Below are 121,896 nucleotides of genomic sequence, written 5' to 3'. Positions count from 1 at the left end.
ACTATAGCTCTTATTAAACTATTATTTATTCATAAAAATGCTAATTTTTTTCTCCCTACTCAACAAACTGGTTGAGTAGGGATCTCCATCAGATTTGTATCAGACTCAAATAATATATAAGTGTCACTTTAGTTGTAACAATTCACCCTGTACAAAATACTATCTTCAGGATCCATTACCTTATTCCACCGACAGAATAATTTTATAATAAAAATAAATAACACAATGTACACACTGTCATTCCTAACAACGTTGTAAAATAACATCTTGTCAGTCATCACATGTTTCCCTGAAAACGACAGGAATTATATTAAACGGACATAACACGTCATACAAAGTATAATAAATCAACACCCCATAATTAAATGTCATTTTCATTGACATCCTTCTGGAAACAGTAATGGTAAAAGCAGGATGGAAAAAAAGCTGTTTGGAACCCTGCAGCTGCCGATGATTGACTGATAAATGAGAGTAAACAGTGACCTCTGTTAACTGTCACAGCGAAGCACAGAGAGAGTCTGAGACACACAACAGAAGAGGACAGGGACGCAGAGCGAGGGAATCAGGATCACACAGAGGGGGAGGGGGGGGGGGGGGTGCAGAGGAAAGGAGAAGTCAATAAATAGGATTGACAAAAGATAGAACATAAAGCTAAGCCAGTGGCAGCAGCTACTGTCCTTGTTTCCTCTGAAAAAGCCATTGGCATGACAATATTTCTTATTTATGGTGCAAATTATTCACTCTTAAAAATGTACATAGAACACACAGAGCAAACAGGCACACAATAAAGCGCATTTATAAGCTACAAGGATCTAAATATCACACGTGTCGTGCATATATTTTTATATAAGTAGACCAAAGAAAGCTCAAAGGGATAAGAGCCCATGAGAGAGATTAAGCGTGACCATCAGTGTTAACTCCAGAAGTCAACATTCTAATTTTAATTAAAAAAAATGAAGAACAATTTTAAAGTTACATAATTGTTGATACGTAATAAAATAGTGCTTAAGGAAGACTGTTTCCTGTGTCCTCTAAACTGTCCCTTAACATATACCACATTTAACCTGAATAGTCTTGAGACACTTTATCCCCAAACATGTTGTCTGTAAAAGCTGGAGGACTGTTGGTTTTGTACATTTAACTAAATGCTTTGTTCAATCTTAATTGTCAGTGAAAGTTACCAGTGTGCTCTTATGTTGACATCAACCAAAATCAATGGAGTTTTGTTTCCTGAAAACTGTGCTGCTACCTTTTTCTGGGTGAACAACATTTTTCTATTGGCGAGACCCACAAATCGTTACAACTTGCAAGGCGATGGTAATGTAACCAGAAATGTAGCTAATCTCTTATGTAATTTATTGCCAGCTGGCCACTACTGATGCATGACTGTTCCACTGTTAGGCCTACCTTACCACCACATTGACTGTGGCTTCTGCAATTATCTTAGATGGTACAAAAGATTGTATGTTAAAAAAATGCTCCAATGGAAATTGGAGCAAGGAGAGCTCCAAGTCGATGGCAAACGCTGAAGATTTATTTGAAGTTACAGCCTGAGAACTGACAAAGACATTTGCTGCAGCAACAAAGTGACACAGCTCCTGCTCAACCAATTCTGAAGATCTCCAATGTGTGTAGTTCAAGACAAAACTATTCTCAAGGAAGGAGAGAAAGCGTCAACCAAGGTTGCATGCCTGAATTCCTAACTATAGGAATAGAGTGATAAACTGCGTAAAAAGCAGATACCTTGGCAAATATTTTCCTCAACAGATACTTTCCAGTCAAAGTATCTTTTAAAATCACAATTTTCAAAACTATACAAAAGAGAAAGAATAAGGACACACAGCAGGTTGATCAACCACCTTGTACATTTTGAGCATTCCATTTGAATCAGTGTAACGTTCATAGTTCACCTTTTGGTTGTTGAAAGTTTAAACATTTAAATACTTTAGCAAGTTTTGGCACAAGATGGAAATTAATAACATGCATTGTAACATGATCTGTGATTGCTGGTCACGATCGATTGTTTTCATAAGTCGCCGAATGGTGCATCATTTTAAATGTTGCGGGAGCAAGGTATTGTGGGACTGCTCCTTCACCTTTCCTTGCTTAATGGTCCAGTGTATCCTACGCTAAAGGAGATAAGGGAAGAATTGAAGCCCCTTTTCTTATCTACAGAATTCAAACAGGTTTTATCATGGCTGCCACTTACTGTAGGTACTTCCGGTTCCTGTCACTCTGTTAGGAACCTTTCTGCATAAAAAAAGACACCAACCTCTACACCAATTCTACACCAACATATGTCTCACCAGAAGAAGAGGGGGTTGTCCCTCTAGGGAAGCCAAGACAGAGGAGACAGACAAAGATATCACTTAAAAAGCAGTACCTCTGTCTCTGTGCTCTATCTCGTCTTGCCAAAGGGGACAGACTTTCCAAGTTGCCCATAGCTCAAGGTTTTACTTTCCTCAGCAGCACCAACAAAACAGAACATAGGTAGAATTTAGCTTCTACCCAACAAAGTCCTCAAGCAAAACAATAGGACAAGCTGCTGTCCGGCAAAGAGCTCTCCCCAAAGTTGTTGCTGACAACTTATATACACTATACTAAAAAAAGGGTCCAACCAAACAGGACAAGAAAACAAAGCTTCAAACATGTTTTATAAAGAATAGGAAACTCAGGAAATGGTTGTAACAACAACAAAGGTTCAGTTACAATTCTGTATTGCCAAATGTGTTTAAAATATGTTCTTCAAATCTAATATTTAAAGTATATGCAAGTGAAAAAGAAGAACCCAGGAATTAAAGTGGGCCGAGGCCTTTAAATGGGTAGGCAGGCTACTTGAGTGAAACTAGGGCGCTACCATATACTCAAAAGGTAGAAATGGCTGACCATGCGGCATACAAACATTTACAGGTATGAGGTTTTACCGTATCACTGGTGTGCAAGACAATGGCAAGCAGGACAAACTGTAAGGAAGCAGCAAAGAAGCATAACATAATACAGACTGAGGAGACCAATTGATCCATGTTTTAAAATAGACTGCCACCTGTACCATCAACCATGACAGACAGGGGCAAAGGGCAGAACAAAGCCCAGCAAGTGCCTTTAATAAGCAGACCTAATGAGGGGGGTGGTTGGGGGAGGAGCCATAAGCCAGGCCTTGAGCTGCATTCCACCCACTACCCACTTCACAAACAGTTTACCTAATATAAAAGAACATACCATACCATAACATAACTTAACTGTGGATATGGTCAATTAACATTAACATGTTAAGGGAAATAAATGTGTGTCTGAAATGTGTTTTGGATTTGCTAACTTTCAGTGGGTTCTTCCTTGGCCCATACACCCATCCACTAAGTTTTATGAAAATCCTGCTTGTAGTTTTTTCTGTGATTATGCTGACAAACAGCCAAGTAAACAAACTTAACGAAAGCATAACCTCCTGCATGGCGGTGATAAACCAATCGGCCGGGCCAAGAAAAATATCAATGTGTGTGCATGTGTGTGGGTGGCTGGTGGTCAAGGTTTCTATCGAGGAAGTAAGAGATTAAAAAATAAAGAGATAAAGCCAAACATGGTGGTTTGTTTTGGACGATTAAGGAAACATTTGCTGCATCATGGCTTGTTGCTGCATGACTCTGTATTTCTTTGTGAGGGTGGGGTTTCTCTCTTGGATGGTTTTGAGTGTGAACATACTGTGGATGTAATGGGTGCTGATGTACTGTGGGAGCCTCTATGCCATTTGTATTGCCTTGTTTTGGATGATTTGTTGTCTGTTGAATTGGTTTTGTGAGGCTGTGGTCCAGGCTGGTGCTGCCAACAAACTGAACACAAAGGGGACATAATGGAGGATCAGGCCTTTTTTTATTCAAAGGGGATAGAACGAACTAACAATTGGACTTAAAGAAGACAAAACAGCAGGACAGGAGATTCCCCAATGATGTGGTGGGAACCAGGCCCATTCTGATTGACCACTTCCTGTATTTAAAAAAAGGTGCAATGTGTAAGATATGTTTTGTGAGCTAGTTCAGGCAATCAACTCGAGCCACAATTAAACACTTCAGAGGCCTTACCCCCGCCTACCAAAGAGATCTCATTCTTCACTTCACATCTTATTCTGGCGGAGAGAAGTAGAGTCCGCAGCCCTGGGGCGTGGACTGAGCTTCAGTTAGCACTTAAAGTTATCCTAAATTCAGCCACATCACCTGGTTTTATGCAGACTGCAAACTTTCTGGTGCTGCTGTTTCACATGTTAGACCCAGCTGTGGCTGGTTGCCAAGCGCAGGCTGTCCAGACCGCTCTCCTCCCCCCGGGGGGCTGCTCTCCTGACCGCGGAGAGGTTGAGACAAATGTGCGGGTCGTTTCTCGTTTCTGCCACTCTGGATTTGGTCCAATAAACAAACTAACAAAATGTAATCACACGGCCCATACAGCCCCCAGTTAGTGCCACAGTAAACAGATGGTTAAACTGTTGGCCAGCACCACACGTTAAGGTTAGAACAGCAGTGTTATCTGACTGGTTCTCAGACTTTCAGCGCATTGATGCAGATGTGAGTATTTCTTGACCTGCTGTACATTTTACTGTGAAGTAAAACTTAATTGTTAAAATAACAGATGATTGTAAATTGAGATTACATGGACCTAAAAGTAGAAATGCTGCTGTAATAACATCTGATTATGCAATAATGAGTAGCACAAAGAACCCAGCTAATTCATGAAAGCATTATTTAATTATAACAATTTCCCATGAGAGGTGATTTGAATTCAATGTTTGTTCATTAAATCTAGAGTGTAAAACGTTTCGAATACTTTTCCATCACATTTTGCCAACTCTGACATAATTATGTCCCGTATTGGCATTTCAGATCTAATGAAATGAAGCATCTTCTGTATGTATTGGCCCTTTCTTTCAGAGTCTTCTCCATCGCTGCCCCCACCCTCTGGAACTCCCTTCCACAACACATCAGAGACTGCACCGACCCCCCCACTTTCAAAACACTGACCAAAACACACCTCTTCAGACTGGCTTTTAATTTGTGAATGATGTTGTGTTGCTGTTTTAATATTTTGTATTCTATTTCATCTCGTTTTATCACCACTGTAAAGCGTCTTTGAGCACCTGAAAAAGCGCTTTAAAATTAAATGTATTATTATTATTCTTTCCAAAAGTCTTCTCTGATCAGTCTCAACATCATCATGATCACTTGTTACCATGACAACTCTCTCAGGACCAATCGCCCACATCTCTCCCTCTCTCTCTTTCTCTCTCTCTAGCTGTCGCTCTCTCTGCTCTTCTTTTGCTCTTCATTGTCTTCTTTGTCGTGACTCCCCCCTCACCCATCACCCACTGCCATCACCCACTGCCATCACCCACTGCCATCACCCACTTACATTTCCCATCAGAGGATTGCATTTGCTCATTTACTTAATTTGTTATCTTTCCTTTCTGTCTTTAGCTCTTTCTTTCATCAGATAGATGTGTGGGAAGATTCAGTAGCCTCTCCTCTGGAGTATCACCAGTCAGCACACTCACAGCAGCTGGCAGAGAACCCCTCCAGCAAACTCAATCAGGTCATTCCAGTCTCTTGACTATTGTCTTTGCGGGGTCTTCCAACCTCGTTGCCCTAAGCCTGCAGCAGTTTGGACGGGCCCCATATGCAGTTTGTGTTAAGGTCAGGAACCTCAAAGTCCTACGATGGCGGCGGTTTTTAGAAGAGAGTTACACAACCAACTGCCTCATGGCTGTGTCTGAGGTAGCGTGCTCTGCCAGCAAACTGTCAAAATCAGTTGCCCAGTTGTTGTTACAACTCCTGGTAGCTTTGCCTTTACAATACGTTTATCCTAGATTTTTAAGCATTTCTATCATTTCTTATTCTTTAGCATTTTATACCATCATTTTTATTTTTACTTCAGTATTTTTTTTTATGTTATAGGCAAGGCAAGGCAAGGCAAGGCAAGTTTATTTATATAGCACCTTTCAACACAAGGCAATTCAAAGTGCTTTACAAAAATGGAAGACATTTTAAAAATGGCATTTAAAATCAGTCATTAAAAAGAAAAGATAATAAAATAAACATTAAAAGAAAAAATACATGGATAAAAGTTAAAAGTTACAGTGCAGTTTAAGATGTGAATAGTTCAATTAAAAGCAGCGGCAAAAAGAAAAGTCTTCAGCCTGGATTTCAAAGTAGTAAGAGTTGCAGCGGACCTGCAGGTTTCTGGGAGTTTGTTCCAGATATTTGGAGCATAATAACTGAACGCTGGTTCTCCATGTTTAGTTCTGACTCTGGGGACAGAAAGCTGACCAGTCCCTGAAGACCTGAGAGTTCTGGATGGTTCATAATTTAGCAGGAGGTCAGACATGTATTTTGGGCCTAAACCATTCAAAGCTTTATAAACCAGCAACAATATTTTTGAAATCTATTCTTTGACACACAGGAAGCCAGTGTAAGGACTTCAGAACAGGAGTGATGTGATCCACTTTCTTAGTGTTAGTGAGGACTCGAGCAGCGGCGTTCTGAATTAGCTGCAGCTTTCTAATAGATTTTTTAGTGAGGTTATATATGACTGTTTGTACATGAAAGAAATTGCATCAAAAAGGAAACAGTCAAATGTAGAGACTACTGGTGAAAACAACAGAGCTATTAATGCACAATGTCCCTCAAGAGTGGTTGAAAAGAGAAAAAAAGATCAAAAGTCATTAGCAACTAAGGTTTGCTACCAAGTTGAGCATTTCGTTGATTTAATTTATTTTAGATTTTCCACTGAGATTTGAGGTCATTCTGGAGCAAAGGAAAAATAACATTGCCTTTTAGGTTGATATGGCAATTAGAAGGAGCCAGGGAGCAGTCATAGAGAGGGAAACATAATCATGCCAAGATTTTTAAGTTATTTGCACAAAATGTCTTGATAATTCATCACCAAGACAAAGTTAAACTTAATTAAAGAATCTCTATCCAAATATACACTACCAAGTAATCAGCAAGGGACAGCTAGATTTCGAAAATGACTCGCATGCACAGGCAACATTTGTAAATTATTAAATTTGATCGCACAGATGAATCAAAATGCTGAATGATTTAATTAAACTGAGGTAAGGAACTACACACTGCACACTGTGCACACTAATCAGTACATTTTATCTCAATGGAGTTTGTGCCAACCTGATGAATATAAGTCCAATATTCACCTTCTGTTTATGCTCTGTTTCGGTCTAATTAATAATAATTAATTTGGTTTATTTAACTGTCCCCAACTAGCTAGTGGCTTACTGTGATTGTCTGCTGTTCAGTGATAAGCAGGTAGTATACAGCGGGTTGTTTAAGCTTTTTCAGTGAAAACTTGTTTTAGTCCAAAGAGGTGCAACAACAGCCGTGACAGTAAACCAAAAAACAGAAAATGTGTTCATTTTCTGTTTAATGAACCAATGAGCTGAAATACACATAAAGCTTCACAAAGTCAAGCAAAGCTGCAGATTCAGATATTCATATGTATGATAATCCCTGAGAGCGGTCCCTTTCAGCTGGATCCTTATCCTTTTCAGGATAAATCTAGCAAGACATCGTCCAAGACTAAAACACTGACAGCCCGTTTCTACAGGCCTCTCTTTCAAAGCCACTCCCCCAAAATCATCATCATGAAGGTAAACAATAAACATGGTTATTGTTATTTCTTACAGACTAGCTATTTTGGGAGCAATGAGAGATTTCTGAATGTCTTGTTCTCTGACCACTGGACTATGTATTATTGTCTTAGTTATGAATATTTGGGGGCTCCAAATGTCAGTTTGTATGGTGGGAGAAAGGAGTCTGACTCACGATGTGCTACAGGGGGTGGTAAACATGATTTCAGTGATATTTTAGATACACTGCTTTCTTTGTGTTTTCCTTCTTTCAACTTATCATATTTACTGTTCGGTCCTTTCGTGTGTTGTATTTAATGTTAGTAATGTCTTATCCTATCCTGTCTCTTGGCGCTACTGGAGCCACGGAGCCGGAGACTAATCTAATCATTTAGGGCCCGCTCTTGAGTAGTAAATAATTTTCTTGGCATATCACAAGGTGTGTGTGTGTGTGTGTGGTGTGTGTGTGTGTGTGTGTGTGTGTGTGTGTGTGTGTGTGTGTGTGTGTGTGTGTGTGTGTGGTGTGTGTGTGTGTGTGTGTGTGTGTGTGTGTGTGTGTGTGTGTGTGTGTCTGTATTTATGAGTGTTGTGTAATTCTCCTCGCTCTTTCCAGTGTTTCTCACCATGGCCCTGCACAGCCCCCGAGGACAGCAGCAGCCCTAGACCATTTTCTTTTTGATCTTGTCACAGTGACACACTATGGTCTATATTTCATGTCCCTGACTAAACTGCTCTGCTGTTCAGATGTCCACTTTAAAGCTTGATGCACTCCTTGTGTATGGATTTGGCTGCCATGCCAGCAAAGCACTTTGCCTTGAAAAGGAATTAAACTCGTGAGGTTTTTCTAAGATAGATTAAATAGGGAGGAGGCAGAGAAGGCTGGGCTCATGGGAGGGGCACTACCCAAATCAACAGAACCCCCCCCCCTCAAAAAAAATGCCAACGGGTGTGGGTGAGGAGGCTGCCCTTTCTGATGGGTGTCTGAACATGTGGGTGGGTGTTTGTGTACAATATGAGGATTTCAAGAACATATGCCTGTTTCTTTATATATGCATATCAGCTTGTGTGCACAGACAGCGGGCAAGGAACATTACGTGGCAAACATTTCCAAGTTACATACAAGACAATGTACAGTAGGAAGCCATCATGAAAATAAATGCTTGTTGATTGTTATTTTTGCTATGGCATCAATGTTGTGTTGATTGGATTTGGTATTGAACTTTCTCTTCTCTGCCTTTCAGATATTTTCCAGTTCAGGGTGAGTGAAGCGACAAAGTGAAAGATGAAGTGACAAACAAAGGAAGGTAATGCGCAGAAAGCCAAGGGAGGGGGGGATGACTTGGAATGGGAATTACAAAAATATAGTGCAGATCCGAGTGAGAGCCTGAGGAAGCTTTTGTTTGCTATGTCTCACATGTTGGTTACTCAAGCTAATGAGCAACAATAAAATAGCAGCTAATTAACTCTGGCCATCAGACTGAGACCGAGGTAAATGAAAAGAGGAGGGGCAAGATAGAGAGAGAAGGGGGAAAGTGTTGAGAGAGGGAGGGGAGATAGATGGGTAAATGACCTGGGAATCACTGTTATCTGCCAAGGATGTTCATGTGTGCGTTTGCATGCAAATGAGTGTGGGGGTGTGTGTGTTGTGTGTGTGTGTGTGTGTGTGTGTGTGTGTGTGTGTGTGTGTGTGTGTGTGTGTGTGTGTGTGTGTGTGTGTGTGTGTGTGTGTGTTGTGTGTTCCAGCAGGGGGAGCTGTGTAGGTCCATGTCACTGTAAGTGCTCTACATGACCATCTGGCTCTCACTGTCAGACTGGATGCTGAACTTACACTTAACTGTTTCAGTGCCAGCATCTCCTTCACATCTATACGTAATACATACAAAAAAAACATGGACAATAAACAGATGCAGAGATTGCCTTTCTGTTGACAGTGAAAAGCACATCTTTGGACAATATTGTTATATGAACTGAATAAATCAACAATTCATAACAAAGAATCAGAGATGTAAATGATTGATGAAGGAGGCTCTGTGATTCTGCAGCTCTTCTTGATGCCACTACACTGACAGATTGTGTATCTGCTTCACCATGGCGAGGGAAGAAAGCATATGGTTAATTTCTCCTTCTCCTTCTCTGATGCAGTGTTCCAGCTGAACCCCTTGGAGAGTCTCTCTATGTACTCACTGTACTGTAGTGCTTGCCATTCTTCAGAGTACCCTGCTGACCTCTCTTTAATTAGGCTAATTGAAATGTGAAAATAACCATTTTCTGGATTGCTTATTATTTTTGGGCAGTTTAGAATAAAAAGCATGTGTATACATTCAGAGGGCAAGAAGAGCTGTCCTACCTCTCTCCTTGGTTGACCTTGTTGCCAGGTTCTAATGAGTGTGGCCCCTGCCGGCTGGTACTGGTCTGTCCCCCTGGTCTCTGGAGTGGCCTTGGATCTGGTTTCAGTATCATCTCCTTGCACCTTTGGCATTCTAAATGCTACCTTGCCTCTCTATTTCCGGGGGGAGCATCCCCCACCGTCGGCCTTAGTGTTGTTTAGAGACGAGAGGGATTTAACAGACATACTTGAGACAAATGGTGAGAGACGGATTGTGCTCGAGTGCTCTTGGCTGGTCTACAGGTGGTTCTTGGGTTTTATTTGTGTTCTTAGATCCTCTGTTAACCCCCAGAGCGCGCCCACTGTTGGCCCTAAGCATTGACAGGAGCCTCCCCAGGGCAGCATGAGCTTGTGGAGAGCAGGGTGAGAGAGAGAGAGAGAGAGAGAGAGAGAGAGGTGAGAGCGAACGAGAGAGAGAGAGAGAGAGAGAGAGAGAGAGAGAGAGAGAGAGAGAGGGGGGAGGGGGAGATGCCAAAGTACATTTGGAGCAATGTGCTTGATAGTATACAGTATGTGTATGTGGCAACCTGAGAAAATGTTCATATGTTTTGTGTCTTCCTGATGAGGTGAGTCATTCCCTCAACACACTCATCTACACAACAAGTGTAGGCTACTAGGTGTACCAACGCTCCCACCAAACGACGGTGAGCACACACATACACTACAGTGTCTCACACACACAATCTCAACTGCACGGGGAAAGATCACATGCTCATCATTACCCCTGCAGAACCAGCTGCAGCAGTGTACAGTTATGTTCACCTCATGATGTGACTTCAAACATTTATCATACGTACACATTATACACATATGGAGTCATTCGCCTTCGAGGAGCTATGTGATTTCCTCATTAACTTCTCGAAATGTAATGAGTCATTGAACCACGTTCTGTGGCTCTGTTAATTATGGCCCCATTTCAACAGCTCTCTCCATGGCAACCTAAAGTTCTGCCTGTCACCACATGAGAGATGAGGGAATAAAGACATTTTCCCATTATGCTACCACCCCAGCGAGCATATTTCTCCTCAAGACAGGCCTGCTGACGGGTAGCTGCTGATCCTTTAGCTCCCCCTGCAGGTGAACAGGACAACATCAAGCCAGTTGTCTAGTGTATGAAGACACAAAATATGTGACTTAAAGGTCCCATGTCATGGCCATTTCCACTGATCATAATTCCATTGTTGAGGTCTACTAAAATAGATTTATATTGTGCAATTTTCCAAACTCACATTGGTTTCTCATACAGCATCTCTGTAAACTACTTGTATTCACTGAATTTCACTCTCTGCCTTTAACGGCTCGTTGGAGCTCCAATAGCTCCAGCCCCCACCCTCCCTGTGAGCACAGTGTGCTCTGATTGGTCGGGACGTTGCGAATCGCGCTGAGCTCCGTGGAGGTGTGGTTTCCTTGTTTAGGATACACAGCGAAACACAGCCAAACTCATCCTGAGCACACACAAACTCACAGCCGAAGTAAAAACAATAAGTGTGGCTTGATATTGAGTAAGAAAAAGGTTGATAAACGCTGTGAGAATGGGTCTGCAGAGAGAATGGGTCTGCAGAGAGAATTTCGCCGCGATCCCAACTGTCTGTTATCAGCCTGCAGCCAGGGAGGAGAAATTGAGTGTGTGTGTGAGGAAGTCAATTTGGACCAATCAGCGGGGGCTTAACGTAACGGCTCCACGGACGTAACGTAACGGCTCCACGGATTGGTCCATTTGGTTCCGGGTACCGCATGACCGTATCGCGTCATAGTTCTGGGCGTGGCTACTGGGTATCCAGACGTCACGATGCCCAGGAAGAACATGAGAAATCTCCAACGAGGCGTTTTGGGGAGGTCTGTGTTAGAGTTTTACTCCCTACAGGGTGCACTTTGAGGGTTTTTGACTCTGCAGACCGTTTACATGCATAAAAACCTTCATAACACACAAGGGGACGGGTAATAACCGGAAAAGCATGACATGGGACCTTTAAGAGAGTGGTGACTGTTCACATTAGCTGTAAACATTCATAAACAATCATGAAGTCTCATGTGATAAATAAGGTTATGTTTAAGAGGTAAGCACTCCTGCACTCAAGAGTGGGTGTCAACATGTTGGCCTCATGGATATCATTCGCTAAAACTTGAAAGCGTTGTGGTATCAAATTCAATATCATGGACTAATAGCATGCACATGAGCCGTTTCCACTCATTATTGTTCAGACAAACAAGCATCTGTTAATGCTTGTGTGATAACATTGCACCTACAATATGAATGAGCCGGAGCTAATGAATGTCAATGGGCAGAGTTTAGAATAGAGTTTTGTGCTTAGCAGCTAATTTGCCCTGAAAATATGATAGGGATAGGGGAATTCTAAATGGATGTAAACAAAACATGTCAGAACTAAAAAAAATGTCACCCTAATGTACACCTCTAATGTTACTGAAAATACATTTAACCTTGATGGAGATCAAATCTCTGCACCACCAGTAACAAGCCTTTGTGTGTGTCTAAAGTGGTCAACAAATGAAGCTGTCAAATCAAATGTCTTGAGACAGCTCGTAACGTGTACATTGTGTGTTTCTTATCATGTGGTATTTACATTTTATCTAACTTTGAATCAGCACAAGGCTCAACTCCCAACAGCAAAACAAATACTTATTTGAAGATGAGTGTAATCACTCAGGACTGGCAGTATAACCTTTTAATGTAACGGTATGGTGGACCAAAGCCAAGACAAAATACAGTCACACCATAACAGAACTGGCAGAGCACTCCGCTGCGGGAAACAAGTTCTCAGGTCATGGACTCCGTTTGTCATTCCCCATAAATATACTCTTCAGCTTGTTGAAAACAAAATGAAGGATGACAAAGTGACTTCCAGTCAACCACTGCCTGTGGCAATTGTGCCATTTCTCTCACCTTAGTGCATTTTTAGGTGTCATGAGGGATTAAGTCATTGCTGAGCTTCTTGACAGATGGTTCCTGGCAACACCTCCTTACACCGACAAACTATCACTCAATGCAGTCAGGGGATGCTTAAATGAAACAGTTTAGCACGAGGGGAGATCCATCCATAGAAATTGATGTTCTTTTTATTTCACGTTTAAAAAGACACATTTACTCATGAATCCCCCACGCGCTGGCTCGTGTGTCTTCCTTTCAAAACAAGCAGCCAGCGTCAGTCTTTCTTTTATTTTTCCTTTGCAAAGTATGTCCGTTAGTCAGCTAATCTCAGGCTCTTACTGTTCTTACTCACCTGTATTTATGGTCACAGATCACTCTACGTCTCGTCTACACTTAAGAAGTCTGTCATCAGGTAAGGAAAGATTCCTTAGGGTGACATTATTATTTCCATTACTTCTTGGAAACTGACATTCCTAGACACTCCTGGCTTCTTGTATTTACTGCAAAAAAAAGTGTGTGTTAAAATGACCAGGATTTATTATAGAACTTCTCCCTATCGTTTTCCTCAAACATAAACAGTGGTGTGGTCTGCTTGGCTGATGGCCATGTGTTGATGTCAGGCTGCATCTGACTCTGTGGTGGCAAGATAAAGAGCAGCGTTTGACCTGGACAGACTTCCCTTGACACGGACACGAGGCCTTAAAAGTGTGTGTGTGTGTGTGTGTGTGTGTGTGTGTGTGTGTGTGTGTGTGTGTGTGTGTGTGTGTGTGTGTGTGTGTGTATGTGTGTGTGTGTGTGTGTGTGTGTGTGTGTGTGTGTCACAAACAAACACACACACACAGCAACTATCTCTCTGTGTCTCTCACACACAAACAGTCATTCTTTCCATACTGAATTCAATTATACAGTTTTGCAAATTTATTTCCAAAAGACAGGCAGCTGAAAATGCATAGTTGAACACACAGCTCATACACAGAAAGTCTACTGACGAATGCTAAGACAAGAGGAAGGCAAACCCAGTAGTTTCTGGAAGCCGTTTCCTTGCTTTGGTAAAGATGCCTGCCATGATAAGCATTATACATGCAATATAGCAACAGATGATTACAGACAGAAAGTATTTGTTCATAAGTACTTATCTTTAAGGAACAGTCTTACATGCTAAGAAATATGAATGTTTGGCATCAAAGTGAGAATCTGATGAAGTAGAGAATATCAGTTACATCTCTAAACATTGTGTGCAGAGATAGCGCTACGTCTTGGACATGTTGAAACCTGGGTCCTGTTTGGCAAAGCATCTTGATGCTTAGACGTTTTTAGTCCCGGAAATAAATGCATAGAGAGTGGGTTCTGGCTTTATACAAGTCCTGGAAACAGGGAGAAACTCCTAGCCTCTTTCCATCACGATTGAAACAATTATAAATAACCAGCGTTTACATAACAGTTTTCTATGTTATTGGGTATAATGCTTTACAATTTGCCCCTCATAAAAAGCTTGCTGTTGGTAAAAATGCCATGCAAGGGCATTAGGGCTATCGGTAAATATTGTGAGATTTAGTGTGGGATTGAACCCCCAACCCTGCATGTAACGGACAACCCGCTCTTCCCCCTGAGCCTTGGTCTGCAGAGCTTCACAGGTGTTGTTTTTATGCTTTTTACAATTTTCACTGAAAGCAGCTGCCTGCTTTAGCTGAAAACAACCCGGATGAGAGTGGTGGGACTGAACCAAAAGGTTGCAGGCAGAAATCCAAAACAAAGGCCTGAATTATCCAATAAAGTTCTGTAGAAGTGAGGGGTGTAATAACATGTGCAAGTGGAACATATTGATTATAGTTACTTTAATTTAACAAGATAACAAATAAGACAGCATCATGGTTCCTGGAATGAGTGTTGATGCTGCTAAGCTAGGAGTCCCCCCCTGTACCGACACATAGAGAAACTAAGCACATGTACTGTGTGTTTTACAGAAAACAACAGTATTATGAATAATGCTGAACTGTTTCTTTAAACACTGATAAACAGAAGAGAAACACAGGTTACTCAAAGTGTGCTTCATCACAGTATTAGCGTCACTTTCTTCATATATTGAGGCTTTGTGGGCATTATAATAGCAATGTGTTGATGTGCAAGGAAATAAAAACAGTTCAAGGGAAAACGCAGTCCTGTAAAGCAATTTCAGCACCAAAAGGCTAGTTTTAAAATGTACCATAAGAGCAATTTTATACATTAAAGCATTGTTATCATAGGGCTCCATACAAATTATCTATGCGTTCTATATATATTAAAACATTTCTTAAAATCCTTCAAGAGATAACACAACCTTGGTAGTTTTTTTATTTCTCTGTTTGCTAAAACATCCTTATACGTGTGATCATACTCTCACCACAGACCAGATCTTTGGCTAACAGCTACTTGGTGTTTGACAGCATTGGTTTTATGTTTCTGACATTTGGATGTTATACCAGGTTGTGAATTTCCATGATATAATGAAGTATGTACTGTAACAAGATCTTTCATTTTCAGTCTACATACACTAACTACACCACCTCCACATAGTTTGCTGGGTAAAGCCCCTCACACCCACCATCGTTTATCCCCCGACACCAGCCCTGATCATCCTCATCCTCAATCTTCAAAAACTCTTCACCTGCAGGAAGACACAAATAAAATAAAAACTAGGTTTGCAGCTAACAATTACTTTCACTATTGATGAAAATGCCAATTATTCTCTTGATTAATAGTTTGGTCTATGAAATACAATATTACAATGTAGCAACACAAAAAGCCATCACATTCTCCTGGTTATCAAATTGACCTCATAAGATCGCTTAATATGTTGTACTAAATAGTAGCTTAAGTGACAGAATATTCACATTTGAGAAGTCGGAATCACCTAATTGTTGGCAAAAGGTCTCAAACTTTCAAATAATTGACCAAATAAGTTGCTGATGAATTTTCTAAAACCTTATTAAAAAGCACAATTTGACAGACGAAAAATAAACAACTGAAGATTAAATATAAAATAAACAAATAAGTTCACACAATATATATACACTTACACATCCTGTCAATAATGAATCCTACAGTCGAGTAAAGTAAGCTTCGTAGGGTGGTATTTGTGTGTTTACCTGCTTTAAAGGACAGCTCATCTGTCTCCTGGCCAACATAATCATACAGAGCTCTTACTTTCACTCCTCCAATCATCACACTAGAGGAAGAAAAAGAGACGGAAAAACGTAATTTAAAAAAAGAGACACAGATGGATTTCAATCAGCCGAACAACAAACGCTACACAGCAGTAGATCACAGTCAACCACAAAATCCTGCCAAACAATTTGTTTGAAGAACATTTACTGACCTCTTCTCTATTGTTCCTTTCTTTTCTACTTCTTTTTTCCCTTTTTTGGTTTTCTTCTCAGGTATCCATTCCTAAAAATAATTAGAACAACATAGTTAAAAAAACGTCACATGAATTTGAGAACAACAAATGGAAGTGGTCTTAGATACCTGAAAGTGAGGCCAGTCAGTGGGCATGCCGGGCCCGTAGGTGTTTTTCCAACAGCGAAGGTCCTCGTGCTCATCGATGGACATCAGTGTGTTGTGGAGCTCATTGTACACAGCCCTCACACTAAAGGAGAAGTGGAGAGTCAATAAGAGGAGCAGAATTGGTACCCAGCGGAGGCAAACCAATGAAGAGCTACACTTGTTTCACAGAAGCTGCTATCCATTACCCAAAACACTTTTTACCATCTCGTGCACTCTTACCACTTTTACTTACACTGAAAATGGAACAAATGCTTCACTTTTTTGCGATCAATGTTATAATTGTCAACATTGTTATTTTCCATATTAAATGATCAGCCTGTATCTGCCTAGGACATAAGAGACCATGTATGCTCATAAGGCTTTACATTGCATTGCAATCTGAGCATGGTATAATGAACACATCATGCAGGAATGTAGGTGGATGAATACTTTATGGGGCAGTTGTATGGTTAATTGCATGGTGTCTTCTGATGCTTATACTATAACTAAAGTTTATTGAAACTTGTAATTAGCACTTAATCTACTTGCACTGCCATCCAGCGTAAAGTAAAGGGTTGCACACAAATTTGGCGGATTAATAGAGTATATAATTACTCTCATCTTCCCTTTATCCCCCTGTGGCCCCTTCAGATTTCATAAAGTCATTTAGTTGCTGTCTTTGCTATAATTTCCTCTATGCTCATGTACCATATGTAGTGGAACAGCAGTTATTTCTTTATTATATTATTCATTTAGTAATTCTCGTTTGATTGATTTTGACATACTGCCACACATACTATAAACTACACTAGACACAAAGCTGATCAGCACAGACAGTAACTTACAGCAACCATCACATGCACAGCATTGAAGTTCACCTCTCATTGTTAGTAATGTCCAGGTGTTTGTGGATGGACAGTAAGGCCTGTTTGAGGAAGACAATCCTTTTACGCTCTTCGTCCTGCGATTGGTCAAAGATGGACTCCATTTCCTCCATGTAGCGTGGAACGTAGCGGTTCACCTCCTCAAGGACTTTCTCATAGCGGGCACGAACCTGTTAACATTTAGAAACAAATGAAAAAAACCTGAGAAATGTTAAACTAATACCCGATTGACAACTAAAATGATGAAACATGTTGCCTACTTTCTCTGCCTCCTGTTGAACCAGCTCTCTGTCCTCCTGGATCTTCTTCTGTTTGTCAATGGCGACGTCCGGGTTTCCCTGAGCGTGTAAATCTCGCTCCCTCGCTGCATGCTCCTTTCGGCTAACTTTTTGGTATGCCCTCCTAACTTTATCTAGCTGTAGACAAAACAAAAACAGAACATATTATCAGTTGGGGACAGAAGAGGACAACTCAGGACATCTGTTACAAAGGAAGATGTCTGGGTTTTTCACGACAACAACAATTGCAACCATTCAAGATGCACCTCACGTCCAGAACAAAATAGTGGTTTATATCTCTGTGGTCAAGTACTGACTTTGAGCTGAGGTCTGCTACTAAATGAGTATCCAATTGTGATTTTGCAATCTATTTAAGTGTGTATGATGTATTGATTCTCTAAGGGGCTTGGGTATATTTAGCGGGTTGTCCTCTTGTCCTTTACTGCTCTCAGATCAAAGAAAAGAACAAATTACTACAAATGTTATTTGATTGTTCTTATTTAGTTCTGAATATTAAATGTAATCAAGAAAAAAGGATTTTAACCAAAGTTTGTATAGGAACTATATGTATTTGTTCTTTTGCATTTTGCGAAACTTACAACACACGGTGTATTGTGTCTTATTTTCTCTTTGATTATAGGCTCTTCTGCTTGCAATCATTCTCACTTTGATTGGTACATTTTTATAATTGTCTTTTATCCCAACAGTGTACTTCTGTCAAGTGGGCGCTATTATTCTTTCCCTTTGGTCTCATAGAACACAGAACAAATGACTTACAAGGCACATATGTGTACTGCGTCAGATATAAGATGCCATTTCATTTCAATTGGACTTCAACAGAACTCTGTAGGCTTATCAGGCATTTTACATCTTCAAGTGTGAACTGTCATCTATAATTGAAAACTGCATTCATCTATTGTTTATCAATGTCTCAGATGAGAGCTTTAAATCACTTGTGCAACACTGAAGCTGCCTTCTAAATCTGACAAATCTGACCTTTTTAAGTCGCTTGGCCCACGGCTTCTGAGCACGTGTAAAGCCCGTCTCAATGTCCTGGGACTCCTTGAAGCCTCCAAATAACTTCTTGTGGAAGGAGTCCTTCTGCCAGGTCCTGACCTGGTCTCCATCCTCCGACACCAGGGAGCGACAGATGGAGGCGTGTAAGGAGGCCAGCCGGTCAGCCGAGGACAGAAAACACTGCCAAGCCTTCAGAAGAGATCCGTACAGAGGACCTGAGGAGAAGTAGGTAATGTTACCATCTCTTATCACAATGGGAGATAGAGAGAGAGATATCTCACAGTTTACATGCTGTGGAAAAAAACTAGCTGGAGTTGCAGATACTTACTGGAATCCACTACTGGTTTCCATTTGGTGCTCCATTCACTGAGCTGCTGGGCGTACTGCCTCTCCACGCGAGCTCTCTCTTGGAAACACGCCACGATGTCATTACAGGCCTGGAAGGCATCTTCTGTTCGCTTCACAGTGGGCTGGTAGTTCCCAGGCTGCCAGGACACAGAGAGAGAGGAAGATCAACTGTTTATGCAAAATAAACATGGGAAGGAGGGAGGCTTAGTAGACTTTGAGCTTTGATATTAACACCCAACCACATAATGATTTGGATTCAAAAAGACAAAGTGGGCGATGTTTCTGCCAGTGTTAAATAGTCTTTTGGTTTGTGAATACAAAATTGGACATCTGCTCACCATTTATTCAGGCAGCAGCATGTACACAAAAACGTATCCGAAGAAATGAATGTATAAACTAACACTGAAGACTTAAACAGTTCAAGCCAGACTCCACTCACTACTCATACTATGCTTTTACTGCATATACTGTAAACATTACTTTTGTCAATACAAGTATTACAGCCTATACTGCTTTCATTAATTGCAGTAGTCATGTTTTTTTATTATCTTGGGGAGGTTATGTTTAGTATAGCTTGTTTGTCATTATTTCAGCAGGATTACATACAACCTACTGGCCCAATGTATATGAAAGTTTGTGGAAAAAGTACGCTTCTAGTTACTTCTACTGGTCTTAGTAATAGCAGATTTCCTGCTCCTTCAAGTAAAGTAGCACCTTGCACAGCAAAAGTGTGTTTTGTGATACTGTGATTAAGAATATCAAAAATAATACATTAACATTCGCTTAGCTTAGTTTACCATAAAGACTGGAAACAATCTGTCTCTGTACAAAGGAAACCACCTAAGAAGTTCAACAACAAGCACCTCTTAAGATCACCAGATAACACATCTTATCTATTTGTTTTTGTCATTTCAAAAAAACAAAAATAGATAGAATTTGCTGTTTGACATGATGCTACAGTATGTGCACGGTGCATTCACTTTGTGTAGTCTCTTTTGGTTGTTTGGCAAGTGGCAATTCTTCTCTGTTTGCAGTCTTTATGCTAAGCTAAGCTGACAGGCTGCTGGCCCAGACAGATATTTTCTGTTCAGACGTGAGAGTGAAATTGATCTTCTCATCAAACACTCAGCAAGAAAGTGAATGTATTTCGTACGTATTTCCTGAAATCTGTTCTAATCCCTTTAATGACTGCTTTGTTCCATTTACTGCGTCCCAGCCAGTGGTGCCAGCCTGCACAAATCCTTCAACTGCAACCAGCACAGCTAAATGGATTGTAGCCATTATTAATGTTATTAGTTAAACCTCTGTATAAGAACTGCCTCTTCCACCATTGTCTGGTCAGTCTGTCTGTCATAAAAAAGTCCAGCTTGCATTCTCATCTTCTTTCACAGGGATGCCACTCCTGCAGTCGTCTAAGGTCAACCCTCTGCGCGCTACATATGACACTTTACTGGCATTAGGTTTCCTGTGGTAAAGTCTAATGGCTGCAGCAGCGCAGGGTGTGGTGAGCGGACGTGAAGACGAGGCCTGGACATACAAACCCAGACGGAGAGGGAGGACAGAAGGGCAGCAGAGGCAAGGCCCTGAATGTAATACCATATCTGTAGCAAATGTGTTGTTTGTGGAAGTAGTATTTGGAAATCTCTGCAATTCCCCTGGCAAGCGCCGTAAGCTCCTACTCAGCACTCACTCCTACTCTCCTCTTCACTTTCTGTCAGGCTCTATCTGTAGTTACTGAAACATTTAGACAGCCAGTGGAAAGTTTGTAGACACACTATATAGTTTCATGCTACGTTAAATCATCTGAAGCTATGAGTTCATTCCATACACTACAAAATGAACATAAACCAGACAGAGACATAAGTGACCAGATTACATTCACCTGTCAAACAGGTGTATGTCTGTCTAATAAATTAAGCTCACACTGTCTGCATGCTTTTCATTTACATTAAACATGTTTCACACAATACTTGGCAGTATTTCTCAGTTCCTCCATGCTTTTTGAAGCCACGATGCTCTTACTTCTTTCTTTTTGGCAAATTCTCTGTAAGATGATATTTCACTTCAGAGTAACAACTACTCACTCCTAGCAGACCACGATAACTTTGATTTGTCAGAGTATGCAACCTGATTCTTTAATCGTGTACGATTGATAAACAAGCTCTTCTTTCCTAAAGGGACTCTTAATTAGTCTTAAATTGAATAATGCATCTCAAAAGGGAGCAGTTTAGTATGTTTATGTCAAAGCATATCATTGGTGAAGCAGCTAGCGTAAGATTAATATGCAGTCTTTCTTTCAATATGTACCTATATTTAGTTAGACATCTGCAACACATTTATTTATTAACATTTCTTAATTGAATTACATATAGTCATTACTAATATATTCTAATTAAACTTGAGATTCTGCTGTAGTTTACATGTGTTGTTTAATGCATGTGATATTTAATCAGCCATTTGATAGGTTTCAAGTGTAACACAGTAAACACAGCGTGATTGAAAATGAGTACCAAGATGTTTATTTATTTTCTGCAGTCTTCAAATAAAGAATATTAGTCAAACATGCTTTTAATGAAACACGCTTCCTTTGCCCTAATCAGAATCAATCAGGGTACTTCTCATCAGCGGCCTTCTGTTTCTCTCTCTTTCCTTACTTTCTTTCTTTCTGCCTCTGTTGTGGTTTGCACTAACGCTCCTCACTCGTCTGAGAATTAAACAGAAACAGCTGAGGAATCCACTTTGAGGCCAACGGCAACGCTGCAGAGACCCAGTTGGCCAATCTTTGAGGCAGATGCAAATCCGCAACCAGAGAATTTTGTCCAAGCAACAAAACGCAGCAAGAAAATGTCCACAGTCCTCCATTATAAAATCTAATTACACGTATATAACCGATCCTATCCAGCCTATAAAGCGTGTCAGTGCACAGAGAGAGTGGTGGGAACCACAGGCAGAAGAGCTACAGCATCAGCAACAGTCATATTAGCAGTTATCAAGCTACTAATGGCTGCAGCTAACGTTGAAGTATAGTAGCAGTAGTTGCAATAGTAGCAGTAGTAAATACAGAAATGGAAGTAGTATAGAAGCTATAGTAGGAGCAAACTCTTATTTTTTTCTCCTTCCAAATAATATGTAGATCAATGCACAAAACATCTCATGAGACGCCTCACAGCATTAAACTATGGATAAAAAAAAAAAGCCTGAAGGAAATGTGTTTTGTTTTGAAGAGGCTAATCAACTCAATCAAACATTTACAGAGTCTGTTACAGATATAAATATCTCTTTTCAATTTGAAATCAGCAAAAAGGATGTGTTTAGAGAGACACAACATTAGAGGCTGAGCATGTCTCTGATCACAGGACGCCTCGATGTAATCAGCAGTGAGTAATACTGTGATGTGGGCCCACGGCAGCGTCCACAGCGTCATAGCACACTCTACAGAATACACAATGATTGCAAATGAAAGTGGTGGTGACTTTGCAAATGTAAAACAAAAAGAGCTTAAGTTGGCAGTATAATGACAGACAGCCCTTGAGCGTGGCGGCAGGATGACACAGACGAGAACTGGCCTGGAAACACATCCAACACATCAGGAGGGGAGAGATAAAAGTAGGGAAGTGCATCAAGGCCAACGGGAGACAAAGCCATTATTAAAGCGAGAGCATACTTAAATTAGATAGTCGGGCACTTCGGATGTTTGAAGTGTTTACACACCTTTAAAACATGGTGGCAAAACAGTAGTGTGTCAAGTAAACAGAGTGCAGTGTATGCAATTCTGAAAAGTAAAATAGTATTATTTCTATTACTGGTAATTCATAAGAGAAGATTAACATAATTTCCAACGATTGTGTAATTAAAAGAAATGGCAGACATTTCTTAATCATTCTTCAAAAGAAGTGCAAATAACTTGAGTCTGCTGTCAGTGTAACTCATCATGTGTTTTCATGTGCTCTGAATTATGACTTCTGCAAGGGACTTTATGTTTGTTAGTTCACGGAAAATAACTATACTGGGTGGGATGAATGATGAATGATCCAGCATGGGCCAAGAAAGGACCCATTCCATTTTGGAGGGGATCAACATCATGGGGAAGATACATGCATTATTGTTCTCTTATACTTATGGCCTTGGCGATGTTGGCTTTTCTAGTTCTCACTGATATTGATGCTGGAGATGAAACAATCTAAAGCTTCGCTGGGATAAACAACCGTGGAACTTATGTGATATCATGTTCATTTTTATAGTAATTCGTTTTTGATTTCTCCTGTTTATTCTGTCAGGCTAACAGTATCCTTACAATCAAATAGTTTGACACTTGGGGTTAAGGCTTATACTGTTGTGAGAGTTAGATGAGATGATCAATACAACTCTTATGTCTTTGCAGTAAATATGAAGCTATAGCAAGTTAACTATAGGTTAGCACAGACGTCACACCTAGCCACACTATGAGCAATTAACTAAATCTACCTACAGTACCAGCAATATTGTACACACTTGACATCAGCAAAGGCTTCAGGAAGTCAAAATCAAACAATCCCTTCAACTCACTTTGGACAAATGAATGTACATTTAAAAACATTTTTAAATATATCTTATATCTGTTTAGGAGCTGACTATTTTTCCATATCAACAAGAAAAACGCGACAAATAAACACATCTTGCTGCAGTGCTGTAGCACGACGAGGATGTTGCAGAGAGCAGTGAAGTGCATCCCCCAGAGACATGAACCCCTTTGCTACACTTTGTCGAGCAAACACAGACAATCAAAAGCCTAATGAGCTGAGCACTATCACAAAAACCTTCCTGGGGCACACTTAACCCAAGCAAGGTTATTCAGAGAGTACAATGGTTACTATTCCAATTTAAAAATGAAAGCACAGCCTTGTTCATGCTGATACGTAGCCTTAACACAAAACAGTTTAGTCTGTTTTGACTCGAAGGTCATTGAGTTGTGAAACCAGGTGTAAAGCTATCTTGTGGATCCTTCTCTTACGCTCACTCTGAAGTAGCAACAGACAAAGACATCAAAACACACAGTCTTACCATCCAGAAGCTGCGATTGCTGGCATCTTCAATGCTGTTTTCTGATGGTAGCGTCGACATCCTGTTCTCTGAGAGAGTAAAGAGTATATGATTAGTTCAGATGGTATGACTCGGTCTTTCAATCTGCACACTGACCTTTCTGTAATCAGCTTCTATAGTGCAGGTAATGAAGGATTTGGGGCTTTTCAGCGACACACAATTAATAAGTATACAGGTTGTATGTTTTATCAAAAAAAGCCTCTCTTAACGGAAAATCTTGTACATTCAGCTGAGAAGTGAACCCAGTCAGAAAGTGTTTATGACTCATTCATTATACATATTATTCATACATGATTATGTCCCCACCTATAAATATAACCGTTTTATAATTTAGTTCAAAACCACTAGCACACATCCCTCCATATGGGAATCATTTAAAAACCACATATCCATTAGGAAACCATGTCCTCTCAACCATTTTTTTTGTAGGACATTGCCCACAGCTTGCCAAAAGCAATCAAGTCCTCCTCAAGTATCGGCCAATTACAGAGACAAACACCTCTCTAATGTACAGTATATATGTATGTGAGGGTCTATCAGCATGTATCAGATAAAAGACTGAATTGTTCAATGAAGGCTTTGAAACCCTCAGAAAAGTTGCCAATGCTGTTGAAAGGTGATGTGTACAGTGCATTTAATCCAGGAGGCGTACAGTTCATGTCTCACATGCTACATCAGAGAGCATGGAGTACCCTCTCCCAGCAATGCTGCCTCGAAACATGAGCTATCCTAAAATAAATAGGGGGCAACAAATCCTATCATCCGCTCTGACTCACTGAAAAACACAGACACACTTGCAATGCATAAGAAGTTCCGTCTGACTCAAGAGTATTTTTGCTCTTTTAAATGTGACTTTATGGTTGTCTGTTTCCACTTCCAGTTAAATATTTAAGCACACAGCAGTTTTGCCTTCTGGTGTTTCAAACCCTCGATGAAATACTGAACTCCACCCAGACACAGCCCTCATGTCTTGCTTGATTTTCCTCCCTGCAGCTATCTCTCTCTCCTATGACTCTGTTAGGCGCACAATTAGATTCAATGATTTTCCTCTACGTCCTGCGGTTCACGGGGCATCACATGCTCCACTCAAAGCATAATGCCATGTCTCTCCCGGCCTGAATCTCCCTCTGCTTGCGTATATCCTGTGTCTGATGCAGAGGTTTCGTAGATACAACCCTGAGGACTGCAGGATGTCAGAAAAAACTAATGAATCTCCTCTCTTTTAACCGTTGATCTGGACTTCCTGTCCCCTCGATGGCTGGCTCTCCCCGGGGTATGACAGGGTTTGATTTTTTGAGAGGAACATGGGGGTGGATGGATGTCTTCTGCTGTGCCTGCCTAATAGCAAATCATTTGGTGCATTCCTGCAACTTTTACTAAGTAGTCTCTCCAACCTCATGACACAAGCAAACTTCCTGTGGGAATTCAATCCCAACTGTACATAAGATTTAAGTACACAAGCAAATCACAGTCTTAGCTGTGATCTAATCGCATGCCTCTCAAATATGATTTCATACTCTTTAAAAGCATTATGATCTGTCTGTGTGCAGGAGAAAGCATGCTGTGCAACTTGCCTAACTACTGAAATCAATTTAATGGCACCATACGCCTTTTAAATATAATGTCATAGACTTCATAATCAATTTAAACATTGTCTAAAGGGCTTAAGTGGGCCCCGATTTAGCTGTGTCCTAATTATGTCAATAACGTAATGCAATCCTAGATATAATATGCAAATTAAAATAAATAGAAGTAGGAAAAAAGCACGCCTGGAACGTCAAATGTTTGTCTTTGATAGAGGCCCATATTCCTTACCTAATGGTTTTCAATAGTAAGTAAGATAAAAGCAAATGGTAAAATATGTACCTTACGAATCAGCTGTAGTTCAGGTTTAACACAGAATACACTTAAATAGTAATAATAATTAGTAACAATTATTTTAGCGCTTTTCCGAATGCTCAAAGCAACATGTAACAGTGAATACTGTGGACCACTTGATAACTTACCAACTACCAGCACAGATCTGATTCCACCATGGGTCCACCAGACGTTTTATAATCTCTTGGCAGGTCAGAAGGTGCGCCCCAGTACTCCCAGTATCCTAAACTCTAACTTTATATTTGAAAACTGTATAACGACTAACTAGACTGTGGAGGTCATTCAAATTAAGAGATCCCATCTGAAGCTTCCAACCAACTCTTTCACCTCGTATCCTACACCCCTCTGGCACACACACTCGCTCCTCCCCCTGTCCCCATTTCTAACCCTGCCACACATAACTCACAACACACACACATTGCATAGAGGAAATATATAGTAACAAATGAACACACAGAGCAGAAATAGGAGCTCGATCACTCCATAAGATCTCTCTGAAATGCAACTACACAGCCATGGGAGGCTACCATGCTGCTCACAGTTCCTTACCTCTGTCAATGTTGGGGCCCTCTCTGCTTCAACCCCCTTCTTTCTTCTTTTGTTTGGCAGCCTAAAAACTTTGTATTTCCAAATTTGATTTTTGTACAGACTCTCAGGCTCCTTTTCTCTCTCTGTCCTGTCGTCTTTACACTTCTCCTTGTCTTCTCCAACTTTGATTTTCCACTCCTTCTGGACACTGCTGCTCCTGCTCTTCCCCTTTCTTTGGCCCACTGTTTGTCAGATGAGTTGGCTCCTTTTTTTTCCTTCTTTTCCCTCCTTCTCCTTCCTAACACCCTCCCTCCCTCTCTCCTAGCCTCTCTCTTACTCTCTCTTCCCCTCTCTCTCCAAAACAGCTGCAGGAAGCTTCTCTTGTTCTTTGTGCTCCACCACTTGTTGAATATCGTCTATTTCTGTTCCTCTCACTCGCCTCACCTCACTCGGAGAAGTTTTAATGAAGTGAGCCATATTGTTGGTTTGGTTATGTGTGCGTGGATGTCTAGGTGACTCAGACAATAGCTGACTCACCCAGCCAGAGACTGTTTGTGTGTGTGTGTGTGTGTGTGTGTGTGTGTGTGTGTGTGTGTGTGTGTGTGTGTGTGTGTGTGTGTGTGTGTGTGTGTGTGTGTGTGTGTGTGTGTGTGTGTGTGTGTGTGTGTGTGTGTGTGTGTGTGTGTGTGTGTGTGTGTGTGTGTGTAAAATTAACTATGTTATACAATTTTACAAACAAGCTCAAAGCAGCATGACCAGATAAGGAGAACTCCATCCCCCTGTGCTCGACTTCATACCCGCTCTTTCCTCTCCTTACGTTCCCCCGGGGTAGTTTGGTAAGGCCTGCCTCCGCAGCTGGAGGATACATCCGGTGTGTGTGTTAAATGCAGACATTCTTTGAAGTCAGAGACCCCTGAAGAATAATTGTTCACACTCCCAACTCCCGCTCTGACTTCATGCTAGGCTGAGCTTGTGCAACTTTGCCTTGCCAGAACATGTCAAGTACATAACTAGACAGCTGGTATCGTGGCAAAGTTTACGCCCAGCTACAACTTGCTCTTAGTAAACAGTAGTCCTGTGTTAGGTATACTATAATCAAATTTGAAATGATAAAAGACATGTCATGACAACATTGTGGGATCCTGTGATTAAAATGGTGATAACTAAAAGAGGCAGACAATGACAACAAGTTAAATTAGGTCACTGTTTAGTAATGTTTCATGATGCAGTGGCACAGTGTACATTCCTTAAAGCATAGTAACAATAATACTAGGAATTTGACATCAGCTTTCTTCTTCTGGAAAGTGTAAGAAGTTCCACCACAAGCTGTATATTAATTATATCATAGCCCTAAGCAAAATGCAAATATCGACTTGAAACTCTGTCTACAAAGGGTTCACTTTAAATTAAGGTTGTTTTGAATTTGTTTGGCTTGTGTAGTCAAGTACATGAACTTTGTTTATGCTGATGTGAATTAAATATTAGTTTAACTTTGGACCAACAAATTAAAGCATCTCATGAGAGATTGTTTTTGAAAAGGCATTCCTCAGGCTACCCACCCAACTACTGCGGCCAGAGTGATGTAAAATATAATTCAAGACCTGCATGTTTAAAATCATTGACTTTTGTTTAAAATTATTGATTATTTCCAAGCTTTTGACATACAGAAAAAACCTTTGTACAGCATCTATGAATACTGAATCAGAACTGAGTAAAAATGTATATGTTGTAGTGATCACATATAGCTGTTCAGTTAAGGTTATATCATCAAATGTATAGATAGTAGCATGCTTTATTAAGATCTGTGTTTATTGAGCAATTGACACATCTGCCTATCAGTCGTCTTGTCTTTTTTACCGTTAACATCGCGTATAATTTTTGTCATATTAGTGTTAATCTAAATCTAACTAAACCTTTCTGCAAGTATTATTTTGAAATGAATGTCTCCCGTTGTGTTTTTTGTGAACATCTGCAGTTCAGAATCAGAATACCTTTATTCATCCCACAGGGGAGATTTACATAGCTGCATTCTGTGGGACCTATTTAAATAAACATACATTTGTCTGGCTCAAAGATTATTTTTGATTTATACTATTAGAATATGCATAAGTAAACAACATAAGTCTCAGTAAGAGATGAGGAACATATTTAGCAAAGTGTAAATTGATGGGTTTGATAAACAACCTGCTGGAGTAACTGCAACTGTAATCCATTTAAAAATAGGCGTGTTCGGTTCACAGACGACGATTTGTAGGCTACTACTATTAAATGTATAGTCAACAAGTAGGTAAGTGAAAATAACTCTCCTTTAAAGTTACTGATATGTCAAGAAACATGTTGTAACGTTTGTTAAACTTGAACATTTCTCTTGTATTTTATATCCATTTAGTTTTTAGGAGATTTAGTAATTCTGCGTAACTTCATCTGTCTGTTGCAAACGTTTTATTTTGAAAGTATTATTCGGAAGTACTACTATATTGTGTTTTTTTTTACACATATCTCTTACACGGCTCTGGTTTGACATCACTAGAAAAGAGCAGTTATTTTAACCACTAGAGGCCATACATATTTCTGATTAAGTAGCTACTGGTAGACTGTAAATACACACAGGTTGCCTGCCTCAGACTCGCAACCTGTGGTGCAAAGCTTCCCTCCTATTTTTCCTCAATACAATGTCAATCATCGTGTATTAAAAATTTACAAGTATGTATTGTAAATGTTTTATTTTGAAAGTATAATTCGGAAGAACAACTGTGGTGTTGCATTTTACTAGAGAAAAAGTAAGTAGTAGAAGGCAGCTGCAGTGACTCACTGTGGCCACGAGAGGGCAGACATACACCTGATATAGTACTACAAGCAGGTTGCCTCGCTCCTTACATGTGCTTGAAGCTACTGTATAGGCCTACTCGTTTTTGAAACCTGCATACAGAGAAAATGTATTCAAGGCCTGTAGCATTTATCCTCCTTTGACTGAGATTTGGTTGTGACAATGTAAAAATGTGTGCGAGTTTTCATGTATTTAAACTTTTTAGTGTAACAGTGACGTAAATAAACACAATGTTATGCTTACAACACAGGAGGAAACACCTAGCCTATTTCAAGCTCATTTTATTTACACAAATATTGAGGTGGAGATACTTTCTCAAGGAATTTGGAATCTGCCACCTAAGAATATTATTAATAGTCACTGTTGGGACTTGTTTTTTAGTCAATGTTCTGCTCCAGACCAGTAGGTGGCGACAATGGTTTTATAAACTGGCCTCAAACTGCCAATATTTAAAAGACGTGTACACGGTGACGGTCGGCAGCAGCAGTCACTTGCTTTCTGCCTGCCTCGACTGTAACACCGACGCAACTGGTAAGATAAAAAATAACTAATCTAAAAATAATTTCACTTCAATAATAACATGCTTGAGTTATATAGTAGGTATTTAATAGTTAAGTATTGCATTGATGCAAATACAGCAATCCACCGACTTTTCCTGATCTGAGGATGAATAAGGGTTACTTAAATTTAACATCCACGCTAACGTAATTTACAACGTTAAAGTTGAGCAAATTATGTTTGATTAACGCTTATAAAACGGCAACACATTCTTGGAGGTTTTTGTGAAGGCTGTATAACAAAAAATACTTAGGTAATTTGAATGTGGACTTAAAATTGTGACATGTGGTTAACACTCAAAGCATGTGCCACTTACAACACTAACTCACCCATTTCTAGACCGTTACTGCAACTTCCATCTTTAAGCCGGAAAATCAGTAACCCAGTGGGCCTTTCTCCACGTGGTGAGCCTAGCAGCTAACATTAGCATGGTAGCTAACAGTCTGATGCAGTGTCTCCTCCCCTGATGACTTGCACTGGGCTCTGAGTCCGTATGAAGAGAAAAGTGCATCTTTGGCCCTGACAAGCCAGAGTTTCTGAGGAGAAAATCAGCTAATGTTGGTCTAATGTTATAGTCATGACAACACATTAAAACGTGCTTCTGTCCCTTCAGATAACTTTCAACACGTGGAACCTCTCCTTGACTGGACTTTACAGGTATGTCAAATATAATTGCTCAAGCTCTGCAAACTGTGGAGACAGACACTTTATCACATTGTTAATAAGACACCTTGTTCTGGATGATCATGGACTTTTTATGTGTTTTTTAAACAAACCATTCATACATTTCGTCACAATTTGTATCTGCTGAAGGTCAACGCTTCCTCTAATAGTCTGCTTCCACACCACGAAAAGACTAGGATTATACATTTGTTACTTTAATAACGGGTGTTTAGGAGGTTATTCTTGTGTATCGAGATGTACATACCATCTACTGCCAGGGTGGATTTGGCTGTCTTTCTCCCCTGATGACTTGCACTGGGCTCTTAGTCAGTATGAAGATAAAAGTGCATCTTTGGCCCTGACAAGCCAGAGTTTCTGAGGAGAAAATTAGTTCATCATGATCAAAAGTAGGAATTATGACAAGAGACTAACTATTCCTTTTTGTTTCCTCAGGTGTTTCAGGCGGTAAAACCATTTAAAGACTGGACTTGCATCAGGTGTGTTTCATGAATCTCCTGCAGACACTGAATGTTGATCTCTTGTGATGTATAGCACTGGGCTCAGAAATACAGTGTTGACAGAAGTGCAGCTCTGCCCCTGACAAGGCAGGCTCTGAGGAGATGATTTCTGAAAACATTTTGTTAACCTTGTGGGATTCAGACTATTCTGACTGCTCTCCTTTGCTCTCTTTCAGGTACTGGTCCTCTGCATACTTCACCTGCTTTATAACAATGTTGTAATGTGATTTGCCTGTATTATGTTTAATATTCTGCATTTGCTTGGATTTTTAATCAAATAAAAGAGCATTTAAAATTACTTTTGATTCTTAATTTTTCTACAAATATTACACTTGAGTAAAGAAATACAGATTATCATAAACTACCATTTCTGTTTATGGCCTTCAAATGATTTACTCAATTGTTCTAATACAGGGTATCAATAAAACACTTGGAGTTAGCTTAATGTGCAGGGGCATGGAATGAATGAATGTTTTATTTGTTGAAATAGATTTGATAATTTGATATCACTAATAATGGATTTGATCTCACTCTGTTAAAGTACATAGCATATACCCAAATTAACATGACAACTGGATGACTGTTTGCTGGGGTGATGATACATTTGGGACCTTAAAGTGAGTAGAAAATGTTTAGAAATGATTTCCAAACTCCACAGGGTAAATGTACTGTAGGTGTCCAGGTGGAAATAAAACATTTTTCATTACAGAAAAAATAAAATAGAACTTTGTTTCTGTATCTTTATAATTCTAACAATTTATTATCTCTTAAAACATTTGAAATTCATGTGTATATGAATGTGTACTGTATATGCATATCACATATACATATATATTCTGTAAGTTACCTTTCACCAGTTCATATTCTCATATTTTAAAAGATCTCTTAAAGGAAAATAAATGCTTTCTATAGAGTCAGACCAATTCCATCATCTTGTTCTCCTGACGGCAACGATGAGCCACCATATCTATTTTTAAAACGCAAAGAAAGGATTTAGGACAATTCTCCAAAAAAAATGTTTCTTGTATGTCACTTAATGTGAACATTTTATCAGTAAGTGATTATTTCAAGATGTCTTCTCCACAGTTATTAATTGGCCTTATTTTCACTAGCAAATGTTTTAGAGACCTGAAGGGGACATGTACAACACGGCTCTGAAATAAGTTTGGAAAGGATGCCACATTCTGCTTGTTCACCCAATCAGAAACACGCCCTTTTTAGATGAAAAACACTTTTAAACCTTTAAAGGGAAATGTGAAAAGCCACAGTTGCTAATGGAAATAGGGTCATTGCATAATATGCTGGTAATAAACAATTAGCTGTGAGCATAGACAGCACATATGCACGACTGCAGAAAATGCCATGTAGGTGCAAATGGTGGGAAACAGACTGGAGCTCTTCATACTAGTGTCAGGTCATTAACAGTGGAAGATGTAGAGAACAAGTCAAACTGTATAGAAAGCACAACAGTTAAATAAATACATTGTACCTTTATGTTAAACATTATTTGGAAGACAGAGATTCTTTAGAACTTTTGAGACTTTTTTGTACATCTTGAACCATAATTAGATGACCATTGTTTTCATCGTCCTTATTGCCATTTCCCCTGCATTCAAATAAAATCCCTCCTTGACCACCAGCACCAAGCAATTACGGAGACAAAACCACTTTTGCTCATTCACGTGCTTGTGTGTATGTGCACTTTTGAAAACTAATTTATCTTTTTGCAAAAACAGAGAGGCTAGATAGCAGTAAGGAAACTCCCCATCTACACCCCGATGTAAAACGCACGTGTGATATGTGTTTGAGGACTCGAAGCAGCAGGAGAGGTGAGCTGTTGTTCAAGGTAGAGAAGTCATGAGAGAGCCCTTATATTTGATCTCAGCAACAGTGAGAAATCAGGACTGAAGTTGTAAGGAGATGTACATGTGCAGTGGAAGCTGATGGAGAAATAGAAGACATTTAGTGCAATATGATTTGGAAAAACAATGACATAGATTTTTACTGTTGTGTATTGGCATCCCTAATGTAAGAGTTGCTACACATTCAGTATCTGCATATTATTAAGTGGCGACTAACTTTTAAAAGAGAAAACAAATATATATTTTAAGCCATTATTGTCCTTGTCAAATGCCTCACAGTTTGACAAAAGAGAAGCGGTAGCCTAAGGAGAAAGAAAAAGAAAGTGTATCTGAAATGTGCTTCACATTAAGTTGCAATGCTTCTTATCACATAGAAGCAATGTTAAGGGTACCGTGCACAAAATAATATGCATCTTCAATTCAAAAATACCTATTTATAGTATACACATATATATTTATATATATAACCAAGACAATTTTCTTCATCACAGTCAGAAAATAAACCTTCTGCCCAAAGCGCCATATCAGCCACCAAAGGCAGAAAGCAGGAACCCTCTGAAACTATAACAGTAAGGACGATGAAAGTAATGATATATACTAATAATAAATCTCTTCATATCAATATCAGTATTCCAGTATTCCCATTTAAAGTTTAAAAATTGTAAGAACAATCATAGTATTAAAACTCGATATAAGCGTTTCTCTCAGATCTCCTCGGCCGGGTGGCTGTTTGTTTCCTCCTGGATTTAGTCGAGAGAGGGGGGGGGGGGCCTCTCCTGGAAGGAGAAGGGGGGATTGGTTGGGAAAGAGCAAGTAAATGGCAGTTTTTCCTCTTCCCCTCCCCTCTCCTTTCCAGTCTCCCTCGGACGGAAAGTCTGAATGGTTGTTCAACAGTTGTCCCGACGCTAAGGAAGTCTTTCGCCATAAATAAAATCCTCGAGGGATATCTCTTCACATTGTTACGTTGAAAGCACAGTCTGTCTCCTTTTGTATAAGTATATCTCGGATCCAAACATATAGTGTGTCTATATATAAGGTGTCCCATAAACTCTAACACAACCACTTGCAAGTGCTTGTGGGTATGTGTTCGTCTACATGTTGGTGTATGCATGCAGGCGTGTATAGTAGTAACACGGGTGCCTGTGTGTGTATCAGTGTTTACATTTTTTTATATTATTTTGTTGGTCTGGGCACTTATTTTTGCTACAAATGTGTGATACAGTGACCAGTCTGTATATATGTCGTTATAAGACTGCAGATGATAAAGAGCTATAGAGAAACACATCAGATCCTGATCACAGGATCTGCAGTGAGGAAGGAGCCCTACCAGCGGTGAGGTAAAAACAGGACGTAAACCAATTAAAGCCGAACCCAAGCCAGCATCCTTGGTTTTAAATCAAGGACGCCAGTTATCGGTCTTCATGATTTACTGCCCTGCGCCATCCTACGTTGACCATGCAGTTAGACAAAGCATCACACCTGCAGCCTCACCCTCAAATACGCATTCCTCAATGATATTCACACATATTTTAAAACTAACATCCATTCACACGGGGCAGGGTTGTCATTGATTGCACTCTAAATGTTCTTGGTGGGCTCCACTCTTAAACCTGAACAGATTTAACCAGCTGGCTGAGGGGTTAGAGCAACAAACAGCTGCACACTGACGGACACCTTTTCTTATTTTCAAACTCGGCAACATCAAAACCTGCTTGATTTTATTCTAGAAATGTAACAGGCTTTTGATTGTTCTTGTCAAGTATTTGGTTCGGTTTCATCGCTTCCCTTGTTATATCTGCTTCCACCATAGTGTCTTCGTGTGCATTTTGGACTAAACTGTATTTGTGTTACTTGTTTGTTGATGGGTGTGACTGTGCATGCATATGGGGAGTGTACTTGTGTAAATCAGCGTGCCACAACTGGGGAGCGCCAGCCGGCTTCTTTATGGATCATCAGCTCTTTTTCCATGTGTTTCCATCTCCCTTTGGGAATTGCCTCCCTCTTTTTGTCGCTCTCTGTGTAAATATGTTCCCCCCTAATTTGTTGTGTGAATCCACCATGGATAGCAGCAGTTGTGCCTTCCTCCCTCGTTGACTCAAACCCTTCTTCCCTTCTTCCTCTCTCTCCTGCCTCTGCGTTTGCAACCTCAGCTCCGACTCCCATCGTCCCTCCTCCTGTCAGTCTGTCCATCCCGAGGTGAGAGAACAGAAATGGGAAATGGGCTGCTGGATAGCCTGAGGACAGAAGAACAGACAAATACTTTTTTGTAAAACGATAGTGAATGGTGTTGTTTCATACGTGCATGTGTTTTTGTAATGGAATCTTGCTTTATGAAAGAAAAAAACATACAATAAATTACAAGTTTAAATAAAATAGTTATAATGAAAACATTTTTCATGGAAGCTTCTGGTTCTAGGTGTTATTTTTATTAAATATAGTTTAATATGTATTTTGGTTACATCTGTCCATGTTAGGTTCTTTAAAAAAAAAAAAAAAAGTATATTAACAGAGAAAACTGCATGGAACCAAATGAAGCTTAGCACAATCAGAAAGACCAACATCATTTTCATTCTGAACTCCTTTTCTCTCTCACTACTCTAGCTGCTAACCCTAACTCTAACCCTAACCCTACTAAGCTGACTATGGGCAGTCACCTTTTTAGCTCCCCAACTACATGTTGCTACAATCTCCAAAAGCCAATCATTGTGCTGCTGTCAAACTTTAAATCTGTTCACCTACCATTGGCTGTAACTTCAGGCATCATCACTACATCATCAGAAGTTTACTGAACATCTCAACCAGTGTCTAAACAATAGACTGTATACTGTATATAAAGGTCTAAACCCACAGGTTTTTTGTTTTTTACTACGTACAGCTGCACCTCTCCCTTAAGATGTGTCCATTAATGTAAATAAATATCTCTAATAAAATTAATTAAAAAAAATCTTTCATGATTGATATAATTGACTTGAAGTTGAAGCCATACCTGTCCATTACGGTCCTCAGGGCACGCTCTATATTCATGCGGTGGCCGACACGTGTTACACCCAGATCCAGAAAGTCGTCCTTCGTTAGGGAGGGCAGGTGGGAGCCGTCAATTTCGTTGTCCAGGAAACGATCTCTGTGCTCTCCCAGGTTCAGGTATCCTAACCAGTCTGCAACGTCGTACTTGGTCCAGTAGGGCAGCGGCTTGGCGGCAAAAGGCTTTGTAGGGGAAGGGGGCGGTAGATGGGGATAACTCAGGCATGTAGGTGGAGGGTGAGGATGCATGGGCGGAGAAGAGGTCCCCGACAGGAAGTGAGTTGGGGAGAGGGAGCGAGAAACAACTAAAGCGTTGTTTGGAGGAGGAGGGGCACCAGAGGGGGCAAACAGGGGAGGAGAAGGCGAGAAGTAAGGATCTCCAAGAGGGTTTCCAGGTGATGGTGGGGTAACTGAACCTCGGAGGTCGTACATAGCACTGTAGAGAGGAGTGGTAGGGAGCAGCGGGAGGGAAGATGGCCGTGGTGGACCCACCTTGGGCCTCTCTGAGGGGGAGATGAGGGGGCTGGGTGCTCGCCTACGCTGCATCATGTGTGACTCTGCTTTACGGGACTCTCGACTCGGGATGAACTGAAATTCTAGTGCTTTGGTCCGGTACACAGGTCTGTGTTTGGGGGAAGTTGGGTAAGGGGCATAACCTGTTGGGGACAGGGGGGATTGGGAACGTGGAGGCTGAGAGGCAACTTGAGGTTGAGGAGATGGGGAACGTCCCCAGTTAGGGTACTGGGAAGTACGGGTCGGGGTCGGGGTCGGGGACGGGGACAATGATGGCTGCGATAATGAAATCGGAGACGGTGACGTGGATCGAGCTGAGGGGGGGCTCAGAGCTGAGGCGGAGTCTTCTGAAAATCTGTGAATGGAGAGGGAGAGAAACTGTTACAAGATAAATCCTTATAGAAACAACTAAAACAGTAAGCTGAAAATAATGCACACACATTAAGGGAAACATCATTTTCCAGTTATTTTAAGGACTTGTGGTCTTCAGCTTTTTGATTGTGTGTAAGTTAGTGCTATACATGTTTAACAACGTTTTCTCTCCTTGCGTATCACAATAGGCTGTAAAGTCAAGCAAATGTGTGATGTTCTTCCTGACAGAAAGAAAAGGAGCGGAGAACCGGCACAATTACCTGTTTCTGCTTCTGAGAGAAACACATGAAAAGACAGAAAAATAAAGAGTTTTACACAGTATAGACAAAACACGCACACAAGACATAAACAGACAGTACAGCGTTTTTCACAGAAGGCTTGAACATCAATTGTGGAAGGTAAAGAACTCACAGGTGGCACACTGATACGTTCACACAGGTGAAACATGAAAATAATGACAATGCTGTGCATCAACAACAACATGCTGCTCTCTCTGATGTGTACCTGTGTCTGCTCAGCGCTCTCTGGCTGCTCCAGGTCTCCTTGGTTCTTTGCTGCAGTTTACTGTTCAGCTCATTTATGATGCTTGGCTTCATACTGGATGCAGGAGGGTAAATCTTCTTCCCCTCTAAAAGTGCTGCAGATTGGTCACCGGCCATTTGCCCCTCGTCCCAGAGAGGCTTCATCTCAGGGGTGCGAGGGCGATCAAAGTACGGTGAAACGGGACGTCCCAAATGCATGTCCCTCGACCCATACCGATCCCTGCCACCTTCATCCACTCCGTCATCAGCCTCGTCCTCCGTCTGCTCCTCCCTTTGTCTGTGGGAGTGGAAGGATGTGGGAGCAGTGCTGGTCTGCCTGTGGATGTCACTGGTGCGACCTCCCTCTCTGAACCTGTTGCTTTTCGGGTAGGTGGAGGTGGCTGCTGTCGCATTCTGCATCTCAAAAGATTGTCCGTCCAGATAGCTCATGTAAGACTCCAGGAAATCTCCTCCCCTTTCTGATTCCCCCGTCCCACCCCGTCCTCCCCTCTCCCCACGGTCCAGCCTGTCTCCCCGGACCCCGGCCAGGATGCTGTCCAGGTGGTGGTCACTGCTGCTGCGGCTGTCCAGCTCTTCAATCCCAGAGTCCACTACCGTCTCCAGGGACTCTCCTTTCTTGGTAGTGGGGGGGGGGACGGTGGTGCTCCCCTGTCTTGCGACTAATGGCAGTGGAAGATGTTGTGTGTGTGGTGTGTGTGCGCTCCTGGTAGAGCTGAGTGGAGGTGCTTGTTGTGGTGGCAGCAGCGGTGGTTGTAGCGGCACAGCTAGCGGTCATGGCATGTGAGGCAGCGCCCCTATGTGGAGCGGGCGTGGCAGCAGTGGAGGAGGGGGCTTGGGGACCACGGTAGGCCGGCGGGGGCGTGACTGTGTGTGGGGGAGGCGTGGGGGAGCGCCCAGGCGTGTGAGAGCTGTTGTAAAGGTGGTGGGGGTGGGACATAGAGAAGGGTCTGTGATAGGACCCAGGAGGAGGCGGTGGCGAGACTGAGGGGGGAGGCGGAGGTCCCGATGCTGAGGTGGGCTGCAGGGTAGAGGGCGAGTGAGAGGGCAGAGGGTTGGGTGAGGTTTGGGAGGGGGAGTGAGCGGACTGAGTCAGGTTAGCCACCTCGCTGTCATACGATGTGAGGCTGGAGGCAGTGGAGTCCCCTGCCTGAGGTGAGGGCAGGGGTGTGTGAGCAGGAAACCCACCTATAAATGACTCTTTTTGGGTTGTTGGAGGCGGTGGTGGTGGAGGAGGTGGAGGTGGAGGGGGCGGGACCTGCTGTTGGCGGGAAAGCAGGCTGTTGGGGCGCATCCCGTGTTGCGAGTACCCTGACATTCCCCCCATCCCCCTGTCGAAGCTGTTAGCAAACTGTAACGGAGGTGGGAGAGGGTCTGCGTAGACAAACTCATCGTCCGCATCAATTGAAGGGGCAGGGGGAGGAAGAACCATCAAACCAGACCCAGTGCTCCCAGTACTGTTGGCTGTCTGCTGAGTACCGGTAGGGGGAGGAGAGGGAGGGGTGAGGGACAAGATATAGGCATCAGCTTGACTTTCCATCCTGAGAAAAGAGGGTCTCTGAGGCTGCTGGGACCCCTGTTGAGCAGCACTATCAGCAGCCTGCTCTGCCCTCCTTAAGTAACCCTCCCTCTCTTGTTCCCTCTCTCTCTCTCTCGACCTCTCCCGCTCCCTCGACCTCTCCCGCTCCCTCTCCTTGTAGGATGGCTGAAACGGCTGAGACTGGTAGTGGTGTGTGTGGACCGTTTTATCTTCAGAAAAGCGAACTCTTAGCCCCTCACGTGCCCCTCCTCCTTCCCGCTCTCTCTCTCCTCCACCGCCTTCCTCATTCCACACACTCCCGACTCCTCTGAGGATTCTGGGTGAGGGTGGGCGGCCAACAGTGGCCGTGGTAGCAGCCAAAGAAGATGAGGTGACCAGGTACGAGGAGCTGGAGGACTGGGCGGTGGAAGACACTGGCTGAGAGGTGACAGAAGAAGAAGGAAACCCCCCACTCGACATCTGGCGGGTGAAGTGGGGCTCTGTTCCCCTCCTTAACCTGCTGTCATCCCTCAGAGCACGCTCTCTCGCAGCGAGGGCGAGACCTAGTGGCGATGTGGGGTCAAGAGCCTTTCCTGTTAGAGGGTGAATGAAGGTGGTTTTACTCGAGGATGCGGACTGCCTGCCAGTGTAAAGGTCAGTAGGTACAGATTTGGGCTGATAGTCCTGGGCAGCTGAGGAGTACTCAGGTAGGTCAAAGGCTGGAGGCATACTGCGGGTGTGATGGATAAAGCTGTCCCCAGAGAACATGCCCTCATCAATAGACTTGGAGGGGCGCAGCCGTGTTGATGAGCTTTCAGCCTGTGTGCTAAGCTGTTGCTGCGACACTTGAGTCCTTGAAATGCCATCACTCCCCCCCCCCAAGAATCACGTCCTCATCAGCAGACATGAACATTGAGGAACCCTTTCGGCGGAGTTCATGAAACCGTTCCCTGTCTCGGCGAGCAGCGCCAACAATGGCAGCACCAAACTGGCTAGTGTAGTCCATATTATCCTGGGCACGCATTGAGGGTAAGGATGGAGGCGGCGGTGCTGGGATGGAAGGTGGGGCAGGGGGCTGCGGAGCAGGACTGGAGGGGGGAGGACCATGAGCTGTTTTGGCTTCATCTGCCTCCCCTGATGCAAGAACATCGGCCTCCACACTGCTGCCTTGGCTGCTGCGCCCACTGCTGCTGGTTGAAGGGGCCTTGACAATTATTGTGGGGATGGGGATGGAGCTTTTCTCCACTGTGCCTTTACCCCCCAGTGTACCCTGGCTCAAGCGCAGGTCTTCTACCTTGGATTGCTTCATCAGGGGGCCTTTACCTCTCCGGGCCCCTCCTTTAGGACCGCCTGCTCCAGCTGCACTGCGCTCTGCGCGATGGGATTGGCTCTGGGCAGGCTGCTGTTGCTGGGGCATTACAGTGGCAATGCTGGAGGGGGGGACCGCTGTGCTGTAGCCTCTTCTAAGACCTGCTGCCTTGGCCCCTCCTCCAGCCCCTCCACCAGCCCCTGACCCAGCTCCACCAGGCTCTCCAGTATAGGCAACTTTCCTCGAAGCAGTCCTGCTTTGAGCAGTATGGGCAGCTGCGTGTGCATATGAGGTGGTGTGGTCCACTGCTCCACCACTGGGGCCAGTGCTGGGACCCCCTGTCCTTTCCCTGCCCCCGTGGGTGAAGTGCACTGGCTGGGAGTAGGGCTGGTAGTGTGCAGAGGTGGCTGTGGACTGGGACACAGAGACAGAGGGCTGCTGGGAGGACTTTGCTCTCCAACCAAGTGGCGGAGCAGAGGAGAATGGAGGTTCTGGTGGTGCTGTGGTGGGAGGAGGGGGGATTTCATCTGGGCCGGGCACTGACAGACTGCGAGCAAACTTCATGGCTGGAGGATGCAGGAACTGCCTTTCGTCCTCAACCGCCCCTGCAGTAAAGCATTAACAAAAAAGAAAAAAAATGGCGATGAAATAGGCATTAACCTACTGTATAATACAAATTGTGTAAAGTGAGAATAAGAACAGAAGAAAGGTTTGGGGGTGAATAAGAGTAGAGGGGAAATGGTAATCTGAGAGTGTCTGTCTTAATCTGACTGCCCGTGTAACTGCCAGCAAGTCTGTCCTCAGTTCTCATGTCTGTTAGTAGGTAAATCAGTTAGTGCTATGTATTCCACAAACAGGAAGCAACTGGGCAACATCACACAGCAGCATTCATTTTGTTGGTCACCAGAGAGCACATTTCTATTTCAGGAGTGGAGATAGCAAAGCCTCAGTAAGCAACAAACCAGAAATTAATTCATTAGAGTAAAACAAAGATTAGTGGCCATTCTTTATACAACAAGTAGTAGTAGGGTGAGTTTAACACAAACAAACAACTTGTTTTTACAGTACAAGTATAACATACAATAGCTACAGATACAGATAGGGTGACAGAAAGTGTGCACATTTTTAGGCACAGACAAGACAAACAGGTCGGCGCAGAGTTGATCTCTGCTGCTCCAGAGGACAGACAGACAGGCCAAAGGAGGGGCAGACAGAAAAAACAGACAGCCTCACCGATGGACTTCTGCCGCAGCATACCGTGCGGTGGGCCGTGACCTGAGGTGAACTGGCCACGTTCATAGCCGAGGCCCAACCCAGACGACATCATCCCCATCCCAGACTGATCCCCGTAGTTTGGCTGAAATGCCAAAAAGGAACATGTGAAAAAAATGAGATTAACATGACATTCAATTGTGCAATACATGTGTGGGTCGGAGAACCAAAATCATTGGTTTTATGAATCACACCTTTGCTTGGCTGGTTTGTTGTAATGTCAAAAAAATGTATGCACGTTTATGGAGGTTTAAAATAGTCAACAATAACTGTTATTTAAAAAAAATAACTGGTACAGTAGTTTAATTGTTTTCATATTTTTTAAACGTAAGGATGTTGCTGCAGAACTTACGACGTTGCCATGTGTGTTCGGACTACATATTCTGCTCGACACAAATGTGAAATATGTCTTGTGTTGTCCTTCAACTGGTTTATTACATTGCATTTAGCTGAGGCTTTTATCCAAAGCGACTTACAATAAGTGCATTCGACCAAGAAGATACAAACTTGAAGAAAACAGAATCATATAAGTACATCAGGTTTCATAGAGCCAAAACATTTCAAGTGCTACTCAACTAGCTTTAGATAAGCCAGTCCTTTATTAGTATATAAGTGCTCTGTTGGTAATTTTATTGCTCGAAGTGGAGTCGAAAGAGATGAGTTTTGAGTCTGCGCTGGAAGATGTGTAAGCTTTCTGCTGTCCTGATGTCAATGGGGAGCTCATTCCACCATTTTGGAGGAAGGATAGCAAACCCACGTGTTTTTGCTGATGAGAACTTGGGTCCCCCTCGCAGTGTGGGTGCAGCGAGCCGTTTGGCCGATGCAGAGCGGAGTGCACGTTCTGGGGTGTATGGTTTAACCATGTCCTGGAGGTAGGAAGGGCCAGATCCATTCACAGCATGGTACGCAAGTACCAGTGTCTTGAAGTGGATTCAAGCAGTTACTGGAAGCCAGTGAAGGGAGCGGAGGAGCGGAGGAGCGGTGTGGTGTGGGAACATTTAGGAAGGTTGAAGACCAGACGAGCCGCTGCATTCTGGATGAGCTGCAGAGGTCGGGTGGCACATGCAGGTAGACCAGCCAGGAGGGAGTTGCAGTAGTCTAGGCGTGAGATGACGAGAGCCTGGACCAGAAGTTGCATCGCTTTCTGGGTCAGGAGGGGACGTATCCTCCTGATGTTGTAAAGCGTGTATCTGCAGCAGCGGGTTGTTGCAGCGATGTTTGCAGTGAAGGACAGTTTGTTATCTAGGGTCACACCCAGATTCCTTGCACTCTGAGTCGGGGAAACAACAGAGGGGCCGATGTTGATTGTTAGGTCAAGAGTGGGACACTCTTTTCCCGGGAAAAAAAAAGCAGTTCAGTCTTGTCAAGGTTGAGCTTGAGGTGGTGAGCAGACATCCACTGAGAGATGTCTGCTAGACAAGCAGAGATGCGTGCGACGACCTGGGTTTCTGAACGGGGTAAAGACAGAATAAATTGGATGTTGTCAGCGTAGCAATGGTATGAAAAACCATGCGGGCTAATGACCGATCCGAGCGAGTTTGTGTACAGAGAGAAGAGGAGGGGACCAAGGACAGAGCCCTGAGGGACCCCTGTAGTTAATTTACTACAAGGGTCGGACTCGGACCCTCTCCAAGTTACCCTGTAGGTGCGGTCTTTGAGGTAGAAGGTGAGGAGGGAAAGTGCAGAGCCTGAAACTCCAAGTTCTTGGAGAATGCGAAGGAGGATCTGATAGTTCACCGTGTCGAATGCAGCAGATAGGTCCAAAAGGATGATGACAGAGGAGAGGGAGGCTGCTTTAGCAGTGTGCAGTTCCTCAGAGACAGCGAGGAGAGCAGTTTCTGTGGAGTGACCTGCCTTGAAACCAGACTGGTGCGGATCAAGAAGGTGGTTCTGATGGAGATAACAGGAGAGTTGTTTAAAGACAGCGTGTTCAAGTGTTTTAGACAGGAACGGGAGGAGAGAGACAGGCCTGTAGTTTATAACATCGGACGGGTTGAGAATGGGTTTCTTTAGGAGGGTTTACTCTTGCCTCCTTGAGACTGTTTGGAAAGTGACCAGAAGTTAGAGAAGTGTTGATGAGATGGGTGAGAAACAGTAGAATATCAGGAGCGATAGTCTGAAGGAGGTTTGAGGGGACAGGGTCCAGAGGACAGGTGGTAGGACGGGCAGAGGTAATGAGGGTAAGAACCTCACTTGGAGAGAGAGGGGAAAAGGAGGTTAGTGTGTGGGTGAAAGGAGGGTCTGGTGACCCAGCGGTGAGTAAAGGTGAGTCGGAAAAAGAAGAGCGAATATCATCAACCTTTTTTTCAAAGTAGTTAACAAAGTCGCTTGGAAGAAGGGAGGAGGGGGAAGGGGCTCTGGTGGGGTCGAGGAGGGTGGAGAAGATAGAAAATAGTTGTTTGGTATTGGAATAGGAAGAATGGATCTTATCTTGAAAGAAAGTGCTTTTTGCCTGAGAGATCGAAGATGAGAAAGAGGAGAGGAGAGATTGATAGAGTAGGAGGTTGTCAGGGTGTTTGGATTTCCACCATTTCCGCTCAGCTGCCCGAAGGATGGTTCTATTAGCACGCAGTTTATGTTTCATTGTTCATTACTATCCAGGAGATAGATACAGTATATGCAAATCTCTGGAACTTAATCAGAATCAGAAACAGGTTTATTACCAGGTAGGTTGACACGAGGAATTTGACTTGATATCATGGTGCATACATAAAAGTAAAACAAAAATTAAAAACACATATAGAGAACTATTTTAAGAAAACTATAATAACATAAAAAAATATTTAAAAATATAGCAAAATATAGCAAAAATATAGCATTATTTACATAGAAATAGAATATAATATAATCAAGGGGATCTTTAATTGTTCAGACTCTTTGATGAAGCAGTGACAGGATCATTTAAGTTGAAGTTGTGCCCGGTGCAGCATCCCTGTTTTACTGGTTGTTTGCTTTTCATTGAGTTGTTTCCGGCTGTCTCATACTACAACTCAACTTCTTGTTAGATAGTCACTGTTCACAACCTGATGACAGACACAGTGAACACAGGAACCCGTATTTCAGGAAACTAGAAATGAAACTGTAATAGATTTTTCAAAACACACCTCATTGCCATAGAAACTTCGTCCTCTGTCTCTTTTTGGCCCCTGTCCCCGTGTCCCTGGTGCTTCATTGGTGCTTATGGTCTGCTGAGCTGCTGCAAGAATTTCATCTAGTTTATCTGAGAGAATAATACAGAGAGAGAGAGAGAGAGAGAGAGAGAGAGAGAGAGAGAGAGAGAGAGAGAGAGAGAGAGAGAGAGAGAGAGAGAGGAGAGAGAGGAGAGAGAGAAGAGAGAGAGAGAGAGAGAGAGAGAGAGAGAAAGAGAAAGAGAAAGAGAAAGAGAAAGAGAAAGAGAGAAAGGGACATACAACAATGAAACAGAAAAATGACCATCAAAAGTGAAGGAAACATTGTGTGGAAAGGGACCAACTGGATGAAAGTGGACGAGAAAGAAAGGAACAGATTCAGAAAACATCTGACAAACACAATCTCCCTTACTCAAAGCCATCTGATAGACTGTCCTCTTCTTCTCTGTGACTTGGGAGGATTCGAATTCTAAAAGGAAAGAAACTCAGAATAAGGCCAATAAGAGACTGAGCGGTGAGTGCCAACTAATTTTGGAAAGACATAAATACAATGTCTTAAAGGTCCCATGTCAAGCTTTTCCGGTTATTACCCGTCCCCTTGTGTGTTATGTAGCTTTTTCTGCATTAAAACGGTCTGCAGAGTCACAAACCCTCAAAGTACACCCTGTAGCGAGTAAAACTCTAACACAGAGAAGACCTGTCTATGCTAACCCAGAACGCCTCGTTGGAGATTTTTATTTTTCCATTGTTTTCTTCCTGGGTACAGTGACGTGACCATACCCAAATGGACCCATTGGTCCAAATGGACCAATCCGTGGAGCTCCTCACACACACACACTCTTTTAGCGGCGAAAATGTGACGTGCTGGGGGGGGGGGGGGGGGTGGTGCCTAGTGGAGCCTCGCAGTGTGGCGAAACTGTGGCGCGCTTACACTGTAGGTGCGCCGTGTTTGGGGGTGCGGGGGGGATGCGGGTGCTAGTGGAGCCTCGCAGATGGGGCTGCTGCAGCCCCCCCCCCTTCCCGCGTCCATTCGCGATGTCTTGCTGTCTCGCTGTCTCGCAGCAAGCAGGAAACCACACCAGTAAGCCAGCTCACACTGTCAGCTCCTCGCAGCAGCGAGCCAGTGGGCGAGCTGACCAATCAGAGCACACTGGGCTCACAGGGAGGGGAGGGGCAGGAGCTCCAACAAGGCGTTAAGGACAGAGAGTGTAATTCAGTGAATACACATACTATACAGAGATGCTGTATGAGAAAACCAATGTGAGTTTGGAAAATTGCACAATGTAAATCTATTCTAGTAGACCTCAACAATGGAATTATGATCAGTAGAAATGGCCATGTCATGGGACCTTTAAGCAAGTGTATACCAGAGCATACCTGATTTTTTTTTCCAAGGGGTAGCAGCTGGAAGGAGGACAAAAGGAGACTTAAGTTTTGGCAGGAGTGAAAGTGCGATAGCGTTGTTACAGGGAATACTAATCATATCCCCTGGAGCCTGACAAAGTGAGTCACCTCGCCAGGCTTTTCCATCTTCGATGTAAAAGAACGTACATAACACCCACACTTTAAGACAGCTGAAGCATGCACACTTATGTTACAGTAAACATGCTGCACACGCATACAGTATGCTTCTTGCTGTTACTCTCTCTTACACACTTGAAAACACAAATATAAATGTGGAATTAGTCTGAACTGACTCCCACCTCTCTCTACTGTTAAATGGTTGAGATCCCGGCAGCAGTGAAGTGGGGACAAAGGAGAAAGAGGAAAGACAGAGTAAGTGGTTAAACCAGCAAAGGGATAAGTCTACAGGGGAGTAGAGAGGAGGAATTAAAGGTGACCCTTTGGTGTTTGCATCCGCTGGTGAGAGTGAGCTTGTGTGTGCGGACTGAATAGAAATAGGGTTATTCATAATACTCATACTGAGGCCGTTATATTTCATAATGTGTAGTTTATTGAGCCTGATTAAACATAAATTAAACGTAATGTCCGATGGTTAAACCAAGCATGAAAGGAATTTGAATGTGTCCTGATTTGATCTGTTACTTACAACACAAATCCTTTCAAAATCAAGCCATATTTTGTCCGTACACATTTAAACAACATTTGGGTGAAATTATTTTTTTGGACTGAAGTGCACTGCATGATCATTTCCATTTCAATGTCCTTGTTTTCCTGCAGCGTGACTTCTGAGTGAACTGGGACACTGCACCAATCACAGAGGTGAGATAGCTTAATAGGCGTCACAGCTAAATGAATTCTAATGCATTAGAATGAGCATATGGTGGGGCTGACATGGCTTCATCACACACTGTGCCCCTCTCACCTTGATTCAGAAGGAGGCATAAGCAAACAGGGCCCAAGTTATTATAAGGTGTGTATAATAACTTAGAAAGTGTGCAAATACACTAGCCACATGACAAGGAAACTGGAGTATTTATTTATGAATGAACCTTTATTGATTCAAACTAACCCTTTTATTTAAAAGCTTAGCCTTATTTTCCATGCATAGCCCGAGAAATACTGAGATTTCTGGCGCCAATATGGATATTTGTGAAGAAATAAGAGTAAGATTGGCTCTACTTTGGCTAATAGAAACTTTAGTTTAACATAATAACACACAAATAATATATCCAAAAATGAAAAAGATCCCTTTGAGATTTCTGTTGTTTAAAGAATGTTGACCAAGATACATATTAAGTTGGACATTTTCAGTTTTTTTTCTGTCATCTTGAATGACCTCAAACCTATACTGCATTTCTTTTTTACGTACTGGCCAAAATATACACTGTACAATAAATCTGCAATAAGCTGTACCTGACTGACTTAGCTCTTGTACCGTGGCACTATTAAATCTCTATATCACTTTAAATAATTCCAATACTGTACCTTGGTATGATGATGATGATGATGATGATGATGATGATGATGATGATGATGATGATGATGATGATGATGATGATGATGATGATGATGATGATGATGATGATGATGATGATGATGATGAGGCTATTGTGCACAGTTTGAAAACAGCAACATGGTTACTGCTTTTTAAAAAATAATAATAACCACATCCTCTTAAGAAAAAAAAAGAATGTGCGTTATATGTGGTGGAAGGAGAACAACTTCATGTTTTTGTTTTGCCAAAAAGCAATCAAGCAACTGTGTAACGTAAAATGGTTTCATTTGTAACAACTCAATGTTTGTTTAAGTGATACTCTATATATTGAGATAAGCATACAGTTTCACTGCATACATACAGTGCTAATGGGAAATAATAGTGTATAGTGAGCAGTGAAGGAAAGGTGGGTTTGGGGTAGAGGAAACTGGCACCTGTGTTCAAACTGGGTGCTCATGCTTTGTGTTGCTCAAGTGAGGTCACACCACAGAGAGGAGGCAGGTGAGATGAGGAAATTGGGGAGGAAAAAAGCAAAGGGCTTATTTATATCTAGACTGATCCTGACTTACAGCATCAGGGCCGGACTCAGTTGGTAGTTGCTGTTGTGTACCAGGCAAGTTTAGTCATTGTTTGTAGGCTAAAGTACTGAAACCAGATCTGAAACCAGCTGATGTAGCCCTGCAGATTCCCCTCCCCTCCAGAAGCTCCACATGTTATCAGCACTCCTACATCATCAATTACTAACTGGGCATGCTCAGAACCAGCCAGCAGCGACACTTACAGCGGCGGCAAACACCATAAATGTTCAGCAAAGATAATCCAATCACCAATAAAACACTGGCCAATTTCAGATCTGCAAATGGGGGTGTTGACCCTCACCATGCACTCTCCTCCCACTATTTTGCCTCAAATAGAGATGGCATAAGCATAGCCACACATAATGATGTTACCATAGCAACAGACCTGGAACAAAGTTGCTTTTTTGCTAAATTACTCATCTCAATAATTTTATCCTGGGCAAGATTTATTTTTAATTAATCAGAGACGTTCTCAACTAAATATTACACTTGATATGTTGCAACTTGCTCACTAAGACTTGGAGACAAGACACTTAGCCATGATGTTTTCAGCATCTGGAAAAACTCTTCTCAGGTGACGCCCATTCCCCTGCAGTGTTACCTTGGCAACAAATACTTGCTGAGTGTCTGTGTGTGTAGAGCAGACAAAGTAGTAGACTGCTCTGTGGGCGCTGGGGTTAAAGCTGTGGGCGGGCCAGGGAGGAGTGGGGGGTGCAGGGGGGTAAGAGAGGCGGGCAGTGAGAGAGGGATCACAGGGTGGTTAGCGACACTTTTTCAGGGAGGGGTTACCTGTAGTGGGTGTGCTGGAAGTGACAGTGTGGAACCTCTGAAAGAACAGTGAAATGCATTGAGACCTTCATCCACGGCGGAGCCACTTTTTCCTGTCCCCCTCCTATCTGTCCCTGAGTAACTTTACTTTCTTGCTGTCTAAAAATGTAGACCTAGCTCCACTCCCCTTCACACTTTCAGCATCTTAAACAACCCCAACACTCAGATCTCACACTGTTTATATTATCCTTTATCACTTCAATCTATTCCTCCTTTTTTTTTTCTCTCTCCCCCATTCAGCTTTAATGTGTTCTTCATATGTTTTTTGAATTTCCCTGTCTGTCTGTTGTTTCATTTATTGTCGATTTCCACCCATCCACAAGTTTATGTAAGCCAATTTCTTACCCATCTCCTCCAGTTCTGAAGTCATGGATTTGGATCGTAGGGCGATAGCGGGGGTGCTCAGCCTCTTGCTCTGCTGGGGGACTGCAGGGGGGGGGGGGGGGGGGGGGGACAGACACAGGCAGCAGGGGTCAGTCAACAACTAGGTTCAGCTATCGCTATCATTCATTTACCGCTGAACCCCAGGTTGCAGAAGATAGACTCCTACTTTTCTTCCTCGAACCCTCCTCCATGTCGGGGTTGCGGGTTACCATGACAACTTTCACCATAAGGCTGTTTCCCCCCTGCCGGATCATGTTGACGACCTGTCGGTGACCGACCTTCACCACATTCTGACCATTGACCTGGGAGAAACATGTAGAGACAAAGAAAGACAGAGAAGTAATTGAGTTTAATAACACGCCCACCAGCCGCATCCCCATCAGGTTGAAATGTTTAGCTTTGTTTACTGTATATACATTTTATGGGCTGAAAAGGTCAAAATATCAACAACAAAAAAACTACAAACAGCTTTCATTTAGTTTTGGTTTAAAGTGAGGCATTGGGCCACTGAACTAAATATTTGTTTTTGTTGCAGATCAATCGTGAATTAAAATATTTTATAAAAATAAAAAGTGTACAGAAAATTAAACATTTCCTTCACTGGAGAGGACTGTGAACCTTTCCTAACTTTTAACTTCCCCCTAAGGTTTTGTTTGAGTGTGTTAGCTTTTTTGTCTGGTTGTCGGCAGGATTACGGAACAAAACTATTTGAATTTCATCACAATCGGTGGAATGGTGTCACATTGGCCAACTTAAAGGGGACCTATCATGCAAAATGCACTTTTGTACGTCTTTTATACATGAATATGTATCCCCGGTGTTCCAGGGAACTCACCAAGTGTCAGAAAACACAACCCTCTCTATTTTCCTCCATACCCAAATCTCTAAAAAAGGGGCTGCAACGGATCTGATAAAAACTGATCCAGATTTGAACACTGTCCTGACGTCAGGACAGTGGCGCTACGGCTATTGGGCCAACTCCACCAATCAGGAGGAGACAGACACGGCCATTGCCGTTCGAAAGCGCTGGAGACGCTGTAGTACATATGCCAGGCCAGTAGATGGTGCTGTTCTCACAGAATCAGCCCTTGCAAAAACAGAGCTAGAAATTGTCAAATTGAGTAAAATGAGGCATGGCTAAAATGCATGATCTGTTTGGTATTTTGAAAAAAAAAAGTATAAATATGCCTTATATAGGTATGGTCCTACACTATATTATTCAAATATAGCATGATAGGTCCACTTTAAACTTTGGAGCAGATCTGAATCATGGGGCAGATAAACACAATATGTTTCACCTCTAAATTGTGCTTATAATTACAACCCATAATGCAGTAGTGAATCGTAGTATCACCTCTATCAGGAAATCCCCCATCCTGAGCCCGGCTCTCCAGGCGACCCCTCCCTCGTCCACAGACTCCAGGTACTGCAGAGCAGGGAAAGCCGGGGTGGGGGTGAACTCCTCGATAGGAGTCTGAGCTGGAGGCGCAATACAAATACAAGAATCCATTAGCATGTGATACAAGTGCTAAATTGTTTTATAGATTGCTAATACATTTAACCCATCCTATAAAAGCAATGGGAATCAAGTACAGCCAGCAGCTAGGGAGCAGCGTTTCAGAGTACCTGTCTGCTCCGGGACTTTAACCGGCAACCATCGGTCCCAGAGCCAACAGACTAGAGACTGAGCTACTATCTATATAGCTATATGATAAGGACACAATCAACAAATGAGATTGCAAGGCAAAATGTTCCTTTAACATTACTTACCTTTGGCCCCTCTTAGCACAAAGCCGAAACCCTCGCTGTCCTTTTTCTGTAGAAGCACTGTCTTCTCCTTTATTATGTAGTCACTAGCAGAGATGACACAGAAAACAGAGAAAAAGAGAGTAAGAGATGACACAAGACTGAAAAGAAAGACAGACAACTAGGAGGACACGCATTGCACATCCTTGCATGTCTTTATTCATAATTTAATCAATGGGATTAATGGGTGTAAACGGAAGTTTTAAATCAATAAATAACAACATTTATCTCGCTGGTATTATATTGTAGCCTCCTGTTCTCATTTATTTTTCTCTCAGAGTGCTGAGAGGAGAATACTTTGCGGTCCTTTCCTAGTAAAAGGCATGTAGGGATACAAAAGATGAGATTAGAGGAAATCCAAAATGAATGTACATATTGGAGCAGAACTCTTTGCTACAAACTTAAGTACATCTACAACCCCATAGATATAGCTTGTTGCCCTTTAGAGTAGGCCGACCCCTGGTTAAACTACCCAACTCTGTATAAAAGACTAGCTCCACCTTAACCAGCAACAACCTACTGTACACTTTAATGCTTCAGTAATACAACTTTTCTTACAATGTCCTCTATAAAACATTGGTGAGGGGTTCCTTTACTTTTAAAACTTAGAGTACATTGAGATGATAATGCTTTCTTCATGAGTTGGATTTGAATACAGAACGTAAACATGTAATGGAGTATTTTCACATTGTAAGTAAAGGAAATCTAGGATGCAGTTTGCAGTTAAAATCACACATTTTGATAAACATATGTCACTTAAAGAAAAATGTAGGATACCATTAAATCCTTAGGGTGCTAAAAATGTCATTAAAATATGTTTTCCTGAGTTGTGTTGTATGTGCCCATTACAAGATGCTTTTCTTGTCCTACTAGTAATAGAGGTGAGACATGTCACACACATCAATGCTGTGGTTTAAATAACTTCAGTGTGAGAAACAGCACCGCCTCTCAGGGCTGCTGACCTCTCCGGACTCTTGTCTTCTTATGAATGGAAAGACACATTGAGTCAGTCAGTGAGTCAGAGGGGTATATATACCGTGTCAGCTGTAACATACTGTAACCACATGCTGATAATCCCACTGGCACCAAAGAGTCCCAGCCCACTCCATCTGTTCATCCCTCTCTCCTTTTCTCATGACTGGCTTTTCTCCTTTTTACATTTCTCCATCCTTATGGCCCCTGCCTAACCCAATACTTCCCTTTATATTGACTTCCTTCCTTTGCTCTTTAATCTTCTGCTAATTTCTTTCTAATCACATTTCCCCCTTATGATCTTTTAAAGTCAGTCTATTGAGTGTGTGATGCTCTCCACAGGCTGTGTGAGCCTCTCTGTCTCTGCCAAGGCTCTGTCTCTTTGTTATTCTTGTCTTCTTCTGTCCATCTCTGTTGCCCAGCCCAGATTTCTAACACACTGAGGCACCAAACAAACACATTACTGTACGCATTCACACAAATCTTAAGGTAGGTCTGAGTGAGAGGAAATTACAATTGGGCAGTAGGTGCAAAGTAATGTTGATGAAATATATACACACACATTCTTCTGTAGCTGTTCATCTGTCTCTGCAGGGAACACAAGCAACAAGTCGCTCAATGGAAATAAAGCATGTGTGCAGACAACAGACATATCAGTTCAGGAGACTTTACAATTAACAGCAGATCATGTTTGCACTTGTTTCACTACTGACAGTGCTTAGTCTCGGTAGTAAATAATACAATGGATATATAGTTTCCTAGTTTTATGCAAACGCTAGACAACATGATTGAATGCCTCAAAACTTAAGACACACACAAAACTTAAAACGTAAAGAAATATTACATTGATCACTGGGGCTGATGATAAACTCTAAAATCTAGACTCATTAAATTAAAAAAAAGCAGAAAATGCAAAATATTCCTGATGAAATATACTTTGTGAAACCAGCATTCAGAGAGAACTAAATACCTGGTCGGATCTGCTATCACAGTGACACACACACACACATGTTTAGTGATCCGATCACATTTGGTCCGTTTACACCTGGCTGCAGAACTCATTGACATGTGAGTCTTGAGTTACCATTATCTCCTCAAATCTAATTTCAGCTCTGCTCCGGTTTGAGCGATCAGATCTCAATTTGACCACAAAGCGCCTTGAGAGTATTCACACCTGTTCTTAGAGCTGTCCACTTGTGATTGAATCACAAGAGACACATGTCTATTCCCAGTCTGAATAGGACCAAAGTTACACTCACAACTCTGCCAAGTCTTTCGCAATGTGAACAAATAATTATTGCAACTGCGAGTTTCTTTCTAACGTGTACAAGAAAATGAGCCTGATCATATCTGTCATGTTTATGTTGTATTCTGTATCCTTTATTCACCCTGTTTGGTGTATGTGTGACCGCTCAGGGCTGAATACATAGCACTCATCCCTAGAAACCCATCCAACCAACTCAGGCTTTGCTGTCTTCAAGGATATCATCAACTGTTCCAGTTCAGTGACTCGATCAACTGAAGTCCAAATCATTTCTGGACTGAATGTTCCTCCAAGTTCGGCTGAGAAATAAAGCCTGCATGTGCAAAATACTGCACCAGTGAATCCTTAGAAGCCCCCATTGCCTCGAAGTGTTCTGTGTGCCTGGTCAACGGTATCAGAGAGTGTTGAGGCTTTCCTTTTCAACTTAAAAAGTTAGGAAGCATTACATGAGCAGGTCACATTTTAGCACTGTTGGGTGTTAATCATGGAAGCAATGCATAAACTCAACTGTGTTAGCAGCCTGCCTGATCATGTTGCACAAACAGGTTATTACAAAACAGACATTAAATCTACACTATCTGCTAGGTAACATGTAATGTAAATGTGGGTATATTTCAACTTATCCCAGTTAATAACTTTGTTTTGACACTTTGTTGGGTGTTTGACAGAAATCTGCCAAACTCTGAAAACTGTCTTTACAAGGTGACACCTGAACGCACCATTGCTTTTGCTCTTTGCTAGGATCCAGCAGCCACTAAACTGGTATCCAGGGAAAATGCCACTCAGCGTTGCATCCTCCTTATTAGCAACCTAAAGTTGTGTCAGTATCTGAGCTGGACAAACCAGCAAAGTAAAGAGATTCAAGCCGAGATATTAAATAGATTTGGCCACGCAGGCTTCCGTAGAGGTGTCAGAAAGGAGCTGGAACTTGTCATGCATGCTGCATCGTTAAAACTCTCTCACCATGAGCTGTTTCCAATTTGTCGGCAGTCTCGCTCCCTCTCTCTCTCTCTCTCTTTCTGTCTCACACACACACACACAGACACACACATTCTTGTCAACATACAAACCACATATTACACACGAACACATGCAATTAACTGTCCGACATAGAAAAGGAGAAATCCCTCCCATTTCTCATCATTTTTGATGGACAACAGCAAACACCATCCAGGCACACAGACACACACAAACATAGGCATGCAGCCACTCAAACACGCAATCAATCGGAACATCTGTAAAAAACAGCAAGCATCACTTGTGCAGCATTGCTAGAGGACGTTTTTCAGAGAGCAATTGAAAGCAGAGAGAGAGAGAGAAAAACGGGACACACAAATGTTCATACAGCAAAACATAGAGCGGCTGCTCTGCTCAACACCGGGCTGTGCAGCAGCAGCAGTCCGTCTTTGCACATGCATCACACACACATACTCACACACACACACACACACATACTCACACACACAAACACTCAGATTAAGGCACACTGTAACATCTTCATTGTCTGCAAGCATGCACTGCAACATCTGTCAATCTCTCTGATAGATCCTGCCCTGCCATCCATGATATGCACATGCACGCATCCCTCTCTCCGCCCCCCATCTCCAGAGGCAACTGGAGGGAGAGAGGGAGAGAGCGGGTGGAGGGTAGGGGGGTATAAAAAGCCATGGCAGGTACCTGTAAATGAACCAGACGCTCCTATTCACAGGGCCGAGCGACGGCCAGGAAGAAGAGAGGGAGAGGGAGAGGGAGAGATCCTCCTCGCCGCATGCCCCCATCGCCATTGCCTCCCCTCCCTCTCCTCCTCCTCCTTCTCCTGCTCCTTCTCCTTCTCGTCTTCCAGTGAGACAGCAGCGAGCGCGAGCCGCGAGAGAGGAGGAGGACAGGAGGAAGAGGAGGAGAGAGAGATGGAAGAAGGGAAAGGGAGAGGGCCGAGCTCTTCCAACCTCTTCATACTTAAGACAGAGAGAGAGGAGGGATGGGAGAGAGAGGGAGATGGAGATGGTTCATTGTGACTGCGACACAGAGAGAGCAAGAGGGAGAGAGGAGAGGAGCAGGGGGAAAGGGAGGGGGAATAAGGTGGCTTAAGAAAAAGGAGAGAGAGAAATTAGGTAATTTGGAGAGAGTGAGAGGTGTTTGGGTTTGTACGCAGGGGGGGTTTGATGCACACACACACACACACACACACACACACACACACACACACACACACACACACACACACACACACACACACACACACACACACACACACACACACACACACACACACACACACACACACACACACACACACACACACACACACACACACACACACACACCCCTCCACTTCCTTTAAATGGATAGTATTCTCTCTTCCCATGTTTCCCTGTCATGATTTCCCATTCATAAAAACGGATGTGACTGAGATAAGATTTGTGGAATACAGTCCCATCTGATACAACATATTCAAAAGGTTTGATAGGAGGGTCTTGAAGTTTTAGAGGCTGCACAGGTATCATCACCCTCGTCACGTGACATATCGATACAGGACAAGTCAGACCTTTGCTACGTAATACTACACATCTTGTGCAGATCTTTCTGGAGCCTCTGCTGCTGTCCTCCCTCCACTGTAGCCGACCGCACGTGCCTTTAAAACACACTTAACTTACCTCACCCACCAACCTCTAACATGCACTCACACACACATGCACACACACATGCACACACACATGCACACACTACCCTCACATTTGATGTACACAAAGCATGAATGAGGGGGTACAGCAAGGAAAAGAGAGGGGGAGGAGGAGAGGCATCGACGCAGACAGGAAGAGAAGAGTGGACAGAGAAACAGCTGGCGGGTAAGTGGCGGAAGGAGGAAGAGGAGAAGGAGGAGGAAGAGGAGGAGGAAAGAGAGAGATAGACGCAGAGAGAGGGGGAGAGATAGAGAGAGGTACAATTTTCTGGAATAGGCACTCACATCATCTCTCAGAGCCTCGTTCCACGTATGTCGAAGCTGTCCTTGTTCTACTTGCCCTCCCTCCCTCCTTCCTATCCTCACTACGACTCCTGCTCTCTCCTTTGCCTCCCTCCTGCATTCGAGGACGATCACAGCCCCTTGTCCCCTCTCTGCTCACATCTCTGCCTTTTTGTTTCTCTCCCTGCATGTCGGGCTATACCGCTGTGATTCTGTGTAGAGTGTGTGTGTTTATGTGTTTATGTGTGCATGCATGGGTGATGGGGGGGAGAGAGAGAGAGAGAGAGAGCGAGAAAGAGAGGGGATAAAAGAAGGAGAAAGAGAGAGAGGGTCAAGAGAGAGCAAGAGTGGCAGAGATAGGGTGAATTAGAGGGAGAGGGAGGAGGAGAGAGATGGGGGAGGGAGCAGGAGTACCAACAAATGTTAACAGAAGGTCCACATGATTGTAGCTGCATGTCTGCCTGGGTGGTCCTGTGTGTGTGTGTGGATCTGTGTGTCCATCATACAACAGCAACACCGTTATTTTAGCCAAAAAGCCAAGGTGAAGTCATATATGGTGGTGAAATATGAAAAAACATATCGGACAACTTTATATTGCACAAGAAGCAATGCATATATCTAACAAGGCACAGACACCACCACCACAGCAGGGTACATCAGGGTGTTCTGCCTCCTGCTCCTAACTGTGTGTGCTCACTCGTCCTCATTTGACCCGCTGTTAGCAGAGTACTGGTCTCCTGCGGGCTGGGGAAGGAGCAGCTGCATGTAAAGATTGTGTACAGTTTGATCCGTGCAACTGCGGCAATGACAGAGATCTGAACCATCAGCTCAGAGCTCTCATCTCTTTTGAAATGAACAGCAGTGTTACAAGTCTTTTGTATGCCAGCAGATGCTGCTAAAACAGCAAAGGTAGAACAATCTGTGTACAGCCAAATGTTTACTGAACAACACAGATTTGTTAACAAATAACAAGGCTTGGGCGTGAAAGGAGGTTAGAGATTGGCAGATAAGACTCTCTTTATTAATGAGTATTAGAACAATAACTAGCTTCAGACCGAAGGCACTACTATGTTATTTTAGGATTGTTTCAGAACCATAAATGTCTGTTTAAAACCTGGCAGTAGCAATCCATCCGTTTTATCCGACATGGCCAAAGTGATGGACCAAACTGACATTCCAAACCTAAGAGGCATACCTTAATAATTGGCACCCTTGACCCTTTGAAGTCCATATTGGTCGTGGTTTGTTCTTTATAGTTTGAGTGAAAAAAGAACAAACACGGCGGAGGGCATTCTTCTTTAGACTTTCTTTCAAGCCGCTTTTGCCCCATGTTGCTTTCTCAAAAAACAATGCATTTGTCTCTTTTCACCCAATTGTAAACCTAGAATGTTCCTTCATCCAACCTCTTCATCCCTCTCCAACCCTCCTTTCCCTTGAGAGTGCCCTTCACCGTCTGACCTCCAGATGGAGACACCACAGGGGAGAGGGAGTGATGAAAAGAAAATTAAAAAGTACAGGGGGTTAGATATACAGTGATAAATAGAAAGCATGGGAGGGATGCAGAGATGGTCGGGAGAGGTGGCCAAATAAAGACAAATTAAAGAAAGGATAGATGAGATATTACATGTCATGATAAGGGCTGTGAAAGTAGGCGGTTCTGAGTCAGCCATGCCTGCCTGCCTGGCCAAACAAATAGTTTCTGCACAGTCTATGCTGCAGTACACAGCTTTAATTATCCATGATGTGTGTGTTTGCAAGTGTGCACAAACATATGTGTGTAAGTTTGCCTGGGTAAGTGCGTTAAATGTCACTGTTGATGAAAAGCGTGTTAATAATAAATGATACTGTGTGCATGTGAAAGAGAAAAACACAGTAACAGGCAAAACATGAGAAGCAAATAAAGCAGGCATGAAAGAGAAAGTTGAGGAATAACAAAGAATGATGATGAATGAAAAAGAGAGAAAGAGGGAGTCTGAAGGCGGGATGTCGTTTAAATAATTGATGTGATTGATAATGGATTTATTTCTATGTAAATAATTCTCTCTCTGTTCAGTCCAAGTCATGGACACTGGAATGAGTTTGCCTCGAAGCGACAAGGCGCTCGCCATGATGCAGATGCAAGGCATTGAAGGGAATGACATTATATTGGGGTGAGTTAATGAGGAGAAATCACACTCCCATAGTCAATACAGGACTCAGGCTCATGTGACAACAGACCAACTCCACAGAAGATCCAGAGAGGTTTCAGTTCTGACTCCATGATCAAAAAGCTGAATAGGAAGCAGTTTTCTGATCAAAACTGATGAAGCTGATCCGGAAGTAGCTTAGTATGTAGGGACTTGGCTTGAGAAGTGGAGAGTCACCGGTTCAAGTCCCAGAACGGACCAAGCAAAGAGAGTGGACCTTGAGAGTTTGCTCCCGCTACCCTTCAGCAGGGCTGGTGCCACTACAGGTATAGTATAATAATACTAAGATGGGTTAAATGCAGAGACTTCATTTCACTGTGCTGTGTACATGTACATTTGCAGGTGAATGGTGTGTGTGTTTCAGCACAAGAAGCATAATGACCTTCTTTTAAAAGTAAAGGTCTCAGCTGCGTTTGAAGTACTTTTATGGTTTAAAAATGGCACAGTATTACAGTACAATGCATCAGTTCAGATAGTAGGGCAGTAATGATGACTGGGTGATTGTATAACATCGGTCAACACTTATATTTCAGACTTAGTCATCATAGTGGTCTGAAACCACCTTCATCATTGCCAAAAGGTTCAGACCACATAAAAACTGCAGCCTGGCAACACTGCATGCATAGCACCCTGAGCCAAAAGGCAGACAAACTAAAGGAAAGTTACTCTTAAAACCCAATACGAAGAAATCAGCCCAGTCTGATGTTAAATGTTAAACTGTTAAACTCAGCAGAACACACTAGTCAAAACAGAGCTGGATAACCTGTGCCTGGAGGATGACTTCAGTATGAAAAGCAGGCGGGTCAGCATTTAGACCTGAGGCAGTGAACCCTCACACATCTTCATCCTACTGCATGAATTACTCACAACACATCATAATAAACTAATCAAAGCGCCACTGGAACAAATGAATCACTACATGAATCATCTGGAGGGATGAATACAGTATGTTACTGTAACAACAACTCCCTGTCTCAACATGTGCTGTGTGTCAAACATTGCAGCAGCTGTGTGTCATAATGAAAGGATGTCAGTTTGACTAGTATCCCCCAATGGGCGGATGGACAAGTTACATCATGCACTTAAGCAAAGAGCTGAACCCCTTCTTGGCTCAGTACTGTTCTGTGGACAATGGAAGCAAACATTGCAATAATCTGAATGTCAAGCTGCTCTTTTCTTAACCTTTATTTAACTAGAATATGTCAGAGTCATAATGTGACCCTTTCATGCTTCGTTCTGGTCCTCATATCACACTCAATAGGCATCGAAGCATCCAAAAGCCTTTTTGCTCAGCCCTATTGGCCCAAATTGTGTCCAGCTCACATACCCTTCTGTTAGGTGAAGTACCACTCTGTGGGAACTTACACTTGATGAACCCTTACCCCTAGCCCTGTGAGCTTAAGCAAGACCCTTAATCATCTTTGCCCCTTCGCTTAGAGAATAATGTGCAGGTTGCTTCTGCTTTGGAAAAAACTGGCACTCATTCAGTTTGCTGTACATCCGTGATGGCTGGCGGCAAGGTAACTCTTACCTGGGAGCATCAAAGCTGTCATAGGATCCCACCGTGTAATGACGGAACAGCCTTTTGGCCCGCTCTCCACGACTCTCTAAACAGAAAATCACATGGACATCAGCATGATCGACCTGCATTAGGTCCATTTGAAAGACTAATTATGCAGCAGGTACTTTTCAGTCACTGTATTACTATAATATTACTGCCATCACAGGATAATCTCTCTTTTTAACAGATAGTTTTTCACCGTTACAAGAAATGTGGTCTTCTGATTCAAATCAACTTAAACTAGATCTGCACATTTAACCTAACGAGGATTATGTTGAATATATTCCATGTGCGGTATGCCATTTCAAGTTAAGTTAAGGCATTTTGATTATTTTTTAATTTGCCCTTTTCACTTTAGTTAGAGAGAGTATACATGAAGCTAAAACCAGCCATCAGTTAGCTTAGCTTAGCATAAATAATAGAAACATGGGTAACATAGCTAGCTGGTGGTAACTGACTAAATCCGCCTTCCCTGCACCTCTCCAATATACATTGTCTCATCAAAACTAGCATGTCTAACCATTGTCAGGCCTTTGTGAAAGGCTAAATTAAAGTTTATATGAGGTTAAATATGAAATTTGTGGCTAAAGTTTTTTTTTTATTCATTGAAATGATGCTATGTGTTATGATGAGCCTGTGTCTGTGAGTGTGTGTGACTACTAGTGATCACCTGATCGGTTGTCTTGGCTTCGAAGCATCACTTCCTCCACACAGTCAGAGGGGAACCAGCCTGTGCGCCCCCTGACTGTCCCCTCCCAGTACCCGCCCTCGCCAACACTCAACACTAGAGAGGTGGGCATGAAAGAGAAGCATGTCAGGAAAAGGCAACACCACATGCACCAACACACACACCAAGACACTAATTAAAAATGAACACACTCAAAAAGACAATATTGTACAGACAAAAAAGAAATTATGTATACACACATGGACATGCAAACCTACATACTCACCAAGACATACATACCTGGCGACACCATAGACTCACTCACAAACACACACATATTCATACCTGTAGATATTGAATACAAACATATATAGAGACCTTACACTTATGTTAAGACAAGGCCATTTTATAAACTCATTCCAAGACACTAAGATCTGGTCTGGCTGAGAATGATAGATCTCCTTAACAAGCATCTCCTGTCAGGCTTGTGTAATATTTGTATAAGTAATAAGCTTGGCATTGTTTATCAAAGCTAGTCAACTTAATGTTCTCTCAAGTGATCCTTGAAGTAATAGTTTGACATTTTGGAAAAAATATATATATTAACTTTGTTGCTGGGAGAGAGATGAGAAGATTTATATAAAGTTATAGCTAGAACTGTCCTAAACGGTTGAATGTTACTTCTGTTATCAGAAATGTCGTCATATAATTTGCAGCCAGAAGCAAAATACAAAGAAGTTTTAAAGGTTCAGTTGGTAAATATTGATCAAAATAACATATTTTTCCCATTTGAAATTACATTTTTATTAAACTGTCACTTTTTCTTTTAACCATTATACCAGCTGTGTTTGTTTTTGATGATCATTTTAACTATGGTGGATATTTGCCAGTCTACAGTAGTATTAGCTAATGTCAGGTAGATAAAGTACCTGTTCTTGTAATGCAGCATATTGCTTTGTGTCCAACATAAATAAATGGTGTTAGCTTAAAAGCTGCTAATTAAATCTTAACTCAATTTGTTAAACCCCTACAGTCAGCAGTTTAGATGTTATAAGGAACTATTTGGAGCGATGCCAAAGCGCTAAACAGAGAGGTATCTTCTACTTTACGATATTTTAAAAAGATTCTGTAATGTTGCTTTGCATGTTTCTGAACCTGCCTTCAGTTAACTTTTACATTTGAAGTGTTGTCTAAATGTGTCTAAATGTCTAAATCCGGTGCAAACAGAATCACAAACACTGAGACAAACACTTTGAATATACATGGAGGACAAAATGCACTATTATGCTCCAGCACACGCACACATATACACACTGTGTTTCTTGATATGAAAATGAACATAGTCACCTTTGACCCTTTCACCCTTATTAAAGCTGATTTCCCGCTCTCCCTGGGCAGAATGTGATCGAGTAGCTACAAAGACTCGGCCTGGGACAGCGCTGTAAAGGCGTCTCCGCTGGCCTGCGGTCTGTGCAGCCGTGGTGGCAGGGGCAGGCCTGGATGGGAGGAGCAGAAGTTCAGAACGAAGTTTAAAACTTGAAGTTCCCTATAGGTATGGGTGACTTAATGACTATGTTCAACTGGTTACTTCAGATTGAATTTGAAGGATGTTTAGGACTGTATGAGACAATGTGTCTACTTTTGCTATTAAGTCAAATTGTATTGGTTTAATTTATGACAATTTTAAGGTGTGTACACTCATTTGACATAATTTGCATTCTCCTTATAAGAAGTTGTAAAATAACTTATTAAAAGTCAGACAGAAACCTTTTTTATTTATTATTGCTTATTCCTGGATTTAATAATCCGAGTACCCTAACCAATCCTACAAAACAACTCATTGAGGAATTACCTCTCTCACGATAACAAAAATAGAAACTATATTTAAGACCTGAAAAAAGAAACATTGACTTTTACTTTTACAACCCTTTAATGACTTAGGTAGTAATTACATCGAAAACATTTTAAGGACTCTTATGGGACCTGCAGACTCAATAATACTTTAACCAGCCTAGCTTAAAGACAAGTTCCTGTTCAGCAGCATCTTGTGGTCAGATGCCAGCTGTTTGCCCCTCACCCCTGTCTCCGACTCTGCCTGCTCCGGTCCTCCTTGTCTCCGATTCTTCCTCGGGACGGGGAGCGCGTCCTCGCCCCTCTGGGACTGCTGGAGCTCCGCAGGGTTCCTGTATGCTTATAGCCCTGACAGAGACAGACAAACAAAGAAAGGGGGAGAAAACATATTTCTTTAAAGATGTTTATATGTAACAATATATTATTTCAATGTAGCTACGTATATTCTGTGATTTCACTTACTTTGCTTTAAAAAGCTCAAAATGTTTTCAAAAACAACATTCATAAAATGATTAATACTTTATTTGTAATGCATGTACAAACATTCATATGGCCTATCACACAACATGGCCACTTGCCCAGACTAAAGTAGAGGACCATTGCACTGTTGAGGAACCTGCCATCTAAGTTGTTCCTACATTACATGATGATTACAATTTTGTATTTGTTATGATAATAAACCTTGAATCTATGAACCTACATGTATGTATAGCTCAATCGAGTAAGCAGGATATATAAGCTGTAGTGAGAACTGTTCACCACTAGAGGTAGATAAAGGTTATGCATTATATTGTAAAAGTCCCCTTCAAATTGTATGATTTGCATATTAATCACAGGGATGAAATCGCTCAAGCTTCCATCTGTGCATTGTAAATATCCATGATATGTGCATTAATCATTTCTCCAAACTCAGAGGTAAAAGGTCAATCGTACTGAAATACAAGTTAGTAAAATACATTCAATACCTTCCTAGATAACTTCTGAAGGAGAAAATACAATCCAGGAGTGTCATTTTGCAATAATCAGTGACGTGTGTGTTCATTGGGGATTAACTAAACATGTCAAATGCTCCAAAACCTAGACCTCAAGGTAGGGTTGTTTTGACAACTTCTGTTTCCACTGCCAATTATCACTTTAAACGTCAATTTTAAGTGAACATGGATGAGAAGTTTTAGAGATCTTATGATCTTTGAAAATGTTCTTTATCATCGAAAATGTCATGGTGTCAGAAAAAGACTATAAATGAACATGACAGTAAACAACACACATGTGGGAGCCAGTTATCAGGGCCATCTGTTGTTAAGATCAAAGCTCAAGAAGCTACTAAATAGACTTAGGGGTGAGAGCTGTTTTCAATGTTCCCACCCACACACACACACACACACACACACACACACACACACACACACACACACACACACACACACACACACACACACACACACACACACACACACACACACACACACACACACACACACACACACACACACACACACACACATACCTGCACAGAGACAATATTGGTCCCTGGGGCATTGGGCACTGCCATCCAGTCTGGGAGGTTCATACTGCTGTCACTGTTTGCTCGGAGGAAGGGGTGAGGGTGGGGTATCGTCAGGGTACGGGTGCTCTCTCGCCTCTGCGGGGCGTACTTTGGAGATTCCACAAAGGGAACTGGGAGGGGAGACAGGAAATAGTGAAAGAAAAAGGTAATATCACATTTTTACTGCTCTTATTTTGCACAACCTCCCCATCCAGAGTGTACGTACTCTGATGGGTGCTGTAAATGCTGCTCCTGTACATTCGTTATGTCATATTTATATGCAGCTCCCCTATACTTGTTAATTGAACCTCTGAATCCCCCGTGATGATCAAATGTTCAATGTTAGATAAAACAAAATGTCATTACGCAACGTTACACATCCCAAAACTGGCATGCAAAATGAAGCCTGACCTTAGCTACTTACCCACATCTGTGTCCCGGTGGTTTTTGATGATTTCTCCCAGCTCAAAATTGCCTGACATAACAGCCACCTGGCACACAAACACACACACATTTACAACTTCTTGTAAAATACACTCTTATGGCAAATGCATGCACAAAATAAAATGGTGTAACAGACCCTTTACTCGTTTAACCCCATTTTGTGTCCACTCTACTTGTACCTCTAATGGGCTAATTTACAAATTATGTAACAGATTTATGGACGTGGCATATTTCAACAATATTCACATGGATTTGCTGTTTTCTTGATAAGAAAAGGAACAGCAAAAATAAGTACATCCATGCGAGACCATGTTTGTGTTCTTTCCACCATTGCACAATTTTGCAATGGTGCAAGCTACAAAGGCCAGCACAAAGTCTGACAAACTGGTGTTTTCTCCCTGTTGTCTCGTCACGTTTCCTCTCTTTCATGCACGTAAACACAACAGATTGTCTCAGCTGGCTTGTTCTGCATCGACAGAGTTAATATATCCAGATTAAGGGGTCACACGCATTCCTGCCACCTGGGATCTCCGTGTGCATCGCAGCACACTAATGGTTTAAAGTGAAATTAGGCCCTGGCATTTTCTGCTACGCTAACTTAATAAGACACTAAACCATAACACCACCCAACATGCATAATTACTCAGCCAGGCGTACAGCCATTACCTGAAAAGCGGTCTGCCCACTATTGTTCTTTGTGTCCTTATTTGCTCCCCTGTAGAGCAGAATTCGCGAACAGCTTTCCTGCAACAAACATCACTGATTAGGCAAGGCAAGGCAAGTTTATTTATATAGCACTTTTCTGTACGCGACAATTCAAAGTGCTTTACAAAACAAATTAAAATACTTTTTATGAATAAATACAGTAAAAACACATTATATAATGGCATTTTACAACAGGCATTACAAAGCAAAGATAATAAAATAATTAAAATAAACACCACAGGTATACAATACATGTTTAAATTAGTGTACATGAATTGTAGAATTGCTGTTTAATGTTGAAATGCACCTTTTCTGTTGTAAGCATTAGCTTAATAAAGCAAAGTATTACCTTCTATTGACATTTTGTACTATTGTTCTATTATGTTAGCTACAACTCAAAACTGATTTTTAAGCAAGGTATACCATAACATTCAAATAAAATATACAGGTATACAAGTGTTCTATTTTTGATTAAATAGCAAAGATAAAGAGCATTTATGTTGCATTCACCTTGTTATACTGTATCTTTAAATGTTTTGATACTAACATTTTCTTTACTGTGTAGCTGACATTTGATCCCCGTTAAAAGAAAATGTGTCTACCTTGTTGTATAAAGCACAGATGTGCAAGGCAGTGTTTCCAGAGGCATTCTGGGAGGAAGAATCTGCCCCATAGAAGAGGAGGTGCTCCAGATGCTGCGAGTTACCATTTTGACAGGCCTGACAGAACATGAACAGATTGTGGAGGAGTCATGGTAAGACAGGAGAGAGAGGACAGGAAGAGGTGGAAGGACAAAGAGTTTGTAAGGAAAGTAAGAAAATGTACCAAAGAGTAAAACAGGAAGGATTTATAAGGTTACGTTTGATAGAGATAACAGAAAGGCAGAGAAGCAAACAATGATGAAGAACACACAGTGACAAAGGGACAGGAACAGGGTGACATGGATCAAGTGACACAACATTTAATTAACACCTACTGTAACTCAGAGGGCGTGAAAACACAGAGGGAACACAAGTGAGATCTAATCAAAATAATCATTGTAGAATACTTATCATACAGTATGGTTACACAAATCCAGCCCATCATATAAGGGAAATCAAAACAGATAATTGTATATCACTTAGTCATAGGCAATTGATGGTGTTATCAATTATGCCATTGCATAATAAATGCTTATTTCACACTTACACTTACAACCTTTTTGAAGTCAATGCCTTAACAATATAATTTTGCGGAGAACAGATATTAAACTACAAGTTATCATGGCAACACTGCTTCATACTATACAATACCAGTTAACTTGGTTTGAAAATGAGTCTTGATTAAATTAAATTAATAATAATTGTACACAGTGGTAAAGGAATAGGAGAGGGAAACAGTATAGTGGGATTGATGAGAAAACGTTTTAATTTGAAAAATGAAATGTTGATACCATGTTAATAATAAACATATATTAACATTGTATAAAGAATCCAGCATCTCTTAAATTATTTAGTAATTGCTTAATTGAAGCCAACAACACAGATGTCTAAAGATAATTAAATAATAGTGTTACTTTTTTATTATTTCGCCCATGATGATCGTGTAGTGAAAATATGGCAGCAGTATACAGCAGTAGTATAAGGGCAACAAATATATTTATTTTTAACCTACACCTCAACCATACATGTTTCTTTGCAAAGGTAAGTGCAGTAACACTTACATAGCCTATAGAAGATGCTGATACCTTTATTTTCTGTCCACTTCACTGCTGGAAAATGTTGCCACAGAAGCTTTGTGGATGGGATGAAGGGTGAAAGGTGTCCGAGATAAAAGATGGGTGGAGTTTCATGGCATGAATGGTTTTTGACCCAGACACAGACGCTGTACATACGGAGACACTGGAACATAGAGTACACTGGTACATTACAACAAGGATGCATGCCCACTAATACATACAACAGAATTTAAAATCCCAAATTAAAAAAAAGACACAAATTAGAACACTGACCCCACTGGATAAAAAAAACACGAAGCATCCTCTGCTGTTGATTAGGAGTAGTTTAACCGGACAGTACCTGATGTGTCTCGTCCCAGCCGTTCTCGTCCCTGATGCCCAGTTTGGCGTGGTGGTAGAGCAGTGTTTCACAGCAGGAGGTGTCCCCCCCCGTCAGCACAGTGTGATAGAGCGGTGTCAGCCCTCGCCGGTCCTTATAGTCTGCAGACGCACCCAGGGACAGCAGGACCTGCAGAGAGACAGGGAAGATAATAATGCAGTGAAAAATCAGTTACTTTCTATTTCAATTCAAATAAATTACTTGTATGTGCTAATATTATATCAAAATAAAAAAGGCAGCAAGGAAAATATCATAAGTAGATGACCATTACATGTATGTATGATCTGTATGTGTAATGTGTATTTGTAAAGCGCTTTGAGATTCATTGATAAAGCGCTATAATAAATATAAGGATTATTATATAAGGTGATTTCCAACTTCCATTCGAGGAATATTCATGGGATTTTATAGAAGGATGCGAACACATAGTCAGGGATTCACAGAGGTCATTCAGTGCCTTGGGCTAGAGAGAATGATGTATTCAATCAGAGTCTGCAGTTTATTTATGCAGCTGTTTCTTTCCTTTGTGAAAAACGTTTTCTCTGACAATGTTCCACATGCAATTACTACCCCCGAAATGATTTTGATCCCTCTTCACATGCCTTACTTCTCGAAGGTGTGGGAGCATAAGTTCTGGACAAATGCCTTAAATACACACTTTTAATCCAGGCAATCTGAATTTAAATGTTTTTTTTCCCTCTCTGGATGAATAGAATAATAATGTGTTTTTGTTCTTGTTCTTTGTGTGTGGGTGAGTGTTTATTGTTGCGTGGGAATGTCTGCTTAATCGGTCTTTAGCCCATTTGCTTACAGAGCAACACAAATGAAGATAGTGTTCGTTTCAGTGCAAGTACCCGAGTGTAGGTTTGATTTTCTTTTTTTTTAATGGCATGACAATGAAAAGACATTACTCGTAATTAGATAACAGCATATCTAAAAAAAAAAAGGATCAAATGTGAGTCCATGTTTACCAGCAGGGCTGTATGGCGGTGGCCTCGCACAGCTTTGTGTAAGGGTGTGAGTCCATCTTTGGCACGGAAGTCAATGTGAGCCCCCCCCTCCACCAGGACCCGGATGGACTCCCCTCCACCCGGCTCACACTGCACCGCCAGGGACAGAGCCGTCTCTGGGGGACACACACACACAGAGATTCAAGAGTTTTTCATTACCACAAAAGGATTGGTTTGAAAGTCAAATTATTTGGAGGGCACTGTCCAGATTGTTTGCTCCTAGGGGTCCGCTTGAAAACAATACATTTTAACACCTGCACCATTCTCCTTGTAGGTTAGACAAAAAACATATTAACAAATATTGAACTCCAAAAAAATAATGGCCTGTCCACCTCTTCTGAAACTGTGTTTATGTTGCCCCAATGGTTTCTTGCTTCAAACTACCCTGTGGAGTTGTAGGTGGGGGTCCCTCATTAAAATAAAAGCAGCATTTGTGCCTTTTTGATTCCCTTAAATTGAGAAAACATTATAAATTGCCCTCCAAGGTGTTACAGACAGCTTGCATCAACAAATTATATTATAAATTATTTCCAGGTCACCACAAACCCTGAAAGAATCCAGCGCTTTAAAGTTTCCCGCATATGTTCGAATTAACTTCTGATTAAATGTAATATAAAATAAAAGCTCTTCTGATAATTACCTCTCCAGATTGGTTTCATCCTACAGGTAGCAACATTAGCTTTAAAGTCAATATCAAAGCATGTATTCTTCTTACTGATGCCTGCTACATCATACTTTGCCAATTATGCTAACATGAAATGGAGCTCCAAAGATTTCAAAACAAAGCAGTGCAGTGTCACAACACTTTAACTTAACTTAACATACTTCAATTTCTTCAGGAAGAAGGTACAATGGACCCTATAAGAATAAAAGCAATCAAAGTGTTCCCACAACAACAACAAAAAGGGTACAGAGCATTGGCTGCCAGGCAACACAAGAGTTTTGGCAAAGAGGACAACGACTGAGCGCTTTTATCCTCAAACTGATTCTGGAGAGCTCAGGTACAAATCATTTGGGGCGAATGTTTTGACGGCATGTCCTCTTAAGTTAACATGTTGGGACGGCTGCCCACTAAACAGTTCCTCTGGCAGAGATGGACCTGAGCCATGCTGAACGTGGTCAAATCATGTAATGTCCTATTAAAGGAACTCTGTGTGAGCCTTCTGTTGGGTGGTAAAACATGAAGAAAATGTTTCAGAGACAGGCAGGTCACATGTAAAAAAATGCTTTTGATCGTCTCTTTGCCAATCCAAAGCCTAATGCCATAGACCTAATAGTTAATGGACACTTTGATTCAAACTGAAAGTCAAGAAAGAAGAAGATTCCACTTGAAATCATGAAGAAGAACATTTCAACATTTAGATTTGGGTTGAACACGTGGATTTAGTGAGTTTTATAGCAAACCTTCACTGTTCTAAGGCAAGGTCATTGTAGTAAAAACGTTAATATAACTTCATTCATTAATTCGGTAACACTTTATATTAAGGTACACAAATTAACCATCAACTAGTTGTTAATTAACTAGACCATAATTGTTAAGTGTTATTATGGGAGAATTACTATTCTTGTGGTACTACTGCCTTATTAGGCCCATATTGAGCAGAGCATAATAAGACCAAAACTCATGTACAACAACTTCCTTACTTGCAATAAATAAGCACTAATTAGAGCAGTGGTTCCCAACCTGGGGATTCTTTCTTTAATAGAAATGTTTCTTCTGCCCGTAAAGTGTCCAAACCAGGCTTTTCTGGATAAGCGCATTTTTAAAACATAGTCATTGTCCATGCCGGTTTCAGATTATTTGTCACAGTTGCTCCGATCAGATAGGTCTCCTCCATTTTGTAGATTATTTACGACTTTTGAATCCACATAAACACATCGGCAAAATCCGGCTTACTTTGAGCATGTGTTTTAAACAGTTTGCGCCGTCCTTTAATTTCTTCATACAGCGGGAATCCAAATGAATTAATCCTGAGTCCAATAACCATCAAAGTCACTCCAATAGTGCTCCTTAATTACGCTTTCATCCTCCTTTAACAAAATACTTCACATTCATCCAGTTTGTGACAGTAGTTGTAGCATTTTTGAGACTTTGAAACTTTAATTACCGCTGTTGCTCCCCCCCCCCCCCCCCCTTGTGTGTGTGTGTGCAACTTCCAACAGGAGTCATTTGGGGGGGCTCTTGGGAAAAAAGGTTGGGAACCCCTGAATTAGAGGGTTATTGAGGAAAAACTCTCAACTAATGGTCTACTACTTGTAGAATACGATCATGTAGAATAAGGCATTAATAAGTGTTTTATGATGACTAATAAAGAGCCAATATACTGCTAATATGCATGTTAATTAGTTGATGGTTAATTTGTGTACCTTAATATAAAGTGTTACCATTAATTCTGTTACAGTTACCCTTGGCTCTGTCAATTATGGATGGTATCGTTCAAATGTAGCATAGAAAAGCATAGAAACAAAAATGTAACCCTAATGTCCAGTTTAGCAATATCCCATTTGAATGTAAGGTGTGTGGGTCTGATGATGTCGAGGATGTGTGGGTCTGATGATGTCGAGGATGTGATGTGAGTATGTTATTGAGGGGGCTTCATCAGGGTTGTCGATTGCCCCCTGGTGTTCTGAAGTGGAAATGTGTTTCACACCCATGATGACAGCCTGTGTTTGTGTTGTGACACTTTGCTCCCACAGCTGCTGGAATGACACAGCAGAGCACACCCAAACTGTAAAAGAGCAGTCTGCTGCGCCCCCCCAAGCACTAACGGGATCTGAGAAAAGACACACAATTGTGAACAACACTGGCCCAGATCCTTGACAAAGTGTTAGGCCAACAAAGAGAGCTTAGCGCAGAAACACCGGAGGGGGGAGATGGGCAGAGCTCCAGGTCAAAAAGCTGCTAATATATCTGAGAGAAAATGATTAACCAATAATGGATGTTAAACCTGAGATACACGTTTATATGTTTGATGGAAAGAAAGAACAGTTCAGTAAATATAGAGAGACACATAAGGGATTAGATTTTGCAATATAATTGTGTTAGATATGTACAGTTTATATGGCTCTCTTTCTCTTTCTAATTTATTTCTCAAGCACATACATCTGCAGTCTGTAATTGCTGTGAATGTATGATAATAGATAACATGATGACGCTGTGGATGAAACAAATCCTCCTTACCGCCGGTGTCAGGGTCCTGATAGTTGGGATCGAGGCCTTTGTCTAAGAACTTCGTCATCTTGTCCACAGCGCTGGTTTGGATATAATCCATGAATTTCTTCAGACTAGCCTGCATGCAGAGAGAGTCTTTTACATATTGTTAATGCAGTGACATGCATACTGTATAGTATTGATTTAAAACATGCAGCTGAAACCCTTCAGGGATTTACCCTCGGGGCATTTCATACATGGGTCTCATACCTTGGTGTGCAGTTTGGCTAGTTGCTTCTCATCCAGATTGGTCTGTTTGTACACCCTGGTCTTGTATCGAAACTAAACACAAGAGAGAAGAAGAAAAGTGAAGCCTTACTCCGAGGGCGTTTGTCCTTAATTCTCTTAGCTTTTGGCCTAGATTTACTAAATGGGTCTGCAGATTTATTATAGAGCAAAGCCTTTTCTGCTTTGCTATACATAACATGTCACAAGGAGCATTTACAGTAGGTGTAGTTCATCTGGAATCTTGACGTAAAATAGAAAAAGCTGTACAGTAAACATGGTCCCAAGTATTCCTTTACAAAAGTATTTTCTGGATTTGTATTGCTCCTTCCAACGACACCATAATCATTTAAAAGAAAGTTGTCATTTATCTGACATGTATCTAAACTTTTTAAGATTACATTACATTTGATTCAGATTTAGATCGTTATTGAAAGACAGTGACATCCTGAGGACATGCAAGCTACACCTCTTCTCTATTGTGTAATAATGTGTCAATGGAGGACTGGAATGTTACCTCTAAATATGGTACCCCTTTTTCAAAGGACTGTGGGTACTCTCTGAGCAGCCTCTCCTCCTCCAGGAATTTGGCATCATGACCATCAGTGGCGGGCTGGAACAGACCATAGTTCAGGACGTCCCGCAGAGATTCGGTCAGGGAGCACAGCACCTGCTGCTTGGCCTTCCACACCGTGGCCTCTGGGTTAAAGCGCAAACATTTCTGCAGGAGAGACAGAGGGAGACGTAGGTCAGCTTTAAGTTTGAATTTACATTGGTTATTTGGTCAACTCTAAATGTAAAGACATAACAATGATTTCATTAATCAACATCTTACCATGTGATGTGACCATGTGACCAATATGAAAGATATTGTGGTTAACATGAGATTAACATTTCATTTGACAGCATTGAACAAGGTTACAAATATAAAGGGCAGAAAAAGGGAAGTCAATGACGAGTTATTAATAGTCACTTTAAAAGTGAGTGAGTGAAACCGAGTTTTAAGAACTATTTCCCTTGGCTGCAATCTGCCTCATACGGGTGAAATGATCTGTAATGTTTTGGTGGCCAAACCATCTGTGCTTTGAAAAATGAACTGTTACTAATGCAAAGATGCTAAAATTAGGATGTTTTGAATTAACTGTTGCAGAATGAACCACATTTCACGAACTAGAGCCGGCACTTTGGTGCAAAGGGAAATAAAGCTTATTATTTGTCTTAAAGTAGTTCTTTCTTCAATATTTGGCTTGAATAACTTTACAGAAAACACTGCCTAAATGGGGCTCCTCAGTTGTTTTTCAAAAACACGACTTTGTATAATGTTTATGTTTAAAACTCTACCTTGACAAACTACAATGGCAAAATTCATTGATCAGTTTATCTACGTTTTAATCTCGTTACCCCTAAAACTCATTAAGGTCCCCTTGTAGATGTCACTACTGTGTACAAGACAATCTTGTGGCAGGGGATGCTCCAGCCTGACTGCAGCACACTGAGGCTGTTCCCCCGGTGACCCAGCAGGGGGAGACAGGCCCAGAGTGAAGTGGGTGATTCCCAGTGACCTCGGTCAACAGAGAGGACATGAATTGCAGTTTTGTGCAGCTTTAGTGTCTCCGGTGGGGTCGTGAATGGCCAAATGCATAACAGCTTAGACTAGGCTCAGTCAGCAAAGTGGGACGTAACTCACTACACAGATGGCTGACAGAAGGTTTTTGGCACCGCTCTCTCTCCTTCTTTCTCTCCATCGCTCGCTCCCTCTCCTTGCCCAGAGTGAAGTCTCTGACCTTGAGGCTACAGCAGGATGATTGGCCCATGCATGCAGAGTACAGATGCAAGGATCCCTGCCTCCTACTGCATCGCTGCATTGGCTCTCTTCTCAGCCAGACATACAGCTTCTAACCCAGAGCGTTCTCTCAGTAACTGTCACTCATCTTAATCTCTCACATAGCCAACAAACGTGTGTGTGTGTGTGTGTGTGTGTGTGTGTGTGTGTGTGTGTGTGTGTGTGTGTGTGTGTGTGTGTGTGTGTGTGTGTGTGTGTGTGTGTGTGTGTGTGTGGCTGTCCTTTCCTCTGCATAAGGTTTTTTTTTTTAACAGAGAGTAGAAGTAATATTACATTTTCTCCCTCTATTTTATTCAGTAACTCCGTTCTCGCACAGCCAACCTTGTAGCCACGGCAACCGGTTCATTAGTGGAGCAAGCTGCTTGTTGCCATAGAGACATCACTGTGTTCCCTTGGAGATGGGGTACTGGGAGGCTGTGCATGTGTTTGTGTGTGTGCATTAGCGTGGATAGATGTGTGTGTGTGCGTGTGCGTGTGCGTGTGCGTGCGTGTGTGTGTGTGTGTGTGTGTGTGTGTATGAGCGGGAAAGAGGATAAAAGGGTGTGTCTACTTTTATATTAGATTCGTTTTTCACACACACCACAATCCTACCCACTGCAATTACAGTCCCAAACAAGGATGCCAGCTAGAATAAATGATAAATGACAATAAGGATTATGATTCAGTTATTGTGCAGGAGTAATATTCCCATAGTTAACTTGAACAATAAAAAGCAATGACAATTATAATAGAACAATGGAGATTAAATTATGTGTTATAGCTTTGCTTTGAACCTAAAAACCTTCAGATAGTTGCAGATTTCACTGAGGCAGCCACGCTGCTTATTGATCTGTATGCTTCCAAGAATGTTATTGATTGTACAGTTTCTAACCGGCCAGCTAATTAAGGCTCATCACAATTTCCTCATTCCTACAAGGCATTCAAAATGCAGCTTCGAATTGTAAAGAGTTTTCCAACTGTTTCGCTGTACTGTTAGAAATGCAATAGTACAGCCTGTAAATTGTACTTTTATTATATTGCAATACATTTCATAGCTACTATGGTCATAGTTAACTTGTTCTAAACCTCAAAAGGTGCACTTGCAGTTGAGTGTTTGTGGCGCCCTCTAGTGGTGAGAGAGACTAAATGGATGCTGGAGTTGTTAGTTTGTAAAAGGGATTTGAAGATATATTGTCTTGGTGTCAGATTATGAAAAGGAAAAATGCCAAGATGCTGTTCTTCATTTGTACTTGTTCATGCTAGCATTCTGGATAATTAGAGCTCAATATGATTACAAAAAAACAGGTTCTGTCAGCTAGTAAAAAAAAAAAAAAAGATTTGTTACCAATAGTACCAATGAAAATGTTAAAATACTCAGTCATACATTCAAAATCTAACCATGTCCATAGACAATGAATGGGGACTGATTGTTTGGACCCAGAGAATGTTTTTTTTTTCAATTTTAATGAGCCCTTTTGTAGTGTTCCCGATTCTGAAAAAAACAATGTACCCGTGTACTCAGAGCATTCCCCTGGGTGCTTTCAGTGTCACATCTTTCCACATTAGATTAGATTAGATTGACTTTATTGCCCACCTCAGTGAAAGTGTAACTCTGTTGTGTAATGTGTAATACAATACAGATAACACAACACACCATTTAGAAATACATTAATTGTCAATAGAATGTTCGTGTTTTGAGTGGAAAACGTTTACTGTGGTATCATTTCTTTGCAACTATGTAAAATATCTTCTTCCACTTCATGCGCAAAAATGAACAAGGATACTGTGAAAACACAAAGATAACTGGGATGCTTGTCATCTATTACTGCCCTAAATGTTACAATTTATTTATTTTTTGCAAGACAAAAGACAAAACATTAATAGAACAAGCCAAAAAAAACTGTAGCACATGAAACTAGTCATTGAGGTGATGTTGTGTGCTTTCTTTATTTGATGTTGTATATGTGAAGTCTTTAGGGCTATTGGGTGAAAGTGGTGGAGGTGTGGGGAAGTACAGTACAGACAAGAAACATATGAACACATGTATGCTAATATGAATATGTCAATAAGTCACAGCTTTTATATAACTTACCACCTTGATATGTTTTTACATTAAAATCTTAACGCAGCTTTCAGCCCTTCTGTTTCTCTCCTGTTTTTCTTTCATTATGCGGACCAAAAATTCGGTCTTGTCTCCTGAAGCTGTGATCACACTTTCCCACTCACATGCGCCCACTCTCTCTGTCCATGCTGCTCTTTATCTTCCTCTGCCTATCTCTATCTTATTCTCCCTGCACTTTCCTCTCTCTCCATCTTTCTGCATCAGCTCTGTCTATCTATGCAGAAACAAAGAGATCTCGCGAGAGAAAGAGGAGCATATGGAGAGAGCAGAGAGGAGAAAGGAAGAAGAGTAGAGAGATATCAGGACTAGAGAGAGAAGAGAGAGAGAGCAGAAGACGGAGAGAGAGAGGCTGCGATAGAGAGATGAGAGAGAAGAGTAGAGAGAGATCCATGTAGAGAAGGAGAGGAGGAAGAGAGCCTATTATCCTATAGCTTAGATTCTCTCATATCGCTATCATCTTATATGACTCATCTCCTATCGTCTATCTCTCTCTCTCTCTCTCTCTCTCTCTCTCTCTCTCTCTCTCTCTCTCTCTCTCTCTCTCTCTCTCTCTCTGTCCCTGTGGCCTTTTCCTGCAGGCCAAGTGCAGGGGGACTTGAAGCCTTTAATGAGATCTATGGGGAAATAAGCCCCCACTTGACACACATACACACTAACATGCACACACGTCAGCCATGTCACCATTTCATTCAACTTCCTCCCCATATCTCACTATCCTTCTCGCACTCCCTGTTCTCTACAGCAGTTCAAGAGAGCAAATGATTTTCTTAAAGCACTTCTGTCCTACCGCTCTGCCTGCCGTGCTTCTCTCTATTCTCTTTTCTTCTCTCACCCATGCTGCACTCCCTCCTCTCTAACTCCTATACTTCTTTTCTATTATCTTTCACTTTGGGGGCTGACCCCTTTCATTTAGATATATCTTCTCCAAAGTGGTAGAGAGCTATGGTGGACACTGCGTCTGTGTCTTTCCAACAGAGAGGTCAAATATCTCAAAAATGCATTAAAACATTTATGGATGTGTTTGTGTTTCTCGTGGTGTGTATGCGTGTGAATTTCAAAGTGGAAATGAGCAGATCACATCCTGCCTAAGGCGCGGCTGCTTATACTTCAGAGTTTGCACAAATTCAGATCACATCAAACTGTGGAGGAAGACTAATTTGTTTTACATTGTCTAATGCGCTCAGCATGCAAACTCCAACTACACTGCATGTGCATGCGCAAGTTAGACAATCTAATAAACCTTCAAATGAAACTGCCTGGACCGCCTACTGTGGCAGAATCATATCAACTTCTAAAGATTCACATATCTTAAAGGCGCTTTGCACACGAGTTAATGGACCAGTTCCTTTTTCATCAGACACCAGTGGAGGAGGAACGATGAGTGCAGAGCAAACAGGTCCGCAAGCAGCATGTCAAGGATGTACGATTAAAAAGAAATCATTGTCAAAATGAATCAAATGGATCCTTAAGATGACACACAATAAAATACATTATAATGCAGGAAAAAGCCCCCTGTGAGATTTGCATCGTTTTAATAGATTCGTATTATTTAAACATGAACATTTAAGCACTATTCTAACGTTGTAGCTACGTTTATTTAACTTTACAGACGGTTCCACCTTTTACAATGAATCATAAAAGCACTGAGTGTCATTTCCCAGCAATCACTGAGTTGGTTATTTGCTGGTAAGATGTTCAACAGATATCGGAAAGGGAAAGTGTTCTATAGAGTATTTTAAATGTAAAGGTATATCAATGTAAAATGTGGCACTTCAGAAAATACCAGATAAATAATACTTGGAACCCAAAAAACGTCAACCTGATAAAGCCCTGTTTTCTGTTTTACCTGCAAATCACCAAAACACTTTTACTAGATACACTGAGGCTAACACAGTTTGGTTATTCCAGAAGTTCACTGAGTGTCAGCTGATCAAATGGGACAGTACATCAACTTTCCATCACCCTGCCCTTCTCTCTCACCGGCATGAGATGATAGAAACCATCCAACTGTCTTTCAGCTTGACCTATTCAAACTAAGTATGACATCCCAGATTTGTTCCACATGTAGTAATGGCCCACTTTTCCTCTTGACAAATGTATCAGACTGATAGTACACAGATCACTGACTGGGTCTCTCCGTCAGGGCACCAGCAGTGACACCCTGAGTGACGGAGTCTCCAGAGAGCCCCCCCCCCCCCAATTACGCTTGTATGGCTCTGATAGGAGACTTTGAAGGAAGCAAAGGTAGGTCCCACTGAGGGGAGGAAGAACGTTTCACCAGATGTTTCCTCTGAGGGCTCCTTAGAAATCTCATGACAAAGGTCAGAGGGCGTTATTATTGCCATGCCAGAAAATATCCTGGTGAATTGAAGGCATAGAAAAGGCTCAGAATTGCAAATGCTTAAAAGCTGTTGTCCAATTCTTTGTCTGTGTTCTTCATGCAATGAAGTGCCTCTATCAATGCAAATATTCAGCAGATCTTTATTAACTTTATTATTGAGGGATCATTCGAAATAATGTTGGAATTGAACTATGTCAGTGCCTAAAAAGAATATTGATCATATATTAACAGATCTTAATTTTTTTTAATATTCTTTACAATATCAGCCCCAAATATAAAGTATTCTTAAATATAAATGCTTCCTGAAGCACAGCAGTCCCACTGGAATCGTAAGATACATTTGTCACGTAAATGTGGAAACAGCATCAAGCTGGATCATTTCAGTGATGCTCAACACTAGGCTCTGGAACACTCTGCCCCTCCATGTGAGGTCGGCCCAGACCCTAGGGGTTTTTAAATCTACACTAAAAACACACTTCTTCTCTCTGGCTTTCTAGTTAGAGCGGAGCACGACTCCTGACTATTCCGTGTGTTTTATTTTTATTTTGTTTTTAAGATATATCTGTTGTAATTTATTGTCGTTTATTGTGATTTGTAGTAATGTGTTTTTATTACATGTACAGCACTTTGGCTCGACCAAAAATCGCTTTTAAATGTGCTATATAAATAAAACCTGATTTGATTTGATTTGATTTGATTTGAACACTCATTTGTAATCATTTTACATAGAGTTATATATTCTGCCCAAAAGTGATTATAACATTAATTACCAGTGTTGTATTTTCTGAATAACTGCGAGTGAAAGCTCTTACGTCATTCACCATCCTCCCCACAAATTCATAACATTTGCATTTGCGTGCTAACGCCACTCCCTTGACTCATCACAACACAATTAACGAGCAATTAAGAGTTTATTGAGGGGGAATTAGCTGACATGTAGAACAACTTAATGTACTAGGAGTGGAAAGGGATAATACCCAATAGGAAGAGGAGGGCAGGAGATGAAACAGTAGGACAAAATAAAATCCCAGGGGTTTTTATTCTGAATGTGCATGATGCGTCAAACATTGACTAAGATGTTGAGTCAGGACAGGAGGAGAGTGAGTCGGTAAATGTCAGTGTTGATGATGGGTTTTTGACTCTCATTACCATGGGTAACAAAACAAATGCACTAAGTTAGCTCATCTTGGAAGGAAGTCTTTAAGGTCACATTTAGTGCTATTATGTAAACGTTTATCTGCATGTTTGACTCACATGTGAAGAAAAAGATAATAAAAAAGAATGTACTGTCAGACCAATCCGTTCATTGACACCCTGATTTGCCTTTTCCCCATCAGTATTGTCCGTCAGCATTGAAATAAACTATCTTTTAAAGAATCAACGTTTCATTTCAACCTCCTTGTCAATCACAAAGACCAAACAGAGTTTATATAAAAACCTGTCCGGTAAAAGATTCAGAGAGAGAAATGTGAATTCGTCCTCCTATGATAACTTAACTCCTACTTCACTGAGTCATTTGTATTTGATTTTTTAAATGATCTGAAACAGCAGGGAGGTTTTTGAAAGCTTATGTTATTATCTTCTCAAAGTAAATGAGCATATTGCACAAATATTACATCATTATTTTAGTGATGATTACGGTACTGAAACTCTATGAGATTAGTTTTTGCCACACACAGTACCTATTGTAAAAGAGAGAATATTTACAATTGTAAAATGTTTCAATTCAAAGATACAGGAAATCTACATAAAGGAATGCTTATAGTCAGGTTAAAAAGTCTGTATCAGTCAGCAACCACATTCTTCCTGTTGGCTGCTCACTAGTTCTATTTCTAGCACTTGAATTTCATTTCCCTGTTATTTACTCTGCCTGCTTCACTTTACTCAACTAGCTTTTTTCAACATTGATCTACTTCCATATGCATCAGTGTTTACCTCCATCCCTTTATCTACTTCCTCTTCTTTGTACGTGTACTGTATCTACCCTGCTCCACTTCCTTCTGCCTCTACTTCCTAACACGTATACCCCACTCTGCATCCATCCATCTCAATGTGTCTCTATGTGACAACCAAGCTCTTTCTGAGGTTGTGAGCATGAATGAGCATTCTACTCCCAAGCAATCCCATTTATCCATCTTCTTGCAATTAAACTTTGATGCTGATTTGTTAGAATAAATAGAGTGGTGAATTATTTATAGCTGGGTTTAAAAGAAAACACAAGCACACTAGTGTATCCATACACACACACTGCTGAAAACACCCATGCACCGATCAATAATAAATCACACAGCAGCAAGAGGGTGGAATAAGCGTTGAGCGAGGCCTTTAAAGTCCACTGGGTTGGTAAATATAATATAAACCCAAATAAATGTACTTCATTTCACAGTTTCATTGTTGCTGATGGCTTATAATTGACAGATTACAGAAGCCTTGATGGCTTTAATGAAATGAGAAAAGAGAACCGAGCGCGAATGTCTGAGTAAAGCAGCCTTCTGTTTGTTGAACACAATGGCAGTCTGGTTCTGCTTTATTCTGGCAATGATCAAAGATCCACTCTCTCTCCTCTGTCCTCCCTTGTCTTGCTCTTCATACCCTTTTTGATTTCTTCTGCACAGAAATCACACACTGGGATGCAGAATCATTCCTTTGCATCCCCTCTATTATCATTACAAGGAATTACTACTGACCATTCATTTGAACATATCACAAATACATACATTGGGAAAAAGATTGTGTGTACGTCAACTAGAAACTGAGTTATTTTTCAAGAGTGGGAGAATAGCGTAGTGCACATGGATGCAGCTGTCCACTAGGGCTGTGCAATTCATCGTTTTTTTAATCGCAATTACGATTTTGGCCTGCCACAATTACAAAAACAACATAATCGGAAAAAAAAAAACGATTATTTTGCTTTGCTAGGTTGTGACAGTGCACTGCAACATATTTGATCTAATTGATTTTATAGTCTAATTTATTTATCATATTTATATATGTTTAGTAGCTTGTTGAAGTGCGCTCCAAAATATTTGTTGATCTTGTTTATTGGTATTTATTATTTAAGTATTATTTATTTAAATGTAAATATAAATGTATCATTTATTTCATTTATTGGTTTTTCAGTTGAATTATACGTTCAGGGTAATCAACAGTTAAACTGTTCAAATTATTATTTTAATTTGTTTTAAAGTTCAATAAATTGACGTTTTCAAAGCCAATGAATAATCGTATTTAATAATCGTGATATCAATTATTGACCAAAATAATCGTGATAATGATTTTTGCCATAATCGCACAGCCCTACCCCGTAAAGCTGATTTAGACCCACTTCTGATGGAAGCTTTCACACTGATATGATGTAAGAACCCAACTGGGAAATGAAGAGCAATGTAGGATATATCTATCATGATTCTGGACAGCTCTCTTTAAACCAGAAAAAGGCTTATCATAGCAGCTGTATAGCAACATTTTAAAAGCTCTTTCTCAACACAAAGCCAGAGGCATCCCCTCTGTTAGACACCGCTCTCCACTTCAATTCCCCCCTGTTTGACTCCCTCGAAATCCTTTCTGGCTTGGAGTGTTTTTAAAATCAAATTCTAGCCCACATATCCTCATCGCGACTGCTCTTGAGGTTTGGCTCTGTCTCTCTCTGGAGGTGGGTCACCTTGAAAAGTCTCTCTCAGCCTCTCAGATCACTCACTTTGCTGACGAGTATTTGCCCTTCTCTCACTTAACTGCTGGTGGTGCAGGAGAAAAAGTAAGCAATAGAAAAAAGGGGAGATCTGTGTAATATCCTCAAGGACTTGCAGTGTTTTTTGAGCATATTTGTGCACACTTTGACTGAATTGACCTACACTCATGGTTAGCTTAGGAAATGATGGGCCTTAGGGCACAGACACATGGCTCCTTGATGACCTAACTCTTCAAAGTACCAGAGCCCACACTTCATAATTCATGATAAACACGCACTCCTATTCAAAGTTTTATGAATACATCCTTGCTGAAACAGGCCCATGATCACTTAGGCACACCATTTATAGTGAAGGAAAAGTTAAAAGCTACTTGTGGGTCAAACTTTTACATTCTTCCAAGAGTTAGACAGGAGCATTCACATATCTCGACAGTAGATATGAAGCTACAGCCAGCAGCAAGATAGCTAAGACAAGCACATGACATTGGGAACAGTTAGATTGGCTCTGCAGTCATCAAAAGGTCCGGCACAGAGCACCCCTATAAAACAGCTAAGTGTTGTTTTGGTAAAGATTAAACAGACAGAATACAACATGTTAGTGAGCCTTAGAGGTGCTGGCAGGTGGATTCTGTTACCATTGGACAGAGCTTGTACCTCTGTTAGCACTGTTTGTCCTCATCTTAGCTAACATGCTGTGGGTTTGCTTTGGCCTTTTAATCTTGTCATCTTCTCAACAGTATTATGTTATATCTACTGCTATCATATTTTATATACTTTGTCATATTGATTTACAGTACAATATATTATAGTATAACATACTATTATAGTACCTATCCAGGGATGTTAGAGGCTGTTGTTTCCTAAGTGGTGAAATTGATAAACATAACTGGTTTATTGATGATGACTGTGAGGTGAGGTGTGAACTTATCATAGATAGTTGCCATGACGTTGACAGATTTGTGGGAGTGTGGGGACAGCACTGACCGTTTGCTTTATGTCTGGGATGCCAATGCGGAACACCATCATAGCAATGTGGGTGTCTTCAGATGGAAGGGAGCCGGTGCTGCGCTCCTTCAGCCTCCTCTGCTGCGGCGGCTGCTGCGGCTGAACGTGATTGGCTGGCGGTTGGTGCGTGGGTCCCGGATTGGACGAGTAGGGGTTTGCGGTGTGTCCAGGGTTCCCTGTCCGGACCTGTCTGTCGTCCGCGGGTCGTCCGGCCACTTTACCTGACTGCCTGTGTCCCTCAGCCCTGCCTGCCCTCGACACGCCGCCTCGCCTGACCTCCTCCACCACCTCCGCTTCATAGTCTTCCTCTTCCCCCTCCAGCTCGCCATTCTCCTCCTCCTGGTCTTCCTCACGCTCCTCTTCCTCCATTTCCTCCTCCTCCTCTTCCTCCTCCTCTTCCTCGTTCTCTGCCCCTGGATAGAGATGTCGATTGTTTCCCAGCATCCTTTGGTGCTCCTCGTCGCTGGACAGGGGGCTGAACGGCATCGTCATGGCGACAGAGAGGGCGGCACAAGTGGCAACATCATCATTCCCAGAGAGACACTGCAATGTGAGGATGAAAGAGAAGACATGAATAAATCAGAGACAAAGAGAAACTGCAGAAGTTTGTACGGAGTAAGTTTCCTCCCCGGCTGTATCCAGGCCTCCGAACCGCATCAGTCCAACAAACTCTGGTCTCTATGGGAACAGACTGCTGCAGTTACAGACATGCAGTACTTCTAACCCTCACCGCATGATGACATACTATTCACACCTCATGTATAAATGATCCCACTTGTGCGGTTCATTTTCAGCTTTCAGACTCTTGTTAGACTTTCAGACATCCTGCCTGTGCTGTAACGCCAAGATGATTGAAGCCTCAGATGCTTCCTGGCGCATGAAACATGTCAGTTTTTCACTCTGAGCAGTTGCACTATGGCGTTAGTATTATACTATAGTGCAATAATATGGTCATACATAGTGACACATATTACTTAAAGGGGACCTATCATGCAAAATGCACTTTTGTACGTCTTTTATACATGAATATGTGTCCCCGGTGTGTCAGGGAACTCACCAAGTGTCAGAAAACACAACCCTCTCTCTTTTCCTCCATACCCAAATCTCTAAAAACGGAGCTGCAACGGAGCTGATACAGATTTGAATTTTTCTGACGTCAGAAAAGGGGTGCTCCGCCTATATGGGCAACTCTCCACCTATCAGGGGAATGGGGGGTTGGGCCACGGCCATTGCCGCTCGAAAGCGCAGGAGACGCTGTAGTACATATGCCAGGCCTGTAAGTGGCGCTGTAGTCTGCCACAAAAGCAGCGAAGAAGACTTCTCACAGAATCAGCCCTTGCAAAAACAGGGCTGGAAAAGAGCAAATGGAGCGAAATGAGGCATGGCTAAAATGCATGATCTGTTTGGTATTTTGAAAAAAAAACTTCACAGACATGTTTTATATAGGTATGGCCCTACAATATATTATTCAAATATAGCATGATAGGTCCACTTTAACTGAGCTATTTAACACAGAAAAAAAGGCCCTATCCACATCAAAACCTTGAAAATGACAGACCCATTGATACACATGCACTGATCCCATTGTATATCTTCATTTTTGTATGACCAAAATGTAGGGCGATAACTGGGTAGATTATCATGACATTTGGTATGGTTATTTGATGCACCTAGAGGAGGAATTGCTGTGTTTTGGCCTTGTTTTTGACCTACCTTGTGTTACCACTTTTACACAAGCAATACCAAAGTCTATTAGACAAAGATTTTTCAGGACTGTTATTGAGCACATTGATATATCGTATCATAAAATACGATTTTAATGTTGCCATTACCTTTCTTCTAAAGCTTCCATCAGTAGAAACTTAGCCAAGCAAACAAGGGTTGAACTTTATGTCCAGCATATTGTATTTTTTCTGTATTGTCAATCAATAAGATTTCCAAGTCTTGTTACACTATAGCTGCTGAGACTAATCAACATCTGTGGAAATCGAAATACCCAACAGTGTTTCCTTCAAGCAAAGGCACTTTACAAAGCCATCAATATGCTTAGTAAACTAATTAATTGTTCTAACCCTATACAGCAGACTGCTTGTCAATGCACGTCTTCTATACAGACAGCAGCTCTTCATGCGATAAACTATGCACTCTTTTGCTCCTGAGAGAGCCGAGGAGCCACTTCAGAGCATCAGTGATGCAGCGCTGTACTCAAGTGCAAGCTGAGCAAGTTAACAGATCTGTCCCTGGTGGCTCCTGGTTGGCTTTGAACACTGTTTCAGGATTTTCAGCACCACTACATTCTGGACAGCTCCACACCGAACCAAACAGCAGAATGACAAATGGCAGGGAAAAACAGCGGATACATTGAACAACAGAGGAGTGACCGAGCAGAAGAGTCAGCTGTGGAAATACCAAACACATGTATCATACATTAGTTAAGCTAAAGTATAAGGTATTTAGGTATTTTCTACTTGACTTGCTATTTTTGTATGTAGTGTTAATTCACTACATTCAAGACAGAAATATAGTACTTTTAAAAGAATGACCATTGCACTAGTAATCTGAAAACAAAACTGTACAAGATATCATTTCATATGAAGGTTTTTGGTCCAAACATTCATATGAAAAAAGAATCAGTATCATGTTGTTGTTTGTTTTAGTCTTGCTCGGGATGAATACCAAGTACAAGATAATGAGGGTGTTTTAAATTGTAAATGGAGCTCGTGTGTGTGTTTGTGGCGAGGCACGAAAAGTGTTAGACACAAATGTCAAGACTTTCCTCGTGGGACGCTGAGCTAAAACTACCAGCTGTCCAGATCGACAAGGAACAGGAAGGCAGAATAAAAGAAGAAGAAGGGCTACAACACAATGTAACAGAAAAAAGAGACAAAAGGATTTTGGCAAAGAATCTGACTTTCATGTCCTCACAACTTATTTGATTTGGAAGATAAAAGCGTGGCAGCAGTGGGAGACTTTTTCTGCAATGACATTTTCTTCAAGAATTTCCTTGATTTAGGTATCACTTATTTGCTGCCAGTGGATCACTCTCTACCTACTGCAGTCTGTGCCATTTAGAGGCAATACAGAAAGAAAATGTACTTGATCTACTGTAGCAAGAATATGAAGCTTTTGAAACTACACATTTTTTCAGTTAGGAAGCTAAATGTCTGCTTTCTGTTTTAGTGTCTCTTTACTTCTCACACAACTCACACACTGAGTTCATGAGTGGCCGTTGAATCTGGGAGCATTTCAGCCTCTAAAACTTGCAATAAAAGTTCTGTTCACAGTCATGAAGAAAGAGTGAGAAGCCAGATGATTATGAAGCAACATTTAGGAACAACATTTAGATTGTATAACTCAAGCAAGGACAAATAAAGGATCATGATTATCACGTTGTGTCTTGTTATCTCATTCTATGTTTTGCATGTCAAATCTTAATATTGGTAGTGAATCGTAACTACAGCCATACGATAAATGGAGTGGAGCAAATAGAGTCTAAAATGCATAAAGGAAAGTAAATAAAAATCCAATTCTTGAGCTTGGGGTGTTTTTATAAAGTTGCTACAGCTAGATGAATTGCAAGCTTCAGAAAGGTTATCAAACCTCTTTCAAATGTTACGCAAAGTTAATGATGCTTATATAAATCTGTTTCTGACCATTTAGAGGAGTGCTGGAGATATAGAAGAAAAGTGAATACGTTAAAGCAAACACGAGACTAACAAAAGAGATTATACAGCGAGGGAGGAGAAGAGGAGTCAAAAACCAAATTGTTTGAGGGAATTGATGAGTGAAAGAGACAAGGGCACAGAGACAGAGAAGGAGCGAGATAGAGAAAAAAGCAACGTTGGTATAGTCCTGTCAGAAAGCTGACCAACCAGAAAGACATACCAAAGGCAGATAGGATAATAAAGGGAAGTGAACAATTCATATTTTTGCATATTGCTGAGTAATCAACGATAGGGGAAGCTAACGAGGAAGGAGAGGGGAGAGGACGAAAGGGGAAGCAGTGAGGTGGGGGGGGGGGGGGGGGGGGGGATCAGATGGAGACAAGACGAGAAGGAGGGATTAACAAGAGGGAAAAAGAAAGAAAGGCAATTAAAAATGTGCTTTAACACATGGGAGGAAAAGCACATAACATACAATGCCATGCTACATGCTAACACATCTAAGTGAAGCATCTTAGCATGGTCTCATTTTATAATTAGAAGTTATCACAAATGATATATTGTTGGAATGCCATTAGTTTTGCAGGATTTTGTTCTGAAACAAATACAACAATGTGACCTGATGCTGGCCTTAGAGATAAGGTCCCCAAAGTGATTCCAGGAGATCCTTAAGGGAGGGCTTAATGAATGTGTACCACGTTTCCTGGCAATACATCCAATCGTTTTTTGTTGAAAAGCAAATATATGAATCTGATACTGGTGGTGCTAGACAAAAAATGAGGGTACATATCCTCTGAGGACACTGAATAACTTTACCAAATGTCATGTCAGTTCTTAAGATGTTTTATTCTGACCTACAAATAGCAAGCAACCTCATTCTAAAGGAAAAGTTAGACGAATGGGCACACTAATATCTGTCCAACATTTCATGTCAATCCATCCAACAATTGTCTGAACTATTTTTCAGTCAGAACCACATTTCAACAACGAACCAACAGACTGACAACGACATCCTTTAGATCCAGAGAAATACGAAAGAAGATGGTTGAGAAAAGAGAGAGTCTGAAAGTGATAGAAAGGAGAGGGAGGATAGAAAAACACATGAGGGATGTTATGATGAAACAGGGATGAACCAAAAGAACAATGAGAAAGGAACTGAATGTGAGAGGTGGATGTGAATCAGAGGTGTGGACTCACAGGGCTGGATGTTGGAGAGCAGAGAGGAGCAGAAGGCAGAGAGGATGAAGGTGGGGTTGAACTATAATACCACCGCCAACATGTTGGTTGAAGCCTTTTCTTCTTTCATCTTGTTTTACTAGAATAGACTCTGAAGCAGACCCTCATGGGCTGCTCAAACATGAACACCCATGAGGACATTTATGTTATGATAAGGGGCTCATAAAAGCAGGCAGAAGTGTGTTTTCATGCAGGTTATAGATTTGAAGCTATTGAGTCAAACCCACCAACTCCACACATGATCTGCCTTCCAAGCAATTCATTGATCAATAAAGGAAATTAAATGATAATGAGAATAATAGGTTGTTGCCGTTTTTCTTATTTATCTATTAGGTATCATATTCTTTTGAGGATGACATTAGCTATCCTGATAGATTGCAAGTGAGAAAATTAGCATGGAGTTAAGAGGCTAAATACGAACTTTTGAGATAATCACTCATCCTCAATTAAGCTGGAACAGGTCAGGACAAAGGGAAAGATATGAGAGAGAAAGTGATAATCAGTTCCCGAGAGAAAAGTCATGACTCACACATAAAAGACCTTCATAATGACTGCTCTGTGTGAGTGTGTGTGTGTGTGTGTGTGTGTGTGTGTGTGTGTGTGTGTGTGTGTGTGTGTGTGTGTGTGTGTGTGTGTGTGGTGTGTGTGTGTGTGTGTGTGTGTGCGTGTGTGTGTGTGTGCGTGCGTGTGTGTGTGCGTGTGTGTGTGTGTGCGTGCGTGCGTGCGTGCGTGCGTGCGTGCGTGCGTGCGTGCGTGCGTGCCTATCTATATGAGTAATCATCTCTTCCGCTTCATATCTCGCTGATATAAATCTTTATCTCTCCTTCTATTCTCTATCATTCTCCTTGGAAAGCTGTTTCAGGTCAAATCATTAACACTTAGCTTAGGTTGCAAAAAAATGTCAGTATTATTTCTTGTCCAGTAGCAGTGAATTCCTAGAGTCTAGTTATCAGGGTGACAGTCACACAAGATTTAGTGGATTTAAGTGGAAACTATGAGTTTACTGTATTATCGGTATTTCCTACTGTTTTCTAGAGCTGCTAGTAAGCAGGGTTTGTTACCTATGGATAGACCAAGGCTAGCTGGTTACTGGCCACTGCCGGTAGCATTATATCGAACAGACATGAGAGTGATATTGATCTTCTCATCTACCTTCTTGCAGAGAAACTAAATAAAGCTGATACTTCAGATAGGTAGGTAGGTAGGTCAAACCATTAATGTAACCAAGGTCATCTCCTAATCTAAATATGCATGCTAAACTAAACAGAGTATAAAGGTAATTGGCATTACGGTATTTAAAACTTCATTTGTTCTACTAGCATTGTGGTGTTTGAATACCTGCCCCTGCCTTTTCACATTTGCAGTAAATTCATTTGTACTCTCGAAAATATCAATCAGCTTTTATTTATATCTGTTCTGTTGGCAGTGTCACTTTCAATAGTTGTTGTTGTTAAGTCTCAGATTTAAGAGACAGCAGGGTGTTATGGACCCACAGGCTATTCTTAATTTTAATGATGTGTGTTGACATGCGTACGTGCTGTGTAGACAGATAAGTTATGTCTGAATCTTAATTGCCTATTATAAGATCTTTGGTCATTCATAGATGCTCTTTTGGCTGTACAAATATATGAATGGTACTCAATGATTTGTTATATCTCTTCCATCAGATCTATTCTGGTGGTAACCCTGACATAAAAGCAAGGACATATTTCCACTTGCTGTTTTGGCCATAGTCAAATATGTTCGGCAACACACTTTTAAAATACAAAATGTTAAGATATTCATGGTGGGGAAGAAGTGAGATGAGCCATAAACCTGTGGCTTAAAAGATGCAAAGCTCACAGAGGGACGTGGCATGTTAAGAAAAACTGTGTTTTGGCAAGGGAACAATGGATTTGATCTATGTTTGTTAACTCAAGACACAGTTGCTAGGGGTAAATGTTATCCAAATAAATCCTGTAGCAGACAAACCCTGCTGCCGCAACTGAACCGGCCGTTGTTTGCAGAAGATGATGAGCAGAGGGAAATGGGGTTATGGAGCAACAGTTCTACTTCCACTTCACAAAAGAAGGAAAATGAGGTGACATTGTTGGGTAACTTGCCGGAGTCTTGACCTGGTTTGACTAAGCTTTAATCCCTCTATCTGTACGGTGCCATCAAAAGACTAATATCCCACCAGCAGCACAGTGACATTTCACCTCGCTTTCTCCTTTTATCTTTCTCAAATACACATGTATGCGCATGTGCTCTCTCCCTCCCTCTCGTCATCTCTCTCACCCTCTCTGGTTCACCCTCTCTTTTACAGTATGTAGGACATTGCGTGTATATAGATAGATATTTTCAGTGTCTTGGTCCCCAGGAAATATCTCTGGGAAACTTCCAAAGAACAGATCGCCCCACTTTCCTGCCAGTAAACTGGAACGGCCGATTTCCTTTCCTCCTTGTTTGACATCTACACACAAGGCAGCACTCTGATGCCCACAATTCAACATACACCTCACCAAGAAGCTGTGCATACAGATGGGTAAAGGGCAATAATGTTTGTAGACTCGAGCCCTCCGGTCAATTGAGCACATAAGTAATTCATGGGAACTGTACGTCACAGAAAATGCCGATCTAAACTGCAGGGACCCAGGAGGGCTAGAGCAAAGGAGAATGAAGCCACGTGTTCTACGCTTGTTCTGATGTAACTATCCCTCGTGCTGTTAAACTAGGGTGAGCACCAGTGGAGGAATCTGATTTGAGTTTGAGACGAAAGGGCTGGGTGTGCAACAGCGTCACTGGTGTTAGAAGCATCTGGTTTCACAGAATTAGGACAACTTTGAAAATGAGACCACCACATGTTGTGTCCTAGAATCTCCTTTCTGTGCACCTTATACACTCACCCAACTTATTCACACAGTAATACACCCAAGACTTACACAGTGGGGATGTCAGCTTAATGCTAACATGCTGATGCTAAGCAGGTATGATGTTTACCCAGTTCGCCATCTTAGTTTAGACTGTTAGCCTGATGACATTTTCTAGTTTTCACTCAGCAAAACTTCCAGCTGATGGGATTATCATTTGTCTAGTTGGTTGTTGTTTTTCTTTATCAAGAAACAAAGAACGAGACAAATGGAAATGTTGACCTGAAGATAGTGCTAGACATCAAGATGATTACATTTAGGATTTATCAACTGAAAGTCATGAATGTCTACAAACTCTTGGCCTACAAAACCCATCTAGTGAAGTGACACATTTATACTGCTGGTGGTGCTAAAAAAACTAAATATATGAGGGTTTATCTTTTTACGGTACCATGGATATCTGATCAAAATGTCATGGCAATCCAATCCATCCAGTAGTTGCTAAGCTTTTTCAATCTGGACCAAAGTGGTGGAAGAACAACTGTGACTTTCATAAAAACATTATATATGATAAAAGTCTGGCCTCCTATTTTCAAATACCCTTTTTTGAGATTATAAAAGTTACCTAAGCCCATATTGAAATGTAAACGAAGGCCAAAACAACACAACTGCAAAACATTTGCAAACATATTCATGCTCACAACAAATCAAAAAGCTTTCACGCTGACAATGAGCCCGAAGACATGTATCCAATTCCGCCTCTCTGATTTTTGAGCATCAAAAGACATCATACAGTAGTACAGGAAGAGGAGACACGGACATGCTGGGGAAAAGCAATATAACAAACTCCCGGAAGGCTCTCTATATATAGACAACAGTGGATTATAGTAAAGATGTGAGTGGGTGATTGAAGACACGCAAATAAATGAGTGTGTGAGCTCTTTTTAAGGGGGAAGAGTGTCCCAATAGCCAATATTCCTGTGGTTCAAAATAGTGTTTACCAAACCAACCATTACTCAACAACACAGTAACTAAGGTATTTTGTGGTTGAAATCATGTTTTCCAGACTATTAAGCTCAATGTTTTGCTGAGAGCAGGGCCAACAATAATAATCAGCACTAGTGGGGCTAGCTTTGTAACATGAATACAAATGACTCCAAGGTTGCTAATGTCCCTAAAGCCAGAGCATAGCTAATTTTCGTACCTATTAATCAAACAGAGGTCAGGTTGTTAACAAGGTGCTGTCACATTTTGACAGCTGATGAATTAACCACACATAAAGAATGCTTTTTGACTGAGCAAACAAGCTAAGACTCTTATAACTTTGGCCGTTCGTTTTTAACCTTAAGGCAACATTATGTAACAATTTTACCTTAAAATAACTGCTTCAAAATATGTTTTATTCTACGCTGACTTGTCATAGGGAGAATGAGGTGTCACTGTCGGTCCCACCCTTGGCGAAAAGGGTTTATCTTGCACTACTGAACCAAAATGAGAGGGTCATACAATCTCCTGAAAGGGGGTAAGGCTTTACTAAACTCAGTTCATTTAGGTGAACCTGGATGATATTGTGTGAAGGAAATGTATTCTGGTTGTACTCCATATATTCTGCCTTGAGCTGTGTGATTTACTTAGTTTCTTGATGAACAGAAAGCTTTACTCATTACTCAAGTAAGGCTAAACTCTAACTTTTGCTAACAATAGCTACCTTTAGCTAGCTAGTTTTAGACTTAGTTAGCCGTGCTGACGCTAGGATAGGACATTTGGACCGCTCAGAGGACGAGGTTGGATGAGGAAAATGTTTCGGAATATTGTTGTAAATAGGATTGAAATAGTTGCTGATTATTTGTTCTATTGTCTGCCAATTGACTACTTGATTTTTAGACTAATCTACACAGCTCTATTACCTTATAATAAAGCAGCCTTGTACATTTGATACCAGTCTTTCTCTGCATGCATGTATGAGGCTGCAGTGTTTGTTGAAGCTTCTCTATTCTCCACAGGAGAGAAAGACAGTCAATCAGCCGGGGAACCAGAGAGCTGAGATCTCATTCAAATAGCTTGCTAATTAATCAACTTTATTTGTCATCTTCACTAAATCTCAGTGGGACAACTCAGAATCTGTACTTGTTTTCAGCTCGCAGCCACATATGCTGTCTGTGTCAGAGAGCTGAGTAATACCCTAGATCCTACAGACTCATCTCTCTTGTCTGGCTGAAGAGCAGAAGAGGTGGCTCAGCTCAGAGTGGCAGGACCCACTCAATGGTATCTAGGGCCGCACCGAGGGACAAGTTGGGGCTAAAGTTGGCAGCGCGTGGGGAGATCATGAATAAATAAGCCACAATGCGAGTAGCTGTAGGGAAGGAGACTGCCTGAACATACGATGGGCTGTGAAATATTAAAGGTGGATGCTGTTTCAAGGCTTCAGGCAACAAATGGGAGCCTGACCATGTGGCAACCTCCAAGTCGTCCCTTTTTGTTTTCTATGGACATACAGGAGACCAGTGAGACTTCACATGTCTCAGTAGTTCATATTCACAAGAGCCTGCTGGACTGTTTAGCTTCAGAAAGCGTCAGAAAGAGTCAGCAGAGTCAGCGCAGAAATGGAAGTGTTGATCTCAACCCTCTGGGAGTTTACCGAAGCTGGGATTTGAGATGAGCAAGCAGCTCTGACATCAAAATGCAAGTTTTTATTGTTGTTGGTATTAAACGCCATTAACCAGGAGACACGATGAGAGCTCTGATTCAAATCCACTCAAATTGTCTAACAACAAGGTGTAAGGAGCAGGGAGCCAAAAGTGGTGAAAAGCTGTCATTGTTTGAGAAAGCCTTGTTTGACCGACTGAAGGGAGGTTTTTATAGCTTCCTGCGGTTCAGCAGCGGCTGAATCAGCATTTCTTCCGTGAGGGCCTGTGCTTCCTCTTTTCAAGGCTTGGAATTGAAAATCTATTTCCTCAGACAGATACAGAATCCCAAATACATGACTTAAACGCTTTTTCTTTGCCATTCTTTGGGATGGGATTCTACCATCTAACATTACAAGTTAGTTATTTGTCATGACTGAGTTAACCGGCTCGAGATACACTTTTTGTTATATTCCATGGAATGCTCTTAACATCCCGATAGCAATGAATATCTTAAGTGCTTTGACAAAAAATCCATAAAAAAATGTCATCTGTGGAAGCCGTAGTACTGTAAAAGCCGGCCCAGCTAAAATAACTGGATGCCTACCTGCCTGTCAGCTTTCCATCTGTGCACAAACTTATCTCGTGCCCTCATTGGTCATGTGCGCGTTCGTGTGTGTTGGAGGAGGGGCTCTGTAAGGAAGTGGCAGATTTGTTCCGGCTGTGTATTTTCAAATTCTAGCACACTCGAGCTGGTTTCTCCAAAATTACCTACCCCACCTTTAAGCATAAAACACTTTATTACATTTAAGAGGGAAATATCGGTAATTTCACCCTGTCCGTTAAATGTATTTGGAAGCTGAACTTACACTAACTACACAGTATATTCTTTTTCTACATTATAATATATGTATATATAATATCAAATTGATTCAAAATATGAATGGTTGAATACAGTATCCTAACTTTCATTTGTTGTACTTAAATAATTTTTTAGGACTAAACTATATTTTTACTATTGAGGATTAATCAGTATATATAAAGAAGTGCAATCTACGGTACATATTTACAAGCAATTTACACAAGCTTCAGTAATAACAATTCTATAACACAATGCATTTGTATAATACAACACCATCAAAGAAGCCGTTTAGAGAGCCTACTTAAAGTATATTTAGCTGATTATACCTCTGTATTTGTACTTCCTCCACGACAGAGGAAACCACATTCATCACGAGACAGAACAGTTGTTGTTGCATGATATCACTGTTCTTTATTTCCCTAAATCCTGACTCTGGTTAAAAACAGTAAATGAACCTCCTTGTCCTTCTATTTCAATAATCCACTGAGACTTGGATGCATTTGATGTGTGACTGTCATCTGTGTTTCTTGTTATCTGCCTTGTACAGTAAGTGACAGATAAGTAACAAAGAAGCCGAGGAGCCAAACGACTGCCAGCCACAGATTCCATCAGACTTCACAAACTCTAACCACAGAGGGAAAGCCATCACACACTTACTGTATTAATCCAAGCTATATGTAGGCCAATCATTACGGCTTCCCATCAAATGTTTCCTATAGGCAACTTATTCTTTGCCCCTATCAATGCTTTCCTCTATTTCTAGCTTGTTTCTCTTTCTCTTCTAACTTGGACTGACAATCTCAACATACTTCGGATCATCAGCAGCAACATGTATGATGCATTTTGTGCAGAAGTATCCACACTGTACGTCTTATTATGCTACAGTGAATGTGAATGTGAATGTTCACATTTCAACATCAGATCCATGTCCACAACTGACTATCCTAAGGACACTGACACAGATATACAGGCAAATTGGCAAGATGTTTTTTATATATCATCACCATTCACACTGCCACGGCTCCTATCCACTGTTACTATAAATACAACCAGCTGTGCTTCCATTATTAATGCAGCAATACGCCCAAACCATCCCTGGCCCAAACACTGCAGATTCATCATCTCCCATAAACTTTAAAACACCCACTGCTGCCTACTGCTGATGCAAACTGACACACATAAACAGGCAGAAAAGGTGCATGCTCACACACCAACACACTCTTCTTTCATGGCAAGTTCACTGGTGGAGGAGGAGGCCGTCAGAGAGGGAGAATCAGCATGAAAACCAAAAATAACGCATTTCATTTTGATGACAGATCAGTTACTGTTTGAAAAACATTTCAAAATGGATGCAGAGGGCTGTAGCTCAGTGTAGGGGAATAACATTAGGCTCTATTCCTATTTGCTGAGAAACAGTAACACATAGAGATGTAATACTGTTATGTTAAGAGGTGGCAGAGAGAATAATAGACAGAGAGCTCATAAACTGTTTGTGTAATGCCAAAGCTAATCACAACATTAAAAAATGTAGAGTCAAAAGTTAAACCACCCATATTGCATTTTCCATCAGCTGCATCTGTTTCCAGACAAGATTTAGTCTCTGTCGAAAAACAAACAGATGCAGCTCAACACCTTTCAATCACAAATTGCAAACTGACTCCAATTTGCACAAGCACCAAGCCATTAGCAGTGACAGTATCATCAGCAGAAATCTCAACAACACCACTGCTATGGACAACTTGAACTGCTGCCTAAAACATCATTAAACTATCCAAAATCCTAATGTTTATTAAATCAAGACAAAGAGGCTTAGATTTTCAAGGAGCTTGATTAATATATTTATAAAAGTGAAGTATGTATTTGATAAGATACTGTACTTATAAAAAGAAATGATGATTGAAATGATTTTACACATTTCTCTCTTTGGTTCAATCAAATAAGCCTCTCACAGATAAAATAGTTTAAAAATACTTGGATACTCATTGAACACTGCTCAAAAATCGTATCAGACTGTCTTTCTTTCAAGGTTTATGGGAATAACAGTGAAGATCAATAAGAATTTCGAGCAAAATACATGAAAGTGTTAGTATATTTAAAACATATGTATAACAATTTTATGGTCACAAAAAAATAAAATTGCAGTTTTTTGTTACAAAGCAAATAAATAATTGCATCTCAAATACTAATTCTTTAAAATCATTCATTGTGTTTTAAAGTAAAAAATGATTAGCCAACCGCATCTAGAGTTTCCAAACCGCAGATTTCTAAGATGTATTTACCACCTGAAAGCTGAACCACCTGATCAGTGCTTTCAAGTAAGTAGACCACATCTACTGACTTTCCCATATGACCTGAATGCAGCATTACATCTTACGGCTGATGTATGCTGCCGCCTTCAATCATGCACAAACACACACACGAATCAAACCTCACCCAGCACATCTCCACTCCCGCCATATATATATGTCTGCTGCTGCTAAATATAGCAACCCCGCTTTGATGAACTCGAAATACCCCCCCTCTCTGCTTCTCAATGGCGCAATTACCCGTAATAGATTAAGTGCATTCACGATGCATGGAGGAGTCTGGCCAAAGCGCTGCACCGTGCGTGACCTAATGAAGAAGTGGCTATGTGCCATGTGTTGAGTAAGCAGCCATAGCGTATTAACTAATGGGGAAAAGGACTTAGAAAACGTGAGGCAACCCGGGCTGTGTGAACACTCAAGTTATCAAGTGAACGTTTTCCAACATAGAAAATGTAACTCCTCAGTTAGCATGTTCATTAAAGCTACATTCCACATGCTACCAGCTAGCTAGCAAAAACTAGCATAAGGAAAGTTTTAACAAGTTATACACTTAGTACTTTGGGCTAATACCTGTTTGTGAGCAGAGACATTACAATTAAAACATAAAAAATATATACTTTTATAATTAAAACTTACTTCTAAGCATGTTATCCCTTGGCTCAGGTGGTGCAGTAGTGTGGGTTGCACATGTGACTGGAGAGTGTGCTGCACCCTTCAGATTTGTTCTAACCTTTTCCAATTCATATATTAATATAAATACAATTGCTGGGATATGTATTATAACCTTGACCTTTATTTAGTTTTTAAACATTAAAAAGTACATAAAATTGTAACATGACACAGATCTGTGTTTCTTTTTACATATCTGCAAACATATACATATTGATCTGTGAGCCCTATCAAACCATATGGCTGGCTTGCCAAGATTGGATTTGCTTTAATTAACCAAGTTGTGTTAAACATAATTTGAACTAAAGAACAATTAGCATCTACAGACACTATCAGACTGTCCAAACAGAAGACATTACAGGATTAATTACATTTTAAGTATGTATCCCTTACAGATAACCTGATGAGTGATATGACCTCGACTAACATTTAGCAGTTCAAACACTCATTCAAACACTTTTAAGAAACAATTTATATTAAAGGAAATGGTCATCACTTTTGTAAAGCAAGGCAGTATAAGACAAATGTACTGATAGTAATGGGCCTCTGTCTACCAAACTCCTTGACAGCCTATTAATACTAGACAGAACCATCACTCAGGAATGATGAAACAATCAGGGAGTAATGACTGATAGAGATGGAGACAGAGCTACTCAATAAAAGTTAGGTGGAAAGAGTTACAACAGAAAATAGGAGAAACAAGAGCGAGGACAACGCTGAAGTAGGACAGAGCGCACGGGAGGCCCATCTGTCCCAGATCAGTCCTCTCCTGCCGGCAAGAGAGGGAGAAGGAAGGAGTGAAATAAGAGAGAAAGAGGGAGAGAGTAAACGAGATGGCTAAATCTGGAGTTTTGATCTACATCCTCCTCTGAGCAACGTAGCAAATGTTAAAAAGGAAGTGAGGATTCACTCCCTGCACATATACCAGAGGAGAGATTAAAAAGTAAATACACGCTAAACCTAAAAAAAGGCTCTTGACAAGTTGTTAGCACCGCACTTACTGAACACAGGGATGTGCAGTTTAAAAGAAACAGCATTGACCTAATTTCTCTTCCTCTACGACCCCTGTGGAAAAGGTTTCAGAATAAATATGGCTTGAAAAAAATCCCAATTATTCCACTCAATCATCATGTATTTTCATAAGGCTTTTTTTTTGCCATCTTTCATACAAGTAAGCCATGTTGTGGTTAACAATCACCTTTTTCCCAAGCTTTGTAGAATCAAATGAGTGGAGAAAAGAGATTTTGGTTCCCTGATCCCAACATCAGGATTGCCTCGGGTGTAAATGCTAACTGTATGCTGTGTGTTCTGTGTGTGAAGTAGAACTTAAATGTGGCGTTCCAAAACATTGTCAAACAAGAATGAATCAAAAGTACTTCAGTTTATGGGGGATGTTTATGATGGTTGGTAAATTATGACTGTTAGCTGGACCTTAACTCACTCTGTGCCAACTTACATCTGAAGTACAAACAACATGACCACTATAATTAACATTCAACGGCTTCTGCATCAGTCTATGAAATCAGATCAACTCGGCTTCAACTGGCCAAATGAATTGAGCTTCCAGATAGTCAAAATAACAGATCAGCTAAACTGGGCCGCACCTCTGAACCTCATAAGACTACAGACTACAACTTCAAACACTGTATACATCTGACCAGCCGAAGGACTAGCAACATGAACAGCTGGATGCCATACGAGATTGACAGTGAAGGTTGCCTTTTGATGGAGCAAACAGCAAGACATAAAGTGGTGCTAATAGATTATTGCTGAATTCAAAATTCCTGTTAACTCTTTCTCACCAGAAGTGTGTTCAAGAAATGAATAGAATGTTGTCCAAGTCAGATGGTGAAAATGATATGGCTACCTGATTTCAACAGGTGATAGCCTGTAGCAAAGAACAAGGTGGGGATAACTAGGTAAAGAAACACAACATAAACTATTTACTACAACACAATAGAAAGTGAAAGTTAGACAAGAGGAGAATACATTTTTTGTGTGTGAATGAAGCACAACTTAAATGGATCGGCAGAGCTTATGTTAGGGTGAAGCAACTGCTTGACATCAGTATGTGATGTGTGTTTGAAGCCCCACTCAAAGTAAAGAGTGCAGTGTGTGTTGCACACGGTTGCACACAAGAGATTAACAGAATAATCAGTACACATCATCAAAATAACACTTTTATACATCAATACACACTATATGCTTCTTGAAATCCACTGTTAATTAACTTTTCATTGTTATAAATTGTCTGTGTGGAGTGTGATGTTTGCTGTCTTTGCTGGTAATCAGCTCTGCCGTCCTCCACCTCTGTCCTATATGTCCCTGAGGCGACACATCACTTAGAGCATGAATAGTATGTGCATGTGTGAGTTACTGTGTGAGTTACTATGAATGTGTGGGCGAGTTACCCACCATATTCTATTGTCTAAGTCTTTGTGAAACCAAAACTGAGCACACAAAGCCTCAAACAACAAGTTGTTTGCAATTGAACTTTCAATACTTCTACATTATGCTGAAATCCTCCTTACAGCTCTTGGCAACATTCTGCAGTACAGAAGAAGGGGTAATTATGTGTGTCCTGTAAGTGACCTGCCATCACCTTCCTATGGGCTGTATCCAATAGAGACAAGGGCGTCTATAGATAGAATAACGTCAAGTACAGAGATAATGATAAGGACCAACCAAACACATGTTTCCTGCTGGCAGGATGACCCTTTTTTGTGAGGCAGTGGCTCAAGTGAAAGGACAGTAGTTTGAACATTAGCTATACAATTCCTCTGCTGTTTAATGCATGGCAACACTTATTATATCTGTACCTGAGTGCATTATTTCCCACAATTCTAATGCTAAGGCACATCTGTGTCCGTGTTCATCCATGCATACCCTGCTTTTCACGCTACAGTCAATATGTCAGGGTAGCATAAGTGAGAGTTACTGTGGGATTTTATGCACAATAAATCCAAGCATGTCTCATACATCTACCTACAGCATATCTCTCTTTTTGGGGGGATTAGCTAAATGTTCACATTTAAACTTGACTATGCCTTGTGTACAAATCTGTGTATCCTTCCACGGATGCATCCTCTTTTTATTTTCCCACGTTTTCTCTTGTCCCCTCTTCTTGTGCCTCCATGTAAAGCTGGAAGAGAGTATTCATCTGCTGGCATCATTGAGTAATCCACTGTCAAACATTGTTTGTTTCCTCCTTTCTGTGCATCCTTTCAGCACATCCATTACAGCTGTCTTGTCTTTCTCATGTCATTTTTTTCATTTAGTTTATTTTGTGCAACTGCTGTATATCTTAAATGAAAGCCGTGTGATAGAGAAGTTCATATGTTACATCAATGCAGTCAACTTGAACATGCAACCCCCTCCCTACCCTTGCTGCACACACACACACACACACACACACACACACACACACACACACACACACACACATACACACACACACACACACACACACACACACACACACACTACACACACACACACACACACACACACACACACACACACACACACACACACATCACACACACACCCTTTGATTCCAACACTATCGCTCCACAAACATGACATCGTATTCTCTTCTCTTGCTTTGCCATGCACCCCCCCCCCCCCCCCCCCCCGCCTCCATCTCCGTGAGACAGAATAAAAGAAATGCAGAAAAGACAGAAAACATTCTTACTGTCTTCTACAATCCCAGAAGAAATACAGAAATGCCTCCTCGGGAAAAAGGGACACAAGTAGAAAAGAGAGAAGGGGGAGCCCAGCGGTTGCCAGTTGCAAAGGAGTGAGGAGTGAGGAGGGGCGAGCAGGAAGATGATGAAGACTGGATAAAGGGGAAAAAAGAAAAGATAATCACTGCTGCAAGAATGGAGACCCTCCTCCTCCTCCACAGCCGCTGCCGCCTCAAGAAATTACAAGGAGCCCGGCGTGCTGCTGTACGCTGAGGGATGGAGCATTATCCTCGCTCCCAGCTCGTCCTCCAGCAGCAGCAGCAGCTCTGTAGTAACACTTCTCTCCACTCGGTCCGGCAATCTCCCCATCCCTCACTCGCTATCCTCCCCTCCACCCTCCACCCTCCCTTCAGCATGTTCAGAGTCCCCTCTCTCTCTCTCTCTCTCTCTCTCTCTCATTGTACTGGTTGGTTGCTCTCTCTCACCCCTCCCATACCTCTCTCTCTCTCTCTCTCTCTCTCTCTCTTCCCCCCCCCTCCTCCCTCCATCTCTCTCCCCTCAATCATTACCCGGATACAGGGCATACCCCTCCCACCCTTTATCTCTCTCTCCCTCTCTGTCTTTGATGTTGTGGAGTCTCTTAGCTGTGAAAAACTGTTGATTTTTTCCTTCTCACAGAAAGCAACATAGAACAAAGTGGGATCCACCCAGCAGTGCAGTGATACACATATCAAACACACATAAAAGAGTATCCAATAACTAGCATGCAATATCAACAACAAAACCACAGACGTCAATTAGCGACATTTCTCTCTTTTAAATGGATGCTTTCCATAATCCAACCATTATTTCCAAACATACAGAGCAGCACAAATTGCAGCAGTGCAGCCAATATGTGTATTTTCTCTTTCACACACGCACAGAAATATGAATTAGAAATGAAAGAGATGTGTATAAGAGGATGAGGGAAGCCACTGCTGCAATGCCTATTACCATAGAGGGGGGTGAGGGAGGAGAGGTGTGTGGGTGGGTGGAGAGGGAGCTTTCTACAGACGAGCTGAACTGAATAGCAAGTAGAAATCAACTCCATTATACCAATCAGTGATGAGTGAAGCATGTCAAACTTGCCTCATGGCTTTAATGAGCTAACACCTCTTTAATTGGTGGGGATGAGTAGGAGTGGTTGGGGGGGACGGTCCTAATGGTCGTGTATATAGTCACAATGATCAGAGAGAAAACAGATGCTTCTCAGCAGTAAGATCTCCCTCTTGTTGCTGAGGGTGATACCTTTAAAGACTGTGCTGGCCTGCTTGACACTTGGTCAATCTGAGGCCCTTGTGGATGTTCAAGTGAGATCCCAGACCTGCCAAAAAAACACATCTGCTACATAGATTTCCCCAGCGCAAAAAACTGCTCTCTTTACAGATGATGTTCACGCTACATGTCAGATGTTGATGAATATCATTGGATCAGAATCCACGGATTAATGTAAGAGGCAAGGTTTCTCACAACAGGCTGTTCCACTGTTACATTATGGAAAACAGGATTTGTATACAGTACTATGAAAAATGGCATCTACAACACAAACATGTTTGGATTTGTTTTCCCTGTCTCGGAGTACATTCTGATAAGGACTTTATATAAATCTTGTATCGTTTCTTGTGCATTCAAAAAAGCTGCAGTCTGTGCTTCAACTCAACGGTGATAGTGACAGTCAAACTCTGACCTCAGCTCTTGCTCAGTGGTAATGATAAACATCGCCATCCTTCAATAAATGTCATCTGATTAACATTACATCCATTAACTCAAAGCATAACATTTGGAAACGGATGAGAATGAGATGTAACCTTGATAGCGGGGGCTGTCCACCTCTTCCCTCAATCATGACTCATACGGAGCTAACTTTTTCACACAGTATTAAAAGCATTACACCATCTGATCTATTGGTTCTTTAAATACGTTTGTATTGATTAGTCAGCCTGCATCCTCCATCACTGCTGCTTTGACTAATTTAGTCTGTATGTATCGAAGGGGTTTCTTACACAGCTTTTGTAAATCATGCTCAAGCAGGAGTCGGACCAACAGTATTAATTGGATGAAAGTAAGCAAGCAGTGAGCTTAAAAAGGGTAACTGGGCTCCATCAAAATCACACAAGCAACTGCGGTTTGTACAAGGAGCCAGGGGAGTTGCCTTAATAGCAGACAGTCAGACTTAATAAAGAAAGATGGCCATAATGATGATAACAGCAATATTCCTGCTTGTGCAGCTGACATATTTATTCAGCCCCCCCCCAACCCACAGGGTTTTGTTGGCATCATAATTTACACTAATGCACTGACACCTCAGCCAGTCATTTGGACATCCTGCAACCTGTCACCTGGGAAATAATGTGCAATGCTAGGGCTCCTTTCTAAAGCGCTCTCCTCCCAGCCTAAGCTTGTTTCCTCAGGATTACACACTGACTGTGTGCTCTTTCCCCACAAGGGTTTCTGCTCTACTGCTGATGATGGTGGTGGTGGTTAAAGCTGCACAAAATGCAACTCAACACAGTCAGCCATTTCACAGGGCTACTGCTGCCGTGCAACTCTCATATGACGGATCATTTCCCCCAGAGTGTGGAGGCTTTTAAAAAAGGCCTCAAAACCCATCTCTTCAAAAGAGCCTTTGCCTAGACCTTTTTACCATCCTTTTATCTTTATTTTTATTTATTTATTTCTTATTGCTTTTTCATAATCCTACCGTGTTGTGTCATGTCTATTTATACTGTTCCTGCTCACTGCCTGTAGCACTTCGGGATTTGAATTCGAATATGAAGTGCTTTATAAATGGAACCCATTATTATTATTATTATTAGAGTACTTAACATAGGGAATTTAGTCATGTGGCTACATAGATTGAATGGAACTCTGATGTACACAAGAGTAAGACGAGAAGCATCCAAGGTTACATCTAATGAATAATCCAATGGGTGGAAAACTAGCAGGGTTCAAATGTTTTATGTGGCACAAAATTGAATTACATTTTGTATCAAGAAACCCTACACAAGATTAAAAGCAATGGGCAGTAACTAAACATCTACTCAAGATGTGTTCTTACATACAATACTTGATTATTTATAATACATGTTTCAACTCTTTCCAAACTTCTGTTAGTGCCATGAGTGACACAGAAAAGATTGTGTTAAAGTTTCAGACATTTCCCTGTAAGGAGATGAGAGGCAGAAAGCCTTGACTGGATGTCACTATAGGGACATGTTATAACAAAATAGAGAAAAACTTATGAGTTCAATGTTTCTTACACCCCAATCACTTACCTAATTTGAAAATAAACTTTTGTTTGTTTTAGGAACTGCTGGACTAAACTACCCAACACTCTGTAAAAAGGTTAAGCTCCACGTTGACCATAGCTAAAACAGTAAGAAGCTGCTTATCCTAAACAATGAAGCATCCACTTTATCTATTTAAAACTCGATTCAAACAATAATTGACCAGTCACAGGGGACTTCGGAGCCACTTGGTTCTTCCACCACTGCTCAGGAGAATTAACCTGTGCCACAAAATAAGTTACCATAGCTATGCGGATGACACACAAATTTACGTAACAATTTCACCAGGAGATTATGCTCCAATTCAAACACTGAGTAAGTGCATTGAACAAATCAATGACTGGATGTGTCAGAACTTTCTCCAATTAAACAAAGATAAAACTGAGGTAATGGTTTTTGGAGCCAAGGCAGAGCGTATAAAAGTTAGCGCTGAGCTTCAGTCTGCAATGTTCAAAACAACAGATGAAGCCAGAAATCTAGGTGTAGTCATGGACTCTGACCTGAGTTTCAACAGTCACATTAAAACAGTTACTAAATCAGCCTACTATCACCTTAAGAATATATCTAGGATTAAAAGATTAATGTCACAGCAGGATTTGGAAAAACTTGTCCATGCTTTTATCTTCAGTAGACTCGACTACTGCAATGGTGTCTTTACAAGTCTCACTAAAAAATCGATTAGAAAGCTGCAGCTAATTCAGAACGCTGCTGCTCGAGTCCTCACTAACACTAAGAAAGTGGATCACATCACTCCAGTTCTGAACTCCTTACACTGGCTTCCTGTGTGTCAAAGAATAGATTTCAAAATACTGCTGCTGGTTTATAAAGCATTGAATGGTTTAGGCCCAAAATACATGTCTGACCTCCTGCTAAATTATGAACCATCCAGAACTCTCAGGTCTTCAGGGACTGGTCAGCTTTCTGTCCCCAGAGTCAGAACTAAACATGGTAAAGCAGCGTTCAGTTATTATGCTCCAAATATCTGGAACAAACTCCCAGAAACCTGCAGGTCCGCTGCAACTCTGACTACTTTTAAATCCAGGCTGAAGACTTTTCTTTTTGCCGCTGTTTTTAATTGAACTATTCACATCTTAAACTGCACTGTAACTTTTAACTTTTATCCATGTATTTTTTCTTTTAATGTTTATTTTATTATCTTTTCTTTTTAATGACTGATTTTAAATGCCATTTTCATAATGTCTTCCATTTTTGTAAAGCACTTTGAATTGCCTTGTGTTGAAAGGTGCTATATAAATAAACTTGCCTTGCCTTGTGTCCTATGTTACAACAGCTGAGAAACACAAGGTTTTCAAATGAATACTTTTTTTGCATCCCTTATTTTGTTCTGTCTCTTTAAATACACCATCTCACTACTACAAGGAATAAGCTCTCACTCTCTTTCCGTCCTAATTATAAGAAAACCATTAAACTTGGCATCAGAATTAACTACTGAGAGCTAGAAAGAAAGGCGGAACTGGCGGGTCATGTGCTGAAGGAGAGGAGGGGATCGAGGGGAAGAGCACAGGTTGTATATGATGAAAGAACATGGTAGAGAAGAAGGCTGAGCAATAAACCAGGAGAATGAACGCTCGCCCCAAGAGAAGGAGACTAAAGATTAACCAAAACAATTAACAGTGGTGGAGTGTAACGAAACACATTTACTCAAATACTTTACTACTTACAATTTTTAGGTAGTTTACTTTACCATTTATTCTACTTGTACACATATATAGATATGTATAACTAATAGATGTCTTCTGTTTTATATGATAGTAAATTATTTTTTTTACATAACGAGATAAGATAGAAGCTCCAATCTGAAAATAATAAATTAGAGTGAATTGTTTAACCCTCCGGTTGTCTTCGGGTCAAATCTGACCGATGTACTACTTTCATCAATCATATGTTTTTTGTTTTAGATTCGATTGCATTAAGGCTTTATGACATCCTTCACAGTAGACATTTGAACATATACAATTGCTGATCACCACTTTCATTGAATTTTGGATGATTTAGTCAACTTTGTAACACCCATGGTGTTCCCGGTCAAAAATGACCGCCATAAAGAAAAGGAATTAGTAACCATCCGGATCAGATAAAACACACACAAACACCCACACACATACTCTAGATGTGTGTCCCTCCCCCTTATGTGCCTAATCCCCTGAATCACACCTGGCACACACAAACAGAACAATTTGACACATTTCCCGCTCTTATGTGCCCATCCCCCCACATGGATCACACCTGGCACACGCAATACATGTTCAGTGTCTATTCTTTGTGTATATTTACTGCAGTTGTTCCATGTATACCAGTAGTCTGATACAATATTTACAGTTTGAAAGGGTGTTAAATGAAATTTGGTGATGATTAATGGTTTTTGTGTTAATGTAATAGCAGTTAAAACAGGACCGGTCAAATTTGACCGCGAACACCAAAGTAAGGGGGGGACAAAGAAGACAATAGAAGGGTTAAATATGACGGACATTTTAAAATACTATAGAAAGGTATGTCATTAGATATGAGCAGATTTAGAAACGACATGGGCTTGAGAAGTAATGTAAGCAGTAGAATAAAGGATTAAATGGATAATCAATCAAAATTAATAAGCTATGAAGTACTCTCTTGAAAATAATTATTAAAAGACTCAAATACAGAAAATATATAAAAAAGAATGAATTATCTTTAATGATATAGTCTACATTTATACAATTCTACAGCAGACTTTCAGTAAGACTAACTGTGAGTAAGGAAAAAGACAGAACGTTTTCCTGTAACAACTGAAACATTGAATAACATGTTGAATGCTGGGAAATTAAATACTCAGTCTAAATCAATTCAGTATTTTGTCCTATTAAATAATACAAAACATTTAATAGTTTACACAATCAATGTTAAATATAAATTACATAAAAAGCACCATTTCAAGGATGAGGATATTAAAATAAATAATTGGCCTTTCCATATCAATACAGTACGGTACAATTTCAAAGTAATGAAAGGCTGTGCAGTCACACTGAACACTCCTGCCCACTGATGGAGAATGGGTTCAACATACAGTACATCATGAAATGAGGGATTGCTTGCATGACTTCCACAATCGACAGAAAATAATTCTGTTTGTATAAAGACACATATAAATATGTGGCTCAATCAAGAACAACAAAAAATCATCACTATTGCAGGTGATGCACAACATCTCCTTATGTTTTTCTTTCTGTATAATAATCATACATTTCCTTGAGAAAAAAAAAAAAGACAAAAAGACAAATGGGAGATACTCTGAGAAGATTGTCAGTTTTCTTGATGTACCATAGGAATATCTAAACGTTTCCACGTTGCTGAACATCCATAACAAAGATGTTGTACTTTACTTCAATGCAACGCCCTGAAAAATAAAACATTGCAGTTAGTTTTTCAAGCCCACTCAACTAGTTACTCAAAAGAGCAGCTGTGAAAAGCTGAAGTTCATGTCCCACATCTTTACCCACTAAAGTCGTGGAATAATATTGAATAAACTGTATATTGGTTAAGGTCAGGAAATCATTTTACTGTACACCGTTCATGCACAAGCCTTTCACTAATGTAAAAGTGACTAATGACCATAAACAGTCACACAAGCGGGTGCAACAACACACCTTAATTTGATCCCTTAAGACCTGCCTGTCAAACACATGCACACGCACGCACACACACACAAAGTGAGAAAGGAGCTTACTGTGAGTATAAAAATGAGGGTTAACTGTTTCAACAGGTGCTTTAAAAAGTCACAAGAACATATCAAAGACTGAGGCACAAAGCTGCCTTCTTACAACCAACCAATACAAGTACCAGCAAGCAATGATGGTGCTCGTGTCTTTACCAACATACATTGTATAGAAAAAGTCATACAGCTACATAAAAGGGCTTTCAATGTTTACTAGGCCTGTAGGTCTAAAGTCACAAATATATTTAATGATCCGTTTTATTTATACATTTTTAATTTGGTATTTACAATTTTTTTGTATGTATTGTTAATTTTTGTCAAATCACACAGTAGTTTTAACACACTGAAACGCCCACTTTACATAAAACTCTGTTTAATTCATTCATACACTAACAGTCAATAAAAATGGTAATTTAGAAAAGTCTATGTGTACAGGCTCTCATGAATGGTACATTTACATTATAGAGCTTACAAAAATATCCTGTGGCAGATACTGTATTTCCCCTTTAGCAAAACAACATCCAAACTTTGTAGGGGGTATAAATCAATCCGAGTACTGGAGATCTAAGTCTACTGTGCCGTCCGTCACCACTAACCTCACTCTCTTGGGTTTTGTGGCACCCATTGAGTGAGACAATGGAACATTCCCATAGTGTTGTGTGCCTTGTTGTTCCCCAGGCTGATACTGTTGATGCATGTCCTTTCTGCAATGTTCATCCTGACCTTTGAGTCCTGAAAATCCACCCAAAGAAAAAGATGCTGGGTTAGACAGCTGGGGTCCACAGGGCTCAAGAACTAGTCTCCCTTGGGTGCCTGAAGGTTCCATCAGACAGTGGTAGGTGTAGTTTGTCGAGCCTAATCCTGGGTAACCGTCAGCCCCATCCCTGAGACCTAGGGTCAATGAATGATCTCCACTGAAATTAACTACGTAAGGAGGACCTTGATAGCCATAAGGGAAAGAGGCCGAGGAGGTTGAGGACTGACTCTTGTTTGCTGGTGCCGGCGTACCAGTAGGTGTACTGTGTGCCACTTGGGGATTGTTGTGCTGAGGCATGGGCGAACTGAAGCTAAAATCAAAGGGATCTTGCTGAATAAAGCATGACTGGTGCTTGTCTGAGGTTGACGAAGTGGATTTCTTGTCTTGTGTTGACGAATAACCATCAGACACTTTGCTAGGAAAGAAAAGGGGTCTTTGCATGTTTTTGAATGTCAAGTTAGGTTCACCACTTTCATGTTTGTCAGATGGCATTGTATTTTTGCCAAAAGACAGAGGTAAAGAGTTGGGTTTGTTGAAATGAGGGTTGGCCCTGCTGGGGTTGCTGGAGGAACCAAAATGTCCAACATCTTTTCCAAACCCATGAACAGAAATGTTGCCTTTATGATGACTGTCCACACTTAGTTTCTGGCACGGCTGGGTTTTCTCAAACACACCAGGTTTTGCACCAAATGTTCTAGATGTGGCAATCGGGCTGCCAGCAGCCATGGCGTCTTTACAAGGTGCACTATACAGGTTCTGACTCTGGTTCCCCCCCTGATACTTAAGCACCCTGTGAATAACTGTGGAGTTTTTCTCTTGGAATTTGAATGGATTGTCGGGAGGATTTGGATTTTTCAAAGTGAAGAGTTGAGAAGAGGGGAATTTGTTAGCCGTTTGAGATGCTGGGACAGATTTAGGCAAGCAATTCTGGGGCACTCCTCTTGCTGTGTTCGGCTGACAACTTGAAAAAGTCTGGGATTTACTAGGAATGGTCATACGATGGAAGGGGCCCTGGGTTCTAAGGTTTGACTGGGCTTTTGATTGGCTGGTGCTCGCCTTTACATTGATACATGGTGGGGTTAAAGTAACAGGAGTTTGAGGCGTAACAGAAGATGGTGTTGCACCAAAGAATAGAGGCTTGCTGACCACAGGAAAGGACTGAGTTCTGAGATCTTCTCTGGACAGCCTCATTCCTGGATTTTTACTAAAAAGTCGATCCTTAGCAGTGAAGTCAATGTTGCCTAGAGCGGCAAAACCGAAACTGGTGTTGGGTTGGTTTCTGTCTTTGGGAGTATCCCTCACTTCACATTCCAAAGGAACAGTGTCACTTTTGGAAGAAATAAAACCAGGAAAAAACTGCAGATCCTCATTTGTAAAGTTATTTCCTGGACTCGGAGGGCCAAGGTACGGCGTCTCATTGGCCCATGTGTCAGACGGGCTGTGAGAAAGGGGACTGCTGAAAGGATCAGTGGGAGCATCCAGTGAACACAGATCTGATGGGGAGGATGGAAGGATGTTCTGTGGTTGATAATAGCCCTCAAAGTTGAGACACTGAAAGTCCAGAATATCATCGCAGCAGTTTGTGAAGTTAGGCTCAGCAGATAGCATGGTATCTGTAGTTGTGAATAGAGGAGACTGGGACGTGGGCTGGATAACAGAATTACAAGCACTGGAACACGCTATTGGCTTTTCCAAAGTCTGAGATGAACACAAGCCCTCTGTGAGCCTGGAAAGACTGTTGTCAATTTGTTGTAGAGTGTGACTAAGACAAGTGGTGGGTGTTTCAACAGGCACACACTTTCGTGGTCTCTCCATTTTGTGCCTCTGTTTCCTTCCTCCGCTGTTCATCTCTGGCCTCTCAGTGACTGCACGTGCAGGCGGGTATATCACTTCAGTTTTATTGTCATTGAGAGGGGAAGACAGCGACAGTGGTGACAGAGACAAGGAAAATGGCTGCGCTTCTGTTTTCAGAAAGGCCGAGTTCTTGTTAGGTCTTTGGAAAGGGAACTCTTCTTTGAGCTTGCTGAAACTAGGACATCCTTTATTTTGTTTCTCTAAAAGGTGACTGCACATCTCTTTCTTTACTTTGTGCTCTACTTTAAGTTCTGTTTGTATAAGCCCCTCTTTGCTGTCCACCTCCCAAATATTCTCTTTCTTTCTGCGCAGTTTAATCACTGGTAATGGAAGCCCATTTGAATCTAATTCAGGCAGCAGTTTTTGCTGTGACCCAGTCTCAAACAAGCAGCAATTATTTACAAAACGATCTTCAATTTTTGTTTCTTTCGCGACAGCTGGCATGTTACTATCATTTTTACAAGTCTTGTTTTTTTCTTGCACCACTATTACTCCATCAGGAAGTTCCTCATCAAGCTTTTCTGCAATCTCAATTTTGGCATTGACCGTTTCACTGGGTGCATGTACGTTTTCAAGGTCTTTGTCTGATTTTGTGTCTGAGGATGTATTTGTATTATTTTCACTCAGCCTCTCACCTCTTTTTTTCAAACGATGCAATCTGCTCTTTGACTTTTTACTAGCCTGCACATGTGCCTGAGCCGCCTCCATCTCCATGTTTAAAACTGATACAGAATCCATGATGGCTTTAAAAGGGTCACATGTCATCAACCCATCTCCCTTTTCAGTTTTTAATGCCATATTTCCCAATCCTGCTTTATGCATTTCCCATACTCTCCCTCTCCTCCTCTTGAAACGAATCTTAAAATCGAGCTGCGGCTTTGTCTCCTCCAAACCACATTGTTGGATTACTGTTTCAACCTCATCTTCCTCTTGGGATGTATTTGGACTTGGCTTTTTAGCACGATCCCCAGCCTGTTTTTCCTTCGCGAGCCTATCACTCACTCGAGTCGGAGCCTTGTCAATGTCCGGATCTTGCCTCTCTATTTTAATATTCCGAACTTTTCTCAATAAATTGCGTCGCTGAACGTTATTAGAATGGGAACGAAGCAATCGCTTACAGTAGTTTTGTTTTGCGACCCTTTTGGGGTTTAACCTCTGGAGCTCTGTTCTCCTACACCTGACTTTATTTTCTCTTTTCATTTTGCTACTCTTCAGCTCTGCAGATGAATTTAACTCAGTGGCTTCTTTAGAAGCTTGATCTGAAGCAGAAATCACACCTGGTTCAGGATCTATTTCCACAGAACTGCGAAATGTACGTTTTTTGAGCGGTATGTTTGACTGTACATGCGCCTGTGTATTTGTACCTGGATGCAGATTACTTGCAGATTTTGCTGTAATTCCTGATTCATGAGGTAGTTGGTTAGAGCATGTGGCCGATGGGTCATTATGCTTTGGTGACGACAGAAGCCTTAAACTGTCCTCACTCGACTCAGTCTTCAGTAAAGCCGAACCTTCTTTTCTAAAGTCTCCCCTGGTTCTTTGATTAGCTTCTGCCATCTTTTTTGCTGTTCTAGGCCCCAACTGTCGTTGCCTCATCATCCTTCTCTGCAACAAACAACTGGACCTGCCTCTTCTTGTTTCGGTCAGTTCTTCCTTCCCTTCAGCACTTACCGTTTCTTTAGAAGGCGAGGAAGAAAGCCCTCTTCCTACAATATCACTGTGTAATCTCTTATCCATTGAATGTGCATCTTTTCTTAAAATATCAGACAACATAACCCTTGCCTGCTTTATGACAATATCTTCCTCATGGCTATTTACTGGCCGATTCGTTACACTCCTAGTCATTTGTTCTTCTAATTTAACAGTTCCCTCCTCAACTTTAATTTGATCATACTGTATGATATTTTGTTCTTTAGTTTTTTCAACGGGCACAATTTTACATTCCGACTCTTTCACTTCTTCCAGGCCTGTGTTATTTTTACATTCCACAATTGCAGAAGCTGCATTTTTCTTTTCTTCCTGCCCTTCAATTTTGCTTTTTACAATGTCCTGCTGCTCTTTCTGTATCCCATTTTTTTTTGGTGATATAGTTTGTATTTCTATAACCTTATCATTTCCCCCTTCCTTGCTGGGGGATAGATCATCTACAGCTTCACTTGCTTGTTGCTCCCTTAAATTTACTTTATCAATGGCTTTGAAAAACATTTCCCTTACCCCTCTGTTACCTTCAGCTGTGCAGATCTCTGAGCTTTCCACCTGCCTCTGCTGACATCTGGACAATCTTTTTTCTGACTGCACTGACAGAGGTGCTGGTCTGTGACACTTGCTATGCCTGGTCCTTCCACTTAACTTCACAATTCCTTTCCCGTCTTCAGCGGCCGTTCCTGCTTTTACACTTTGTGGCAGCGATAACCTTGTAAGGTTGACTGTAAGGTATTGCTTTAGGGATATTAGTGGATTTTCTCCAGATTCCTCTGTGTTATCAGTGACACTCTGACAGACTTCCAGCATGGATGACGCTCTGGTAGTCCTGGGCTCTGTTGGTCCAGCAGCTGGGTTTTGAGCCGTGTGGATGATGCAGGATTCAATGCAGGTTTCAATGCAGGTTTCAATGCTGCTGCACTTGTTGCTTTGACTCTCTGTGGTTGCTTTTTCAATCTTCTCCTGTGTTATTGCACAGCAGATTTGGTCATTTTGGACAGGGGGACAAACGGTTGTAGTGATCGCTGTGTTGCTGGACCCTGTTTGATGCGTGAGCGTGGTTTGAATCATGCTTCTTTTTCTCGAAGAGTACCTCTGGGGAACTGCCCGTCTATCCAACACTTTGACAGATTTCCCATTAAGGGCTGGGCTGCATCCTGCAGGGCCACTTTCCCGAAGAACTGACATTGAGGAAGTTAGAGTGAAAGGCTTCAAGTTAACCTCACTGTTATTTTCTTTGCCTGTCAGATTCAGTTCACTTATCCCGATATTTTTTGGCCTCACTTCCTCCAGCTGTTGAAGCAAAGCTCTTTCTTTGCTTTTTGGATTCTTACAATTGAGTAAGAACTCCACTGAGTGGCGCCGTACTCTGATTCTAATGTCCTTCAGAGGGAAGTCAGACAAAAGTGGATCTGTTCCACACTGGCTGACGGTGGAGGATTGCACTGCGTGCTTCCCTGATAGTCTGAGCTTCTCTCGTCTCCACTTCTTTGTTTGACCAATTTGTCTGTTTTTCAAAGCATTTCTCCTCATCTGCTGGGTAAAGGAATTCCTTGAGGGGATGGCTATGAATAAAAGACAAAAAATAAGCAGTTAAAGTTGAAGCATTTCTTCTTTGCTTAATCCTCATCAATATAAGCAGTGTACAAAAATCCTGCTCAATAAAGAAATAAAAACACAGACATTCTATTGTATTCAACTATATGGAAAACTCTTATTAATTTCAGCAATTATTTTCTTTTTCAGATATTTTAATCATGAATTAATCTGCTGATGAATTTAACTAGTCCTTAAAAATGTATTAAAAGGATAGCTTGTTTTGATTTAAGTATGTCTTCAAATCTCTTGTTTAGTCAATAAGTACAACACAAATGTACAGTTTTAGTTTTCTCTTTGCCTGGAAGCAACAAATCATGTCTATTGGCCCTAAACACAGCAAAGAGTAAAACATGTTTCAGATGACATGATACTGTCATTCTTGATTTACTCTATTTGGGTCAAATAAGAGTATAAAGACAATGAGCACTATGTGGAGTTTGTAGCAAATGGATATCTGCTTCTTGCAAATAAAATGTCTAACAACCACAGGAACAGCTCTCATACTTGAAAATATTGAATATATCCTCAAAAGATGCAGGTATCGCTTGCAATCTGAATGAATCTACATCACCTGTAGTAATGTACATATACACATTAGGCGCGTTCACACCGGAGTACTTTTAGAAGCTGCTGGGACAAAGGAGTCCCAGCAGCTTCTACTGAAGCCAGTCCCCAACTCCGGGGACTTCCGGCCGGGGACTTCGGGTGGCAGTATACGCCGTGAAGTTGTTTGCGGCCTGCCAGTAAACCCAAAGCAGAAGAAGACGAAGTGACGTCAGCGGCTTCATTTGCGTAATCTTCCCTCAGGGAACTTATTCCGGTGTGAACGCGATTGGTACTTAGTGCCATGGGGTACTTAGTGCCATGGGGTACTAAGTGCCGGCACCAAGTACTTGGTGTGAAAGCGGCTATATACTATGAAGATAAAAAAAAGAATCCAAATCTATTTAAGAGTTTCAAACAATTTGTATGAAGTCTAAATGTTTAAGGTTTATGATGTTCTCTGTTTGTTTCCAGAAAGGTCATCACATTATTGTATTATTATTATGGTTATCTGCTGGCACAAGGTTTTGTTTATTATGGTTACACAGGCATACACGTTCTACTTATTATGCTGAAGATTTGTTTGTCTCAACCCAACTAATACAAAAAAACCACAAGTGCTTAAAGGTCGTTTAGCACTTAAGTAAGCTACATAAGTAAACATGTTGAGATTTCATGCTACATTGAATCCCGGCGTCATGAAGAGGCAACACACCATGCTCCCTTAAACAGGCTCAATTTACCTTAAGAATATATATAAAAACATGTATTCTAAACAGGGTCTGCATGACTGCATTCACAGTATTTAATTGGAGACATCTGTTTCCAAAGAGTGAAACTAATTCCATTATCATATAACCGACTGCATTAGACTGATTGAGGTGCAACAGCACAGAGACGTCTGCTGAACTGAAGCCACTGCCACTGTGTGTGCATTCGAGTACCACTACGATTAAAACTGCCCAATACTTTGTTTGCACATTGGCTTCTTAGAAATCAGTAAGGTGGCATTATTTTTTGGAAACATACACATCAAAGTCTAAATAGAAAAAAAAAAAAAAAGAATCCTATTTTTTTTAAATGCTTAAATCCTAGTTTATATTTTAAAGTCTGAAAACGGAACCAATTTTCACTTAGGTAGCAATACTTTTGAGATGAGAGTTGTTGGCCTAATGTGAGAGACAATAAACAGGCAAGAGTTCAAATCTATCTTATATAAAATATATTCAACAGATATTTTGATTTTGATGTAAGGTAGTATCTGGAATTCCAGCCATGTTTGTACAAATGATGTGCTGAGTGGACCTTAATGAACGAGCAGGGTTGGTTTTCCTAAAGGCCTTTAATTTGATGGTGCATTTAACAACCACTGAAGGGTTGAGAAAACTGCCAAGCTTTTTAGTAAAACAATCTGCCAGTGTCAACATCCCTGCTTTATAATTGCATAGTACTGCTGATATTCCTGTTAGGTTATTTTCAGCTACTTCTGTCTTGCTGAGAGGACTCTTAGGTAGCAAGGAATACAAAATTATCTGGCATTTTATTCCCTGATTTTAGAAAGATATAAAAAAAAATATAAAACCTAAAAGTGGTTACCTTTGAAGACTCCTGAGTGGGCTCCTGGTATTATCGTCTTTGCAGGAAAGTGACCCTTCTCTCTGTGATGGCGAAGAAATCTCTCTCTGAGGCGGTACTTCTGTCCCAAAGGGTCCTTTGTTTCTTCACATTCAGGCAGCTTTCCTCTGTGTTTGAAGTGACCCTCTCCATTCCTAATATGAAAAAGTAACAGACCGTAATTTAAGTCAAAAAGGTATTTTTAATACTGATAAACAACATCTTCAGTATATTTTAAAACCAAGCTATTAAAAAGACAATGTCTCCTCGAGCTGACAGACACACCTCTCACAGGTGCAGCATTCACACATTTCATTTCCTTCGCCAAAAAAGCTGGCACCGTAGTAGCACGTGATCTCTTCCCCAGGTGAAATGGGTCGAATCACCTCAACGCACGCAATATTCTTCTCCCCTGGGAGGAACTGGGCGGGTGAAAAGGGGAAAGAAAAAAACAGCAAAGGACAAAGGTTTGTGAGCCCAAGGGATCCATTAGCACGGAGCAGTTACAGTAGGTTGTATTTCTGTATCTACTTTGTGTACAACTTTGAATATCCACAATGTATTAATGCTAACATTTAAACATTTAATGTGACCCGAGTAAACATTTTTAATCTATCAAATATTTTTCATGGATAAAAGAATGTTGAATTGATGATTACCTTGCAGTTTGGTTTGCAGTCTTCAACCCGGGACAAACAAAGGGGAAATAAATAAAGAGATAAAAGGTTACGGGTTATTAATTCAATCACAGCAATGAATAAAAGGCTTGCTATTTTGTGGTTCAGATGGCTGGTTCGGGATTAATTTTGCAAAGGCTCAAAGGCTAAGCTGATTAACTCTCAAACATTATTAAAAGATCCTGTCAGAGACTGCCCTCTGAGTGGACGGAAGAATTTACTTGAATTTCACCAGACCTTTTGTACACATTACAATTCAGTTCATACCCTAGGCTGTGAAGAGCAAGCTGCCAGTGCATATCTGTTGCAATTACTTCTACCATTTGTATTAATACATTTATTTTTAAATGCAAACTTGCAAGGACTGCAACAGGTTTTCTTTGTTTATTGATCTGCTGATTGTTCCCCCTTCACAAATAATCCTTTGGTCTACAAAATGTCAGTAGTGATAAATCACACCACAATTTCCCACAGCCCATGCTGACTTACTTACATTTCTTGTTCTTTTTGATATTCCAAAAACCTAAAATATGTAACTCCTTATCCCAAAAGACCAAGAAACCATAAAATAGGATGTTTTGTTCAAACGATTAACCATAGGTTATTGTTGACTATTTTCATATCAATTTATGGTGAATTAGACCCCCATTTACACGGGAACGTTTGCGTTTACGCACCGTATGCGTTTTCAAAAAAGTCTTCCGTTCACACGCATTCGGCTCAATTAACGTGTCCGTTCACACGAGACCGCTGGAAACGCTGTAGTACATATGACGGGCCTGTAATTGGCGCTGCTGCCGCCACAAAATACACCAAAAGCAGCGAAGAAGACCCCGGAGCATGGTTGCCCTTCTGTTTATTCTCCGCGGTGGACGGCGTGTGCTCCTGCTGTAAATCTCCCCGGTAGTCCACCAGCAGATGAAAAACACCCACCTCTCCGCCTCTTCCAAGGGACGAGGGGACCGTGCGGCAGAGTTTCCGTTAACATTTTTTCCGCCGGTCAACATGTCCGTTAAAGTTTAAATCTTCCGGACAAAATTAGAAAAGTGCCGGTCAGAGGTCTTCTTTGTTATTTATTGAGCTTTAAAACAAATTGATAACGACTCTATATAATAATATAAGAATAATAAACGGAGCCTCTCTTTTCCTCCCCCTCTTCTGACAGCCCAGCAGCTGATCTCTGAGCAGGAGACGTGGGGAGAGGGAGGCGGGGCTATTTCATCGTTATCAGAAAATGATCGTATAGAGGCGTACACACGGAGCTGTTTGCCCCCCAGAGCGTTCCGTTTGCAGATCTATCCACCTTGGGACCCGTTATCGTTTGCGGGGTCCGTTTCTATCGTTTTGTTACGGCCTCGTGTAAACGAAAGGGCTATACGCAAGAGAAACTATACGGATACAACCCATATCGTCCTCGTGTAAACGGGGTCTTAGTTTCAGCTCTGCACTTGTTGTGACAATACATAAACTACCAAAGTAATTATTGTCACTTAAAGATACATTAACAAATGGTTCCTTTTTTGACACATTAGAATATTTCTCGAAACAAATTTCCTTACTATAATTTAAAGCTTCAATCTTATAAATTAGAAGGTTATAGTACAAAGTATTCTTATATAACTGGTTAATTGGCACAAAATGTATGAAATCCTGTGTTGAGAAGAGTGATGCTCACAAATCAAACAGACAAGCTTAAAAAGGATGAAAATAACTAAACAAAATGAGTTATTAAAAGTGTTTGTTTTGGATAGCAGTTTTCAATCTTGTGTTTTTGAGCGTTGATATACCATTACAGCCTTTTTCATCATTGGATATGACTGAGACTTTTCTCAATTTAAAGAAAATGTTTTGTGATTCACATTGTGAATTGGTCAAATATGTCTGTGCTCGGACAATATGAATCATGGATGCAAACAAACTCACCATGGTTAATGAAAGCGGCAGGCCCAAGCCAGAGCTGAGTGCAGCGTTTGCGTGTTGAATACATCACACTGAAATCATTGACCCCTGCCCTCAGCACAGCGCCGTCGGAGGGGCTCAGTTCTGCTATGCAGCCCAGCAGAACCTCCACACGCTCTCCTGCAAACCTGCGAAAAAACATATGAAAGCCACATACAGACATTAAATAAAAAACAAAGGTAAAGGAAATTCAGCAGCTATTGTTGAGCTACATGTTGCCTTGATAAATAAAATGTGCGAGAGATTACCATTGCCTCGTTGAGGTAATCTTTGCTCCATTTGTCTCCGAGGAGTATCTGTCACAGGACTCTATTTTGACTCCACTATCCAATAGGAAGGCATCAAGGTAGCGATACACCTGCAGACATCAAAGATTATATTCTCACATTCAAGTGACAAATTCAGGATCAAAGGAAGCCTTCTATGATTTAATCCAGATACTATGGTGCCTCACTCCCCTCACTACAGGACATATACAACACCGCCTCACGCGCAAAGCACTCAGCATTGTGGGTGACTCCACCCACCCCTCCAACAGCCTCTTCAGCCTCCTGCCTTCAGGAAGAAGGTTCCGCAGCCTCAGCTCGGGCACCTCCAGGCTGGGCAACAGCTTCCTCCACCAGGCGGTCAGGATGCTGAACTCTCTCCCCTCCCTCCCTACCTCTCTCTCTCTCTCTGACATCTCTCCCCTGAACTCTCCACCCTGCCTCCGACCTTTCTCCCCTGCCCCAAATGGTCCTGGACTCTAACCCCCCCCCGGTTATCTAGGCCCTTTGTTTTGTTTAATGTATACCATGTTTATCTAGGCCCTTTTAGTTTTTTTGTTTGATGTATATATGTCACACTGTAGGAAATGATATTTCTGAATGTACAACATGTAGAATTCTTGACAAGAAAGCTGACTTTGACTTTGATAAAACAGAAACTTTTGTCAACTTAATTATTGATTATTATATATTTATAATGATTCATAGGCTTAAATATATCAGCTTACATGTTGTCTCAGCAGCTCCAGTCGATGGCTCCCTAAAGCATTAAAGTAGTCACCAGCTTGTTCGCCCACTGTCAGCGCCACGAACGTAGCATTGAAGTCATGCGTACGTTGAAACCGCAACAGGGTCTCTTTGAGGTTACCCCATCGCCGGATCGCTGGTGGGGGACTGATGAAGAAAGAAAGCATATAACGGCATTTAAGAAAAGCAGAAAGTCACAGAACAAAATCTAATCAGCCTTAGTCTATATAAAATGCTATTTTATCTTGTATTTTTAGATATTAATTTACTCTCCATCAGCATTAATACTTATACTAATAAATATGTGCTAGTTGACTAGTAAGATAGTAAGTATTGGTAAGATCAAGAAAAGACACAAGATGAACAAATAAATACAATCGCTCCAAAGTTTGTTTTTTATATTTAAAAAAATTATATTACGTGATATTTTCCAAACCCAAGACATCTTTAAATTCGGTCTGTAATTTGACACTTTATGGAGGGTTTGGGTGTCATGGCAGCTCATACGTGTCTCAGTATAAATACAAATAATCAGAACAGAAAAAGCCCCCAAAAAAATATATCAGCATCAGAAGATCAGAGATCCTATATTCGTAGATTTCAAAAGCAAAGGTGCAATGCAGCTAAAAGGCAGAAGTAAAAGTCGACTTACATATTTAATAAGGAGGCAAGCACCCTTTAATAAAATAAGAAAAGATAAGTAAAAATATACTTTAATTTGGGATCCTTTGATATCCTACTTTTAAAGGTTAAATCCCTTCCACCTAAATTGACTGTTGCAGACTAATGTTGAGTAACACATTACCTGATGTTCATCTTATGGGTGCTGAAGCCCAGCAAAGGGTCCAGCACCAAACCGGTGGCCAGGTCATCGGTATCACACAGCTCCTTCACACTCATTCTAGTGCATCCGTCCATTGCCTCCCACCATCAGCATGCTGCAATCAGCGGGTCAAAGTGACACTACGAATTATATCATGACAACAACAACAAACCATAATTATCTAGAGGTGTGCATCTCAGCAGAGATCGCAAATTACGCAACATTAAGTTAGTAACTAATTCACAGCCCCGGTATTATTTGAATGCTATAACGTTACGCTATGTTTACAATAACCGCTGCTTGGTACGGTTAGGAATGTGACTGATCGCGCGTTAGCTAAATCCATTAGCTTAACGTTAGCTTAGCATGTTATCAGCTGAGTAGTGAAGAAGCTAACATTAGCATTACGGTCTGGAGCTAACGTAACATGACCTGTATCATATTGTTGCCGACCTGTGAAGCAATATGGTCTCATATGCAATGTATACTGTTGATGTGGTTTTCCAAATACATACCTGGGAGGCTTTTGTAGTCGACTAAAGTATCGTCAGATAGATACTTTATTACAAGATGCCTGCTTGCTCTGGCAGGGAAAGTTAGCCTAGAGCACAAGCAGCTAGCTCTCTGCCGTCTTGCAGGCTGGTCCGGGCAGCCGCGTACGAAAATGGAGTCTCCTCGTCACTTCTGGAATGTGTAGCTTATTTGTTTACGATTGCGAATCCCAGATTGAATTGCAAAAGGTTGAAAAACATCACCAGTGGTAAAAAGTAGCTTAAAATGGATATGTTATGCTGCTAGCTAACTAGCTTTACACAACGCTCTTCTAGTAGCAAAAGTTGATGGGCAACGTCCGGTGCAACCGAACTAGTTTTGGCAACGCCCACATGTAACGCTATTGGCTGAGCTCAAGGTCATTTTTTACAAATCAGGGAGTTTAAACTCAATGATTGGTCAGGCTTTCTTGTAGGTGGGGCCATTCGTTTAGCTTTACTGTTGATCCAGAGCAGAGGTGAATATTTACCTTACGTACATGTTTCCCCAGGCCCAGCACAGCAGAATCCTGAGCGGGAAAAAAAAATTCCCCACATCATCAACACGATAATATAGATGTAGGCCTATACGTGCCAAGAGATGTTGTACGGTTTGTATACAGTATTGGACGGAGTTCTGGAAGCTTCCTCATGAATAACGTGACTATGTGAAGGAGTTCAATTCACATTATACCCTGCCAGTAAATTCAATGATGTCTTTAATGACATTCTATTTTACATGTGTCTCCAAAACACAATTATGATTATTGATTAACACATTTATAATATTACTAGTTAATAGATTTAAATAGGACAACGAAATGAAAATATGTATTTTTATTTTATTAATTTAAAGAAAAATTGAGTACAGTGGCAAAGCATCTAATGTAATCATTCACAGAACAGCTAACCAGTAGGCTACAGAACAGGAATGCTGTCACCAGTAGAAATATCATAGCAGGCTGCTGCATTTCTAAACTTCATCATAGTTCAATATAGGCTACAGGCCTGTTTTCTATAGTTTATGCAGACCAAAAAAAACACAACAAAATCAGGAGCATTATTAAGAGATTGTGTCATTGTCTTAAGTTAATGTATTTATTAAATGGCCCATCAATCCATTTTAAAGAGACGAATTGGTCCAATCTTCTTATCTGACTTTTGGTTACTAATTGTGTCTTCATAGGTATAAAGT

At 41.2% G+C, this 121,896-nt stretch overlaps 3 protein-coding genes, 1 long non-coding RNA gene and 3 other non-coding genes across 11 annotated transcripts; 4 read left to right on the top strand and 3 right to left on the bottom strand.

Annotated features, from left to right (window-relative positions):
* Positions 1 to 13,785: 13,785 nt before the first annotated feature.
* Positions 13,786 to 26,720, bottom strand: si:ch211-51c14.1 (protein kinase C and casein kinase substrate in neurons protein 3). Of its 2 annotated transcripts, none has more exons than XM_034144022.1 (10): positions 26,450 to 26,720; positions 23,984 to 24,051; positions 18,924 to 19,080; positions 18,575 to 18,810; positions 17,561 to 17,716; positions 17,295 to 17,470; positions 16,399 to 16,519; positions 16,250 to 16,320; positions 16,020 to 16,099; positions 13,786 to 15,538 (listed from the first exon to the last, which is right to left on the bottom strand). In XM_034144022.1, exons 2-10 carry the CDS (start codon positions 24,041 to 24,043, stop codon positions 15,429 to 15,431), a joined length of 1,167 nt encoding a protein of 388 aa, XP_033999913.1. In that variant the 5' UTR covers positions 24,044 to 24,051; positions 26,450 to 26,720; the 3' UTR covers positions 13,786 to 15,428. The 2 variants fall into 2 exon arrangements, with proteins under 2 accessions (XP_033999913.1, XP_033999914.1); XM_034144023.1 differs by lacking the exon at positions 26,450 to 26,720 and adding an exon at positions 26,029 to 26,255.
* A 2,963-nt stretch (positions 26,721 to 29,683) lies between these two features.
* Positions 29,684 to 31,292, top strand: LOC117493336. The gene is made up of 4 exons (XR_004556961.1): positions 29,684 to 29,786; positions 30,427 to 30,470; positions 30,930 to 30,973; positions 31,171 to 31,292. It is a non-coding gene; the product is annotated as an uncharacterized LOC117493336 (long non-coding RNA).
* Positions 30,269 to 30,360, top strand: LOC117493711. Its single transcript, XR_004557024.1, has one exon. It is a non-coding gene; the product is annotated as a small nucleolar RNA SNORD88 (small nucleolar RNA).
* On the top strand, positions 30,771 to 30,862 carry LOC117493710. Its single transcript, XR_004557023.1, has one exon. It is a non-coding gene; the product is annotated as a small nucleolar RNA SNORD88 (small nucleolar RNA).
* On the top strand, positions 31,010 to 31,099 carry LOC117493712. The gene has a single exon (XR_004557025.1). It is a non-coding gene; the product is annotated as a small nucleolar RNA SNORD88 (small nucleolar RNA).
* A 436-nt stretch (positions 31,293 to 31,728) lies between the features above and the next one.
* shank1 (SH3 and multiple ankyrin repeat domains 1) lies at positions 31,729 to 83,194 on the bottom strand. The gene is given in 31 exon segments (XM_034143755.1): positions 31,729 to 35,090; positions 35,843 to 36,745; positions 37,023 to 37,034; positions 37,267 to 37,937; positions 37,939 to 39,694; positions 39,696 to 40,734; positions 41,363 to 41,486; positions 44,506 to 44,621; positions 44,942 to 44,998; positions 45,907 to 45,933; positions 46,233 to 46,241; positions 49,180 to 49,260; positions 49,385 to 49,520; positions 50,573 to 50,697; positions 50,989 to 51,071; positions 54,938 to 55,070; positions 56,920 to 57,065; positions 59,940 to 60,015; positions 60,640 to 60,753; positions 61,984 to 62,132; positions 62,714 to 62,835; positions 63,995 to 64,164; positions 64,458 to 64,524; positions 65,144 to 65,221; positions 65,785 to 65,901; positions 67,240 to 67,407; positions 68,250 to 68,404; positions 71,470 to 71,578; positions 71,710 to 71,781; positions 72,242 to 72,445; positions 82,682 to 83,194. Coding segments are annotated over 31 exon segments (7,620 nt in total). The 3' UTR covers positions 31,729 to 35,002.
* A 23,392-nt stretch (positions 83,195 to 106,586) lies between these two features.
* On the bottom strand, positions 106,587 to 121,019 carry kmt5c (lysine methyltransferase 5C). Of its 4 annotated transcripts, none has more exons than XM_034142884.1 (10): positions 120,687 to 121,019; positions 120,154 to 120,286; positions 119,330 to 119,495; positions 118,584 to 118,693; positions 118,300 to 118,463; positions 116,359 to 116,378; positions 115,985 to 116,121; positions 115,682 to 115,854; positions 112,468 to 113,508; positions 106,587 to 107,313 (listed from the first exon to the last, which is right to left on the bottom strand). In XM_034142884.1, exons 2-10 carry the CDS (start codon positions 120,264 to 120,266, stop codon positions 107,249 to 107,251), a joined length of 1,989 nt encoding a protein of 662 aa, XP_033998775.1. In that variant the 5' UTR covers positions 120,267 to 120,286; positions 120,687 to 121,019; the 3' UTR covers positions 106,587 to 107,248. The 4 variants fall into 4 exon arrangements, with proteins under 4 accessions (XP_033998775.1, XP_033998774.1, XP_033998777.1 ...); XM_034142885.1 differs by having other exon boundaries at positions 107,189 to 107,313; positions 112,457 to 113,508; XM_034142883.1 differs by having other exon boundaries at positions 106,587 to 113,508.
* Between the last annotated feature and the right edge of the window lie 877 nt (positions 121,020 to 121,896).

The sequence above is a fragment of the Trematomus bernacchii genome, unplaced genomic scaffold (assembly GCF_902827165.1).
Source record: "Trematomus bernacchii unplaced genomic scaffold, fTreBer1.1, whole genome shotgun sequence".
Taxonomy (NCBI): domain Eukaryota; kingdom Metazoa; phylum Chordata; class Actinopteri; order Perciformes; family Nototheniidae; genus Trematomus; species Trematomus bernacchii.
This window is presented reverse-complemented; position numbering and strand designations above follow the sequence as displayed.

What these genes read in the sequence shown, in the direction of transcription:
- si:ch211-51c14.1 (XM_034144022.1), bottom strand. Translation starts at nt 24,043, where the DNA reads ATGTCGACGCTACCATCAGAAAACAGCATTGAAGATGCCAGCAATCGC. An exon ending in TTCAACAGGAGGCAGAGAAA is followed by an intron (nt 17,471 to 17,560) that starts GTAGGCAACATG and finishes AAATGTTAACAG; the next exon opens with GTTCGTGCCCGCTATGAGAA. An exon ending in GACATTACTAACAATGAGAG is followed by an intron (nt 16,520 to 17,294) that starts GTGAACTTCAAT and finishes CTTCTCCTTTAG; the next exon opens with TGTGAGGGCTGTGTACAATG.
- kmt5c (XM_034142883.1), bottom strand. Translation starts at nt 120,266, where the DNA reads ATGGACGGATGCACTAGAATGAGTGTGAAGGAGCTGTGTGATACCGAT. An exon ending in ATTACCTCAACGAGGCAATG is followed by an intron (nt 118,464 to 118,583) that starts GTAATCTCTCGC and finishes GTTTTTTCGCAG; the next exon opens with GTTTGCAGGAGAGCGTGTGG. An exon ending in TGCCGCTTTCATTAACCATG is followed by an intron (nt 116,379 to 118,299) that starts GTGAGTTTGTTT and finishes CCCGGGTTGAAG; the next exon opens with ACTGCAAACCAAACTGCAAG.